This window comes from Cupressus sempervirens, chromosome 3, assembly GCF_028749045.1.
Source record: "Cupressus sempervirens isolate cs-2001-9-10 chromosome 3, ASM2874904v1, whole genome shotgun sequence".
Classification (NCBI taxonomy): domain Eukaryota; kingdom Viridiplantae; phylum Streptophyta; class Pinopsida; order Cupressales; family Cupressaceae; genus Cupressus; species Cupressus sempervirens.
Window position 1 is genome coordinate 589,977,558 of NC_143120.1, and position 144,179 is coordinate 590,121,736.

At 35.8% G+C, this 144,179-nt stretch overlaps 3 protein-coding genes across 4 annotated transcripts; 1 reads left to right on the plus strand and 2 right to left on the minus strand.

The window, feature by feature from the left end:
• Window positions 1-4,931: 4,931 nt before the first annotated feature.
• On the plus strand, window positions 4,932-121,037 carry ERS (glutamate tRNA synthetase). The gene is made up of 13 exons (XM_089821056.1): window positions 4,932-5,344; window positions 43,058-43,176; window positions 84,608-84,729; window positions 117,082-117,264; window positions 117,381-117,499; window positions 117,651-117,699; window positions 117,802-117,903; window positions 117,994-118,096; window positions 118,487-118,550; window positions 118,907-119,021; window positions 119,776-119,876; window positions 120,159-120,315; window positions 120,427-121,037. Exons 1-13 carry the CDS (start codon window positions 5,118-5,120, stop codon window positions 120,667-120,669), a joined length of 1,704 nt encoding a protein of 567 aa, XP_089677182.1. The 5' UTR covers window positions 4,932-5,117; the 3' UTR covers window positions 120,670-121,037.
• LOC149568047 (uncharacterized) lies at window positions 35,019-37,657 on the minus strand. The gene is made up of 5 exons (XM_089821053.1): window positions 37,285-37,657; window positions 37,017-37,169; window positions 36,468-36,868; window positions 35,925-36,330; window positions 35,019-35,790 (listed from the first exon to the last, which is right to left on the minus strand). The coding sequence occupies exons 1-5, from the start codon at window positions 37,496-37,498 to the stop codon at window positions 35,210-35,212; spliced, it is 1,755 nt and encodes a 584-aa protein (XP_089677179.1). The 5' UTR covers window positions 37,499-37,657; the 3' UTR covers window positions 35,019-35,209.
• On the minus strand, window positions 37,653-38,805 carry LOC149568048 (uncharacterized). 2 transcript variants are annotated; one of them, XM_089821055.1, is made up of 2 exons: window positions 38,491-38,805; window positions 37,653-38,296 (listed from the first exon to the last, which is right to left on the minus strand). In XM_089821055.1, exon 2 carries the CDS (start codon window positions 38,265-38,267, stop codon window positions 37,653-37,655), a length of 615 nt encoding a protein of 204 aa, XP_089677181.1. In that variant the 5' UTR covers window positions 38,268-38,296; window positions 38,491-38,805. The 2 variants fall into 2 exon arrangements, with proteins under 2 accessions (XP_089677181.1, XP_089677180.1); XM_089821054.1 differs by having other exon boundaries at window positions 37,653-38,299; window positions 38,491-38,804.
• Window positions 121,038-144,179: the final 23,142 nt, after the last annotated feature.

A 144,179-nucleotide genomic window follows, 5' to 3' on the forward strand; every position in this document is an offset into this window, starting at 1 on the left:
TTTGATCCGGGGTGTCATTATTTTTTCGGAGAATTGTGAGCCCAAACAGACATTATTGTTGAGCTCAGAGCACTTGAAAGCCCTCATTTCCATATAAAGTACATCCAATTTGGATGCTGTTAAAATATGAGGCAAATTTTTTTTTGCACCTAGGTTGTTTTGACCTAGGCACACAAATCAAGCAATGGTTTTTTAAATATATTTTTATCAAAAATATTTTTTTGCAAAAAATATTATCACTTGTGATAGTTTTTTGGGGACAAGGCCACTCATGGGCCTATACCCTCTTGTCACGAGCCCTATGCCTTTAACCTTCAAAAATTAATTGTTTAAAGGAAGCTTTTTTGTGAAGGGAGCACTTGCAAGTACCATGCTCTTCCACAGCCTCTATAGAATGGAGTGTTTTTTGAGGGAAGCAAGAGTCACTTTCAAATCCCTCGAGCTACCAAAGTACCCAACACACTTTTGTGTGCCTCTTGATTCGATGCAGATTACAATCTTCTCTACTTGGTCAAGTTCTATTTTGAACACTGGAGGTTCTTCAAATCACCAATTACTTTTGACAGAGTTTTGCAGCTTCTACATGCTTTAGTGGTGTTCTTCATGATCATCTTTTGTTCCTATCTTCTAAGATATTCCCTAGTTTGAAGGCTTCTTCAGTCCTTCACTAGTTTCTTTTCAACATGTTTTCCATCTCCTTTTGGACTAGAGTTTTTCCTATGTGGTTTTCTCTATTTTTCCTCTTTTCAAAGATTTGGTTGTGCTTGGGTACCTCATCAGGCTTTGTTACCAGGACCCAAATCTACTTTTAGTAGTAGTTTCTAGGTTTTTAGCCACTCCTTAAGTTTATCTTAAGGGAGGGTGTTAGAGTAATTATATATTTCCTAATTAACTCTAGTTTGCTTAAGCTAAATTTTTGGAATCTAGTGATAAATTCTTTTATTAATTATTATGTTGCAACCTAGGTTAAACCTTTTGAGGGTTTTGATCTCCTTTATAAGGAAAATCTCTCTTTGTAATTAACCAATTCACTTTTGATAATAGAAATTTCTCTTTTTGCTCATCAAGAATGTCTCATCTATGGATTTGGCAATTTTAGCCTCCATAGCTTTTGCTTCTCTCTTTCTGTGATAGGTGTTTGCATGCACGTGATTCTTCGGAGCTATGGGGTTGATCTTTCACCAACTTCAACAATGAAAATGTTGTTAATTTAGTGTAAGTGCTATCACACTACACCATTCACATGTAGGCTCTAAAATCTTCTTATGTAGTTGGAAGTACTCTATTATAGAGCCAATCTTAATTGTTTTTGTGTGCAGTCAAATCAATAAAATGTGTGTTTATTTCTTTTATCTATTGTAGCAGTTTGTTAATCTACTATCACCACGTTTTTTGTTGATTTATTTTCTATTCTCCAATATGCTATCAAAGCATATTTTTATTCATGGGCTCTCATATATTTTCCTGCTATGATATATGGCTATATCAAAGCGCCTATGATTTGCAAGCTATGGGGAGAATTTGTTTTTGTGAAGTTCTATTATTATTATTTTTAATACTTCAAGTTATTTTGTGTGAGCAAGTATTTTATTGTTGAGCTTAAGAAAGATCAACAAAGTGTTGAAAATCATAGTAAGAAAAGATATTGTTGTTTGTGTAGTTCTTAAAAAAATTATTGGGTAGTTTGGGCTTTATGTTTGCTATTAAATCTATAGTTTTATGGGAGTTGTGTGTCAAGGTATAGATAATAATTGGGAAATAGTATGCTAATTAAACTTTTTTGTTGTGATACAATGGATATTGTTTGAAATAAATTTTCTAATGTGGGAAGCAAGTGTATGGATTGGCAACAAGTGGATGTGTCCATCAAAATGTGAAGGCTACGTTATTGTCAAGATGTGTTCATGTAATAGAAGATTATTGAATCAATATCCCTCAAGTGAGTTTGGTACCTAAGCTATTGTAAGGGATGCATTATCGGTTGTGCACAATGCCTCATTTTTGTTTTGTTTGATATATTGATGAACCATGTATCTAAAAAACAGTCATAGAAAACTGGCAAGCATAGTGGCTGAGTACCCATGTGTCTCGATAGATGGATTGTTTTTCATATGGACTCAGTAATTATTTTGCAGGTGGTTTCCCCATCATTAAAATGCTTTTTTTTTTGCTAAAGTCTTTGAAGGGTTTGTGCTAAGCCAAAACCACTTGCTTGGGTGAAAAACCTAAAGTCTTTGAAGGGTTCGTGGTAAGCCAAAATCACTTATTTGGGTGAAAAACCTAAATTCTTTGAAGGGTTTGTAGTAAGCCAAAACCACTTGTTTGAGTGAAAAACCTAAAGCAAAAGCAATTTTATTAATTGGGGGAATCCCAAATGGTTATGGGTGAATCGGTTAAAAACCAAAAGCATAATTACAAGAGGATCAAAGTGATAGTGATAAGGGGGACCAAAATTTTAAGTTGTAAATGGGTACCTAAGAAGGCTTAATGTTGGGACCTATCTTATTTGAATTTCTTATTGTAATTTCTCCCACATAAAGAGTCTTTAGTGGCATAAATTAAGGGAGGGTGTTGGATTAGACCAATTATGTTCCACCTATTTGTCTATTGCAACAGAAAGTATAGTTAAATCCACCATTGCTCCTACATGTACATGCATGGTAGAATAAGTCTCCAAACACATGACAAGGTTGTTGAGTTTAGTGTGAGTGCTGTCACATTACACCATCCATATGTAGGCTCTAGACTCTTCTTCTATAGCTGGAGGTACTCTATTTATAGAGACAATCTTAATTGTTTATGTGTGTAATTAGATCAATAAAATATGTGTTTATTTCTTCTATCTGCTATAGCAATTTGTTGATCTACCATTACCATGTTTTTTGTTGATTTGTTTTCTATTTTCCAATAATAATAAATATTATTTTTCCATCCTTTTTTAATTGAAGTTTATTTGTACCATTACATGATTGCACTCTACATATTTGTCTATCCAGACTTTGCAAAACTATATGCTCATGTACATCTCTCATGAATTTTGAATCAAGCGATTGAGGAATACATTGTAACAAGCGCAATCAACATGTTTTTACAAATTCTAGATGGACTACATGATATTAAATTGTGCAAAATATCTCTAAGTATTCATGTTACTCATCTCTCTACAAAATCTTCTAGCATAACTTTGAAAAAATATGCAGATTGACTAAATGACTCATTGTCATTTAATATTCCATATTTTAGAACACAATTTTGGCTACATGTAGCACATGCTACAAAAAGGCTGTCTTTATGTCTATCCTCCATGCAAGACCAAAATGCAAGAACCTCATGAAAAAATTAACCTCCATAAATAAATAATACAACTTGAAATGAAGAATATAGATACCTTTTAGGAGAAACACTTCTTTCTATTAGTTTCTTCACTTAATTGGCCTAAACTTGTGTGGCATGTTTCATGAAAGGATGCAAGAATTCTAGTCGACATGTATCAAAAATTTAATGCCCTCCTTGAAATGTGTGAAAATGAAAATAAAGAACATGAAGAGGGTTACTAGAAACATCTTTGATTAATGAACATTTAATGTGAATAGAGTTGGAGTTGAATGATGTCATTGCCAAAGGCAATAGAACCTAAAGCTATTAAAAACTATGAATAACTTTTGTTATTTCTAAGAACATTGTAAAAGGACTATTTATTTTAGTTTCTCAGATGCCCTTTCAAAACAATGATCTTAGAAACAACAATAGAAAATAAAAATTGTGACAACACGAAACAAACTTTCCAACAAATGGAAGATGCATAAACAAAACTTTGTAGAACAAAATATATTAACAAGTTGAAAAAAAAAGACAAGTTTTGCAACCACTTACCCTATTTAGCGTTTAAAACTTGGAAAAAAAACTCTACCCAAATATTTTGAGGGAGGAAAAAAGCCTCACAAGTCCTACAAAACAAGCTTTTACATAATTTAGGTTGTTAATTCAATTCAATTTTTTCCATTACAAATTGTTCATAGCAATAACAATTTTACTTGTCAATAACACAACATAAAAAACCATAACCTCTTAATAAAATGAAATGTTCATAAAGAGACGAGAATACACAAAACCTAGCTAACTATAACAAATAATGAAAAAATCAGTACCATTTTAAACCACACAAGTTATGCAAAAATATTTTTATTTTAGCTCTTAATGTCATAGATATGAAGTTATATGCAAGAACACAACTCAAAATATAGTAGTTTAAGATTTTCTAGTTAGAAATGCACAAGAAACAATAATTTTACCTATGAATAACATAGAAGGAAAAAACACAACCATGGCCTAGACCTTCAAACTATTTTGCATAATGATTTAAGCTTGTAAAGACTTAAAAACCCCATGTCTCAGAAACAAACCTCAACAATGGAAATGGAAGTAAAACCTTGCAGAAATAATGAGCCATAGAGGTAAACAAACTCTTCTAGAAACCTCCAAATATTCGTATAAAGTGAAGAATGTAGAAAAGAAATGTGACACATATGGAGACGTAGTGCTCTTTTTGCTATGTGTCAACACAAACCTAAGAAACAAGAAGAAGACGATGAACAACTTGCACCATTAATGAACATTTAATGAGAACAAATTGTGCATTCAAAAGATATTTGCAATAGTAGATGCTTAAAATTTTCTTAAAATTTCTATACAATTTCTTTTCAAGAAATTTTAATCTCAACCAATAGAAACTCAAATAAATCCTATTGATCTAATAATTGCAGTTTAGTACCCTAAGAAATAAACATAACTGCTTATGATAAGAACTAATACAAATTAAAAATACGAAGATCTAACATTTCTAGAAACAAAAATTTAAAAATATAAGATCAACACTTGTAAAATAAAAATTAAGGAAATTTTTTATTCTTGTGTGAGAGAATAGCAATAACAAAAATATCAATAATATTTGTGCTATTGCTTTTCTGTCTCCCAAAAGGAAGGCGCTGTCTAAAACACTGAAAACGCTTACCAGGCTGTCAGTTTTGATACCGCTAAAAAAATGGCTGGAACGCCCAGCAATTTAGGATAATATTGCTGTTTTAACGAGCAGGCAAAGCACTTTTTTAGGCCATTCGATGATGGAGCTTCTTACTAGGTCCTGTTCAATTGCGAAAACAGCCACATTTATGGTACCTACATCCGCCAGGTGCTGTATCGGCGGAATGAGAAGGGCAAGGTATCTTGCTGTGGCAGCTGCTGTAGGGGATCCAGGAGCAGTACGAGTGCGCTTTGCTCCTTCTCCCACCGGAAATCTTCATGTGGGAGGCGCCAGAACTGCTCTTTTTAACTATTTATTTGCCCGGTGAGTTCGCTCTATAAGTATCCTTTCCCTCCATTAGATTTCTGTCCCTAGTCCTCTTGTGTGCTTCAAGCACTGTAACTTATGTAGACACCATGTTGGGCGTGCAAAGCAGAAAAAACCTGTGTTATATAAATCTCTGAAAATTACCTAGGCTTATGAATGTCTCTGACATAGACCTGAACAATGAAATGAAATTTAGAAAGATACAAAATGTGTAATTTAGAAAGAATGTTTTAGCACACTACAGGAGATGCTGAAAAAACTAGAAGGTACATTTAATATTTCATTGTTATCAGGAGATGAGATGGTTACCGGTACGCCCTCTTAAATGTTGGAGGTAGAAGAAATAATATGTACATCTAAAAAATTTTAATTATATAATGGATTTGTAATTATAATGAATGTAAAAGATTAAAGTGTTTAAAAAGCTGAGAAAAGTAATATTATAAAATATGAGAGTAGATGTCTATTAAAATGGAGATAAATTATATTAATATTTGATTAGCACTATAATTATATAAGAAATTAGAATTAAATTATAAGTGTCTGGAAAGACTAACAATGAGGGAGTGACGTTATTTCTAAAAACATGGTATAAAGTCCTCTCATCCATAAATAGGAATAGTACTCATTATTCTAACATCCAAAGTGGATAATAACTTTAACAAACTTTTAATACACGGTACAAAATGTTGCAAATGGTAAACTACACAACAATGTATTTACCAAATGGTTAACAACATAATAATGCATATATCAAGGAAATCAACTCATATGATCTCAGTAGATTGGTAGAAAAGATGGAAAAGGAACATAACTAATGAAAAATAGAAGAATAGAATGTTGAAAGATATTAAACTACGGTAGCATAACCAGTAATGCTGTATGATGATAAAAGAACCAGAATAGCAATGGCACAAATGTCAAATACCAGATATCTAAGAACATAAATAACAGATTGACACAATTATTTACCTTGGGAAAATCCTCCTGCTTGAGTAAAAAATTCAGCCACACCTGAAAATAGATCCTTTTATTGATTGCTCAAATTGGATACAATGCGTCACAAGCTTAATCAATGATAAGTTAATCAGGTTGTTAACAATCTGCATTAGAACCTATAACAGTTAGACTACAGCCTGCATCACATCTACAAAAGAACAACACGAAAAGTATCTCACCGATTATGGTATGTTGCTCCTAGATCATTATATGTAACACCAGTCACAGTCTAATGCTAATACAATTATAAGCAAAGATAATATGGTCTGAATCGACACAGGACGATACCAAAGGCATGATAACTGTTCTATATCACTAACGATAGTGTCACACATTCTCCTTGAATGATCACTGCTTACATCAAACACAACACCACCCAGAGAGATCAAAACTACAGGTAGCCAAAGAGTCACTGCTGGAGGCACCAAAACTACAGGTAGCCAAAGAGTCACTGCTGGAGGCACCAATGATACCTATTGGTAGTTGCAAATAATTTGATGCATACCAGCAGTCATGCAGCCTATTTCTCTTTAATATGGAAAATGAAGGAGGAAGATGTTTACCGCATCATCGTTGCCAGCCAACACGGACGTCTTTATTGAACTTAAAGTTCGATGCCATAGAAGCCAAAGATAGTAAGAAGAGAACTGTTACACATCTGACACTACAAAATATGACCACTTCATAATCATAATCAACCACAAAAATTCTGCAGGTTTGAATGCTATCTCTTGAAGCTACCAAAACATTAACACTCCCTCTTAGGCTGGCATCCCATGGAAGGGGGCTTCCTAAAAAATAGAGCTGGAGTTTTTTGCTATTTTTTAAGAATAGTTTAAAGCTAGCAGTCTTATGAATTATGTGGTCTAGTTCAGCTTAAAAAATTAAGCTCTAAAATCTAAGGACGCTAGTGGTCTCATCAAAATAATAACCTTTGTCCTTTATATTCTATGCATAAAAATAATTAAAAAAAAAATAATTTCCTTCTAAAATGATTTTTTAACAAAAGTTTGAAATTAAAATGTTTTGAGAAGTGGCAAAAAACATTCCTAAGCTGGTGGGACAATTTCTAGTCCCACATCTTTTTCATCCGCTTGCTAAAATGTAGGGACTCTACTTATGAGAAGATTCCAAATAATCCCATAGCAAAATAAAATTTTGTTCACGGGACCACTCTCTTCCTCAAAAATAGAGCTTAAGCTCCGTCATGGGACCCCTGCCTTAGCAAGAGAGAGATCATTAATATGTCGTGCTAACACAAAGAATAGACCCAAAATATTTCAACAACAAAACTTTATCGTAGATTTTCTCAATACGATACTTTCATCTTAGTATGACATTCAACATGGTTACTCCCAAAGGGTGAAAGAACATAAAACTAAGTCATGGAATCTCTCACATGACATCCACCATGGCTACTCCTAGAGGGTGGATCCACCATACCTACTTCCAGAGGGTGGAACAAGGGCTTTTACCTCAAACTCTTTTGCAAAGAAGAATGCATTAACAAGGGATTGCACCTCAAACTTCTCCCTCACGAAGAATTAATTAACAAGGGATCATATCTTGAACTTCTTCCTCATGGAGAAGGAGGAGGAATGTTTACCGCATCATCATTGCTAGCCAACATGGATGTCTTTATTGAACTTAAAGTTCGATGCCATAGAAGCCAAAGATGGTAAGAAGAGAACTGTTACATATCCGACACTACAAAATATGACCACTTCATAATCATAATCAACCACAAAAAATCTGCAGGTGTGAATGCTATCTCTTGAAGCTACCAAAACATTAACACTCCCTCTTAGGCTGGCATCCCATGGAAGGGGACTTCCTAAAAAATAGAGCTGAAGCTTTTTGCTATTTTCTAAAAATATTTTAAAGCTAGCAGTCTCATGAATTATGTGGTCTAGTTCAGCTTAAAAATTTAAGCTCTAAAATCTAAGGACGCTAGTGGTCTCATCAAAATAATAACCTTTGTCTTTTATATTCTATGCATAAAAATAATTAAAAAATAATAATTTCCTTCTAAAATGATTTTTTAACAAAAGTCTGAAATTAAAATGTTTTGAGAAGTGGCAAGAAACATTCCTAAGCTGGTGGGACAATTTCTAGTCCCACATCTTTTTCACCCGCTTGCTAAAATGTAGGGACTCTACTTATGAGAAGATTCCAAATAATCCCATAGCAAAATAAAATTTTGTTCATGGGACCACTCTCTTCCTCAAAAATAGAGCTTAAGCTCCGTCATGGGACCCCTGCCTTAGCAAGAGAGAGATCATTAATATGTCGTGCTAACACAAAGAATAGACCCAAAATATGTCAACAACAAAACTTTAGCGTAGATTTTCTCAATACGATATTTTCATCTTAGTATGACATTCACCATGGCTACTCTCAAAGGGTGAAAGAACAAGTAGCCATGGTGAAAGAACATAAAACTAAGTCATGGAATCTCTCACATGACATCCACCATGGCTACTCCTAGAGGGTGGATCCACCATATTACGAGGTAATTGGTAAATACTTGCTTATTAATAATAGAGACCGAAAGGTCAATTTATACAAAAGGAAGAGACGATGTTTCCTTAGGAAACGATCGTAAAGAATAGAAACATTCTATTCCAGAGAAAGCAAAAAACAAAAGCAAACTAAAGCTAAAGATATTTACAAGATAACCATTAACTAATAATAGACGTCTTATCTATTATTGTAATACCCTCCCTTAATGGTTAATCTATCTAACACACCAAGCTGTCCTTTGAATTTGACAAACTTATCAGGACCAAGAGGCTTGGTGAGAATGTCTGCAGTCTGATCTGAGGTAGGAACATACTGCAGATCTATAGTCCCGTCTTCAACCAGCTGTCGTATGTAATGACAATGAACATCCACATGCTTGGTTCGTTCATGGAAGACTGGATTTCGTGCTAACTTGATAACGCCTTCGTTATCAACAAACAGAGTAGTCGGTCCTGCTGGTGACATCTGCATATCCCCAAGCATCCAACAAAGCCAGACAGCTTCACATCCTGCCTTAACATTCCCTCTATATTCAGCCTCTATAGAAGAGAGAGAAACTGTCTGCTGCTTCTTGCTGGTCTATGTGACTGCACCGGATCCCAAACTGAACATATATCCAGATGTTGACTTTTTATCATCAACAGAGCCTGCCCAATCTGAATCTGTGAACCCACTGAGTTTAGGATTAGAACTCTGAGAATACAGAAGTCCATAATCAGAAGTGCCTTTCACATAACGAAGCACACGCTTTGCTGCCATCCAATGATCAGCCTTAGGAGCTGCAATAAAGCGTGAAATATAGCTGACTGCGAAGCTGATATCAGGCCTAGTAGCAGATAGGTAGATGAGGCTGCCTACTAGTTGCCTATACGTAGTATCATCAACGGAAGGAGAATCAGACTTGGCTGATAACTTGAGACCTTTCTCCATAGGTGTAGATGCAGGTTTGCAATCCTGCATTCGGAATTTGTCTAACAAGGCTCTGGCATATTTGGACTGAGAGATGAATATACCAGAAGACTGTTGCCAAACTTCAACACCTAAGCAATAATGCATGAGCCCAAGGTCAGTCATATCAAAAGACTGGCATAAGTGTTATTTGATTCCCTGAATCAAAGATGCCGAACTGCCAGTGATGATCAGATCATCCACATAGATAACTAGAAGGATGATGTCACTGTCAATAGTCTTGATGTACAGATTTGAGTCTGAAGAACTCCTCTTGAAGCCTTGATCACTGAGGTACGTATCAATCTTGATGTACAATGCCCGAGGGGCCTGCTTCAAACCATAGAGAGCTTTTACCAATCTGAGAACCTGATGGTCTTTACCAGCAACCTTGAAACTAGGAGGCTGCGTCATGTAGACCTCTTCATGGAGATCACCATTCAGGAAAGTACTCTTTACGTCCATCTGATGGACCTTCCAGCCAAACTGTGCTGCCATGGCTAAGACTAATCTGATGGTGCTCATCTTTGCAGTAGGAGCAAAGGTCTCTTCATAATCAATGCCCTGACGCTGAGAAAAGCCCTTTGCCACTAAATGAGCTTTGTACTTATCCAAAGTACCATCTGATTTGTATTTGATTTTGTAGACCCATTTGCAGCTAATGGGTTTCTTCCCTGGGGGAAGATCAGAAAGGACCCAAGTGTTGTTCTTCAACAGGCTCTGGTGTTCAGATTGCATGGCCTGTTCCCACTCTGGAATTCCTTTAGCCTCGGAATATGTTTGAGGTTCAAACACACTGTGAATGTTGGCCATAAGAGTAAAGTTAACAGAATCTATAGTTTTGCTCTTTTTTCGAGTAGTTCTCCCATCAATGAGCTCATCATCATGAAGATCAGCAAGTGTCTTAGCCCACCACTTAGGCCGGAGAGGAGAATGACCAACAGTAGTACTAGGAGATGCTTGATCAGTAGGATCTTGATCAGAAGAATCTGGATCAAACTCAGGTAAAGCATCTTCAAAATGAGGTGATCCTGCAGGAGAAGCCGAAGGTGGCTGTACAGGTATCACTGGCAGGACTGGAGCTGTAGGAGCTACTGGAGCCCTCCCATCAGGTGGACCTAATGGAAGCCGAACTCCCAAATCATGAACCTGCATAGGCTGGTCTGCTGGATCAGGAACAGGAGAAACAGGCATGAATGGTCCTCGCTGCTCATCAAAGACTACATCGCGGCTGTATATGAGACGAGATGTCTCAACATCAATAAGGCGGTAGGCTTTGTGAAGACTGCTATATCCAGCAAGCATTAGTTTCTGACTCTTGGCATCCAACTTGGTGTGTGAAGCATCAGGGATCCAAACAAAAGCAAGAGAGCCAAAAACCTTCAGGTGACTGATTCTGGGCTTGCGACCTGACCAGGCCTCTTCCGGAGTTTTACCTTTGACCGCCACTGTGGGTGACCGGTTCAACAGATAAACTGCAGTGTTAACTGCTTCTGCCCAAAAACGCTTCGGAACATGTCTGTGTTCGAGCATGGAACGAGCCATCTCAGTGATTGTCCTGTTCCGACGTTCAACTACACTGTTCTGTTGTGGCGTGTGGGGTGTGGTGAACTGGCGTTGGATGCCATGTGTATCCAAGAAGCTGGAGAAAACATTAGAACAAAATTCCCCCCCATTGTCTGATCTAAGAGTAATAATAGATTTCCCAGACTCTTTTTCAACTAAGGATTTAAACTTCTGAAATACAATAAATGCATCGGATTTCTTTTTAAGGAAATACACCCACATTTTTCTACTGAAATCATCTACAAACAACAGAAAATACCTGTACCCAAGAACAGAAGGAGTGGCCATAGGGCTGCAAATATCAGCATGAACAAGCTGAAGTACTTGAGAAGCTCGCCAAGAATCGCCATTGGGGAAAGGTGTGCGGTGTTGCTTCCTAGCCTGACATGCGTCACAAACTCCAAGGTGTTGGGTTTGAATCTCTGGCAAACCAAGAACAAGCTCATCCCGAGCAAGTTGTGAGAGATAATGCACATTTAAGTGCCCATATCGCTGATGCCAAAGTGTGTTGATGGAAGATCGTCGAGCAGCCATAGCTAAGTCCTGAGAATCACCAGAATCAGTAAGTCTGAAAAGACCATGATCCTCAAGACCAACTGCAACAGTAGACTTAGTCGCCCGATCAGTGATGGTGCACTGATGTGAACTGAAGGTGACTGCCAAATGTGGAGAATGTCGCAGCAACTGACTGACCGAGAGTAGATTTAGTTCCATCCCTGGAACGTAGTACACATCAAGGAATATGAGCTTCCTCCCAATAGACTGAATTTGAATGTTGCCTTTACCAACAACCGTGTACTCTTCTCCACCACCAAAGATAACAGAATCTGAATAAGGCTGGTAGTCAGTAAACCAGTCTCTGCGGTGAGTGAAATGTCGAGAGGCACCTAAATCAATGTACCAGGCAGATGACTGTACATGATCTGCGGGTCTTTTAGCCATGAAGGCGTAAAAGGCAGATTCCACCTGCTCAGTGTGCTCTGCACTGTTCGCTTTGGGTTGCGAACTTGATTGCTTAGACTGGGCAGCTAAGCGTTTCCGACATGCAACCTTCATGTGACCATACTTGTGGCAATAGTTGCATTGAATGTTCTTCTTTTTGGTACCATCGGATGCTGGAGCAGAAGACTTCTGCTGAGATGGTTGCTGAAACTTGCCCTTATCCTTCTGAAAGGATTTCGCAGCAAAGGCTTGCTCAGTGGAGGTGGAACTGGAGCTGCTACCGAACTGTTGTTTCCACCGATCTTGCTGAAGTAGTAGGGTGCAGAGATCAGTGAACTTTAGATCAACACCAGTAGATGTGATGTTGAGAGTCTCGATAAAATGCTCATAGGAATTTGGTAAACTCTGAAGAGTGATTATCACAATATCCTCTTCCTCCATCTTGCGACCGATGGCAAGTAACTGATCACGGATTTCCTGAATCCGATTCAGGTGTGCCTGGAGCGAGGTGCGCTCATCCATGACAATAGAAAACAGAGTGTTTTTCAGAAAGAAGGCTCTGCTCTTGTCGGAAGTCTCATGAAGACCTTTTAGATGTGTCCAAATTTCGGCCGCTGTCTTGCCGGATGGAATCTGAGAAAGCTGGTCATCAGCTACGGAGAGTTTGAGAAGCATTACTGCCTCTCGATTGTTCAGATCCCATGTATCTTGATCAGGACCCGGAGAAGTCGGACGTTGCTTAACACCTAGAACAAGTTGATCGGTGTTTCGATATTCGAAGATTGCGATGATGCGCTGCTTCCAGGTTCCATAATTGCGACCATTGAATTTGGAATTATGCTCGAGCAGAATATTTGTGAGAGATGCCATGACACGTTTTTCAATGAAAAATTGTGAAAATTTGTGAAGGCACGTTCTTCGAGGCAAAAATATGGAAGACCCAGAAGAATCAGAGAATGACCCAAAAGAGAGCTTGAAAAACCCAGAAGGAATCTGTTGTCGTTTTTTGAATCCGCTGGCTCGAAAATTGAGGCACAAAAATCGAGGCACCCAGAAAAACGGACGACAACCCAGTTGAGCTCTCGAAAAACCCACCAAGAATCTGGAAACAAAGATTTTTTTCGACCCCAAAAATTAGGGTTTCGAAAAAAACGGCCCTAGCTGAAAAAAGCTTGAAAAAACTTCAGATTTCTTGATGAAAAATGGTCGAATCTGCTTCCCAGAGCACGATGACAGACTGAGACGGCTAAGAGCATGAAGATTTGATATAGAAACATGTAGATTTTCACCCCAAAAACGCGAGTCTCCAAAAAATGGCCACGATTTCCATGCGATTTGCAGACCCGTAATTCGAGAATTTCTCCAAGCAGAAAAACCCTAGGTGGGTTTTTGAGAAATTAGCTGAAATAATTTTGGAAAAATTTAAACAAATAATTTCAAGAAGAAATTATAAGTTTTTCCGAAAAAATTTAAGTATTTAGCTCTGATACCATATTACGAGGTAATTGGTAAATACTTGCTTATTAATAACAGAGACCGAAAGGTCAATTTATACAAAAGGAAGAGACGATGTTTCCTTAGGAAACGATTGTAAAGAATAGAAACATTCTATTCCAGAGAAAGCAAAAAACGAAAGCAAACTAAAGCTAAAGATATTTACAAGATAACCATTAACTAATAATAGACGTCTTATCTATTATTGTAATACACCATACCTACTTCCAGAGGGTGGAACAAGGGCTTTTACCTCAAACTCCTTTTGCAAAGAAGAATGCATTAACAAGGGATTGCACCTCAAACTTCTCCCTCACGAATAACTAGTTAACAAGGGATCATATCTTGAACTTCTTCCTCATGGAGAACTCATTAACAAGGGATCACACCTTGAACTTTTCCCTCATGAGGAAGAACTCATTAATAAGGGGTTGAACCTCAAATTTACCCTCATGAAGAATAACTTATTAACAAGGGATTGCACCTTGAACTTCTACCTCATGGAGAACTAATTAACAAATCCTCATGATGATGTGACTCTATTTGAGACCTCGTCCAAGTCAAACTCCCTCTGAATAGATTCTTCCTCGTAGTAAGGGTAAAATTCTCACTGCTTTGATTATCATAACAAAATAAAGCTGATTCCAATGTTGAGCAACAAGAAGCTTCAGTAGTCACACTGTTTCACAAGCTTGTTGATACTCTACATGAGACTTGATACTCTTTAGGTGCCACTCAAGCTCCCTCAGAATCTGATTTCTGCAGCGGAATAATCTCCCTTTGAATGTTATTTCTTCCTTTTAGAAGAAACTAATCGCAATGATAATCTGAATAGGTTCTTCCTTTTTAACGAAGTTCAGTCTCATGACTGCAAGCAGTGTCTCCATGTTCATTACTACGGCTTGCATGACTTTGCATGTAATCACTCATCATTTCAATGCTTCTTGATCCATCCTGGAAGCATTTTTAGAGATGTTAGTAATAGTTCATAGGATCAAACTATCACGAAGAGAAATATACAGATCAATTCTAAAAGCATACTCTATTTCTAGCATTATAACTGTTAATGTATACCCAGCAAATATTAGTAACAACAATATCAGAGAGAATAAGAAATATAAAAGACACAAGAAGATATCTTGGGAAAAAGCCTTCCACTTGAAGGGAAAATCCCATCCACACAACAAAAATATCACTTTATTGACAAAGACATGTTCAAGTGTACAACACCTTTTGCTTGATACACAATATATAAAGAATAGAGAGACTTCCATTACCCAATTGAAGGTCCCTTCAATTTCCAAATATACTACTCTTCATATCTTCATACACATGACGCATGACTCATGACACATGTCACTTTATTTAATCTTATTTCAAAAATTATTACAAATGTCTTTTGTAGCTGAAGATGACCATAACGGTCTTATTTCTATAAAATCAAAGATAAAGATCTCTGTTGCAACTACCATCTTCAACACTCCCTCTTAGCAAGAGAGAGATCTTTAGTATGACAGTCACACATGGTTACAACCAAAGATGTTAATGATAAATTCTCATCACATAGATTCTCACATAAAAACGTGTCATCTCAGTATAACATAATTCACCATAGTTACTTTAAGCACATAAATTATGGCTTCCACCATGCCTACTTCCAGAGGGTGTTCCAAGGACTTTCCCTCTTAGCAATAATGAAATTCATTAAATTTATCAATCATAATAAAAGAACAATTAACTTATTAATATTCAAAAATCATGGAATCACCCAACATGATAGACTTGCAAAGATCACACCTAGCTTACATCACACTCTCTGAATGTGATGCTGTCATGGAATCTCTCAACATGACAGGCTTGCAAGTATCACAACCAGCTTACATGACAGACTCTCTCTATGTGATGCTATCATGGAATCTCTCAACATGACAGGCTTGCAAGAATTGCGACCGGCTGACATTAGAGACTCTCTGAACGTGATGTTGTAATGGAATCTCTCCACATGACATCTAACCCCTAACACAAAATCTCTCAATGTGATGACCTCATTGACTCTCTCTACGTGATGTTCACTATGATTTCCCTCATAAGTGAAAGAGTTAACATAGCTGTTCTTACAATTTTATTAATTTCACATGAATAAGAACTTATAATTAACAAGAAAGAAAATCACAGCTGAGAAAGAGACTCCCAACAAAGAGTCCCTCTCCGCAGGAACAACTTTGATCGTCACACTAAGATAGTTGATGTAACCTCCCTTTGAAGCTGAAAAATATCTCCCTCTGAATATGTATCATCAAAGCAACATTCATCTCTTAGCTTCTTGTTACATCCTGCAGCAAGAGAGATATTTATAAATAAAACGACGTCTCATAAAATTTCTTTCAAACAAAAACCAATCTTCAAGAATGAAAAAACACTTATCTCAGGATTGTCTTTTCAGATTTTGATCTCATAAAAATGGCAGGATATCATGTCACGTCCCAATATTTCAACTTTGCATCCTTTTTCTGCATATACTGTAGATGTCACAAGATGCTCGACCAATCTCGATTGCAGGGTATTGACAAGGAGGGCTCCAATAATATATAAGGCTACAACCACCTTGCATGAAACTCTTCAAGATCATAAGAAAGCCATGGGAAACCATATATCAACACCCAATAAGAACCCCATCTCTTTGAAAGAGTCTAGCAGAATTAGCTGATTTGTTCAAATGGAATAAATGTTTGAAGATTCAAGGCAATCTATGGTTACAACATGAATGCGAGGCAATCACTATATCCACTGAAAACATAATATGATATTTATCAATCTTCATGACATGGTATAAACTTCAGTAGCAATGTTTGAATGGAACATTGATAGTCACCCAAATATCATTCACAACAAAGCAATGTTCAAATGGAACATTAGTAGTCACCCAGATATCATTCACGACAAAGCAATGTTCAAATGGAATATTAATAGTCACCCAAATATAAAAAATGTATGCTCGGCAAATGTTTATCAAGAGATATAATATTTCAAACCCAATATGAATTCTAAAAACTTCCTGCACGGCTGTAATGGCCAACACTTGGTTTTCGTTCACCAATCATAAATTGAGCTGCTAATAACATTTTTTGTACACCACGAGAAGCATTATATTTTTTAAACTTTCATCATGTGATTTACGTTGAGTGCCAACAATAAACCTAGCCTTCGGAAAATCTCCATCTTCAATTAGTCGCTGGAATGAAGTTCATTTATTTGCAAATAATGTCCCTACTTGTATATTTCTGCCTTAAGGAATACTTGTCAATAATAGTTATGGAAACCACAATTATTTCCAATGTTTACAAATGTTTGCTGAGTCTTGTATGAACTGACCATAAAACTTTGCCACAATATATATAATCATTAAAGCCTGATGGACCAAATATTAAATCACAGCTCACAACCTTTTGTAAATGTTAAGGATCTCTGATAGAGATTCTAATTGCTCTTGATATTGTTACCTAATAGATAATATCAGAATGTCTGTTACATTGATTTCAGACTGAATGTCTGATATACTCTTCAATGGATGAGATCAGACTGCATACGATTTAGTACTGTCTGATATAATGATCAGACGGAGTGGATGTACTTGTTATAATAATCAGAAGTAATTAAACTGGAACAATTTGATCTCCCGATGAAGACTTGAACATTGCCGATTGTAATTGATGTTCAGTCCATCGGCAGAATTAATATAAGTGGGAGAATGAAAGAGTACATGCCCCCATAGGGCCATGACCCTACGTGGGTTTGTAGTTAAGAAAATCTGAAACATACTTAATCGATCATTTAGAATCAATCAACATTTGAATATAACATTGCACTTTTTATATATGTGTGTTTGTGTGTGTGTGTGTGAGTATATAAACATATATCTCTCATATATAGAAATACTTCTCCTGAAGCTATATTTTTAACACTCCCTCGTAGCAAGGGAAAAGTGAAAATATCAATCAGATCTCATAAAATTTTAACAAGATATCAATATTAATGATATTCATACAAACAACAAATTATTTGACTTTAACACTCTGAAATAGTGACATCTAGAGTGATCACAATACATTCATTATCAATGACTTTCGGTGTATCCGGAATAATAACATAAATTGTCATGATAACAGGCCTATCATTTGTAAGATCATCACCTTACAATGATTACCTTTTGAATATATGTCTATGAAAGATCATCATCTTTCATTACATATCTGATGCAACTATCCAATTAGAAGCATAAGCACATATATAAAATTGAAACTCAAGTTCAATATTCAAAATTACAATTTGAACATACCAAGTTTTCCTTTGAAGTATTCCAATTTTACCTTGGCAAGAGATTTGGTAAGAAAATCTGCTGTTTGCTCATTTGTACTTATGTAATCTAGTTTGATAACATCTCAATCTACCATATCCCTAATGTAATTAAAAGGTATCTCAATATGCTTAGATCGATTGTGGAAAACTGGATTTGCTGAAAGCTTGATACAACTTTGATTGTCGCAGTGAATGATAGTTGGCTTCAAAGGTTTTTTAAACAACAAAACTAGCAACTTCCGCAACCATACTGCTTCTCTGGCTCCCATGAAGGAGGCTATATATTTTGCTTCACTGGAGCTTAATGCAACTAAAGATTGTTTTTTGCTGAACTGAGAAATCATAGCAGATCCAAGACTGAAACAACATCCTGTAGTACTCTTACATTCAGTAGAGCTACTTGCCCAATCAGAATCTGAATATCCATGAAGATCCATTTCAACTTGATCATATTTGAGTCCCATACCAACTGAACTTCTTAAATATCGTAAGATATGCTTAACTGCCATTAGATGTATCTTCTTAGGTTCACACATGAATTGACTTAATGTATTAGTTGCATAACATATATCAGGACGAGTGTTCATTAAGTACATTAGTGACCCAATGATTTGCCTGTAGTAAGTAGGATCAATAGGTTTAGATTCGAACTCGTCATTCTTCAATTTATGTAAGTTAGCTTCCATAGGAGTAGTAACTGGTTTACAATTATCATTCCAAACTTAGTCAAAATATCAACAGTGTATTTTCCTTGATTTAAGAAAATGTAGTTCTCCTTTTGTCATACTTCTAGACCTGGGAAGTAATGAAGAAGTCCTAGGTCTTTCATATCAAATTCTACTATTAGTTCTTGTTTGCATTTGGCTATAAGATGTTCTTCACTTGTTACCAGCAAATCATCAACATATAATACAAGAATAATCATATCATCTCCAATTTATTTTGAAGTATATGTTAGGATCAACTTCATTTTTGGAATACCCTAATTTTGTGAGATAGCTGTCTATTCTTTCATACCATGCCCTGGGTGCTTGTTTAAGGCCATATAGTGCTTTCTTTAATTTACACATGATAATTTTTGTCACGAGTGATGAATCCTTTTGGTTGCTCAATATATACTTCTTCAATTTGGTTGTTTAAGAATGTTGTTTTGACATTCATTTGATGAATCTTCCACCCTTTGGATGTTGCAATTGCTATGATAGTCCTAACAGATTTGTACTGAGCGACTGGAGCAAATGTTTCTTCATAATCAATTCCTTCTGCGAGAATCCACAGGCTACAAATCTGGCTTTGTATTTTTCAATGCTGTTGTCTAGTGCATGCTTGATTTTGTATAGCCATTTAGAAGAAACAACTGATTTATTCTTTGGTTTGGGTACAACATCTCACACATCATTTTTTAGTATTGATTGATATTCTTCAATCATTGCATCTTTCCAAGATTTGCTTGATAAGGCTTCTTCGACATTTGAAGGCTCTGTTTTGATGAGTTTAGAGAGTAGTGCTACATAGCATGATTGATTTCTTGTTCTCTTGCTTTCTCTTGACTACTTCATCAGGTTCTATATGATTTTCTTCTATCATTTTTCTAGCCCAAAGTGGTCTCTTTTTGTTGTTAGAATTTTCAGTATTCTCTGAATTAGGAATAATAGGTGTAATATGTTCAGTATCATTCTCTCTCTCTCATTCTCTACTGAATGATCCTCATCTAGTTCAATAGTAGGTTTTGCATATGATTCATCAATGTTGTTTGAAAGATTAAAGGCGATGTCTTCTTCAAATTTTACATCTCTACTGACTTCGATGGTTCTTTGACCAGGGACATAGATCTTGTAACCTTTGGTTGATTCATTGTATCCGATGAGTATACCCTTCATTCATTGTATCCAATGAGTGTACCCTTATTTCTTTAGGAATATGCATATAAACATGACACCCAAATATTCTTAGGTGGCTTAAGTCTGGTTTGATGCCTGTAAATACTTCTTTGAGAGTTGTATTTTCCAATATTGAGTGAGGACATCTATTTTGAATATAAACTACAGTATTAGAAGCTTCAGCCCAAAAAGAGGTATGACTATTTTGGTCATGCATCATAGATCTGGTTGATTCAATAATGGATTTGTTTTTCGTTTTGCGACTCCATTTTGTTGAGGATTATATGGTATAAAAAACTTCCTCTTTATCCCAACAGTAATCCAAAAATCTTTAAAGATTTTTGAGATGTATTCACCTCCATTATCTGATCTTAAAGTTTTCATTTTTTATCCAAACTAATTTTCAATTAGGGCTTGGAATTCTTCGAATTTAGATAACACTTCAATTGATTCTTTTTTTTTAAGGAAATAGATCCAAGTTCTCCTAGAATAGTCATCTATAAAGATCACATAATAGAGACATCCATTTAGGGAAGGTACATACATAGGACCACATAGATCAGTACGAATAAGTTCAAGTACAAAATTTGATTTGTGTACACTTTTGGGAAAGGATTTTTTTGTGTTTTTACCTAGGGCACATTCTTTGCAAATGCCTAAATGATTAGGTTTGAGGCTAGGTAACCCTATTACAATTTTTCCTATTGATGATAATGTAGGGAAATGAAGGTGACCTAGTCTTCTATGCCATATTTCATTTGTATTTGATGTTTCATGATTTAAAGCTAAATTTTGCTGGTTACAAAGTTTATATAAACTTTCATCTCTGAATCCAATGGATATAGCTTTCTTGATATTTGAATTCTTTGGCCAAGATAGAACTTTATCTTCTTGGAAGGTGATTCGATACCCTTGATCAGCAAGACCAAGGATAGAGACCAAATTCCTATTTCTACTAGGTACAAATAAAACATTCTTAAGATGGAGAGTAATACCTGAATTTAGTTAAATTGAACATGATCCAATACCTTTAATCGGGTGTGTAGAGTTGTCTCCAATGGTTACTTCTTCAGAGGAGTATCCTTCAAAGCTTTCAAATTTATCTCTAAAGCCTATGATATGACGTGATGCTCCACTGTCTATAATCCAAGTATTTTTTTTCGAATTTAATTCACTTGAGAGTGCTAGTTAAAATGCAAAGTTTTCTTCTTTTTCATCTTTTTCCTCTTTGATTTTGGCTAGAGTTGCTTGAATTTTCTTTCATTTTGGATAGAAGTTATGAGTGTGACCAAATTTGTCACATTTGAAACATTGTACTTTTGATTGATCCCGTTTCTTGTATGATTTGTTGAATTCCTTTCTATTTCATTTGAATTTACCTTTATTTTCTTTATTGTTGGTATTAGTTTGAAGAGCTTGAATGTCTTCCTCTTGATTTAAGCTGATTCCTATGGAACTAATCTTGACTCTTCTTGAGTGAATTCATTTTTGAGTAGTTCAAATTTAGGAAGATCAGTTCGAGAGCTTAGACCATGAATAAAAGTTTCCCAAGATAGTGGAAGTCCTTTTAAGGCTATAATGCTAAGTTCTTTGTCATCTACTTGATTTCCAATAGTCGCAAGTTGATCTTTCAACTCATAAATTCTTAAGAAATAAGACGTAATTGATTCTCTATTGTTCATTTTGATATATAGAAGATCTTATTTCAATGTTAGCAATCTACTAGTGTTGTTAATTCGAAAGTATTCTTAATTGTAGAAAACATCTCAAAAGCTGTTTTAAGACTAGATATAGAGGGGAAAATGTGGTCCTTCACAGAATCTATAATAATCTTCATGGCTTTGTTGTTGTGCCTCTTCCATGTTGTTTTATTTGGATCATTTTCTGATATTGGTTTATTTGACTCTATATATTCTTCTAATTCCATCTCTTGTATTACAATCATAACTCGAATTTCCCATGATGAAAAATTTGAAGCTCCTTCAAATCTATCCTCTAACCTTACGTGATTCACCGTTTTGAATTGAAGATATTTAAAATCTGATATTAATAATTCTGAGATCAAGTTTCTCTATTAGGATGGCTTTGATACCATGTAAATCTTAAGGATCTCTGATAGAGATTCTTATTGCTCTTGATATTGTTACCTAATAGATAATACCGGAATGTCTAGTATATTGATTTCAGACTGAATGTCTGATATACTATTCAATGGATGTGATCAGACTGCATACAATTTAGTACTGTCTGATATAATGATCAGACGGAGAGGATGTACTTGTAATAATAATCAGAAGTAATTAAACTGGAACATTGGCGATTATAATTGATGTTCAGTCCATCCGCATAATTGATATTAAGTAGGAGAATGAAAGAGTACATGCCCCCATAGGACCATGTCCCTATGTGGGTATGTAGTTAAGAAAATCTGAAACATACTTAATCCATCATTTAAAATCAATCAACATTTGAATATAACATTGCATTTTATATATATATGTATGTGTATATATATGTATATATATGTGTGAGTATATAAACATACATTTGTACTTGATATAACAAGTATTAATGACTTCTCTAATATATAAATAATCATGTATATATATATATATATGTATGTATAGAGACAATCATATATAGAAATAGTTATCCTGAAGCTATATATTTAACACCTTTTATAATAGAAGGTTTGATATTTAAATAATCTCCTTATTCTTTTTCTTTGCTTGTAATAATAAGAGTCGGGCCCATCCAAATAAAATTTTTAAACCAAAGATATGTGCGTTAAAGCTCAGACGAACAACTATTGAACCTCAGATGCAAACATTTAAACTATAGGATTTATGAAAATTTAGAATATTATAATTTTATTTCCAGATTATAATTTCCAAATAGCTCACACTGGGAATAAACTATAATTGACAAATGCCTCACCCTGCAAATCCTTCAGTACTGCAGTTTTGTCTTTGAAGGAAGACTTCTCCAATTCGTTGCAACTGTAGACTTGATTGCAAATCTACCTTATTGAGGAACCAAGTTCTAGCTCCTTGCGAACTCCTAAATGTTTTTGTTTGTAGAAATATCCAGCTAGTTCAAATACCCTAGGCAAATTATCAAACAAATAAAAAGCAACATTCGAACATAATGAACAAGAGAAATTCCCTTATTTGTTGTTATCTACCCTGGCTCTAATACCATGCCAATGTATACCCAAAAAAATTAGATAAACAACAATATTAGAGAGAATAGGAAATACAAAAGACACAAGAAGTTATCCTGAGAAAACCCTTCCACTTGAAAGGAAAAATCCAGTCACACAACAAAAATATCACTTTATTGATAAAGAAATGTTCAAGTGTACAATGCTTTTTGCTTGGTAAATATATATAAGGAATAAAGAGACTCTTCATTACCCAATTGAAGGTCTCTTCAATTTCCAAATATACAACTCTTTATATTTCCATACGGATGACTCATGACACTTCACTATATATAATATTATTTCAAATATTATTAATAATGTCTTTTTCAGCCAAAGATGACCATTGTTGGGTGGATATTTTGCAAACTACAGTTTGGGTAAAATCCACTCACAAAATAGGTAGACCAGCCATGGCATGTGAGATAGAGTCTCTTCTACCTTAAAGGGAAGGCTCCCCCTTCTCACTATTCCTTGGAATAACTCAAGGTAAGCAAGAAGTTGAGAGATTTTGGACCGTATTACCAATATTCTTTCCTCTTTAACTTTTAGAAAAGAATTCACTTACCCACGGAGCAAGTAGTGGGCAAGATGAAACCTCTAACTACATTTCTATCTAAAGTTGTAAATAGTGATACTGATAAACCAACACTATCCCAAAGGCTAGCTGAAAGCATACCAGTTTGGCTCTAAGTCAGGTCTAAATCTATGCTATAAGAATAACTTTTATTATTAGGGCACAAAGACTTCTAGAAGTAAAATTTTTAACTAATTTTGTGATTTAAGAAAGAGATACAAGCTATAGTCAGAGCTCCTAGTCTGTGTATCACCAAAATTGCTCCCAGTCAAAGCTTCGACTCCGATTGCTTGACTCTTTATACTCAATTATCAAGAACACAAAAACACATGAATCAAAGATAACAAAAGAAAATCATAGACAAAGATTCCAACTTGCACTAATCACAATTACACTCAATCAAAGTTCAACTCCAATTGTCTCTTTGTATTCACATTTCTTTCAAAATAGTACTACACAATCAAAGTTATTGAAATATCCCGAACTGGATATTTACTAAATTTCGTCTCAGAATAGCATTTAGATAGTAAAAACATGGAACCATATCATAAATAACTAGCGAGGTAAACCATAGGAAATAATCCAACTGATAGTCGTCTAATTGTTTCCTCAAAATTGATATTCAAAATTTAAACCAAAGGCATAGGGATTACGAACAACAATAGAAAACTAGTTGATTCTCCAATAAATATAAACCCATTCTTTTTAGATTAATATTCAGTATTCCAAGCATATAGAAATGCATTATAGACCCATAATGATAAAACCAAAAACTTCTATACAACTCCGTAAACACGTTATTGTATTAGACATCAGCAATATAATAACCAATATAAAAAACCCCATTTTAAATACAGATTAATAGTCAGATTGGAATACTAGAATAAGAACCTATAAGCGCGAATGAAACACCTAAACGAATGTCTCTCGGGACAATGGATTTGCATCCACTGTTTGCCAGCACGAGGGGCTACGTCCTCAGACTAGCTAAAAGCTGAAGTTTTCTGAAAACTCTCACAAGAGAGAACTGAAATCTGGAATAATAAATCAAGCATGACCAACAATGAGCCTCTTTCCCCTTTTAATACACAAACTAAAACTCTTCGACTCCCCTCTGGCTTTCGTCTTATTCCCTTATGATTCTTCAACTTCCCTTTGGCATTTCATCTTATTCCTCCTTGACCTTTTGCCCTCTTTATAACATTAAATTGACCTTTTAATAATTTGAGTCTATGTCTCAGAGTCAATTTTAACATTATAAAAAAAAAGACTTCAATATTTCTAACGTCCCAAAAAGGGGACATTACAGTTATGCTTGCATAATTTCTCTAGAGCTTTTTTGCATACAATAAAAGATGATTTTTACAATGAGGGGGCACGCCTTTATATAGGCAAAAGAGTTGAGAAAAAGGAGGAAAATTTGGGAGCAACTCAACCAACTTTGACTTTTCCTAACTAAATGAGAGGAATTATTGGATTACATGTCATAAGGACATGCAAATTGTATTACATGTAACTACACAATTTCATGCAATACATCCTCTCCAATCTACAAACATGAAACTAAAGAAAGAAGAAGATGAAAGAGAATCGAAACAATTCTAAAAATTGTTCTTAAGTGCCTTAAACTTGATGATGACATCATGCATTTTAGGACGATCTAAAATTTCTTGTCTTTGATATTGCCTCTATTCTGACTGCATTGAGATATGTTGATTTTACAATTTTGAAATTCGCCGCGAGAGAATCCTATAGGTGCTTTGCTAATGATTTATACAAAGAAAACCTATTCATTATGTGAGAACCAAATTCTTCAAAATCTAAATCAGCATTAACTCTGACTGTATATTCTGAAATCATCTCCTCTATTGTGACCAAGTTGTCATGTTCTATAAGAACTTGGTATCCCATTTGTTCCAGGTTGCACATTACCTCAGTCTCACTTGATTGACAATCTTCTAAGGCTGCTTGCAACTTTTTTACGAGTTTCCTCAATGTTTCTTCCTTGTAAACCATGAGTGTAGAATATTTCGCAAGATGGGATGACATCACATGCAGTCGGGCCATCCAAATCAGAATTGACAATTTCATCCCAATTATTCAGAATTTCTTTGAAGGTGTTAGCATCTTGATTCAAAGATGTAATCAGATCATGCAACATCTTTTCAATACCTCTGATATGTTCAAAGATATTGACCGCATTTGTAATGTCCTAAACTCCTTTAGAGACAACTTCTCCAAACGAAGTCTTTGCCACTTCCATTATCCGTTTCTCTCGAGGTGTCTGAGATATAGTGACTGCATGTTGTGAAGACTTTTGTTGAATAACCTCATTTAGGCGAGCAACCTCTTGCTTGAGCTAATTTTTCTTTTCCCTTAACTCATGATTGCTCTTCGCTACATTGGCAAGTGCATCATGAACATCATGTAGACAACCCAACTGTGATTGCTTACCAAGTTCAATTTTGGTGAACTTGTAATCTGTATGGTTAAGTTCTTCAACTGGTTTGTCCACCAATGGTTCAACAACCTCTACAAAATTAGTTTTTTCAAAATCCACTATAATTCTTGAAACAATCCTGTCTTTTAGAGATTTAGACTTAGTTTTCTTGATAGGAAGATTATCTAGGGGCAACACAACCTTCCTTTTCTTCATAGTGATCTTGCCCAACCATGCAGGCAAACTAGAACCTTCATTTGTCAAATTAGGTACAATAGCAACTAGTGGCATTGATCTTGATTGTATTCCTGTTGCGACTAAATGTGCTTTTGTTTGCACAGCTATACCGAGAAGTGCTTGATGAGTTGATTCTATCAGGAATGCTTTAAAACCAGTCATTGAAGTATCAAGTTGGGAAACTTGACCTTCCGTGAGTGTTGGGGAAATTTTCAAACACATTTTCCAAATTCTTGCATTACTTAGCTATGAGAATTGAAACTTCTGAAGATATAGGAAGTGCCAATCTGTTTACCTCCAAGGCAAGGATGGTAAGTGTGAAAACAGTGGAGAATGAATCCACATCATCATCTATGACACCCAGAAAAGGTGTTTCCTGAATGGATGGACCTTGCTGGTTTATTGGTCGTGGAGGGGAAATGATCATAACCTCCTCATCCTCCTCTTCATCCTCCTCATCAGGTTCTTTTCTAGATTCCTCCTCATTAGGTTCTTGAGCTTGCACAGATGCTTGTGAGGGTTCTGGAGGTGATTTAGACCCCTTTCCGTCTTTCTACTTAAATTCGAGGGACTTAGCTGAAATGGAGGAAGATGCACCATCTTTGCTTGAAATTTCCAATTGGGATTTCCTTCCAGGTGGTTCAAAACTACCACTGTCTACCCCAAGCTTAGGATTCACCCTCTTTAGACCTTTCATCATTAACCATTTGTTGGTATTTGCCAAGATAGATTGAAATCTATCAAAAATAGATATGCCTTCTTGTTGCTGCCAATGTATAGGAAAAGGGCATTGCTTGTCAAAACCAGCATGATGGTATTCTAGAGCAAGAATATTGTCATCATCTTCAATCTGGAGATTGAATGAGATTCTGAGCATGTTAAGATCGATGATCTTCTATAAAGAGAGTCTCTAGTAGTCCATTTTCACGATGTCCAACCTCTTACGTAGGTCAATCCATATGTCCTCTATGCGATGAACATGGGTGAATGTTCTTTTGATCATTGAGTGCATTCCTCAATAATCAAAATCATACCTTGTCTTGAACTTCTTCAATGTGATAAGCTAAAGTTCTGCCTCCATATTTGTCACCTTGTAGACTAAATTGGTCATATACTGACCAATTACCAGGGCTTGGTTGCAGTGATACCAAATCCTGACTTACGTTGAGTATTCTAATATGACCACACTTTCATGAGCTGTCTAGCTAATTCCATCAGTATGATTTTATCAATAGCATATCTCGACAGAGTATATGGTTCTCCTTTGAAATAACCAACTCTCAAATAAGTGAAAGTTGGAAACTGCAAAAGGATAACACCAAATTGAGTTACCCTATTCCAAGCTTCATCTGACACTCTCTTGATTACCAACTGCTTATTAAACCGACACCTGAAATGTCCAAAAAATGCATCTTGGACTCTCTTATAGTGTTATTTGCTATGCTACAAGGTGATTTGATCATAATATTCCCAAATAGGAACTTGTAGCTGATCTCCTTTGGTTGAAAGCCTTGAGAAAGATCCCATGGATGCAACAATGTAGACCAAGTAGGAGTTCATGTAAAATGGTGCTGAGGTTCCCACATTAAGCAATTGCCCACAAAGTGCGGTACTAATAAGCTCTCCCCAGAAGATAGGTTCTTCATTATCAAAGATCTAGAAAATGAATTTGTACATCCATGGCTCGAAGTCACTAGAATCTTTAAGACCGCATATCCTGCTCAGGAGTGTAATCAAGTCCTTACATTCTAGATTGAAGTTAGATCTATGAATGGTTTTGGGCCATCTTGAAAAGCCCAGAGCCCATAGAATAGTAGGCCCATGGAATAGTAGCGGTGACCCTAACATCAATCTGTCTTAGAATAGTAGGGGCACTCTGCACGCACCAATAGATGTAGCCGGGTGTTGCATGCAGAGGGCCACCCTTGTTTCTTTTGATTTTCAACCAATATGCATTTATATACTTTTGATAATCTACCTTCTTCTCATTCCATAACTCCAAAGATGTCTCCTTTAACAAATCCACACACTTTGCATTTTGAGGAACTTTAAAGATCTGTTCAATAACCTCTGGGTCAAGGCTAAAGATGACCTTTCCATTTGCATTTTTGATTGTCTTGGTCTTTGGACTGAAATGCTGTGCACATCCTAAGATGGATTCTGGTTCCAAGGCAGCCATAGGGAAAGTAGACACCAAATATTGCTTTTCTTGATGGGTCCCATTTCATGATTTGAAGGAGCTTCGACCGTTTGTATGAAATCAGCCATGTAAATGTGTCCGATCTCTGTGTCAGAAACATTATCTAGAGGCGATGACACGTGAGATGCAGTTGCATGAGCTAACGCTTTGTTGTGTTGGTACTTCATCTTTCCTTTGGATTTCATAGATGAGGGCATATCTTGTGTTGCAACATGAAAATTTCAAACTGTGAACACATCATTAGAGGATATTGATTCCATAAAGACGTTGATTCTTGATCTGCAACAATGGATCTATGAAGGACAATATGCTTGGAGTACGGGTTCAAAGGTATTATGCAATGACTTTAAATGGAAATAGTAAGCATATGCCAATGGCTGAAATGAGATTCAGAGAGATGGAATACATGTGGGTGAAGGATGAGTCCTATATAAATGCTTTGAGGAATGAAAGCTGGGCATATGGAAATGCATGTGAATAAGAATTTTGACTTTTAAAGAGTGACCTTTAGCCAAAATTGGGTTCTCTGGACATGTAATCATTGTTTTTATGTGAACATGCAATTTGGTTTGGAGGATGGAAATACATGCAAGTGTAGATGAGGGATGAGATTACATGTAAATGCATATGGAGAATGAGATGCAATATGCTATGACATGTAATGGTGGATTTGGAATGAAAAGATGCACTTGCATGAAAAGGTGAAAAGTGGAATGAAGTGAAATGATCTTGTATTCTTGGGGAAAAACTTGCAACTTCTTCGAAAACAAAACAGCAAGCAAACAACGAACGAAGCTAAACACAAAATGAAAACGTACCTTTGGTCTTTGACTCAAACATGCCAAAACCAAAGTTTCTCTCCTATACAAATCCGAATTTAGAATTTGGGGAAATTCTAAACACTCAAAAATGGAAGTTCTCATCTTATTTAAAGGAAAATTGCACTTTTCATGGTACATCTTGAGACAAATGTACAAGGATGAAGAAAAAGATGCAATGAAATAGCAAGATAAGTATGAATTGACAAGGAAAGTTGAAAATGTCTACTTACTTGGAGATCAAAGAGCCAAATGTGGAAGATTAATAGGTTTAAAGAATGAGTCTCCTCCGAATTCGAATCTTCAACCAACTATTTTGACCTCCTCCACACTTGCATATGATGGATATTAATAAGCAATCAATGAGGCATTTTTGTATGTATATGCCAAAAACGTGATCTTTAACCTCCAATACACAAGCCATTTTTGCAAAACACCAAACTCTTAGACAATTTTTTGCAAAAAATGTGATCTCAACATGCCATTACATGAGTCAATTTTGGCGTTAAGAGGCAAAAACATGTTAACCAACAGCAATGACATGGATTGAAATGCCAAAACGATTTCTGCTTGAGTAAAAATGTGATAAAAAATGCCCCAAATCTGGGCGTTTTTCACCAAAACGTGGCTTCAAAATGCTTTGAAATGGAGCATTTTTTGCAAGGATTTCAATGCTAAATGCATTGAATGCATTAAGAGGTAAAAACAACCCTAGCTGGAGAGATTTCATGCCATGGAAAGGGCAAATCTGAAGATTTTTAGCAAAAACGTGTTCTTGGAGAGAAAGAACATGAACGTTTTGCACTTGGAAGCCAAAATCAGGATCTTAAAATGCATTTGAATGTGTTTCAAAGGAAAATCACACTCTATAAGGGAGTTTGCATGTTTTAAATGGGATGAAACTTAGTCTCTTATGCAAATCGCACTCTTGGAGTGCATTTGCATGTTTTAAAAAGCATGCATTTGATGTCTAGATGCAAATCGCATTCTAGAAAGGGCATTACATGTTTTAAAAATTGGTCAGAAAAAAACATTAAGTGCAAAATCACACTCTCCAAGGGTCATTGCATGTTTTAAAGAGACCTTTAGATGCAAGTCACATTATAGGAGACCCATTGCATGTTTTAAAATACATGCATTTACATGTTTAAGTAATTCAAAATGCCTTTCTAGTACATAATCGTGGTCTCTAGACGCATTTACATCTAAATAGGTTGAAAAACATGTATATGCACAATTTAAATGATCAATTAAGTGCATGTCTATTTGATTTTTGAGGAAATATCACTTAATTGGGTCAAAAATAACATTTACACTATATAGCTTAATTACTATGTGCAAATATCATTTCAAAAAGTAATATTTAACTTAGATGTTTTAAATTAAACATAAAGTAACTCAAAAATAAATCAAACTATATAGTTAATAAAGTCACTTAAGTGAAAAATTTAAAAAGCAACTAAACATGAAATATAACATAAAGTGCACTATAGTCACTTAAGTGATAAAGCAACCAAAAAACGTAACATAAAGTAAATTTATGTTATATTTTTTAAAAAGTGAATGTTAACATCAAAATATAACATAATTTTTTAAATCATGCAATTGCATCTGGAGAGTCCACCTTTTCGGCACTAAAATGGTCATATCTTTTGATTGCCAAGTCTGATTAAGCCCTAAGATAGACCGAATCAAAGAAAAAATCGAAAGCAATGATTTGAGCAAAAGCAAAAGACCAAAAGCAAACAAACACACTTAAAAACGCAAAAAATGACGTTGAAGGCTCAAAAAATCAAGCATAAGCTCAACAAATAGAAAAACTTAAAGGACTTGATGAAAGCCTTCAGTAAAACAAATCATTATATCAATTGGGGTCAATTGGTTGATCAATGTCGACCAATTAAATAATTAATCAACTCAGAGAAAAACAAAACTAAGTTGAAAAAGTTTCGTATTGTTACTTGCATTTTGTGGTGACAAAATGTAGGACAACAACCATAATGGTCATAACAGTCATATTTCTATAAAATCAGAGATAAAAATCTCTATGGCAGCTTCCTTGTTCAACAATAACATGAATATTAAAATCATGATCAATATTCAAAGGTATAATCATAAAATATTTTAAGAGTGCCCATACTTATCTCTCAAATGCACCAATCATTCCTTTGTTAGCAGCAAAGTCAGTAGATTGGATGCAAAAATCAGTTTGTACTGTTTTGCAAATTTCAACACATGAAATCTGCCTCTCCAACCTCTACTAGAGCTTCCTTACATGTGACTCTCAAAAAATAATTCTCCCAACCACCTGAAATGCAGCAATGAGTGCTCAGATCACTTATGAATAGAATGACCTTGATCCTTATGAATCTTATAGGTAGCAAGCATAAACATAAGGCACTTCTTAAGATTGCAACTTAAATTATAAGTGCCGATACACAAAACTTTCAATAAACACCAAGCTGTAATATCTTCCCTTAGCTGAATGCACTCAACTTGATTTTTCTTTTTCTGAAGAAGAATAACCCACTTTTCCTATTCTGATTCTGGATCTTTACTAAACCTGGCTCTGATACTGTGTTAAATTATGTGACCCAAAATAGCAATGACACAAATATCAGGTATTTAGGAACACAAATAACAGATTTACACAGTTATTTACCCTGGGCAAGGGAAAAACTCAGCCACACTCAAAATTAGATCTCTTTAATGAATGCTCAAACTGGATACAATGCTTCACAAGCTTAATCAATGACAATTTAATCAGGATTGTTAACACTTAACAATCTACAATAGAACCTACAACATTTTGAGTATAGCCTGCATCACATCTACAAAAAGAACAACATAAAAAGTATCTCACAAATTACAATGTCTCTCTCAGATCACTATATGTAACACCAATTACAGTCTAAGACTAATACAATAATAAGCAAAGATAATATGGTCTGAACAGACACAACGTGGTACCAAAGGCATGATAACTGTTCTCTATATCACTGACAATAATGTAGCACACTCTTGTTGAATGATCACCATATACATTAAACACAACACTGCCTAGAGAGATCAAAATGACAGGTAGCCAAAGAGTCACCACAAGATGCACCGCTAACTCCTGTCGGCAGTTAAAAATCAGAAGCATACCAACATTCGTGCAGCCTATTTCTCTTTAGTATGGAAAAACAATGAAGGAGGAAGATGTCCACCGCCTCTTTATGGCCAGCCAGCACGGTTATCTTTATTGAACTCAAAGTTCGATGCCAAAACATAGAGGACAAAGATGGTAAGAAGGGAACCATTACACATCTGACGCTACAAAATATGAACTGCATCATAGTCATAGTGAACCACAAAACTTCTGCAGGTATGAATGATATCTTGTGAAGCTGCCAGAACATTAGCAATCATGTGTACATCACAATAAGGTTCAAGTCTTTATCAAGTATAACTATCAACACTCGATGACTAATATCACTAGCTCAGAATTCACTTGGTAACATCACTAACTCATAATGTGACTTTACTAGAAATGTAAACCTTGTTCTAACATCCTCACAAACAAAGTCAGATAATAAAAGCATGCTGAGTAGCTGATCGATCTCCAACATTTTCCCCTTTATGAAGTTAATCTGGATAAAGGATGGAATGATTCCTGGAACTAAATACAATAGGCCAACTAGGAATCTGATGAAGCATCTAACCAAATTACTCACCCACCTAACACACACCCAACTAGCTGCATCAACAGTTTTCTTGATTGTTAAACTCTACAAAGTCTATTGTATCACATGGGAAAACATATCCTGACTTCTATGCACAATGAGAGAATGATTCTCCTTTGAGAGTCCACCTTCTTTTGAGCATGTTAAAATCCTTCCCCATGCATGCACATTGAAATAGCAAACCTCCTATGAGAATCTGCTTTCCCCAGAAAATGTCAATATCGTTTTTTAGTGATTGGGGAACTAACTTTCTTCTTTGTTGTATAATAAAAGAAAACCAATGTATATATAGTAAACTATTTTAAAGGTTAAACTATCCACAAAACAAGTAAATGTACATTGTGTGCACCTATTCAGAATTCTAGAGGTTACACCATCAACAAGTATTGCCAAGCCCTCTCTTGCTCCATGGTGGGGCATAGGTATGGTGGTGTTTCTTCAAAGTATATCCTATCTTAGAGTGAAAACTTAGCCTAAAATGTAGAGTTTTTCTCACCTATATCGCAATGCCCTACCTAAAAATTATGGAATTACATTGCAAGCAATATGAGGAAATATTTGTAACCTTTACGTGAGTTTATCATCACAGATGGATTGCTTCATTACATGCAAGAACAATATTTACCATTGTTACACTGGCTTTGGGGCACATGGGGATGGCAAGATGGGGGGAAAAAGTGCCTCAATTTGGGGAGGGTGGGGGAATGTTGGGGGTAGGATATAACAGGTTCCCTTGACATGCCACAGTTAATTCGGGCAGAAATTAAAACTTATAGAGTTATGGTCCCAAACTTAAAATTGTTTTGTTATTTCCACAGAGGGACTTCTCCAAATTAACAGTAGCAGCCATAAAACTTACTAATTCAATATAGTGTGTTAAAGCAATAACAGTAGTAGATAAAATGTTACAGAAGTGCACAAAAGTTCAATATGTACATGGAAATCTTGACCTCGCAAATTGTAGGTGTCTATGTTGTTACACTCTTGCTAGGTTTGTTGAGCTACAACTGCTGCTTCTCTCCTTACGTGAGATATGACCACTGTTCTACTAGGTCACTATCGGTTTTGACTTAATAGCCTTTCAGATTCATTCAGCTACTCACTCACTCCTGACTGTGTTCACAACCATTGATGGGAGTAATCCATCAGTCTTAGCATTTGTTCATCATGGCTCGGCCCTCTTCACAGGTGAGTTAAGATAGCTAACACCAACCCTGAATCATTTCCACTTGTTGGCTTTACTGGATGCTATGTTCTCTCTCAGGTGAGTTAAGATAGCTAACACCAACCCTGAATCATTTCCACTTGTTGGCTTTACTGGATGCTATGTTCTCTCTCAATGCCGTTCCCTAAAATGTTCAGGCTGCTTGGCAATTAACACAGAGTTTCATTCACAATGCATGTTAGATACCCACAAACTCAGAGCATTTGTATAACTGGTCTAATGTAAGCCCTCTTCACAGGTGAGTTAAGATCAAAGAAACGTGAATCGGAATCGGCAAGGTCGAATCGAATCGTGAATCGGCAATGAATCGGCAATGAATCGGCGATGAATCGGCAAATTTGAAAAAACCCGTTAAATTTAAAGATTTTAACAATTTAAAACTTATTTCATGCACCCTTTATTGAATATAACTTAAGCACACTATAACATCATCAAATAGAAGTTAAAACTTAACATACATAAACATGAAACATAAAATCCATCACATACGTAACTATGTTATCTAAGATTCTAAAATGTAAATTGTAGGCTAGCTGAAGTAAATAGAAATCAAATGATCATAATGATTTAAATCATAGAATGTATGTAAGATGATCCATAAGACATCAAATCATAAATTTATGTAAGAATCTAAGATGAAGATCCATGAAAGTTTGAAACTTTGAAACATATGTCTATCAATGATTCAGTATCAATATCTGTAAACAAAATATAAAAACAAGGCTCCAGCTCAAGCCTCAGGCTCATAGTCATCATCATCCTCAACATCATCCTCAAGCTCGGCTACAGCCTCAGCCTCAGCCTCTGAGTATCCAGTCTGCCTAGTAGCAAGGCGTCTAATGTAGGTCCTAGAGGACTGTCGAGCCATATCTCCCGCATATAAGATGGGCTCACGAATGTCGCTAGGGCCTGTGTCTGTGCGTGCACGTGTGCGTCTACCAATGCCTGAAGAACGTGCTCTAGCTGCCTCAGCCTCTATATCGACCTGGTCAATCCACGCACGGTCTTCCTCAGTGAAGACTGGATCTACAACCTCTGTGAGCCACTCTGATTCTGGATCAATCTCCTCCAGAATGATCGGAGAGGAGTCAGTGCCCAAAATCTGTCTGATCCTAAGACGGAGGTTGTAATGAACGAAGACAAGATCATTCAACCTCTGCACTGTCAACCTGTTTCTCCTCTTCGAGTGGATGTGCTCGAACATGGACCAACTGCGCTCACATCTAGAAGCGCTGCTTGGCTGACTCAGAATACGAATGGCAATTTTTTGAAGTTTTGGGGTTGTGGCCCCAAACATTTGCCACCATCTATCTGAAATAAGGGAAAATAAAAATAATTAGTCTCATTTACAAATTACAAATTACAAGTTAACTCTAAAATTACATAATCAACTTTAAGTTTAGAATCTAGATTCATGAACATTGAATATATTATTTAATTTTTACCTGGCTGTATTGTTTCCCGAGCATCTATGGCTACCCTGCTAGAGAAAAGTGGCCCTTCTTTATTATTGAACTTATCAAGCTCAATAATTGCAGCACTGCTATCCTCATCAGTACTCAACCTCTGGATCACTGTATATAATCCGGTGAGAACCTCCTCATCCGCCTTGAAGTCAGGACGGAAATGAAATGCCGAATTCAAAAAGTAAGCTGCTGCATGGATGGGTTTGTGGAGCTGATTCTGCCATCTCCTATCAATGATGTCCCAAATAGGGGCATACTTCTCCTGCACTCCTGCATACTGAGCTTTAATGGCCTCCTTGGCCCTATCCATGCCCTCATATATGTAGCCCATAGAGGGCTTCTCCCCATCAGCAGTTCGTAGGAGAGATACAAGAGGCTCAGTGGCCTACATATAAAGTAAAACAAAAATTTGAGTCAAAACTTAAACATAGAATAATTCAATAATATAAGGTAAAACTAAATCATTAAACAATTAGCATAGTAAACTGTAAAATATTAAATGTTAAATTGCAATAAAATTACCTTAAGTATTTCTCTAGCAGGTTTCCAAAAACCATCATCATCAAATATGCAATCCACCACATCTATCCCTGCAGTGGTCGTAGCATAGGAAGATGAAATCCACTCCCGCCCAACAAACATGCTCCTCAAATCATCCCTTGATGTCAACAAGGACTGCAAGGTGATGAAATTCGAGGCAAACCTCGTGATCCCTGGACGAGCTAACTCTTTGTCTCCTGTGTACTTCCTCATTGTGCTAAGGACAAATGAATGATTATAAATAAACTTACATATGTTTTTTCCCCTTTCCACACATGACTTGACCCACTCAAGTTTGCCAATTTCCTCCAACATGAGGTCAAGGCAGTGTGCTGCACAAGGGGACCAAAATATGGTGGGGTGCCTCTCCATCAAAAGTTTGCCTACAACAATTTTAAGATAATTAGAAATTCAAATTTCAAACATGTTAGAACTTAGAACTTAGGAAACTTAGAAATTCTAAGTTAGAATTAGAAAAAGTTCAAAATTCAAATAAATTTATTTTCAAAACTTAAAAAGTTAAAAGTTTACCTGCAGCAACATAACTTGCTGCATTATCCGTTACCACTTGCACCACATGTTGTTCCCCCACCTCTGCTATAACTTCCTCAATAACCTCACATAAGTATGTGGCGTTTTTTACATGAGCAGAAGCATCAATGGATTTGAGGAACATGGTATATCCTACAAGTAACAAAACAACGAATTATAATTACTATTAGCAATCAACAAATCAAAATTTGAAATAGTCAATCACGATTCAAAATTATGTATGTAGGAAAGTAGAATGATCAATCACCTCCACAGGATACAAGAAAATTGAGGAGTGTTCTTCCCCTCCTATCTGTCCAACCATCAGTCATGATGGTGCAACCCTTTTCGATCCACTCCTTTCGGTTGTCCTCAAGCTCATGCCTCATATCCTCAACCATTTCCTCCAGGAGGTATCCACTCAACTCAGCCTCAGTTGGGGCTTTAAACCCCGGACCACAAATGGCAACTGCATCTATCATGTTCTGCCAATAAGGAGTCCTGTCACAAATAGATAATGATATTGATTAGAAATTTAGATGTCAAAAACTAAAATCATAAAACAAGTAGATATAATTAAAGTTTTACTTTTACTTTTAACTTTAACTTTGAAGATAACAAAGAAAAAAGAATCAATTACCTGGCTGCAATAAATGGAATGTTGCAAAAGTACCAGAATTTGCAAATCTCTTTTCTGGGAGCATCATGAATCTCCTTGTTCAAACCCATGCCCTCAAGCGTGGGTTGGGAGCCAGGAGTAGTGCGGGGCACAAAGTAACTATCCATTCTGCTTTTTCGCACTCTAGGCCGCAATAGGTTGGTGTTGGACTCTGTCTCAGTATGAGACCGACTACCACTAACACTCACATGAGCACTAGCACTAGGATGAAAAGGAGGCCTAGAAGAACCCTCCCCAACACAACCTACGGATGCGGAAGCTGATGCAGATGTAGATGCGGTTGCGGATGTGGGAGCACGGGAGCCAATACCTCTTAACCCTTCAAGTTGCATTTTCTTAGTCAACTTGTCTTGTTCAATTTTTTCTAATGCCACTAAACAAGAGCGTTTTGCCTCAGCGGTTTGTTGAGTGCAAACTGTGACATCATGGCCAGGTATGCCAGCAATGTGGTATTTCAATCTATAGATACCTCCCGAATTTATTTTTTCTTTGCAAAATATACATTTTGTTTGATATTTGGTTCTCCCAGGAAACTCTTCATTATATTTCCAGCATTCATCTTTTTTACCCATTGTGGAAATTGGAAAATGAAAGCAAAGGGCTGCTGCAATAAAAAAATTCATGTAAAAAATCAGAGTTTGCAACTAATAAACAAAAACTACAAAACAACAAACCCTAGTTTGCAATTTAGTAAAACTAAAAATAAAAAACATTCAAGATTTGCAAATGAACACTAAAAAAATTTAACAAAAAATGCATACTACACTAACATGCAAAAAAAAAACCAACACTTACCTCTTGCAAATGAGTTGAGGAGTGTTGATATTGACTCCTTAATGCTCCCAATGCAATTTATGGCCTCCCCAAATGGACTTCTGATCTCTTTGGTGCTCTTCCTTCTTGCCGGTTGGAAACCTATGGATTCTCTTTTCTCTTCTTCTCTCTCACTCTTCCTCTCTTCTACTCATACTAAGCAAATAGAAGGCTCTTTAGGGTTATAACAAAGAGGAAAGTCAACTTAGAAAGCAAATAAAACATGTGTTTTTTTTTAAAAATTGAACTTTCTATCCTTGCTGCCGCGGCCGATTTCTGGCGATACTCGATGGCGATTCTGGCGATTTTTTCCATGAATCGCCGATTTTGGCGATTCAGGCGATTCATGCGAAAAAATCGCCACCAGCGATTTCCGATTCCAAAAAAATCGGGAGCCATGAATCTTATCGCGATTTCGGCGATTTCATGGCGATTTTTGGAACTATGGTTAAGATAGCTAACACCAACCCTGAATCATTTCCACTTGTTGGCTTTACTGGATGCTATATTCTCTCTCAATGCCGTTCCCTAAAATGTTCAGGCTGCTTGGCAATTAACACAGAGTTTCATTCACAATGCATGTTAGATACCCACAAACTCAGAGCATTTGTATAACTGGTCTAATGTAACTTTTGTGGCTTCCTGTAGAATCCTGTATACTGTGAGTCCCATTTTCAATTCCTGTGCACGTTAGTTTCACCTCTGCCTTATTCGAAACACCTCTGTTTTCCTCCCACACATTAGACCAACTCAAGTAATACTTGTGCATGCAAAGCTCTGAGGGTTTTGCTTGCTGGGGGTCGAATGGTATCACTTTCTACAATTTGCAAACTGCGTGGACTCCTGTGCGCATCTGCTCTTCTGCAACATAACTAAAGGATTTCTCAGCCCCTTTGAGACAACTATTCCTGGGCAATTCTTTCAGTGCCGAAGAAGAACCTTCCTAGAAAGCTCTGACATTACAGAGGTCACACTAGTCTTAGAGAGCAATTTTTTTCTCCTTGCCGAAATATTCTCCCTACAGCTAGGCTGAGCCTTGCCAATTCAAATATTCCAAAACTTTGTAGTGTTCAGACCTCTTGGCTTCCTCAGTGAAGTAACCAACTTGGCTATGGGTCCCTCTTGTTCTTTTTACTTCTCTTTACACATATATGTGTGACTTAATTTAACTTTGGGAAACAAAATGCATATATGTATTGCAAAAATCAATTTTTTAAATGCAAAGAAAAGAGGTTGAAAAGAAGTTATTTAAAAAATTCTTCATTTTCAAATTTAGAGGGGGACATTACAGGAGAGGAGGAGGGGGTATTGTTTGAACTTTGTACTATATAGTAATTGAAATGTTATGAAAAAATGTACAATAGTATAAGAAGTATAACAACAAAATTGCAAATACCAAATACTAAATACTTGAACATTGCAAAATGAACATTGAATATCAAATCTCTAATTCGAAATTAGAATACTAAATAAAATTGTCAAAGCAGAAAGTTAAAGATTTCATCATATAAAAAATATCATAAAGATGATTAGAATGAGTAGCATGATATCAAAACAAGTACAAAAAGTAAAGATGTAGTGAAGGAGGCCTCTAACCCTCCCTCAAGGGAAACTCTTCATCATTGGAACTCAATAAACTGGGTATAAAAACATTGACTTGGTTTGACACACTTTCCCCATCAATTTCTTCTTTTTTAAATTTGAAAGTGGGGATTTGGGGGCAGCGACCCCCAATGGGGTCAAGGGGCGATTCCCCTTGCAAGATCTTGAGGTAGTGCCCTGGGCACGTTCCTTGTTGCAGTATATGATGGGGTCAAGGGGTAGCGGCCCTTTTCCCAACCACGTTTTCCCTCTTTTGTGGCCTTTGGATTCTTCAATTTTGTAGTTTTTTTCTCCCAAAGGTGATATATTTGACAAAATTTGAAATATGCATTTTAAAAAAAAAACACTTTATGGTGCATGGACATTCCTGAGATGGTTGAGGGATGCTTGGGCATCCCCATGTTGTTCTAGGGATCTTAATTCGTCTTGGCATCCTCGTGGTGCAAAGGTGGTAAAAGGGTGGTGGTGGGAGCCACCTTGTCCTTGTCTTGTTGTCCTAGGGACTTGCCCATCTCAGGAATGCGGGTGTTTAGGGGGGGATGCATCCATGCATTGCATTGGTAATAAACATCACATATTCTTGGATGGTACTAACATATTTGCTCAATACATAGCAGCCTTCTTTGTAACTTTCAACTCTCTGAAGTGTCTATAACTAGGACTTTGCATGATTTACCCTAAAGTTTCCAACTAGGGTTTTGATTATGCTTGGAAATGGCAATTTGTAACATTTTCTACAAGGAAGCTGCCAATTCCCAATGATTAACATAGATCAGTACGCATTTAAATTAGATTAATTTAAGAATCTATTACTGGTTCATATTGCATCGTAACCCCTAATTTCCCACATTTCTCTTAAATATAACCTAAAGAAGAATGCGGATTTACTTGTCCTTAGGGTGCTTGGACAACAATCTACAAGTAGGCCCCTTCAAGGTTTTGGGAACACATATTCATACCCATCTTAGGACTTCTCGCCATCTTGGGATTCCCTTACCTTGCGATGTTTTACTCTGCCTTACCTTGACAAAAACAGCCTATCCTCTCAAGTGTATTAGTGAGTGATCAAGGAATGGGCTAAGAGTATACTAATATCTCCTGTATTATGAAATAACTCACACACACACAATTCTGATTCCCACTATTATTTACTGATATATATATATATATATATATATATATATATATATATATATGTATGTATGTATGTATGTATGTATGTATGTATGTATGTATGTATGTATGTATGTATGTATGTATGTATGTATGACCATATGTCGCCCCCCTTAATATCTTGCAGATATAATATTCTGTAGATAATAATTGGTTAATATATACATTAGAACATACTTTTTTGTCACATGATGCTTGCCAGCATTATACTATAATTTATTTCCTATGATGAACGCAGGTGATCTATATATATATATATATATATCTATCTCAATGTGAGGGAGAGGTCACATCTTTTAATCATAAATGCCTCTTTCACAAGAAACAAAACCTTTTACCATTGACACCCTTGAAAGAGTGCAACTTTTTATCATTTCTGCTATTTGAAAAGGACACAACCTTTCACAATCAGATCCCCACTTCTTATTAAAATCATATCTGTACTTCTGATTCCTCCTTTTTTAATTACAGAACAAACACTAAACTCCTTGATCCTTTTTGGATGCCCATCTCAAATGAATCCTTATCCCTTTTATATCTTCCCATATGATGGAGAGGTCAAACCTCTACATCATGTCCCTACCTATTGGCAAGAGTCACAAACCTTCATAATTGTCCCTTTTTGAAGAGTCACAAACCTTCATAATTACAATCTTTTTGAAAGGTCACAACTTTTTATAATTACAACCCTTTCAAAGAGTCACAACCCTTCACATTGACAACGCTTTTGAAGAGTCACAACCCTTTGAAAGAGCTACAACCCTTCATCATGCTGCCATTTGAAAGCGTCACTTCCTTATTTTCTTCACATTCATTTCTTCTTCCATTAACCCTCCTTTATTTAACTCCTATGCTGTCCTCTTCTTCCTTGCTCCCTATCCCTTTCAAATGAACTCTCCTTCCTTTTACATTTTATTTTGAGCCGAGTCACATTCTTCCTTAGATCTTGACCTTTCAATACGTTTAGTTAATTTATATTATATTGTATTTTATAATTATTTATTAATTATAATTTTATAATTATAATTTATTATTAAATCCTATTTCAAAAAGGGAACATCACACTCTTAGTGTATCCTCAGTTTGCATCTCACTGCCTTGGGGAATTTCAACATGCATTCCAACTTGCCTACGTGGTTTCCGTGCTCACAGGAATAAACTTGTTACGTGATCTGGACTGTGTTGGAAAATGGAAGAGCAAAATGTTGAAAGATACTAAACCATAACATAGCCAATAACACAGAATGATAATAATAATATTAACCTATTTGGGATGATTACCCTTACAGCACAGTAAGACTTGTATAAAGCCTTTCCAAAACATATCTCCTCAAACCACTCAATACCTAATATGACACTTATTAAACATTTTAACCGCTAACGTCTCTAAGTGACTAAGGTGGCTTTATTACAAACTACAAACCTTGTTTTCCAACTAGAACTTAAAAAAACACCAAGTTGTCTTGGAGAAAACCCAACATTGGATGAAAAACGTCTGATATCCCATTATTTGTCATATATACATTTTCTTCTCTTTGTTCTATGCCCTGGCTGCTGAATTAACAGAATGTATGTCAGTTATGTATTTTAATGACCTCTACTCTTGCAATTAATTAGTCTGATTGAAACATAGACTAGCTTGCATTGCTATATATGGTGGAGTTCATTTCAAGGTATAGCATTGAAATCTTATCTCTTTAGTTTATTGGTTTTTTTCATTGCAATAGTAGCATGTCTGCAAGCCTAATCCAGATTTCGTATTCTCCTTCACCAGGTCCAAAGGAGGTAAATTCATTCTGCGGATTGAAGATACTGACTTAGAAAGGTCTACTAAAGAGTCAGAGGAAGTAGTGTTACGTGACTTGGCTTGGCTGGGATTAGATTGGGATGAAGGTGATTATGATGAAATCTTCTGAACACTCTCAGGTTGTCCAATTGAATAACAGATTTTTCATGTGCTTTTTCATTTGAAATTTCATGCATTTTTTCTGTGTACAATTATATTTCTGGATGACACCTTTTACATACATTTGGCTTTTCATGGGATGTATATATTTTACCTTCATGTTTAACTTACACAATTACATCACATTCAAAGCATGCATTCTATGCAAAATATTCGTGTAAGCTTGTGTACAAATATAATTTGACAGTAACTGAGAGACTGTCACCCATTTGCTATGAGTGAAAGAGTTTTTATTATCTTTGATAATTACTAAAGATGCGATTCTGTCAAAATGGTTGATGCTAACTGTTATAACTATTTATAACTGTCTATATAAATTTTTTTAAGCTTACATTCTGAGAAAGTATAAAGCAGTCTCATTGTTTATCATAATATGTAATACTTGCACAATACACTTGTCGTATTGGCCCTTGAGACTAATACAAAACCTATATTGGATACAAAGGTCAATAGGATGATGGCTACTTTATGTCTCTTAATTTGAAATCTGTATAAAATGGATAGATTCTTTTCTTAATTACCAATTCATGAAACGAATCTGATTTGGGCACGTGAATCGGATCCATGGATTCATGATTTTTTTCCCCCGATTATGATTCGTGGAGGATTCCTGTGTGTGTGTGTATATGCATTATATATACTAAAAAATGAGAGAAATATACATAATTCTAAAAGTAAATCATTTCATAGAATGAATTTGTGATTCTGGTATGAATCTATGGATCAAAGCCATTATGATTATAAGAAAATAATTGGAAAAACAAAAAAAAAATCTAAGTTAAAAAAAAAATCGAAATAAAAGCAAAAAAATAAACTAAAATATCTGGATAAATCCAAGCACGGATCTAGATGTGGATTGGATCCGAATCCGGATCTAGCCTCTAGGGCATGAAACTGGTAACTAAGCTTCTTTTCTTTGTTTGTTTTCAAATTGCACGTGTATGTCCATCAATCATGCATGGTGATTCTAAGTTCTCCTCTTATACTTGCTGACCCATTGATTTGTTCTTCAATGAATCATCTGTATCTTTGAGACCAAGAGGCTAGAACTTTGAGGATTTTCATGAAAATAACCATGAATAGGATCAACAAAGGGATAGTACTTCAGCACGAGGATACTTTGGTTGAAAGACTCAAAATTTGGGTAGACTTAGTAGAAGCCATCTGGAATAAAGATGAGCCCTGACCAATATTAATAATAATGTTTAGCATAACACTGACAATATTACACCATTCTTGAGAACAGATGGTGTAGGATTATACCTATACATTAGGTGGCTTGATTGCACAAGTTATAGTGAAATATGAACTCCTCAAGCACTTTGTATCTTATGTGTATTCATGCATGAAAAAATGAAGTTCTTGGAGCTCAAGATATTGGGAGAAGCCTACAGGTAAGCATCAAGACTAAAGAGAAGTTTCAATGTGAAGGAATGAGAAAAACTATTTCTTGCCAATAAGTCACAGCCTAAGAAATAGAAGGGTGACATTATAATTTATAGTTGATGGTAACATAAGGCGAAATAAAGAAAAGTTCATCTCCAAATAGGGTAGAATAGAAAGCTTTTGAAACACAAAGTGTTGATTCCTCTTAGTGCTAATAATTTGCAAAACCTTTAGAGATTGGAATTGATAATACAATGCACTTGGCTCTATACTCAATCAACCTGGCCTCCCAATAGTTATCACGAGACATTCATTGACTCCATTCTAATATAATTGATGTTGACAAGGAGTTTGACACCGTTTTTTAATTCCATTGACAAAGGAAGCACTACATCTTGGGAAAGCAAATGACCATCCTCATTGACCACGGATCCATTTAGTTTGAGCAATCATAGAGAAAATTGTAAAAGAGGTACACTTGTTTGCAATGCTTCTCGCCTTAACACCAAGTTGAATATGGTTTGCTTTTGAAGGGTTATTGACAAGCTGAATCAACTACCAATTGCAATAGTGATCACTATCCTAGACTCATATAGACATGAGGCCTCATCTTGGCCCAAGATTTATAGAGTGGGCAAGAACTTTGTAAACAATTATCCGACCTTACTTGTAAGTAGGATGATTTGACTACCATTAGGATAGACTTTTGTGGTATCTCCAACATCTCTCTATAACATGAGGCGAGCATCCAAAAATGGTCTAGAAGACACATTACAAGTAAGGGGTGGGAGATTTTGGAGTGGAGAAGACCGTCTCAATATTTTTGTTAGTGTAACATGCATTTTAATGTTCCACTTATATTGCATTGGTACATTTAGTCATCCACCGTGCATCCTTTTAAGAACATTCGTTGGAATAATTTATTGTAACCAAAGCTACTAGGTAGACTACTAATGGAGGTTGTGCTCAAAATTGTAGCTATGATAGAGATCTATATTTCCGGAGTTAAAAACACGGTCCTTATAACCGTTATGGTCACCTTCTACTGAAGAGGATATTTGTGATAATATTAAATGTAGTGACATGTGTCATACGGCATGCATCTGGAAATATGAAGAGACTTGTTTTGGGAATTTGATGAAACCTTCCATTGTAAATGGAAGAGTTCCATTGTGAATGGAAGAGTCTCTCAAACTCTATATATTTGTACAATTACTTTATGTATGTACATATCAAGGAAAAAGACATTGTACTTGAACATTTTATGATCAATAAAAGTGATATTTTTGGTTGTGTGGCTGGGTTTTTCCCTTCAAGTAGAGGGGTTTCTTAGGAAATTTTTGTGTTTCTTGTATCTATTTTGTTTTTCCTAATTGCTGTTTATCTTTATTTCTATGCAAATCTTAACATGGTATCAGAGCAAGGTTGATATCAACAATTTAGGAAGTTTTCTTTTGGATAGAATGACTTTTGCCCTTAGCAACTTCAGTTTTCGTTACATATTGTTTTGTTTCCCCCTTATTCATGCAATGACATCACTCTGTCCACCTCGTCTATCATAGAGTTAAGTATTCAATTGGGGTATGACATTTGATGTTTGAGTTATTATAGAGGAAATTAGTATTCCAAAACGTGCTTGTAGATGATTTAGTAACACTCTACTTGTATTTCTATTTTGGATCTAAAGCTTGTTGTTTTTCTAGAACATGGTAGATTATGCATGGTCACTAGTCCTATTTTGATAAGGGCCCATTTGGTAATAGCAAAGGGTGGCCAAAGAGTGTCAAGGTAAAATCATCGATAAGTCCATTTGGCAATGTTTGGTTTGTTCCTTATTGAGCCCAAAGTTAGAGATAGCCATGATTTGCTTCATAAGTTCTCGAATAGATTCCTTGTTGTGCATAAGTATGTTTTCATTCTTGTTAACACACTTGCCATGCTTACAATCGAGGCAGAAGAACTTGTGTAGAAACTGCGAACAAATTTGAAGGTTGATGCTCATAAAAATGGAAGCAATACTACGACTTCACATTTTTGCTAGTAGGTTGCCTGTAGGTTCCTTGAACCTTTTGAAGAGTTTGTTGTGGGGCAGATTGAATGAAGAAACATTGATCTGCTTAGGATTCGAGCGGTTATAGTATTCGTGATTTGTTGGCTTCTTTAAGTCATTAGTTATGGTTCACTACTGTTTGTATTCACCTTCGGCATTCATCTTCCTTATCAACACAAGATTATGGTAATATGTTGAGAGCTACTTTGTAACAGCTCAAGAGAAGGCACTTTACATCTTGCATGATGGCCAAAAATATGCATGGAGTGGAAAGTATGGGTAGCGTCATCCTTAGGCGACTATTTCTCATCTTGTTGTATTGACTTGCTTTCATTGAGCCCCTTGACTCCGTCCCTCAATCTGGTGGCCTCTTTCATTGTCCCTACCAGGATATCCACCCTTAGGTGCCATCTTCAATTTCAATTATTTCATCTTCTTCTAGCTCTAGGAGCCTTTTGTTTCTCATGCCAGTTCGTCTGCACTTCGTTTCTAGAATTGTAGGTGGGCAGTGACATTAAATCCTCATCGCATGAAAGTGGGGCATCTTTAACACTTTGCAAAAATATCCCACCAACTTTGATTGTTTCAGGGAGCCAATCTATGATGACCCCTTTTTAATCCTTTGACCTGATATTTAAAATGTGGGCATAAGTTAGGGAATCATCCAAATTAAGCAAGCCTATGACCCTCATTGCTATTAAAATATTTGAGAAGATGAGCATTTAAATTAATTAATTTAGTTTGTTTGGAAGGTTTCTTTTAATAGCACCAGACAATCTACTCTCTCCTAGTTACGATCATCTCGAGATGGTAGATTGACGGTGCGTGAAACAAGCTACAAGCGGTTCCCTGGAGGATACCCATCAGGTGCTCGAATTTACTCCACCTCTCCCTCCACCAACTCCCTATCTTCGGATTTTGTAATTCGGATAAAAGATAGACTCTCTGTACTACAATTGAAACGCATTCCTGGTGTTATTTAAATCTTTTAAGAATATATAATTTGTTATAATATACTAGTATTTCCTTTAATACAATTTTTTGTTATATATCATATGTTCATGTCTATTCTGAGACATATATCATCACATATATATATAATATATGCATTTCCAATAACTTATAACATATATTGATCTTAATCCAAATTAATGTATATTTCTTTTCTCATGGGCATTGCTTTAAAATAATCAATTTAAATCTATAATCCTTGAATGAATCGAATGGAATCAAATTAAGAATTATGTATATGTCACACGTGATAATCCTTATTAATTAAATTCTTTACGCATTTTAATACTAATATCTTATGCAATACATTAACAACGATTGCTTTTGACTTAACTTTATTCTGTCAATGCATGAAACATAACACTGCTAGAGGTACTTGACTATTCAACGTTCAGCGTTATTAGTGTTCAGTGTACGACATTCAGCGTTATCAGTCTGACTGTACTTCGACGGGGTACTTTGGTTGATGCCGAGAACGTTAATATGTGACGCAGGGTTGAGCAATATTTGGTGTAGATTTATATTCGGATCTCCACGTTGGGGTATTTAAAATGTTTCCTGCATTTTTATATTGTTTTTTGCGCTTGTAGATTTCTTTGATTATTTCCCTTTTTGCACTCTTATTTTTGTTTTTGCTTTTTTTCCGTCTATCCTTTCAAATCTGACTTAACCCTAATATATACCATTTGGAACGGACATGAATGTAAAGTCGCGCCCTACAATATATGTTTAATCATTGTTTTTATGTTCCTTATTTGCCGTTAGCATAGTCTATACATTTATATTATATTTATTTGGAAAGTACTTACAACTTATGGCAGAGATATTTGTAATCATATATATAAAAGTGCCAATATATTAATTGGAAATATTTGTAGTTAATAGATTAGGTTCTTTGGATTGAAAGAATATTTGTAATACAATTAGGTTCAAGTTTAATTATTTTATTGAAAATATTAATAATGGTAAGGTTAATGTATTAATATAATTATGAATGTTCACATTGGACTCGGTGATTATAAATTTAACATTAATACCATTTATTATAACTTGTACACTATTTGATTGACATAATTCAACAGTAGTGCTATTATAGTAATATATTGAAGATATCAATTTTAAATAATTAAACAAATACATTACATGTTTGATAAAGGAGAAACATATTAATCTTGGCTCATGACACAATTGTACAACCTCATCATCGATCAGTCAGGTTTGAGCAAGACACCATGTTACAACATAAGTTTTGTGTATCAATCATAATTTCATGATAAGTTCGGTTTAGGATTCGAACACTGTATCGGCAAAATCTAGGACTATACTCCATGGGGAGAAAAAATTGGTGATGTGTGGTTTGACTCCTACGGTTGGACATGGAGACGTGAATTAAGCAGTGCAAATGAGTGCTTTGTTCTCAAGCATGTTGATGTCAGTTTTGTACCACTACGAAACATATAGCAATTGAATATTTGATATGGAATATCAAACACTCAATCCCTCTCTTGAAAAGTAAATACTCATGAAGACATGAGAAAAACTCCAATGTTCCTTACACCTGTGGATACTAACTTAGTTATATTAATGTGATTTGTTGGTTAATCACATAGGCAGCCTTACGTTGTTCATTCGAAGATAACTTGGACTTTTGCTATGGTGGTGATGAATCTAGCTTTGCAATGTATATTAGCACCAAATGATGTTGATGGTGATGATGATGGAGGGCATGTCTGCCAATGGTGCTTCTCCTAACTTCCTTCTCAATTGAACTCCGACTACTATACTACTTGCTGCCTTACTCCTACTCCTATGAATGGAAAGATTAGCAAATGGACGGGGATCGAATCTGATGAAAGCTTATCAGCGGTTCTACATCTATAGATGCAATGATTCAAGGGAAAAAAGACTAGATTACCATGCAAGGCTTCCTAACCAACCACTAGGATGCTAGTGGCCTAGTTTATAGATCCCTATCAAAAGTCCACTAATATCACCATACAACTATCCATCTATTCTTACTCTTAACAACTTTCTTGAAATACAATCTACTTTAACAACTTCAATGAAATTTAACTCTAACTTTTGGAAGTAGAAACCACGCAATAACACCAAGTGTTCTTAATCACCATGCAAGTCACAACAATGATAAAGAGAAGCAATTTTGGTATTATCTTAAGCAACAATTTTCTTCAACCCTTTACAAATGAGGGAAAATGGCCTTATATAGGGGCCAAAATTACAACCAATGGTAGAGATTAAGAGGCAAAATCAACGATCTAGATCAAATCCCAGAAACCTTAATTAGGGTTGCCACCCCATCGGCCAATGAGAAGATGCCACCTCATCAATGGACCAATGAAAAAAAGGAAAAGTGGCAACCAATGAGAAGGCACCAAAATGGTAGCCAATCAGAATCAAACACCTATCCTACACAAGAAGAAGGAGAAATTGCCACTTGGGCTTACATCAAATGATTTTCTAATATAATTCTACCCTTTTCTTTCATCTTTTTAGCCAAGGTAATGAACTAGGCTAGCTTGTCGTTGACTTCCTTCATGGGAGTGCAAAGCGTATGCCTCATCTTGAGCTCAGTTGAATTCATCATGTTGCTCATCGCTTGCAGTGTCTTCTCATATTCGTTCGCATATCTGATAAAGGCATTGAGGGAGGCAAGGGTGCCCAAATGCTTCTTCTTGATGGCAACCTTCCCCAACTCATCCAATCTTGATCCAAATTCTGTCTCATTGACGCTCTCCTCTTTGATATCTTCAAAATCAAGTGCAGCCCCAACATCACTCATCATGATTGAAATGGAAGTGTCAACACTTGGGCTGTGCTGTGCAATCTCGTTCCGTATCTCTTCATGTATCTTTAATTTGATGGTCAAGGCAACAAACCAAGACTCCACCGTACTCATTCCTCCTTCATCCACCAACTTGGTTCTCTCCAAATATCTCTCTGGTAGCTCAACAAATGCCTGTAGCCTGGGAATGGCTAAGTCCTTGACTGGAAGGAAATCCTTCAAATGTTTTGAATTTGTCTCTAATAGCCACCAATGACCTAAATGTCGAGATAAAGGCAAGAAATTTTGCCCCTCTTGAATTATATCATTGATCCAATCCTTGACTTCGCCTAGCTGAGCTGATATGTCTTCTATATTGCTCCCGCTATCTTGAGGGAAGGCTGCTTGGTGCAACTATTGGATAGACTGACAATCTCTTCAATATTTGTTCTTGGCCTCCAACTTTACGATCCTCTCATTTGCCTTCCTCAATCTTTCTCTAATTGAAACTATGCTTTCCTAGATCTCCTAACACTCCATGTCATCCATGATTCTTCTCAAGTCATGCTCTACTATCTCATACTCTTGGGCTATAATTTCATCTACTGCCTTGCTAACCTTTGGTATAGCAATCTGAACTTTTCGGTGACGCTCATCATCACTCTTGATTAGTTTTGCCACTGTTTTTGCAAATTTTCTCTATTTCTCTCTATCATCCTTTTCCACTAACCCTTCAATATCTTCAATTGTTTGGGCAGTCACCACCTCGCCTCTTGGCATAAGCATCTGCCTTAACCATAGCGGTGCAATGCATCTCCCCAAATCTGGATTTGGTTCGACTAGTAAAGCATCACCAATGGCCTTGGGCACTTGGCTTATTTCTTCGATATCTATTGGCCCATCCTCTTTTTTACTAGTGACTGTCACATCATCTCCATGTTGGTTCTCCGAGAGAGTAGAGTATTCGATACTATTACTGTAACTACTTGATTTCGAATCAGAGCTCACCTCTACCGCAACCCTTTGTCCACTTGTATTATCCCCTTGGCTTCTAGCCTCAACTATGCTCTCCCTTGACGGTGTTGTATTCCGTCTCTTTGCTGGAGGTTCTTAATGTTCTTTACTTTTCTCAACCTTCAAATTTCTCTTCTTGCTCTTAACTACACTTTGTTGCTGGCTATGCCTTCACCTTTTTGTCCGATTGACTCTGTTGGACCTCTTTCCTCTAGTTTCATCTTCTTATAAGTAAGGTGTACCTTCTGACTTTGTAATTGCCTTAACTTCTCACTGTACCATGACTTAGAATGTAGATCAACTGTCCTTGTACCTGCCTCTAAGGAAGGATCCTGATGATCATCCCAATCCACTAGACCTAATTCTGTTCCATCCACTGTATCATAATCTGCTCTTAGTATATTCTCATCATCTTCCAATTGATCGGGAATATCAAGGCCTCATCTTCTAGTTGATTGGGAATATCAAGGCCTCTCCATCTGATTTCCCTCATCATGCCCACTGACAATCTTGAGAAAGCTAGCTCTCTCACATGAAAGTCATCTTGTACATTGGCCCAAAAATCTTCTATAGTAGTAATATGTTTGAATATGTTTTTGTGAGATGCCTTGATAAGACCATTAGGATCAAATCCCTGTCTTGCTCTATACCATACTAGATGATATTGCTCTAACTCCTTCTCCGCAGCTGCAAAGGCGACAGGATTGGAGCAAGTATTATTTCCTATTCCAAATGAGAAGGTAATCCTTGTCTCACCTTTAAGTTTCATCATTTTGTCATAATGCTCGAGTTGCCTAGCCAACTCCATCAAAACTATCTTGTCAGGTGGGTACCTTGGAAGTCTCTTGGGACAAATTGTACTTCCTGCCACTCTAATGTATGTAAATTGCGAAAATTGGATGAGCCAACTCCCATACTTCTTAACTTTTACTTCTGCTTCTATTGAGAGCCTTCTAGTGGGCGTCCCTTGTAATATCCTTACCATCTTCATGGCAAAGGCATCATAAAACATCTTATAATCTTTGGTGTTGTGCAAATGAAGTTGTGGATAGCACTCATGCACCAAACGTTGGCCTGACCCATTGCCAATTACTCCTAAGGCCTTAAGTCCAGGATTTTCATATAGTTTTGCAATCAGATAGAAAAAATAGGATCCCATATAGAATTGCTTTTGATTTTGCACTCTCTTAAGTTGCAACTCTAGATTTTCACTTATGATTCTAGCCCAATCAAATTTTCTCTTTCCATTTTCAATTTCATCAATAAAGAAGTACATCGAGTTCTTGAATTGCATACCTTGAGCCATGCCCATGATTCGGCTAAGAAGAACAAGAAGGTCACCATACTTCGGTTTGAAATCTGACATGATGAGCTTTGACCAATTCTGCTTTAGATGAATGAAGTAGGCCTCCTAGTTATCCTGAAATAACTTAGCTGCTTGATCCATCATTACCACTGTGATGCCTTTATGCTGGGGAATATTGAATACTTCTTTGACCACTTGTCCATTGATGTTAGCCAACATTCTCTTTCCTTCATCAAAAATGATGGACTTGGTCACAATATCAAACTGGGATGCACATTCTATTACCAATTCTGGACAAGGCAAGGTAGGAGGGAAAGCTGCTGTGTGTACAATTCTGCTCTTGTAGATCTTCTTCGCCATGGAGGATTGTCCTTCCTTCAATCTAACCTACAACTGTACCATGTTCACCGTGCCGATATTGGTATCGCTTATTTGCCTCACTTTCGAGAAGGAGGTGGTCTTAAGCATCATGTCTTCCTTGTCTTTTCTGGTATTCATTCCCTTTGGGTTCTTGCTTGCACTAACATCTACCATCCTAAACACTTATTTTTGCCCCTTCGTTCTAAATGATATGGACTACACTTATCAATCTCCAACCTTCTTTCTATCGATGGAATCTAGCTTATTTATGCCTCTCCAAGTCCTATCTCTACACTTATCAATCTCCAAACTTCTTTCTTAAGGATGGGACTACCACTTATTTCTGCCTCTTCGTTACCTTAGGATGGACTACACTTATATCTCCCAACTTCAATCCTAGGGTGGTCTAGCTTATTTCTGCCTCTCCAAGTGTTCTATCACGAAATCTACACTTATATCTCCCAACTTCAGCCTATCAATGGAAATGATGAAGTGGTGGATGATGAGTGCAAGAAGAAAATAAGGAAAACGAACCAAGCAAGAACAAGGAATAGAATCCGCCTTTAAAACCAATCTTCACCTCTAAAAATGAATAGAATTTTACCTTAAATCTACCTTTACCAATAACCGGGTCCTCTTCAAGTTTGGATCAGATCTTAGAAATCTCAATCCTCCTTGCAAATAATGATGCCCTAGCAAAAATCAGAATTTCGATTTCCTTGAAATTGCCCATGCTTGCCAAAAATCAGACCTTAAATCACATTTTCCTTTCACCAAATAAAATCGCCAACTTCTGGAAGGAGAAATTGCTGCCAAAGATTGAGAAATCAGACTTTAAAAAAATCACCCAAGCTGGAAAAGAATTAGATTTGCTCCAAAAATCGCCCTAGGGCAGAAATTCCCCCAAACAAGAAGGAGAAAAATGCCGCGAAGAAATGGAAAATCTGCCCCAAAATTGCCCAAGTCTGAAATTTGTCTCCCTTAGAAGACAATCACACATCCAAGGAGGAGGAAAATAGAATGAGGAAATAAGAGGAGGGGAAGCCCCTCTTATATCAAACCTTTTGCCTTTCCAAGTGGGCCGACCTGCCTAGAGGGAAAACAAAATTAAATTAGTCCCTTAATTAATGGCCCAGATTTAAATGCAACATTTACTTAGCTCTATAGTGAAATTGGTCCATTTAATTGCTAGTTTTGATCAAAAATTGCAAAATAGAAACAAGGTAAGCCTAGGGGATGTCAAAATTTTCATTTAATAATGTTTTGTCAATTAAAATATCATTAAAAGTGAGTTTAGCAAGCCAAAATCAATTTTCAAGTCCAAATTACCAACTTCCTTTAACATTTCTAAATCCTCTAGGCAAAATTTCAACCAAATTAATGAGATTTTGCAATTTAATCCAATTTCAAATTTTGCAATACACTTTCAATTTTTTTTAACAAAATAAATCCTTTTCCTAGCAGTCAAAATTCAAACTCCAATTTCAATTTCACTATCAAAAAATTCCTTTTTCACCAAAAAATTCAAGATTTTTCGAAATGACTAAATCTAACAAATTCATTTTGAAAATGCTCAAGCTTATATGATTATTTCAAATTTTCAAAAATCCAAGTCCAAAAATTTGCAATTTTATCCTGTCAGGTATTCGTTTTAAACATCAAAAAAATGTTGTTGAATTTTATTTGGCCTAAGGATAAAATTACATGTTTCGGAAAATCAACTTTAGCACCAGGTGAAAATAAACCAAATCAAATCCCTCTTGGCCCGAAGGCATCCAAGGTGTAAAATTTTCAAATCGAAAACCTCTGGACCACTCCAAAAAATTTGCTAAGGCAACTGAAAAAATTCCAAAAAAAATCCACAAAAATTGCCAAGGCTTGCCCAAAAAAGGGGGTCCCCAAAGTTTTGGGGTGATGGTGTAAAAACCTCACAACAAAGCGTAAATCCGACAAGCGACAAATGTTTGATTCGCCTCAGATTCTTCCTAACGAAGCATCTTTCATGATTGTTTTTGTTTTATTTTGAAGTCGTCGATTTCTCTTGGTCATTTTTTTTTTTTCCATCTCTCTACATTTGTATGTGTATAATATAACTACTATTGTTCTGTGTTTTTTGAGTTTTTTTTTTTGTGTAGCATGTTTTATTTAAGTGACATGGTTAGGGATGTGGATATCACACTTCATGCTTGAAGAGAAGATTGAAGAAACAAGATTCCTTTTTTATATGTTAGCCATGGCTTTGCCATGCCATTTGAATTTCTTGTGCTCAAACAGAGTGATCTCTTCAAATTTGGTTTTTGTGTTCTTTAAGCTCTTTATTGCAAGAACCACATCACTGGAGATGCTCATCATTTTCTCAAGCCACTCACATGAGAAAATGCACAGAGATTTTGGTTAGTTCTATTGGTTCCTAAAACCGTAGATTGGAATCCTACGAGTCTTGCCCACTAGATGCTAGGATATCCAATTGGTTATGGCCAACTTGACAAGATCAATCAGTTTGATTTTCAGCACTTCTGGCTCTTCAAGGCTGAGGTGGGTGTACTTCATCCTGAACAAATCACTCAAGTCCAAGATACTTATAGCAGATCGATTAGAATTTGAATGTAATGAAAGCTTCCCAAACGGCAAGGATTATAAAAAACTTTAAACTTCTAAATAATGAATTAAGAATAATAAATGAATATATGGATGCTTTTAAAATAAGAATAATTATGGATTCATTGCAACAGATGAATATACTAATTCTTCAAAGTAAAGATATAAAATAATTGCTAGCGTATGGATTATGAATCATGAACAATATAAAGACTAGTGCCGAAATTTAAAGGGCAAACTGAGTCAATATTATAAGTTATTACGTACAACTTTATAAAGTTCTATGCAACTTAACCATAAACAAATTAGTAATCAAGATGTGACAGATCAAATATATGGATGCAGTTTTAAATTGGTCTAGAATGCGCTTCAACTCCATTCTACAAGCCCCCAAAGGTATCATCTCTCAAATTGAAACTTTAATCCGCAGCTTTCTTTGGTCAGATAATATGAATCGTCAGAAGAAAATACTGCTAATTTCTATTCATGCCATGTCAACCTCTTATAGAACAGGAGGTGTTGGACTTCCCAACATTACCAATAGGAATAGGGCTTTTGGTGCTAAACTAGCAAATGTATGAAAAACCCTCTGCCAAATGGTGCCGCCTTTTGCAAGAGAAATATTTAGATAACTTGGATCCTTCTAGAGTGCTTTCTCTACTAGACCCGCCAAAGGGGTCTGTCATTTGGGATTTCATGATGGCTTCTCGAGAAGTTATTACTTCATTCATATCATGGCAAGTGAACAACAGGGATAGTGTCAATTTTTGGTTTGATTCATGAAATGGGTTCCCCCCCTTGCCACTATTGATTCTTCGAAGGATTTTTCAAACATAGTGATTCAAGCTTGGGCGACATCTTTTTCTACTTATGTCTTAGCTATTCATAGGTTCACAGGGCTAGTCATATTGCAAGACCCCTCATCTCTTCCTATATCCCACAATCAGGCTGTTTCTTTCAAACAAGTACTAGCTAAAAGAAATGTCTTTATGTCTAATCATCTAGATTGCCTCTTTTGAGTTCCAGGGAAAGATGGTAAATACTCTATTAAACTAGGATACTTGGCTCTCCAACACAACTAGTATAATCATACCACATATTGTGCTTTTGAATTCTGCTGGAATAGCTCAGTTCTGCCAAAAGTAGGATGCTTTGCATGGCTTGCACTAAAGAACTGAATTATAAGTAGTGATCGTTTTCACAGATTGAACATTTCTGATCCCTTTATTTGTGTGCTCTATCTACAATTTATAGAAACAACAGATCACCTCCTCTTAAACTGCCCTTTTGCCCAAGATTGTTGGCATTTTGTCCTTGATAAGCTTAATTTCCATATGCCATTATCTAATTCTCTATGGGATTTATTCCAAGCATGGCCAATCTTATACTCTAAATCAATATTTTCATGTCTTTGGAAGTGCATCCTTGCATCTGTAGTATGGGTAATTTGGTGGGAAAGAAACGAGAGAATTTTTAGATAGATGTCATCTCCAATACCTCAATTTTTGGAAGGATTAGAGAGATCAATTGTTGAGCTTGTTAATGCTTCAGTCAGTAAATATAAGGGTAAACATGTTTTTTCTCCTTATGATGGCTATGTTATTCAGTGGTGGAAGGGTTTACTTTTTCCTCTTCTTCCTACTCCATTGTGTCCATCCAAGATTCCTCTTATCTGAGCACAAACCAAGTGGATTCCTCCAAGTGAGGGTTATTTCAAACTCAATTTTGATGGGGCCTCTAGAAGAAATCCAAGCAACTCTAGCTATGGCATAGTCATTAGAAATTTTAAAGGTCATGTAATTGCAGCAAAATCATCTTCTCTCCCTTAGTGTACTAATAACAAAGCTGAGGCCTTGGCCTTGCTTTTTGGTTTGGAACTTGCAAAATCACTTTCTATATCTAAGCTACATGTTGAAGGGGATTCATCAATTATTATTAATGCCTATATTAAACGTCATGTATATAATTGGTCCATACAGTATATATTACATCAAGTATGGTCTCTTCTTGATTCAATCTCTGAATGTTACATCATGCATACTTATAGAGAAGGCAATCTTTTAGCTGATTGTCTGGCTAATTTGGGTACTTACGGGGTTTATATTAACTCTTTACTTTCCCCACTTAACCTCCTTGATCTCCCCAGCTTGGTTAGTATTATGACAAAAGAATACGTTTAGAATAAGGATGAGTCCTCTTCATATTTTATTTGATAGTAAACCACGACTTCTCTATGATTTCGCATGTTTTTTCTTTTATGGATCTCACTTGTTCTTTTGAGATATTATATGCAGGTCAGGGTCTTGGATTACACTTGCATCAGATGGCTTTCTAATATCATGGTCTTAATTGAAGTTTTGGATGTAGATTAGTGATGGTAATCTTTGTGACATTTTTCACTGGGCTCTGGGTCTTGTCTCTGGCATCAATCAATGAATTGTATTCATATGAGTTTTGGGCTCTTTGTAATTACTATATTCTCGATCTGAGAATCTCTAGGACAAGATTCATTAGTGTTGATAGATACTCTCTCTTGATGCAGTATTTCTTCTTTTGCATTCCTTTTTTGTATCAGGCAACGACTGGAGTTTTTCTTTTCTGATTCTTTTCTCCGGGAGCTTTTTTGAACCAGTTATTATTAATATAAATATAAAGTTTCGCCCAAAAAAAAAAAAAAACTCCTATGGTTAGGAGACAGACCAGACATAGATACAAAAACAATTAAATATTTCACTATATCTATGATAATCGAGTTTAAAGTGCTATAATTGACCCTATCCACTTATCTATCATATAAATTATTTACAGAAATTAAAAATAATTATAAAGGATACAGCTTGATAATATTTGTAACTCTAAAAATTAAAATTAGTAATTATGCTTACTGATTATGCCGGAAGTAAGATTACTATAAGACATTCCTTACGGATGATCCATCCACTTCAAATTTATCCCAGAATCGCATAAATTTTTGTCTAGTAATCCAAATCCATGAGCTTCACTCAATCATTCAATCTTCGCCAATAGAAGAACATAATCTATCAAATGTGCAATAATAGCTTATGTAAAATTTCTAGGAAATTGTATATGAATATGAATTGTGCGTTTTTGTATCGATTTTACATCTCATATTTATAAAAGGCTAAAAGACGTCGGTTTCTTTTCCAAGCACCACATCTTTTCATAACAAATAACTAAATATTAATGATAATGTAACTTTTGATTTAATGCGATCACCAGTTTTGTAATTCCCATATTATATTCTTAAATATTGGCAATATTGGTTTTGAATATTCTGCTTCATGTGAGGACATCCTTGAACTCCTATGCTCCACATCACACAAGCACATCCTGCGCCAAAAAGACAAAGTTAGACAGATATAAATTATCAAAGTGCGATCAAAGATATATAAAAATATTCCTCATTCGATATTCCAGATAAAGGGAACTGTTGTCGTGACCAATTGACCCAAGCTTTCTTCCGCTCCTAATTCAAAGTCCTGTTTGCTTGATACATGTATTTTTTCTTTATTATTACCGTTACTAGCATAAGTTCATGTCGTGACACATATGCAATCTTTAATCATGGTGTTTACTCATTTTCTGTTGTAGTAGCAGTTTGACATTTGTTTCTACTACTTATCACTTGATCCCTCCATCTCGAACACACACAGACATCAAGACGAGGTATAATACACTTGGTTCCAATGTCTTCAACAAACAATGCAAACTTCTATCCAGGCGTATGGACCAGATATCCACCTTTAACTTACAGCTTCCAGTTGCTTCTGTCACTCCAAATATCATTTTTGTCTTTCATCAGATTATATTTCTATTAAATTACACCTGTGTTCCTCATAGGTAGCTTTGGTATGGAGATGAATCGGCAGCGGTGACAGTAATATAAGATCAATCCTTCATTCATTTGATGTCACTTTTATTCCTTCGTTTCAAAGTTTATCAGGGTCACCTTATTTATGCAAATACTCACGGTAGATCCACTATAGCATCCCTTCAATAGTGTCATCATATGTTGTTCTGATTCTTCAAACTCTTCTTATATGGCATATATCCTGTTGTTCTGTTGACACACTTTGCAGTATTTTGTCTTCGAATCTTTACCAAATCGATTGGCTACACCCCATCTTTTGATAAATATATTGCGACTGAAGTCAATAACTTTGATGTCATCCATCTGCAATGAGTTTATCAGTATCTTCTTCTTATCAATGCTTCATTACAACTTGGTTGCTATGTATCATATCAATGTGTTGTAACATACTAATTTCTGTGTATGATTGCTCTTGTTCAAACATCACTTCATTGGACCAAACTTCATGCTTGTGCCACTGTTGCTTTCATGCCATATAACTAGAATATATTCACTTTCCTGTTTCTTATATATCACTGCTATAAATACTCATAATATGTTATTTTCCATATTTTCATTGTCTGGCTGTATATCTCCACTTTATCATCCACTGTAAAATCTGATGGAGGAATTTGTTGTCGGAGGTAGGCCAAGCCAGGAATTCATAGAAATGAGGTCAAGGTTTGAACCATTTCTGAACAGAGTAGGGTAGTTCAGGTTGCTGAATATACAGTGGGGACAAAACTGGTCTCTCTCTCTTCTAATCATGGATCATGGCTTCACCTGCCTATGATTTGAATCTCACCATTTGCTCCACAGGAAATCTCATATCTGCACATGATCGTCTGATTCATGCGTATTCTTGAATCAGTAATCAGGTACGTAATATTGTTAGATACAGATTACTAAATAAACTTTGATCAGTGATTAGTAGCAGACAGTATGTGTCCTCTGGAACACCATCCTGAGCCCAAAGACAGTGTTGCTATTAATCTGCTGTGTAAAATAGAGACTCTTCATGATGCCTATATATATACACATATCAGATTTGTGGATCACTGATATGCTGTTAATATACAAATTTCTGGGGCAAAGATCAGTATAGTCTGGAAAGAATGACAGTTCAGGGTCAGCGACCTACTTCGTCACAAAGAAGAAAGACGATTAAAACTAGTCCTCATGGTAACTGTTGCATCTTATGTGACTGCAGATTTAATGAATGATTTGTGCTTTGCAGATTGCTTGTATATATGTCTGCATAGCTGAATGTGAGGGAGAAGTACCAAACATGTTTCAGAACAGGGGGGAACTCTATAAACTTATAATATTAGCAATCTGGATTGGCAATTAGAAGAGGAAAAATGATTGAAAGGAAGCACTTGTTAGGTGGACAAGTTTGGAGGTGACAAAGGTTAGAGTCATAAAGAACTTAATGCTGCTCATATGCCGTACTCTTCAGATAAAAATGGAGACCAAACTTTTGGGTTCCATCAAGTTCTAGTGTGCGGTGGAGGCTCTAGTAGGTGGACATATAACATAAAAGTTCAGTCAGGTACCCATTTCAAGAAGAGATGTGGGAATCTTCTTTGCATGGCTACACTGTTCATTCATCAACCCTATCCTGTAGAAGGGAGGCAATGCAAGAACACAAAAGATATACCCGTTGAAGACTATACAACCAGAAAGAGTCTCAATTTTTTATTAATTCCAACTTTGGTGATCAGTGAAAGCTAATCATTCCTCAAAGAAATTGATAGAGGATCTATGAGAGCAAGAACTATTTGCTAGTAGAAATGAAATTATCTTGCCCAAAAATAAACGGCTTCAAATGCAACAGATTCGAGAGCTTGAGATGGAACAGCTCATAGTTGAAGAGTTCATATACAGAAGGTTATGATTTGTCATAGAGTCCATTTTAAGCATGGATATCAGGCTCATTACTCTTGTATGCATACCAAGATCATTGTCAAGGAAGATTAGACTTCAAAGAGATAAGTGTTCTATCTTGAATTCTTGTTATATCTAGGAGTAATGTATGATTTTAACGTTGATCTCTATTATAGTTGATTTTATGAGTCATTAATATCTCTCTTGTTTGCAGGGTGCAACAAGAAGCAATGAGATGAGGATACTCAACTGTGATTTCCTTTCTTGTTGATTATGAGTATTTTTCATGTGAAATAAATGAAGTTGTAAGGACAACTATGACAACTCTTTCACTTATAAGGTAAATAATAGTGAGCATCATGTAGAGAGAGTCCATGATGTCATCACATTGATAGATTCCATGATGGGAGTTGAATGCCATGTTGAGAGATTCCATGACAGCATCACGTTGAGAGAGTCCATGATGTAAGTTGGCTAATAGTCTTGTAGGCTTGTCATGTTGAGAGATTACATGACAAAATCATGTTGAGAGTGTCCATGATGTAGGAGCCTTTCAGACTTGTCATGTTGAGAGATTCCATGACAACATCATGTTGATAGAGTCTGTGATGAAAGCTGGTTGTGATTTTTGTAGGTTTTTCATGTTGAATGATTCCATGAATTATGTTATGCTGAAATAACATGTTTCATATGAGAATCTTCGTGATTATAGTTTATCTTTTTGGGTTGTAGCTATGTGTGATTGATTGCTATGCTAAAGATCTCTTGCTTGCTAAGGAGTGTAAGAAATATGGTCGTTATAACCGTTATGGTCACCTTCAGCTGAAGAGGACATTTGTGATAATAATTGAGATAATATTAAATTTAGTGACATGTGTCATACGACATGCGTAGAAGCATGCATTTAGAGATATGAAGAGATTTGTTTTGGGGACTTGATGAGACCTTCCGTTGTGAATTGAAGAGTCTCTCAAATTCTATATATTTGTATGATTACTTTGTGTATGTACATATCAACAAAAAATACATTGTACTTGAACTTTTTATGATCAATAAAAGTGATATTTTTGGTTGTGGCTGGTTTTTTTCCTTCAAGTGGAAGGGCTTTCCTAGGATAATTTTGTGTCTTTTGTGTCTATTTTGTTCTTCCTAATTGCTGTTTATCTTTGTTTTTGTGCAAATCTTAGCAGATTGTCCTTGACCCAAACATGTCTGAGTTTGGATCTAGATTTGATTTGTGATTGGATATGTCTAGGATTTGTACAATTTCAAATATAGACAAACCCCCTCATAAAAGATGAAAAATGGAATTCTGAGGGTTCAGTTATATACATTTTACTTATAAATGCTTGTGAGCTTTTGATTTGAGATTGAGAATGTGTTACTCAAACAATTTGGTAGCAGCCAATATATACTTGAGCTAATATATGCTTCTTGTGTTCCTTCGGGGTAAGTTGGTGGCTGGACTCAACCACATTATTGCCTCTCATGTTAAAGGCTCCCTTGTTGCTCTATTAAAGGAAGTAGGGAAATCCCAAACTCATCATTTTCATTCTCATTTTCAGAACAATTCGGCAACCAATCCAGTTTATGGATATTGATCTCCTCAACATTTCTCTTCACATGCCCAAAAAATATGCAATCACTGCAAGCATAATGGATTTCTTGTCTGTCTTGGAGGGATCAATGCATCCAAATCTTACACTTCACAACTTTCTTAGTTACAATAATTGCATTTACCACTACTCTAGTCTCCATTTTGTTGATACTTCTTTTGCAGAAAAAAGAAACACTTTTATGATTTTAATTTCTATATGTTTATTTTTATCTATGTTGCTAGATATTTTAGTATTTTATTTATACAAAATATTTATATTTTATATAGTATGATATAATTTAATATATATTTAGTATTTATAATTGTTTAATTATACATTTATTTTAAAATTTATTTATGAATATTATGAAATAAAAGAAATGTTTATGATAATATTGGTTAAACAGGTTTTGAAGGGTCCCTGAAACCCTTTACGTTAACACAAAATAAGCTAAGTCACAATATAATAACAACAAAGTGTTCCACAAGGCATGAATGTAGAACAAAAATTAAACATAGGGAGAGACACCCATAGATCATCAAAGAAACAAAAAAGCCAAATACAAACCTTAATAAAAGTTTTTTCATCATTTCAGTAGCTTGAGGATCTTGTGATAAAAGCTCTGATGCAGTTTCACAAAGTCTTCGAGTTCCTTCTTCTCCTCTTCAGAAGTTGACTTCTTGCTATGTTGAGCAGGACTTATTTATTAAGGACACGTCTACATATAGAGAATGACTTGAAAGCCACTTAGGACCATGTTTTGATTTGTTTGTTTTGATATATTTTTAAAGAGATGACACAAAACGATTATATGACAATATTATAGACAGTCATCTCTTAAAAAATATATCAAATCTAACAAATCAAAGCAGAGTTCTAAGGAGTTTTCAAGTCATGCTTAGCATGTAGACATGTCCTTAACAAATTAGAACTACTATTTCATATCTCCAAAGGTCAATTTCATTGTGTATTAAATGACATTTATCCCAAGTATAATTTGTATACGTAATGATAATACATTGTATAAAACATCTATCCTAAATATTTTGTGTTATACAAACTTTTACATTGAAGACACCATAAATGTCTAAACTTATCACCTCAACAAGCATTACATCTTGAGTTATGGACAACTTCAAATCAAGAAGGCAAACAAGTATTAGCTACTTATCAACAGTGAAAAGACATGCACATCAGAAGATTGTCTACTAAAGCAATGCAATCAAGAGGAACATTCCATCTTAGGATTTGTGTCATGCTTCTAATCCTCATCTTAATATGTGGAAAAACTTAATATGCAAGCTTTGCCATTTCCCAATACCTCTCATTTTAATTAAAAGCAAAAACACGTGTGGTTGATCAAATTGCGACTTGTGATAAAACCAGAGTAGCGCAGCAGAAATGGGTTATGATTTGGGATCCTATAAGGGCTAAAAGTCGCATTCATCAAACCCTTTTCTATTGAAGTCATCTTGAACCACTCAATTTCTATGATCAAACCATTTGATTGAGGACAGTCAAGTTTGGGAACGGGGGGGTCATGCCCCCCTTAATTGCAGCCTTCACAATCACAATGCAACCTATAAGTAATAATTCCTAGGTCACAGAATTGTTAAGGTCGACCAGTATAACAAATAACAATAAAAAAAGGAAAATAGATAAACAATAATAACAACAATTATTTGGAGGCCAACCCAATTAAAGAGCTTATTAAACTCAGGAAATGCCTCAAGAGGGTCGATAGGTTCAAGGATATAAAATTACTTAAATTAAGGATAAATATAATAGCAATTCTTACGGAGTTCGGCTGGGATACATTATTAGGGAGTCATTTCCTTCAGCGAACAATTAAATAAATCAAAGGGGTGCCCCATGGCAGTGATTAGCATAAAGTGAAAAGATGTGACTCTTGAGAAGGAAATGGTGGGATGCAGAAGTGCGACTCCATCTTAACTGAAGTTATAAAGGGAGGAACACCTCATCCAAGGAAACTATCCAAGTAAGGGAGGAAAAAAATAAAAAGTTTGATTCTGAAATTAACCCAGAATAGTGCAAGCATCTGTTATCAACACAGAAATTACATGTATAAGACAGCAATCAGCACACTTAAGGGTCTTGACTTTATGCAAGGACAGCGATTGAGCAAGGAAGGCATACTGGATCGAACAAGAAAGCATTTTTAATCAAGGAAGCAAATAGACATAAGATTGAACCTCTATAATTTCACCAACAAATACATCAAGTAATACCAAGGTGGATAGCATTCAGATCAGGCTTGAAAGTGGCAGAACTACACTCTTTCCAGATACATCTTTCTAGTATTCATAATCTTCCTACTGCTCTTGTGGTATATATTTAGACTATGCCTTGTTAGACAAAAAATCTCTATAGATGTATATTAATATAATTGAATATAAAATGCATGTGTGATGATAAAACTGTTTGAAAACCCATCTTGTACGAAAGGTAGGTGGTATAATAGCGAAGTTATGTCTGCCTAAGGCCACCCTAGGGATATCCATGATTGAAATTTTAAAAAAGGGATGATAGTTGTATTGACGATTAACTCTTAAATAAAGTTTACAAATGCTAATAATGTGTGAACTAAAACACGAAGTTGCTTAAATAAAGACAACATCTAAACAAGAGCTCTGATCAAGCTTTAGTCCCTGTCTTCTGTGGGGAGAATGGAGAAGGGTTATACATACAGTCATATCTATTTTTTGGTTCAATCCATGAAACTGTAACATTGATTTCAAAAAGGGTTATACATACAGCCACATCTATTTTTATGGTTCAATCCATGAAACTGTAACATTGATTTCAAAAATGGTTTTGTAGGTGAATGCTGATGTGTTTGTTTTATCATGACTGTATTTGCAACTTTGGTATGATCATATCATTTTGGATTTTACTTAGTAATTTATTATTAAAACAGTGGAAACTGACTAGAAAAAGTGGATTGATTTTAGATATTTATGGATTATTTTTTTAAGATTATAATATGGATTGATTTTTTTTTACATACATTAGCCTTTTAATTGAATTATACTTATTAATTCATTATTAAAAACTAAATTACAAATTTAAATTAATTTTAAATTTATATAGTTATATTTTATGTATTAAGTTTTGAAAGTTACTATTATTCAGAAAATTTACATTTAGTAATATAGTATTGAAGAAATAATTTTTTTAATAGATATAAATTAATATTAAAAATTGATATCAATATTATTGTTTAATATAAAATAAGAAATATGACTAATAATTAAAGAGTTAAAAATAAGCGTGTATGTATTAACATATATTTTTAACCAAAATATGAAAACTCTTATGCATATAAATAATTATAAAGAAGTATTTTATCTTTTGTTAAATTTAATGAAGGAAAGATAAATATTTTAAATTTATTCTTTTTCATTTTCCAAAGATTACTTGCTAAAGTTAAAAAGCTACTTTTATGTATCTATAATATTACTTCTTAAAAATTATATAGTTTTTTCAAATTTGTAATAAAAATATATCATAAAAAATTAAATTATACATATTTTTCATTAAAAAATATTGCAAATCTTTATAAAAATAAATATTTAAAACAACTTTAAAAATTATATCAAATTAATATATAAAATCTAATTTTAACCTATCAAAAAAAAAAAATGCAAAATGCTAAACAATAAGGTAAACAATTTATTTGATTAACCTAACCAAAAGTGTGCAAAGACATTTAACTCAAATAAATAATTCAAAACATTAAAAATATTTATATAAATGGATATATGTTTGAAAGCTTAAATTTTACCTTCTATTTTAAATATAATAATAAGTAAAATTAAATTTCAGAGTTATTATTTTTAATACTAAAACGATTAAGAATACTGTAAATTTAAATAAGTATTAATTTTGTTTATCAATTATTTTAAAATAAAAAGTCAAATTCTAAATTTAAAATTTTGATAATAAAAATATTTCATAAATAATTAAGAAATTTATCTTTATTTGAGAAAAGAAAAAGAAAATTTATTAATAGAATTTTTTCCCCTTAAATTTTGATTATATAAATATTTTAAAAAATTAAATGAACACAATCTTATTGAACGCCATTAATTTTTGGCTTCCATTTTGTAGTAAAAGCTCAGTCTTGCAAAATAGATTTTAAATGATCCTATAGTGTTCAGGTGAAAAATTATAGAAATTTTTGCACAAGAATTGGAAAAGTAAGGCAAATGAAGGAGCCTTTTTATCGTAGAAACCAGCTGCATATGGAGTCAATATCGATACCAGATTGTACGGCTTGTATGGCCAAAATTCCGCTTTTTCTCCCATCTTTCTTCTCACCCTCCTTAACACCTTGTTTGGATCAACGTAACCCGTTACAGTCACTGCGTATTGCTTTCTATCCACTTCTAATGATGTCATGCTTGCCAAGTGCACTCATATCACATTAATGCTAATATTCTTACTCACTCACACCCATGCAAGGAATTACATGTTTAATAAATGGAAAATGAAACAGCTGACAGAGATCTGCATGGTACATCTGTTCCTTTTTCCATTCTCTCAATAGAATGTGCCACTTGTGCTACTCTAATAAATTCTGACATTGTAATATTTATTGCATCCTTATCTTTCCATTTTTCTGAATATTTTCTAATTTGAAAAAAAGGATTAATGCCCAGGAAAATGGCCCTTAACCAATAATAAAAAAGGAATGTTGTCCCAATAAATAAGTTTAAAAATATTCATACTACAACTTTAGAAAATGACTTTAGGAAATGATGATTTTCACTGAAACAAGAAATGGGAGGGGGGTAAATAAAAACATTAGTTCCCTGCCTTATAAGGCAGGGACTAATAAGGAACTCAATAAGCAAACTAAATAAGAAAGCCTAAATGACCATTAACTAAGGTTCAAGAAGAACATGCTAAATATAGCAAGATGCTAAATATATTAAAAATATTCTAATAACCTCCCTTAATGGTCATTCTATCAACTACACCAAGTCGCCTCCTACACTTGACAAAATTTTCCGGATTGAGAGACTTGGTGAGAATGTTTGCACAGTGTGTACATATTGCAACATCATGGTTCCATCTTTGACAAACTAGCAGATATAGTGACAATGAGGGTCTACACACTTTGTCCTTTCATCAAAGATTGGATTCTTGGCTAACTTTAGAACTCCCTCATTATTACAGAAGGAGAGTAGGGATTTTGCTTGAGGCACATGCAAGTTGGCAAACATCCAACAAAGCCAAATTGTCTCACAAGCTGCCTTAATTTTTCCTCTTTATTCAGTTTCAATTGATGAGAATGAAATTTCCTGTTGCTTCTTTTTAATATGACTATACCTGTGCCTAAATTGAAAAGATATCTAGAAGTAGACTTCCGATCATTAATAAAACCTTCCCAATCTGAGTCTCTATGACCAATGAGCTGAGGCTCTTGACTTCTGTCCTATAGAATGCCAAAATCAGGAGTGCCTTTCAAATATCGCAGCACACGTTTTGCGACCAGTCAATGTTCAGCCTTAGCAGCTGTCATGAAGCGCGAAATGTATCTCACAACTTAGCTGGTGTTAGGTCTAGGGATGATGAGATAGATAAGATTTCCTACTAGTTTCCTAAATGCTAACTCATTCTTCACTTGTGAATCTGATTTAGCTGAAAGTTTCATCCCTTTCTTCATAAGTGCAGAGATGGGATTGCAATCTTGCATCAAAAGTTTGTCCAACAAACTTTTGACATACTTTGATTGAGATCTGAAAATAGAAGTATCTGTCTGCCAAACTTCCACACCAAGAAACTAATGAAGATGTTCCAAATCTGTCATGTCAAATATCTGGCACAAATTCTGTTTGGCCTTGCTCAACCAAATGTGTTGCACTACCACTAATAATCAGATCATCAACATAGATGAGAAGAATTAGAATTGCACTGCTAGCATGCTTGACATACAAATTAGAATGAGGACTGCATTGAAACCCTTGATCAATCAAATACTTATCAATTTTGATGTACCATGTACGGGGTGCCTATTTGAGGCCATAGAGTGCTTTAACCAATTTATAGACCTGATGCCCTTTACTTGCAACATGAAAACCTCTAGGCTTCCATGTAAACCTCTTCCTGCAAATCAATGTTGAGAAAAGCACACTTGACATTCATCTGATGGATGCGCCAACCAAATTGAGATGAAAGGGCTAGGACAAGAGAAATGGTTGTCATTTTGCCAATGGGAGCAAATGTCTTCTTATAGTCAATGCCCTCCCTCTGTGAACACTGAAAGCCCTTTAGCTACTAACCATGCCTTGTACTGATCAAGTTTGCCATCAACTTTATACTTGACCTTATAGACCCATTTGCAACCAATGGGTTTCTTTCTTGGTGGAAGATTGGACAACACCCAAGTGCTGTTTTTCACGAGACTTTGATGTTCATCTGTTTTAGCCTGTTCCCACTTTAGTATACCCTTAGCCTCTGAATATGTTTGGGGATAAAAAATATTGTAAATATTAGTCATAAGAGCAAAATCGATTGTAGTATGTTGCTTTCTCTTATTATGGGAAGATCTACCTTCAACTAACTCATCATCATGAAGATTACCAATGGTCTTAGCCCACCAGTTAGGCCAAATAGTAGAACTAACATCTGCTAAAGTAGGAACAATAGAACCTAGAATCATTGGATGTGGAGCCTAAATATCCTGCGGAGGTGCTGGTAGCACTATGTCAACTATATCCTAAATATATTCATCCCATTTATCTTCATCAACCTTAACTTGAGTAGGACACACCTTCTTACCAAAACAATCTTACCAAGACAATGATATTCAAATATCATCATCACACGATGGTTCCAATTATTGTAGTTGCAACCATAAAGCGTCGATTCCCTTCCAACATAATGTTGGTCAAAGAAGCCATTAGCGAAATGAAGGTGGTTGGTTAGCCTAGTGAAGACTCGAAAATTGAGACAAATAGAACACGCTAAAAAATAAATTTGGATGAACTTGCAAAAAAATGTTAGAATTTTTGTTTGAAAATCATAAAACCCTAATAACAGAAATCCAAAAAACATTTAGATTTAGGGTTGCACAAAAAAAACACAAAGATCACATAGAAATAATATTGTTGATCTTTCCAAATAAAAATCATAGTTGGTGTGGACATATATTAGGCGTTGGAAACAAACAAAAATGTGTCCTTTTACAAAACATATTTGGCACAAAAGATTGAAGACTATGGAAAAAATTGGATGTTGGCCAAAAACAACTTGGACGTGGTAGAAGATCATGCCAATTCACGAACTTGGACCTAAAACAATGGCTTGCGCAAAAAAGAAACACAAGTTCTCAATGAAAATATCATGTGGGGTAACACCAAAAGGACACGAAGTTCCAAATAATATCAAAAAATGAAAAAAAACCACTGCTGAGTTGGTGTCTGATTGCATGGGCAAAAGACAATTTTGTTTAGTTCAAAAAATGCCAGAAATTGAGCTCTAACAAAACCTGGGAATCATGAGCCTAAAGCATTTTTGAAAACACTAAAAAGAGTCCAAAAATCGGACTGAAAAGCTAGAAAATGTTGTTGAGAGAAAGTATAGATTGCTAAGTCGGAGATTTTAATTCTTCTCGCGTGTGGAAACATGAATTATAGAAAAACAAAAATTGGATGCCTAGTGATTTTGCAGTAAAAATCCTAATTAGTTTTTTGCACAAACTACAGAATATGATGAAAAAACAAATTTATACTTTCTACAAGGAAAGTTCACCCCAAAAAATTGTCCCTCTTCAATACCATGAAATTGTTAAAAACATGATGATAATTGTGTTAACAACGAACTCTTTACATAAAGTTTGCAAACACTAATAATAGCGTTTGTTTTCTTGCATTTTGTCACCACAAAATGTAGGTAACAGTACGAAATTTTTTCAAATTAGTTTCGCATTTCTCTAAGTTTATTTCATTATTTAATTGGTTAGTATTGATCAACCAATTAGTACCAATTGATACAATGAATCTTTTTATTGAAGGCCTTCATCAAGTCTTTTTTGTTTTTCTTTTTGTCGAGCCTTTGCTTGAATTTTGAAACCTTTAATTGTTAAAAACATGATGATACCATGAAATTGTTAAAAACATGATGATAATTGTGTTAACAACGAACTCTTTAAATAAAGTTTGCAAACACTAATAATAGCGTTTGTTTTCTTGCATTTTGTCACCACAAAATGTAGGTAACAGTACGAAATTTTTTCAAATTAGTTTCGCATTTCTCTGAGTTTATTTCATTATTTAATTGGTTAGTATTGATCAACCAATTAGTAATACAATGAATCTTTTTATTGAAGGCCTTCGTCAAGTCTTTTTTGTTTTTCTTTTTGTCGAGCCTTTGCTTGAATTTTGAAGCCTTCAAAGTCCTTTTTTTGCTTTTTAGTTTGTGTTTGTTTGTTTTTAGTCCTTTGGTTTTGCTCATGTCATGCCTTTTGTTTTACCCTTCGATTCAGTCTAACCTAGATCTCAATCAGAGTTGTCAGTCAAGAGATATGGTCATTTGAGTGCCTCAAAAGTGGACATTTTAGGTGCAACAACACGAATTAAAAAAATGATGTTATATTTTCATTTTGACATATACTTTTTGAAAATATAACATTTTACTCACTTTTTGTTATGTTTTGAAGTTACTTTTCATTTAAATTTATAACTTAAAGTGACTATAGTGCACTTTATGTTATAATTTTAAGTTGAGTTACTTTTTAATTTTTCACTTAAAGTGACTATAGAACTATATAGTTACTTTTTAAATTTTTTATTTTTAAATCAAATACTTATATAAATGTCACTTTAATATAATGTTTATGTATTATATTGATTAATATGATGCATAAATGTTATTTTTGACCCATATTGTTGACATTTTTATAAAAATAAGTGAAATGCATAACTTAAAAGCCTAAAAGTGAACATTTTATGTGCATATGCATGTAAAAAATTATGAAAAGTGAAAACTTGTCATACTAATGCATATAAAAACTCATTTTGAAGACCTTTTTCATGCCATTACATCAAATGCTTGTAAAAGTGGATCTTTTTGATGCAATGACATGAAAAGTTGAGTTTTTATGCTTGTGCATCAAAAAGGTGAGATATATTTATAAAATATGTAAGTGACTCCAAAAAGTGAGATTTTGGAGACTTGCACATTTTAAAATATGTAATGGGCTTCAAAAAGTGAGATTATGATCAAAGACATATTTTAAAACATGCATTGGACTCTAAAAAGTCCGATTTTGTCTTATTACATATTTTAAAATATGTAATGAACATAAAAATGTCCTATTATGTGAAAAAAAACATGTTCTTGCTCCAAAAACCTCTGATTTTGCTTATAACTTTTGATTTTATCTATGGATTTGGATGAAATCAGTTGAATTCAAAACGTTTTGGAGAGGTGATCATTTTGCCCTCATCAAAAATCAGTTTATTGCACCCAAAAATGTGTTCAAAACTCCCAAGCTAGGGCACAATTTTGCAAAAAACTCCATAAATCTTCAAATTTGGAACATATTTTTGTTTGGAATCAAATCGTTTTGACCTTATTTGCTGATTCCATTACATTGTGATCATTATTTTGGTGTTAAAACACCAAATTGTTTTTGCTTAGAATGCCCAAAAAATTGGGGTTTTAATCCACTTTTATGTGTTTTAAACTAAAGCAATTTTTTTGCATTTGGATCCATGTATATCCATTTGGGGAAGTTGTTTTTGCATTCACAAGTAAAAAATGACTCAAAAACATGCAGTTTTTTGCCACGTTTTTGCAAAAACGGCCTAGATTTTTGGATAAAAAAGTCATGTTTTTGTTCAAAAAACTCAAAAAATTGCATTTTCAACCCATACATTTGATCAAAAGGGATTGTTTTTGAATTTTAAATGCATGATATTGTTTTTGGAGACCATTTATTTGACACTTTCATGTCAAATCCGACCATTGAATGTCCATTACATGCAAGTGCGAAAAAAGTCAAAAGGTTGTTTGAAAATCCGAATTTAAGGAAGAATTGGTCTTAAGACTATAAAACTTGCTATTTTAGCTCTTTCTCCTTCATTTTTGGCACTTAATCTTCATGTAAGTGGACCTCTTCTTTCATGCATTTTAATTCATGCTTATCTTTGTTGATTTTATGCATGAAATCGTTGAATGGATGCCATTTGTAAGAATCTTTGCCTTAGAATGTGCATTTTTTCTTTAAAATATGAATTTCTCCTTTATTTTGATGTTTTTGGTTCTTCCCCAAGTTCCAAATTTGAATTTCATCTTTGAAGTGCATTGCATCTTGGCATGTTTTGAGTTGTTTTCAAAGGTATGTTGTTTTTCTTTTATTTTGGTTTTGTGTTTTTGTTTGCCGGTTTTTCTCCATTTGGAGAAGTTGCAAATTTTTTCCCAAAAACTTGTTTTTCCTTCATTACATGCGAAAGCGTTATCATTTTTCACATTCCATTTCCATGTCATTACATCTCACATCTCATCCGACAAATGTGATTACATGTTTTTCACCTCATTTGCCATTCACACATGCATGTAATCCCAATTTCCACTTCCGTTTTCATCCATCTCATTTTTTGCTTTCATCCGCACGACGCGATTACACAAAATGTCTTACATGTAATTGCATCTAAAAGGTCCAATTTTGACTAAAAGTTACTTTTTGAAAAGTCAAAAAGATGTTGTTTTCTCCTCTCCATATGCATTCACACCTCCATGAGCAAATACATGTTTCCGTATCTTTCCATGCTTTCCATCTTAGACTTCATCTGCATATGCATGTAAAGCATATCTTTCACTCACACTTGCATCTCATTTCAACCTCCACCTTCCGTTACATGTTGCATTTATATATAATCCATTTTCCGTGCAGTGACATCTTGAAAGCCCAAGTCACTTTTTGAAAATCGGCAATCTCCATTTACACGCATTCCCATGCGCCAAGCACTTTACTTCAAAAAAGAAAAAAAGAAAAAAAAAAGAGGGAGTTAAAGGTGCTGATGGAAAGTTGTTTCGAGTGTACATCCAAACATCGTCAAGAAGGTTTTTAAAGTGTCAAAGACTCCAGTTTGTGTTGATCTACAAAGGAGAATTCATGACAACTTGAGCGAGAAAAGATGGATCACATCAAGTTTCCACATGATAATGGACAATTCATCAAAGAGAGCTAGAGGTTGTCAAAAGACGCAACACTATGGTTATCAATGTGAATGCAGCAATACAAGGTACATGAACTCCCAATTCTGTTATCATCTAGGATTGCATTGTCAAGTACAAAGCCTTTCAAAATTGTTCTTTTCTCTTCCGTCTTCTTTCTTCTTCTTTCATGTTTGTAGTTGGAGAAGATGCATTACATGAAAAAGTGTAATTACATGTAATGCGAGTTACATGTGTAAGTAAAAGATGTAATGCGAGTTGCATGTGCAGTTGCATTTAACCCTTTAATTTCTGTAGTTAGACTTGGTCAAAGTTGGTTGAGTTGCTCCCACTTTTTCCTCCCCCTTTTTCTCAACTTCTTTGCCTATATAAAGGAGTGCCCCCTCATTGTAAAAGGATCATTATCTTTATACAAGAGAGCTCTGGAGAAATTGTGCTAGCAGAATTTCGTTTGTGTGAGCATTATTTTGAGAAAAAGTGAATACAAAGGCGCATTTGAGACTTTGATTAAGTGAAATTGTCACTTGTATGAATTATAAGCTTTGTCTATTATTCATTCAAGTTATCTTTGATTCGTATTATCTTTTGTTATTGATATTGTATCTTTTGCGATTGATAGAAAAGAGTTAAGAAACAATTGAATCCCGAGCTTTGACCAGGAACAATTGTGAAAATCCATAGCTATTAGCTTTGTCTGTAGCTTGGGTGTTCGTCTTAATTTGCAAATAGTTAGATTGTTGTTATTTTTAGGAGTCTTTGTGCCCTAATTGTAAAAATTTTACCACATAGAAGTACAACAGGACTTAGAGCCAAACTGGTATGTTTTGGCTAGCCTTTGAATTAGTTAAAATTTATCGGTATCACTGTTTTCGGCTCGTGATAGAAGTGTAATTAGAGATTCACCTTGCCCATTATTCGCCTTACGAATAAGTGGATCCTTTCTTGAAAGTTAAGAAGAAAGGATAATAGTAACACCCTCTTTATAAATCTCTTGATTTCTTGCTTACCTTGAGTTGATCCAAGGAATAGTGAAAAGGGGGAGCCTTCTCTTTAAGGTAGGAGAGACTTTGTCTCACATGCTGTGGCTGGTGATCCTATTTTGTGACTAAATTTTTACCCAAAACTGTTGCAAAATATCCACCCAACAGTTTTTTGGCGACTCCTCTGGGAAATCGAACACACATTTGAGAGCCTCATGCTTTCATTTGAAGCATATCCATGTCCTTTTTCATTGTAATAATATTCAGTGAAATTGTTTCATGCATTTACCAAGGACATGTAAATGGCCCAAGGTCCTTGGGGAAATGCTTTTGGACCGTTGAATCTAGCTCCACCTCTACATGATCTTCCTGATGGCTCACGAAAGAATTTTCCCAAATTCTTTGGTGATGATGAACAACATCCTGATGAGCATATTGCTTCTTTCTACATTGCATGCGGTGTTCATGTTATTGAATACGAGGAAGTGTCTGTTAGGTTGTTCGTGGAAACTCTAGAAGGTGTGGCTGCTGATTGGTTTTACCATTTACCATCACGTACTATCACAAACTGGGCTACCCTCATAGCCAAGTTTGAAGAAAGGTTCAAGCCTCCTGAGGATGCTCATGCAATATTGGTCCAACTTACTCAGCTAAAGAAGTTATCTCATGTGCCTATGCGCGAATTTGTTGCTCATTTCAACAAATTGAAACGAAGAATTCCAGTTGCTACTCAACCTACAACTGCCAATTTGAAGTGTTTCTTTATCAATGCTCAAATTCTTGAAGTTAGTTTTCTATTAAGGAGAGAAGCATTGACTACTCTTGCAGCTGCACAGACATTGGCAATTGAAATTGAAGATAATCTTATTCTTGTTGGGAAAATAAGAATCGAAGCAAGTGAATTTGAAGAAAGTCACCATTCTTATAATTCACCTTCTTCTAGCACAAGGGTAGATCCTGCGGTGCAGAGATTAGAAAATGAGATTCTTGCCCGCAAAAAACAAATAGCTCAAGGCATGTTCTTTGTTCCTCATGAAGATGTACCAAGGAGGCCTCTTCCAACTATTCTACAAAGTTCTCTTGTTGGGAATCAACAAAAGATAGCTTCACCATCTAAGAAGCTTGCAATTGAAGCACTGCTAACAAAGACAACAGTGAAGCATCCTGAATCTGAAGCTAGTGATTTGCTATTCTATTCTAGGAAAAGGAAGAAGACATAGCTGACGACTCTCATATTTGGTGTATGCAGTCTCAGAAGGCCTGTGATGATGAAAAGATGAGGAAGGAAAAAATTTCTTCCAAGATTCAAGATGGTTGTGTCACAAAAGTTGACATGCAAGCAAGTTCGAATCAAGCTGAAAATGATATGTTTGTGCCTCAAGGTCATGAACTTGGAAACACTTTGCATATTCTACCTCGGAGCTTGAAAAAGAATTTCTCATAAACAGTAAAGACTTTCCCAAGTCAAAAGTTTGTGAGCAGCATGTTGAGGCAGGCAGTACAATCATGTCATCACTGAAATCACATGAGCAAGGTTTTCTTGAGCATCTTAAGGTAGTGGTGATTGATGAACCAATCAAGAAAATTGCAGATGGCAAGAAAAATTCAGAATTTGTTCGATCCGACATTCGATGTCCAATCCGACATCTTGCTTGGTTGGAGGCTAATAGAAAGCTAGAGATTCTACATATACCTGAAAATGAAAATACTATCAAAGAAGATGTCAAAGAAGGATTTTCAGTTATGGAGGAGCAGTTTCAATTCATGGACCTTTCTTGGAGCAATAGTACACATGATTCATCTCAAAAGGGTGAATTCTTCCATCTCTTCCAGGAGGTGTTACATCAGGCTTTGACATCATTGCTCCTGTTGTTCGTGTTCCATCTCTAAGAAGTTGCATGTGAACATGCAATGTACTGCAAACTACCGAAAAAAGGTAGCTATTTTGTTGAACCCGTAAATGGTTTCATCTAAAATTTACATTTTTGGCTAGTTTTAATTAGGTAGGTTTTTCCTTTGTTTTCAATAAGTGCACTTGCGCATTTTTGTTTTATTAGATTTGCTGTGTTTTAGTCGCTCTAGATTTCTTTTTATTTTTGGTCGCCTAACTCTATAGCCCAATGGAGTGGATAAAGGCACTTAGAGAACTGGATTCTATGTCACTCTTTGTTTCCAAGAATAAACAAGTAACATTCCCCAGACAGAGCTAGCTGTTGTCCTGCATTTTGTCACCACAAAATGTAGTTAACAGTACAAAACTTTTTCAAATTAGTTTTGCATTTCTCTGAGTTTATTTCATTATTTAATTGGTTATTATTGATCAACCAATCGGTACCAATTGATTCAATCAATCTTTTTATTGAAGGCCTTCGTCAAGTCTTTTTTGTTTTTCTTTTTGTCGAGCCTTTGCTTAATTTTTGAAGCCTTCAAAGTCTATTTTTTACTTTTGAGTTTGTGTTTGTTTGTTTTTAGTCCTTTGGTTTTGCTCATGTCATGCCTTTCGTTTTCCCCTTCGATTCGGTCTAACCTATAGGTCAATCGGAGTTATCAGTCAAGAGATATGGTCATTTTAGTGCCTCAAAAGTGGACATTTTAGGTGCAACAGAACGAATTAAAAAAATGTTGTTATATATTCATTTTGACATTTACTTTTTGAAAATATAACATTTTGCTCACTTTTTGTTATGTTTTGAAGTTATTTTTCATTTAAATTTATAACTTAAAGTGACTATAGTGCACTTTATGTTATAATTTTAAGTTGAGTTACTTTTTAATGTTTCACTTAAAGTGACTATAGAACTATATAGTTACTTTTTAAATTTTTGATTTTTAAATCAAATACTTATATAAATGTCACTTTAATATAATGTTTATGTATTATATTGATTAATATGATGCATAAATGTTATTTTTGACCCATATTGTTAACATTTTTATAAAAATAAGTGAAATACATAACTTATAAGCCTAAAAGTGGACATTTTATGTGCATATGCATGTAAAAAACTATGAAAAGTGGAAACTTTTCATACTAATGCATATAAAAACTCATTTTGAAGACCTTTTTCATGCCATTACATCAAATGCTTTTAAAAGTGGACCTTTTTGATGCAATGACATGAAAAGTTGAGTTTTTATGCTTCTGCATCAAAAAGGTAAGATATGTTTATACAATATGTGACTCCAAAAAGTGAGATTTTGGAGACTTGCACATTTTAAAATATGTAATGGGCTTTAAAAAGTGAGATTATGATCAAAGACATATTTTAAAACATGCATTAGACTCTAAAAGGTCCGATTTTGTCTTATTACATGTTTTAAAATATGTAATGAACTTAAAAATGTCCTATTATGTGAAGAAAACATGTTCTTGCTCCAAAAACCTCCGATTTTGTTTATAATTTTTGATTTTCTCCATGGATTTGGATGAAATCAGTTGCATTCAAAACGTTTTGGAGAGGTGATCATTTTGCCCTCATCAAAAATCAATTTATTGCACCCAAATATGTGTTCGAAACTCTCAAGCTAGGGCACAATTTTGCAAAAAACTTCATCAATCTTCAAATTTGGAACATATTTTTGTTTGGAATCAAATCGTTTTGACCTTATTTGCTGATTCCATTACATTGTGATCATTATTTTGGTGTTAAAACACCAAATTGTTTTTGCTTGGAGAAACATGTTTTTGCTTAGAATGCCCGAAAAATTGGGGTTTTAATCCACTTTTATGTGTTTTAAAGCAACTTTTTTGCATTTGGATCCATTTATATCCATTTGGGAAAGTTGTTTTTGCATTCACAAGTCAAAAATGACTCAAAAACATGCAGTTTTTTGCCACGTTTTTGCAAAAACGGCCCAGATTTTTGAATAAAAAAGTCATGTTTTTGTTCAAAAAACTCAAAAAATTGCATTTTCAACCCATACATTTGATCAAAAGGGATTGTTTTTGAGTTTTAAATGCATGATATTGTTTTTGGAGACCATTTATTTGACACTTTCATGTCAAATCCAACCATTGAATGTCCATTACATGCAAGTGTAGAAAAAGTCAAAAGGTTGTTTGAAAATCCGGATTTAAGGGAGAATTGGTCTTAAGACTATAAAACTTGCTATTTTAGCTCTTTCTCCCTCATTTTTGGCACTTAATCTTCATGTAAGTGGACCTTTTCTTTCATGCATTTTAATTCATGCTTATCTTTGTTGATTTTATGCATGAAATCGTTGAATGGATGCCATTTCTAAGAATCTTTGCCTTAGAATATGCATTTTTCCTTTAAAATATGAATTTCTCCTTCATTTTGATGATTTTGGTTCTCCAAGTTCCAAATTCGAATTTCATCTTTGGAGTGCATTGCATCTTGGCATGTTTTGAGTTGTTTTCAAAGGTATGTTGTTTTTCTTTTGTTTTAGTTTTGTGTTTTTGTTTGCCGATTTTTCTCCATTTGGAGAAGTTGCAAATTTTTTTCCAAAAATTTGTTTTTCCTTCATTACATGCGAAAGCGTTTATCATTTTTCACATTCCATTTTCATGTCATTATATCTCACATCTCATCCGACAAATTTGATTACATGTTTTTCACCTCATTTGCCATTCACACATGCATGTAATCCCATTTTCCACTTCCGTTTTCATCCATCTCATTTTTTGCTTTCATTCGCACGACACGATTACACGAAATGTCTTATGTGTAATTGCATCTAAAAGGTCCAATTTTGACTAAAAGTCACTTTTTGAAAAGTCAAAAAGATGTCATTTTCTCCTCTCCATATGCATTCACACCTCCATGAGAAAATACATGTTTCCGTATCTCTCCAGGCTTTCCATCTTAGCCTTCATCCGCATATGCATGTAAAGCGTATCTTTCACCCACACTTGTATCTCATTTCACCCTCCACCTTCTGTTACATGTTGCATTTACATGTAATCCATTTTCCGTGCAGTGACATCTTGAAAGCCCAAGTCACTTTTTGAAAATCGGCAATCTCCATTTACATGCATTCCCATGCGCCAAGCACTTTACTTCAAAAAAGAAAAGAAAAAAAAGAGGGAGTTAAAGGTGCTAATGGAAAGTTGTTTCGAGTGTACATCCGAACATCGTCAAGAAGGTTTTTAAAGTGTCAAAGACTCTAGTTTGTGCTGATCTACAAAAGAGAATTCACGACAACTTGAGCGAGAAAAGATGGATCACATCAAGTTTCCACATGATAATGGATAATTTATCAAAGAGAGCTAGAGATTGTCAAAAGACGCAACACTATGGTTATCAACGTGAATGCAGCAGTACAAGGTATAGGAACTCCCAATCCTGTTATCATCTAGGATTGCATCGTCAAGTACAAGGCCTTTCAGAATTGTTCTTTTCTCTTTCGTCTTCTTTCTTCTTCTTTCATGTTTGTAGTTGGAGAAGATGCATTTCATGCAAAAGTGTAATTACATGTAATGCGAGTTACATGTGTATGTAAAAGATGTAATGCGCATGTACAGTTGCATTTAACCCTTTAATTTCTGTAGTTAGACTTGGTCAAAGTTGGTTGAGTTGCTCCCACTTTTTCCTCCCCCTTTTTCTCAACTTCTTTGCCTATATAAAGGAGTGCCCCCTCATTGTAAAAGGATCATTATCTTTATACAAGAGAGCTCTGGAGAAATTGTGCTAGCAGAACTTCGTTTGTGTGAGCATTATTTTGAGAAAAAGTGAATACAAAGGCGCATTTGAGACTTAACTTTGATTAAGTGAAATTGTCACTTGTATGAATTATAAGCTTTGTCTATTATTCATTCAAGTTATCTTTGATTTGTATTATCTTTTATTATTGATATTGTATCCTTTGTGATTGATAGAAAAGAGTTAAGAAACAATTGAATCCCGAGCTTTGACCAGGAACAATTGTGAAAATCCATAGCTATTAGCTTTGTCTGTAGCTTGGGTGTTCGTCTTAATTTGCAAAATAGTTAGATTGTTGTTACTTTTAGGAGTCTTTGTGCCCTAATTGTAAAAATTTTACCACATAGAAGTACAACAGGACTTAGAGCCAAATTGGTACGTTTTGGCTAGCCTTTGAGTTAGTATTGGTATCACTATTTCCAGCTCGTGATAGAAGTGTAATTAGAGATTCACCTTGCCCATTATTCGCCTTACGAATAAGTGGATCTTTTCTTGAAAGTTACGAAGAAAGGATAATAGTAACACCCTCTTTATAAATCTCTCAATTTCTTGCTTACCTTGAGTTGATCCAAGGAACAGTGAGAAAGGGGAGCCTTCCCTTTAAGGTAGGAGAGACTCTGTCTCACATGCTATGGCTGGTCATCTTATTTTGCGACTGAATTTTTACTCAAAACTGTCGGTTGCAAAATATCCACGCAACAGCGTCAAAGAAAATTCACCCCAAAAAATTGTCCCTCTCCAATACCATGAAATTGTTAAAAGCATGATGATAATTGTATTAACAACGAACTTTTTAAATAAAGTTGACAAACACTAATAATAGCTTGAACAAAAAAGCAAATTTGTCTAAATAAAGATGTATAAATAAGTAATTAAAGAAGCAAACTAAATAGGAAAACCTAAATGACTATTAACTAAGGTTCTAGAAAAAAATGCTAAATATAGCAAGATATTAAAAATATTAGAAATATTCTAATAATGTTGCATGTCCACCAGTGCCAAGAGGGTGTGTTTGCACTTGGGCTTAGTGTGGAGATTGCTTTTGGTGGACCTATCGTGTCTCCTTTTCCAAGCTCCAATGTGTTTGAATAATATTATAGATATTATATGAATGTTATGTGTTCCCCTAATATTTGGAAGTATATGTGTGTTGTGTGTTTATATATATATATATATATGTATGTATGTATGTATGTATGTATCTAATATCCCTGATTTTGGTAGGTCAACATACTGGATGGAGTTAGCTCATCTAGCGACCCTCATGAGCTGACATGGTGTTTTGGAGGTCTCAGTTGTGGACTTACTATTTTTAGTAAGTCTATTTTTGGTAGTTGCTACTTTTGGCAGTGCAGTGGGTGGCTTCAGTAGTTGGTCGTCACTTGCGGTTAATAATTGCATGGGCTCTTATTTTTATTAATCATTGAGTTGCATTATTATAATAATGTTTATATTTATATTATTATAATAATGACTTTAAGAGATGTTTTTAAAAAGCAAGTTGGAAAGTTTCTAGTGTTCAGTTCTTTTGGGAGACTTTCACAATTTCCAAAGTAGAGTTTTAAGGAAACTTTGGCCAACGAAAAAGCTTATAAATAAGAGCTCATTTATTGGGAAAGGCACGCTTGATTATATATTTGATTTTATACCTTTGTGGCTTTTTCCTGGGTTCTACACTGTATGCCCTTGCTGAAGTACAAGGGTTGGAAATTCTGAGAATTGCACTTGCAATTTAGCTACTGAGATATAGCTAAGATTGCCTAACTTCTCTACTGTTCATCACTGTAGCTGATAAGGGTTTTCATTCCACTGCTGAATTATAGTGGATTAGTCATTTTTCTCCAACTGTATCCACTCTGACTAAGGAGATTATTTCTTGACTGTTATTCACTTTGCTTGATATATAGTGGATGGTTTCTGGAAGTGTGGAAATAGTTCTGAAGGTTCTCTTGCAAATTATTGCTGAAGATTTACAATTTGCCTACTCTTCCTCTACTATTTCATTTTGTATCTGAGAAGAGATATTTATGAAAGGTATAACCTTTGATTGTAATGAGATTGCGAATTGCTGGAATGATAATTACCTGTGTTTGGATCTGGAGTTGATTGTGCATGGAAAGAGGGCAGATTTAGTATCTGTGGGCTGCGTTATACTCCATCTTTGCACCTGCATTTGAGGAAGAATCGATCTGACTAAGGGCGGCCAGAGATTAGAGTGTTCAATGTGGATTTGAAGATGGTTGAGCGTTCTTCCATTTCCTTTATATCTGCATTTGGGATGCATACAGTTTCTAGTACTGGTGTGATTTATTTTGGATTGAAATTCCAATGTCTGGCTTCATATTTTAAAGTTACGATCTGTGCAAACTGGGTGTTTGTTTTCTTCATAGCTGGGGGATATCTCTTATATCTGAGCGGCTACATTTGGCAAGGTTATCTGAGGTTCAAACTGCAACTCTATGAGGTATTCCAATGTCAGTTCTCTGCTGTGGCGTTGTGAGATTATTAGCTGGCATCCAGACCTGTGGACGTAATTGTTGACAAGGTGTGTGTGTTGAAGATTGAATTTGAGTAGTTGGTATGCTGCCCTTCTTTACCAGGTTCATTCCCTTGTAATTTGTTGATAACTTTGCAGCCTTTTGATGATTAATAAAAATCATTTCAGTAACATTGAGGTTCAGAGTTAGTTGCTTGAGAATATTTTCAATCCAGACTTTTGTATGCACATACGTGAAGGAGGGTTTATATCAGATGTAAAGTGTTCAACAAATACCAAAGTTTTAAAGTCTGATACATTTGGTGAGTTGTGAGCAGACCAGTACATTTCCTAGTGTTGTGATAAAATTTATTCACATATATATACTATGATAACTGAATTGCTTCCCAACCATTTGACAAAATGTCAGACTTCTGATTAGTTAAGGAAATTGATGTGTTAAGGCTTAATTCTTGAACTATAACCGGCTAGGGGTTTTTACAATGTATATGCATGTGTGTTTATATGTATATGTTTCCTTGGTTATGGTTGCATAATTCAAATCCAGGTCCACATTGTTTAAGGAGATAAATTACTTGGTAAGATGTAACCCTAACCCTTTTTGTTGCGATTGTGATTCTAGGACAACTTTGGAAGGGGACATTACACCGAATCTTTATTGCCTTGCAATGTTCACTACAATACAGAAAGCTTGATTTATTTACTTTTGTAGGATCAAATAAAATAATTCCATGTTATTGCCTTTCAGTAAATTGATGTTACTACGATATAGAAAGTTTGATAGATAATGTCAATGTGCCATGACACTAGTGTATAGCTTATAATAAGATTAAGGCATTTTCAAGGAAATCAATCAGCACGAACTTTCTAATCGAGTCCGTGGATTATATTTCTCAACATTGTTTATATTATTTTTGGCTGTAATTCAGCATTGGTTGATTGTGAGTGCATTAAATTGGTGCCATCAAAAGGTTGGCTGATTTGTTTTCCTTAACGTAGTCTCTAAAACTTTATTGTCTTGCAGTGAATTGATCGTCAGTACAACATAGATAGTTTGATATAATCTTATAAATAGAACTAACGAAACATGTTAATGTTTTTGACTCATTTCATTGTGGAAGATAAACTAATTTTATAAAATTTACAGGCCCAGATAAAGGTGGTAATTTTGGCCCTTATCGCCAATCAGAACGGAATATTTTATATAAGGAATGTGCAGAGACGCTTCTGAGTACTGGTCATGTTTATAGATGCTTCTGCTCTAATGAGGTTTTGTACAAAGTTATTTTTTTTTTGCTTTGCAGCTTTTGTGTTGTCTTTGATTCTCCAAATAGTCTTGCTTTTTAAAGATGAATATATGATATTGCTTATCTGCTTTATCTCAGTCATTGATTTTGTATCATTCATTCCCACCAGCTTATGTTTTCTTTAATTTCTATTGCCTAGACTTCGTGTTTTAAAGTGTTGGTCTTGTCTTTGATATGACATGCATGATTTGATATAATGTTTCTCATTGCCAGTCCAAATGAAATACTCCATGTAAGGATTATGCAGAGATTCTGCTGCATACTGGTCATGTTTACAGATGCTTCTGCTATAATGAGGTTTTGTACAAAGAGTTACTTTTTTTGCATTACAGGTTTTTTGTTATCTTTTATCCAGATAGTCTTGTTGCAGTTTCAAGATGAATCTATGATATTGTTAATCAGCATTATGTCAGTGATGGATGTTAGTGGATGGATGATCTAATCAAAGACTTTTTTTAACCACACAGCTAATATTAACTATCACACAATTATTCAACAGATAATAATAACTTACATAACAAAGCAAATTCATATCACTTCAATGCACAATTACATCATAGCTTCTTGAGCTTCAATACAATTCAGGCATAGATCTTTCAATACGAAACAGATGTCCAAACATCCAATAGTCCAACTATTTCTTGATCTGCCTTTACATCCTCTTGTTTATTTTCTCTATGGCTTTAAATGATTTTTACCACCTTATAGGAGGAAAGGTTTCACTAAGAGAAAAATATAGTGCATCACCCTTAGTACATAAGGATCAATTACCCCATATTAAACTAGGTTCTTTGGCATTTTGGGGATGGGGATGGATGGGCATGCATTTCCGGGACGTTTTCTAAAGGGCCAAAAATAGGGTGTGGCAATATATATATATATCACAGATTCGTGAGTAACAACAGTCGTACAATAACATTAGAACAATAGTTTCAAATATCAAAGCCACTGTGTGTCAAAAATATAAATATCCAAATCAATATAAAATATATATCTTTTAATCTTTAGAGTTTAGTTTTTTCCTTTTATTTTTATTTTCTGTTATTAAATGTTGTTTTAAATTTAACAGTTTTATATATATATATATATATATCAACTTGAATTGTTTTTATTGAAAATTTATTAATTAAATATTTGAAAGGTATTAAATTAAATTTGTAATTATCATTACAAAGTAATTGAAAAATATTTGCTTGTTATTAACAGAGACCTAAAGGTCAATATATACAAAAGAATAAAGCGATGTTTCCTTAGGAAACGATCGTAAGGAATAGAAACATTCTATTCTAACAGAGAAAGCTAAAAAAGTGAAAGCAAACTAGAGCTAACTAGATATTTACAATAGATAACCATTAATTAATAATGGACGACTATCTATTATCATAATACCCTCCTTTGTTAAATTTGTAACTTATAATCTTACTGATCTGATTACAAATTGGTCTGATCTGTTCTTACATGACTTAGAGTAATCCAAATATCTTTACACCATCCTCTTAGAGATATCGGCGTCTTCACTTAGGATTAGTTTGCAATTAACTAAATTCAGTTTGTGTTAAGTTAATTTTAAACTTATTATTCCTTGGAAAAGTCGCTAGCTTCTAGATTGATTAAAGATTGTTTTGGAAGGGACATGTCCCTAGGTCTCTCTATTTATAATGGGCATGGTTGAAGTCTAAGAGCACACAGTATACAAAATAGTCTGCTCCTTAGTCAATACTGCCCATATATGATTTGCAGAATTAAAGACATATTTTAGAATTATATTTCTAGTTGAATTGAAGGCAATACTTTGAAGTTATTCATAGCAAGTCTCAAGGAGAGAGAAGAAGTTTGAATCTAGTCTATATTCAGTCATAGAATTTGCAGAAATTTTACATGGTATTAGAGCTTTGGTAGTCAAACCTAGGCTCTGCACAATTCAGTAATCAACCTTTATATATAGCTAACAACTATCTCCTATCTTCAATGGCATACACAATCAGACCCGAGTACAAGTTTGATGGGAAAGAACACTTTGATGCCTGGAAATTCAGAATCATGATGATTCTTGAAGAAAATGATGTAAAACAATTTGTTGATAAACCATCCAAACAACCTCCAGTTGAACCTCATAAATCTATCTGGAGCAAAGGAAATAGGAAAGCCATTCAAATCATATTAGATGGAGTAAAAAATGGTATTGTACCCATACTTACAAAACATCAAACAATATTTGATATGATGAATGCTTTACTAAATGCATATGAGGTCAACAATGCAACTAGAGTTCTTGCACTGAAAAGGAAACTAAATCACATACAAATAAAGAAAGGAGAATCAATGAATTCTTACTTCCTAAGAGTTGCCGGAATTAGAGATGAACTATCAAGTATAGGAACCATTATTAGTGACACGGAACTAACATTGATGGCTATAAATGGATTGCCAGATTCGTGGGGAACTTTTGCAGAAGGAATAAGTGCCAGAGATAAACTCCCTGACTTCAATAGACTTGAGGGGGATTGTCTTCAAGAAGAATCCAGAAAATTAAAGGAAGGAGGGAAACTGAAAACAAAAGATGAAGAACTTCATGTTCTTAATACAAACTCCTATTAGGGCAAGAAGAAGCATTTCAAGAAGAAAAAGGGAAATCAAAAGAATGAGAAACCCAAGAAAGATCTATCCAAGATAAAATCTTTCAAATGTAAAAAGTTTGGACACTACAAATCTAATTGTCTTGAGAATTTTAAACAAGCAGTAAACTGTACAAATGTTACTAGGGCAGAAGATAACTATGATCTCGAGGATCGTGTATTGTATTCGTCGCTATCAAATGAAATTTCAAGTAAAGCATGGGTAATTGATAGTGGATCTTCTAGACATATAACGGGATACAAAGAAGCACTAGACTCTATATCAGAAAAGGTTAATGGCAAAGTTACCATTGGTGATAATTCAGCACATTCAATCAAAGGAATTGGAAACTGCACTTTGAAACTAAAATTAGGAAATTCTCTTCTTCTCAAAGGCGTACTCTACGTACTAGGAATAAAAAGAAATTTAATCTCAATTATAGCATTTGAAGATGATGGGCATAACGATGCATTCGTGGATGGGAAAGTAATAACTTGGGCAAAGAACTCCTCAATCAAGAAAGTGAAGTTGATTGGTCAGAGGAAAGGATATTTGTATGAATTGAATTCAGAATCTAGTCGACCTATTCAAGCCTTAATTCATGAAGCTGTAGACAAATGAAATATGACACAAAAGATTAGGGCATTTAAATTTCAAAACCTTATCAACTATGGAGAAGATGATTATTGGTCTACCTAAACTAAATAAAGACCACTCAAGCATATGCAAAGGGTATGCACTGGGTAAGAACACCAAAAGTCCATTTCATGATAGTACTAGAAAAACAAATAATGTTTTGGAATTAATTTATTTAGATTTATGTGGACCTATGTCTGTTCCTTCTTTTGGAGGATTCTGGTACTATATTTTGTTCATAGATGACTTCTCTAGGAAGACATGGATTTACTTCTTAAAGTGCAAAGAATCATAAGAAATCCTAAAGAGATTTAAAGAATTCAAAACATTAACTGAAAACTTATCAGGACATAAAATTAAAACTCTTAGAATTGATAATGGAGGAGAATACACCTCAGATTTGTTTAAAAGGTTTTGTAAAGAAACAAGAAAATTAAGAGGGAGTACATTGTTCCTTATAATCCAGAACAAAATAGGGTAGCAGAAAGAAATAATATAACAATTATAGAAGCTGCTAGAGCTAAGATATTTGATCAAAACCTAGAATATTATCTTTGGGCAAAAGCCTCTTGTACTATTGTTTATATTCAAAAGCAAAGTCCTCACTCTTACCTTAGAGATAAAACTCCTGAAGAAGTCTTTACTAAGGTTAAACCCAATATAAGTCATAGGATTTTTGGGTGCCCCGCATATATCCATGTTCCAAAAGAAAAGAGAACCAAGTTAGAGTCCTCTAGGAGGAAAGGTATTTTTGTAGGGTATAGTGAAACATCTAAGGCATATAGGATTTTCATACCTGTATAGAAAAATATCGAACTTAGTAGAGATGTAATTTTTGAAGATCTAGCATTCCAAAGAGCCCTAAGTTCTGAAGAACCTTCTCCTTTACCTAGTTTTGTAAGAAATACTGAGTCTGAGTCTCAGAGGGAGAACATAGAAGAAATTGAAGATGAAATTCAAAATCTAAATCTTGGAGAAACCCAAAATTCAAAAAAATTTTGGGCCATTAAACAGTTGAGGAAGCACAAGACTTTGCTACACCTTCTAGAATAGTCAGAGAAAGCAAAAGACCTAAAAGATTTTTTAGTTATACGACAAACATGAATGATTTGTCTAATATAGAACCAACCAATCCTTCAGATGCTATTAAACATACAGTTTGGAAAGAAGTTATGATAGAAGAATACCAATCTATTATGAAGAATGATGTTTGGAAAATTGTTCCAAGACCTAAATCTATTGTTTCTTCCAAGTTGATATTTAAAATAAAGCATGCTGCTAATGGTAGCATTGAGAAATATAAAGCTAGATTTGTAGCCAGAGGATTCTCTCAGAAAGAAGGGGTTGATTGTGAAGAAACTTTTGCTCCTGTTGCCAGATATACCTCTGTAAGAGTAGTCCTAGCAATTGCAGCTTCAAAGGGATGGAAAGTACATCAGATTGATGTAAAAACAACATTCTTAAATGGAAAGATTACAGAAGAAGTATATTTGGAGCAACTTGAAGGATTTGAAACTCATGATCCTAATGTTTTTGTTTGTAGGCTCAAGAAAGCTGTCTATGAGCTTAAGCAGCCTCCAAGAGCTTGGTGATGATCATCTCATAGATCAATGCAAGAAAGATCTAATTAGAGAATTCGAGATGAAAGATTTGAGACTTTTTCATTACTTCCTAGGGTTGGAAGTACGGCAGAATTCTGATAGTATCATATTTAATCAAGGGAAGTATACATCAAATATTTTGAAGAGATTTAGAATGTGGAATTGCAAATCTATGTCTTTTCCAATGGAGACTAATCTACATAAACTTATAGAAGCAGCATCAAAATCACCTTCCATAGATTCTACTCTCTACAGACAGATGATTTGATACCTTATGTACTTAGTAAATATAAGAAATGATATTTGCTATGCTATTAATGCCTTAAGCCAGTTTATGTGCGAGCCAAAAGAGATTCACCTAGTTGTAGTTAAACACATTATGAGATACTTACAAGGCACTCTTAATTTTGAACTCAAATATGAGAAAGTTGATTTAGATTTGCATGGATTCACCGACTCAGATTGGAGTGGAAGTATTAAAGACAAAAAAAGTACTTCAAGATGTTGTTTCAGTTTAGGATCAACAATGATATCTTGGATATGTAGAAAGCAGTTCTTAGTAGCTCAAAGCTCCACCAAAGCCAAATATATTGTAGCAGCAATGGCCTCTCGAGAAGTAGTTTGGCTAAGAAAGTTACTTGTGGGATTATCTGGGCAAGCTATGAATCCTATGTTTATTCATTGTGATAATTAGAGTTCCATCGAGCTCTTAGTGAATCCAATTTTTCATGATAGGTCCAAGTATATTGAAATTCCTTACCATTATGTAAGAGATATGGTAGACAGGAATTCTGTAAAATTAGAATACATTTGCATTGCAAATCAAATAGCAGACATACGCACCAAACCTCTATCTAGATTGAAGATAGACCACTTCAGGAGAAGACTTGGTATGGTTGAATTGTAATCCATTTGTATTTTTTAAATTATTAATAAGATAATTTTATTTTTCAGGCTATTGACTGTTATGGGCTCCACCATTTGTATTCATTATTTAAGAGGTAACGATCTCTGAGATAATGAACACTTGTATAAAAGACATTATGGGAGATGACGATCTCTTAGATAATGTGCTAAAAGTAGAGTTCTACTATAAGATCTAGATGAGTTCAAGATCATATTGTGATATAGACATTGCCATGTTTATAAGTCACAATTTAGAATTATTCTCCAGGGTTTATCCTATGTTCCGGTAGATCTTAACTCAGGATCATGTTGTGGTATAGGAATACCAGTATCTATGAATCACAACTTGGATAAATAAAGAACTTAATTATTCTTAAGATTTATCCTGTATATTGTATTCTTTGCAATACTGTTATCACTAGTAGCAGTGATTTGTCATATCAACAGGTTTATTAATATGACATTGTATCATGTGTTCTATGATACCACATGCTAAGAAGATTCAGATAGATATAGAGTATCAATTCTTGTTTGTTCATCTTTATTGATGTTGCTAGATATGATCTCTCTCAATATGATTATCAAGTTAAGAGGGAGTGTTAAACCTGTTACTTATAATCTTATTGATTTGATTACAGATCAGTTTGATCTATTCTTACATGACCTAGAGTAATCCAAATATCTTTACACCATCCTCTTAGAGATATCGGCGTCTTCACTTAGGATTAGTTTTGAGTTAACTAAATTCAGTTTGTGTTAAGTTAATTTTAAACTTATTATTCCTTGGAAAAATTGCCAGCTTCTAGATTGGTTAAAGATTGTTTTGGAAGGGACATGTTCCTTGAAAGGACATGTCCCTTGAAAGGACATGTCCCTAGGTCTCTCTATTTATAATGGGTATGGTTGAAGTCTAAGAGCACATAATATACAAAATAGTCTGCTCCTTAGTCAATACTGCCCATATACGATTTGTAGAAGTAAAGACATATTTCAAAATTATATTTCTAATTGAATTGAAGGTAATACTTTGAAGTTATTCACAACAAGTCTCAAGGAGAGAAAAGAAGTTCAAATCTAGTCTATATTCAGACATAGAATTTGCAGAAATTTTACATCCTTTAATGGTTAATCTATCTAGAACACCAAGTTGTCCTCTGAATTCGACAAACTTATCAGGACCAAGAGGCTTGGTCAGAATGTCTGTAGTCTGATTTGTGGTAAGAACATATTGCAAATCTATGGTCCTATCTTCAACCGTCGTATGTAATGATAGTGAACATCCACATGCTTGGTTCATTCATGGAAGATTGGATTTTGCGCTAACTTGATAACACCTTCGTTATCAACAAACAAAGTAGTTGGCCCTGCTGGTGACATCTGCATATCCCCAAGCATTCGACGAAGCCAAACAGCTTCACATCCTGCCTTAACAATCCCTTTGTATTCGGGCTCTGTAGAGGAGAGAGAAACTACTTGTTGCTTCTTACTAGTCGATGTGACTGCACCGGATCCCAAACTGAACATATATCCAGAAGTTGATTTTTTATCAATAATAGACTTGCCCAATCTGAATCTGTGAACTCACTAAGTTTAGGATTAGAACTTTGAGAGTACATAAGTCCATAATCTAAACTGCCCTCCACATAATGAAGTGCACGATTTGTTGCCATCCAATGATCAACCTTAGGAGCTACCATAAAACGAGAGATATAGCTGACTGCGAAGTTGATGTCAGGCTTAGTAGCAGAGAGGTAGATGAGGCTACCTACTAGTTTCTTATATGTGGTATCATTAACCGTAGATTCAACCTTTGTGGATAACTTGAGACCTTTCTCCATAGGTTTAGATGCAGACTTGCAATCTTGCATATGCAATTTGTCTAACAAGGCCCTAGCATATTTGGACTGAGAGATGAATATACTAGAAGACTGTTGCCAAACTTCAACACCTAGGCAATAATGCATGAGTCCAAGGTCAGTCATATCAAAAGACTAGCATAAATTCTATTTGATTCCCTATATCAAAGATGCTAAGCTGCTAGTGATGATTTAATCATCCACATAAATAACCAGAAGGATAATGTCACACTGTCAGTAGTCTTGATGTACAGATTTGAGTCTAAAGAACTCTTGAAGCCTTGATTACTGAGGTACTTATCAATTTTTATGATCCATGCCCAAGGGGCCTGCTTCAAGCCATAGAGGGCTTTTACCAATTTGAGAACCTAATGGTCTTTACCAGTAACCTTGGTACCAAGAGGTTGCGCCATGTAGACCTCTTCATGGAGATCACCATTCAAGAAAGCACTCTTGACGTCCATCTTATGGACCTTCTAGCCAAACTGTGCTGTCATAGGTAGGAATAATTTGATGGTGCTCATCTTTACAGTAAGAGCAAAGGTCCCCTCATAATCAATGCCCTGACATTGAGAAAACCCCTTTGCCACTAAACGAGCTTTGTACTTGTCCAAAGTACCATCTGATTTGTATTTGATTTCGTAAACCCATTTGCAGCCAATGGGTTTCTTCCCTAGTGGAAGACCATAAAGGACCTAGGTGTTGTTCTTCAACAGACTCTAGTGTTTAGATGAATGGTCTGTTCCCACTTTGGAATTCCTTTAGCGTTGGAATATGTTTGAGGTTCAAACACACTGTAAATGTTGGCTATGAGAGCAAAGTTAACAGAATCTATAGTTTTACTCTTTTTTCGAGCAGTTCTCCCATTAATGAGCTTATCATCATGAAGATCAACATGTGTCTTAGCCCACCACTTAGGCTGGATAGGAGAATGACCAACATTAGTATCAGGAGATGCTTGATGATTAGGTTACTCATTAGAAGAATTTCGATCAAACTTAGGTGAAGCATCTACAAAGCAAGGTGATCCTGCAGGAGAAGCTACAGGTGTGTGTACAAGAATCATTGGTATAACTAAAGCTGCAGGAGCTACTAGAGCCCTCCCATCAGGTGGACCTAATGGAAGCTAAACTCTTAAATCATGAGCCTTCATAGGTTGGTCTGTTGGATCAGGAACAGGAGTAGGCATGAAAGCTCCTCACTACTCATTAAAGACTACATCACGACTATAGATGAGATGAGAAGTCTCAACATCGATCAGGCGGTAGGCTTTGTGAAGACTATTGTATCCAGCAAGCATGAGTTTTAGACTCTTGGCATCCAACGTGGTGCGTGATGTATCAGGGATCCAAACAAAAGCAAGAAAGCCAAAAACTTTTAGGTGACTGATTCTGGGCTTGCAACCTGATCGAACCTCTTTAGGAGTTTTACCTTTGACCGCCACTGTGGGTGACCGGTTCAACAGATAAATTGCAGTGTTAACTACTTCTGCCCAAAACTTCTTTGGAACATGTTTATGTTCGAGCATGGATTGAGCCATCTTGGTGATTGTCCTGTTCTGACATTCAACTACACTGTTCTGTTGTAGCGTGTGGGGTGTGGTTAACTGGCATTTGATGCGATGTGTATCCAAGAAGCTGGAGGAAACATTAGAACAAAATTCCCACCCATTGTCTGATTTAAGAGTAATAATAGATTTCCTAGACTCTTTTTCAACTAAGGGTTTAAACTTCTGAAAGACAAGAAATGCATCTGATTTCTTTTTAAGGAAATACACCCATATTTTCTATTGAAATCATCAACAAACAACAAAAAATACCTCAACCTAAGAACAGAAGGGGTGGCCATAGGGCCGCAAATATCAGCATGAAAAAGCTGAAGTACTTGAGAAGCTCGCCATGAATCGCCATTGGTGAAAGGTGTGCGATTTTGCTTCCCAGCCTGGCATGCATCACAAACTCCAAGCTGTTGAGTCTGAATCTTTGGCAATCCATGAACAAGCTCATCCCAAACAAATAGTGAGAGATAATACACATTTAAGTGTCCATATCGTTGATGCATAATGTGCTGATAGAAGACCGCCAAGCAGCCATAGCTAAGTCTTGAGAATCACCAGAATCAGTAAGTCTGAAAAGACCATGATCTTGAAGACCCACTGCAACAATAGACGTAGTCATCCGACCAGTGATGGTGCACTAATGTGAACTGAAGGTGACATGCAAGTGTGGAGAATGTCGCAGCAACTGACTGACCAAGAGTAGATTTAGTTCCATCCATGGAACGCAGTACACATCAAGGAATATGAGATTCCTCCCAGTAGACTTAATCTGAATGTTGCCTCTGTCGACAACTGTGTACTCTTCTCCGCCACCGAAAATAATAGTATGAATAAGGCTGGTAGTTAGTAAACCAATCTTTGCGGTGAGTGAAATGATGAGAGGCACTTGAATAAATGTACTAGGCAAACGACTTCACATGATCTGCAGGTCTTTTAGCCATGAAGGTGTAAAAGGTAGACTTCGCCTACTCAGTGTGCTCTGCACTGTTCGCTTTGGGCTTGAAACCTGATTTCTTAGATTGTGTAGCTAAGCGCTTCCAACATTCAACCTTCATTGGCAATAGTTGCATTGAATGTTCTTCTTTCAGGAACCATCTGATGCTAGAGTAGAAGACTTTTGCATAGATGATTGCTGAAACTTGCCTTTATCCTTCTGAACAGATTTTACAACAAAGGCTTGCTCTATGGAGGTGGAACTCTAGGTACTACTGAACTATTGTTTCCACCGATCTTGCTGAAGCAGCAGGGTGCAAAGATCAGTGAACTTCAAATCAACACCAAAAGATGTGATGTTGAGAGTCTCGATAAAATCCTAATAGGACTTTGGTAAACTCCGAAGAATGATAACCATAATATCCTCTTCCTCCATCTTGCGACTGATGGCAAGTAACTGATCACGGATTTCCTAAATCCGATTCAGATGTTCTTGGAGCGAGGTGTGCTCATCCATGACAATAGAGAATAGAGTTTTTTTCAAGGAAGAAGGTTCTACTTTTGTCATAAGTCTCATGAAGACCTTTGAGATGTGTCCAGATCTTGACAGCTATCTTGCTGGATGGAATCTAAGAAAGCTGATCATCAGCCACGGATAATTTGAGAAGCATCATCGCCTCTCAATTATTCAGATCCCATGTATCCTGATTAGAACTAGAAGCAGTCAGACGTTTCGTAACACCCATAACAAGTTGATCAGTGTTCAGATATTCAAAAATTACGATGATCCGCTGCTTCCAAGTGCCATTATTTCAACCATTGAATTTGGAGTTGTGCTCGAGCAAAATGTTTGTCAGAGATGCCACGGCACGTTTTTCAATGAAAAATTGTGAAAATCTATGAAGACATGTTTTATGAGGCAAAAAATGGAAAATCCAGAAAAATCAGAGAGTGACCAAGAAGAGAGCTTGAAAAACCTAGAAGGAATATGGTGTCATTTTCTAGATCTGCTGGCTCAAAAATTGAGGCACAAAAATCGAGGCACCTAGAAAAATCTGACAACCTAGTTGAGCTCTCGAAAAACTACCAAGAATCTGAAAGCAAAATATTTTTTCGAGTTCATAAATTAGGGTTTCAAAAAAATACAATTGACGACCATGAATGGTCGAAATGGCAAAAAAATGGTGTTTGTAGGTTAAAAGATGCCTTTTTTTTTTTCAGAACTGAGGTGTTTTTGTAGGGATAGTACAGACGAGGAAGAATGGACACAAATGAGTAGATTCTTCACCCTTAAAATTGCAATTTGACAGACATGCAAAAAAACATGAATGGATGTCGTGATTTGTAAGAAAAGGCCTTAGCAACAACAGACATGAACTTTCAAACAAAACTCTAGAAACCTGTAATGTTTGAGGACGAAAATTCGTGAATTCTGAGATTGAAGTTGCAATTTTGTAGAGGAGATAAAAAATCATGAGTTGCAGAAGTGACCAGTTCCAAACTAGAAGAAAAAATGTGATTTTGCAGACATTGGTTTCTTAAATACCCTAGCCGATGTTAGGTATTTTGAAGCACGCAAAAAACCATGAAAGACTTCAAAAAAAATTTCGAAATTTTTGGACCAGATAATTTCGAAAGAAATTAAAAAATTCAAATTTTTTTAAAGTCTAGGCTCTAATACCATATTACGAAGTAATTGGAAAATATTTGCTTGTTATTAACAGAGACCAAAAGGTCAATATATACAAAAGAATAAAACGATGTTTCCTTAGGAAATGATCGTAAAGAATCAGTGTAACTCGGGTGCACGCACCTGAGTCAAAAATCCGAAGCATCAATGCACGTAGGCCCTTGGTGCGGGTGTGTTGTGCACCCGAGTACCCCCATTGGCCGAAAAAGCGCCGCCGCACTTCGGATGCATTGGTCGAGCACCCGAGTGGGACACAAGACGTGGGTGCGTCGTGGGTGCTCGGGTGCGGGGTTGTGCCCATGGGTGCACGCAGGGTGCTCTTAGGGTGCTCGTAGGGTATGGTCAATTAAATGGCCCAAAAAGTCAAAAAAAAAACTTTTTGCATTTCTTTTTTAATTTGTTTTTTTATGCAAGCTAACCCTAATTGGGTGTGGGTCCCATTTGGTCTATTTGAAGGTTTAATAAGACCAATAGACCTCATTTTCATATTTGAACAATGAATTCTGAATCTTGCATCTTGAACTAAGTTAATTGTTAAATGGTCATTGGTAATGGTTATGAAGTTTCAAGTTTTAAGTTTGAACTTATGGTTTTTGAATCACATTTCAATTTTCTCTATTGAACAATATTTGGTATGTTAAATAATATAATATATATTGAAGTATCATTTCATAATTAGCATTTTCAATCACATATATTATTATATATACTATGCAACCCCCTCCCCCCCCTCCGCACCCTCACTGCCCTCCCACCATCCCCAAATTGAGGCCCTTTTTTTCCCGCATGCGAAACTCGTCCCGATGTCCCCCCATACCACTGCACCCCTGCGCCAGTGTAATGCTGCAAAGAATAGAAACATTCTATTCTAACAGAGAAAGCGAAAGCAAACTAAAGCTAACTAGATATTTACAGTAGATAGCCATTAATTAATAACAGATAACTATCTATTATCGTAATAATTATATTATAATTTTATTTAAAATATAATTTTTTACATATTTTTATTTAATATGCGAAACTTAATATGTTTATTATGATGAATGTTAAAAAAATTAAATTACATGTTAGATCTTTTATTTTTATATATTTTAATATTTATTATTTAACATATGAAATTTGATATTTTTGTTTTTATTTATCTTTCAATTTTAAACATATTTAATCATGATTTTTCTGCCAATTTTTTCCCATGCCAAACTTTATTTGAATTTTATTGTTCACAAATGCGAATTCAAACCTTGTGGGCCCCACATTGCCAATTTGGCAATTTTTTCTTAAATGTGTTTTTTTGTTTTTAATGCCAAAAATCATCCAAATGTATAGGGGACACCTATTCGTTTCAGAGTCGGATAGGGGCCATTTTAGTGCTCCCTAAGTGTTTTGAGGATGGCAAGCCCTACCCAAATTTCAGGGTCTGTTTCCTGTAGTTTTATGCAATTAAAGATGACTCGAGACATTTCCTTTCATCCCCATGTCCCGAAAATGTTTTGAGGATGGTGATGAGTCCCCTAGGGACAAGGGATACATCCTTGTGTAAATATAGATATTAATTTTTAAATGATTTCAATATGGATTTTGCCTTGGAATTTAGTGCATCTCCTTAATGATGTATTAGTTAATATCTTTGATGCACATATAGATATGAGTATTGAAACTTGATGCGGCTGCTCACATGAACCTTCTTAAGATCAATAATTAAATAGTTAACCTTAAGAATTGGTGCGAGATTCAAATACTTTGATGCCTAGTCCAATCTAAGAACTACATGAAAACATGTTGCAGCTTGCAATAAGATGCGAAATACAAAATTTGCCATCTGGGCAAGTTCATGATGTTCACAAGATACTAAGTAAAACTGCTATGCTGATTGGCTACATTCGCAGTAGTACACAATTAAATCTTATTTCATAGGCACAAATACACTTTTTGGAAATTGCAGCAAGAAATATGCAATGGTTATTCTAACACTAGAAACATTTCAAAATCAATGGACAAGCAATAAATGAGAGGGTTTACCCTACCTCAAATCCTATGAAGCAACAAGGAAGAAGATTGAAGAATAATGAAGAAGCGTGAATGATGATGCAATCCAACTACAATGCATAGCAACAACCTCAAACAACAATCTTCAGCAATCCAAGGCCAATAGCAATTCAAACAAAAACCAAAATCTCTCTCCAATCCAACAAAGAAATCCCCAAATCATGGGAAGTGAGAGCGGTGGGAGCAGAGGGAGCGGGAGCTTTCAAATTTTGAATTCCTACAAGGGCGGGATCTCCTCGGATGGCTAGTTTCAGGTCCCTGGTCTGGAACACAGACAACAAGATGGAGGCAGACTGGCAGATCTTGGCATAGGGGATCTGTCGAAAAGCGTGGAGGGGGGCCTAGCTGTCCATCCCAAGGAAGCGGCTAAGATTCCTTTGGTTCCCACAGAAAACAAGCTAGGAACTACAAAATGGTCTTCGTTATTCGGGGTAAAACCTTCAGGTAAGTCCTCTTTCCCGCCTGTTAAAACTATCCAGGATTCTGTGAAAGGTTCTTGCACGATTGCTATTCCGGATGAGATAGTGGATCACAACATACGGGCCATGGCTTCTACTTTGGTTCGGAGATTTTTGGGACCTAGACCGAACATTGATGACGTCAGGTTGTTCATCAAACAAAAATGGGCTCTCAAAGGTCAAGTCTCAGTCACGTCTATGGCGAAAGGCTTCATGTCTTTCGACTTTACATGCTTGGAAGACCTTGCCAGCATTCTATGTGAAGGGCAATGAGCCTTTGGCCCGCTCTACCCTTGTGCTTCAGAAGTGGTCATCCAGAATGAGCTTGAATGATTCTTTCTTTGTTCAAGCTCCTGTGTGGGTCAGACTGCCAGAATTGCCGTTAGAATACTCGAATGAGGACGTCTTTGTGGGGATCGCGAGGACCTTCGGGGAACTCCTCTCAACGGATCCGATCTCTGCCTCTAAACGTCGTCTCAATTACACTCGCATATGTATTGGGGTGAGTGAAGGAACAAACATGCTTGAGTTCGTTGCTCTTCACTCTAAACTAGGGGTGCACAACCAAAAAATCATTTACGAAACTATCCCCTTTGCATGAAGGCTGGTCATAAGGCCTACCAGTGCCCCAGTGCGGCAAAGAAGATGCCCATGGAACCAGTCATCTCTGACCAAGCCAAGAAGCAATCATCTCGCCCTTTGGGTAAGGGTAAGATGAAGTTGCTCTGGAGGCACAAACTTTTTGTGGCACAGGGAAGGAAGGCCGTCAGCCAGAAGGATAAAGCCTTGAAGGATATCCCTAAGAAGGACATTCCCAAGGAGTAGGCAAATGTTACCCCCCTCGAGAAGGATCCTGCCTTGGAGATGCCAGTCTCAGCCTCGATGGAGGATCCAAAGATGCAGGCAAGTCCCCACTCCCAAGCCATGGGACCTGCAGAGGAGCAAGCTCCACCTTTGGATGCAACAGAGCAGCTTAGTTCTGCAGTGGAGCAAGCTCCACTTTTGGAAGCAACAGAGTAGCTTAGTTTGGGGCAGGAAGCCTCGGCCCGAATTATTCCAGAAGCAAAGGAGAGCCAGGATAAGATTCTGTCTCGAAAGGCCCAGACCCCTTTAGGGTTGAAGGGGTAAGAACCTTCTATTCCCAAAGGGTTGGAGGCCAAGATCCATCTTCTCATTAAAAACACGGATCTAGACCAGATCACCCAGTGGGAAGGTCGGTTAGAAAGCAGTGCGACAATAAGCCTAGATGACTGGTGCATGGTAAAGAAGAAAAAGAAGAACCAGAACAAAGTCCTCCCTCCTTTATCTCCAGTTTCTACTAGAAGTAGGTTCAAAGCTGACATTGGGATAACCCCCAAGGGAGCAGGAAGAAAGAGCTCAAATCAGCTTCTACAAGAAGAAACAAAAAGGAACTTGGCAGATGGGAGCCAGAGAACCATCAAGGATTTCTCACGAAGTAAGAGATGAAAGTCATTTCATGGAATATAAGGGGCCTAAATGGGGCTCATAAACAGGATCTAGTCAGAAAGATGATTAGAGACCATAGACCCGATTTTCTGATGATACAAGAGACTAAGATGAAAAGGGACCTGGTTAAGAGGATATCCTTCAATAAAGCTTTTAGTTGCGAAGCCTCGGATTCAGAAGGTGCTTCTGGAGGAGTACTAATCCTGTATAACTCCAGGGCCTTCAAGTTATCTACTCTTTTCAGCACTCACAATGCTCTTCTGTGTGAAGTTTCTCACATCAATAGCAATGATTCCTGGCTTATCCTAAACTTGTATGCCCCCAACACCAAGAAGGAAAGAAATTGTTTCTGGGTCAAGCTCCTCGACATCCTTTCCAATTGCAATATTAACAAAGGGATTATCATGGGGGACTTTAACTCGCCTCTCTGTGATGCTAACAAATGGGGGGGTCTTGTCCCGGATTAGGACAGTAAGCGTGACCTTGCATTGTTCATTTAGAATCTTGCCTTCTTGGATATGGACCTTCAAGGGGGAAGTTTCACTTGGTCTAACAGGAGAGTTGGGGGAGATAGCATTTAGGTTCGCCTCGACAGAGCCCTCATACCTCCTGAATGGCTTCTTTCCCATTCTTGTAGATTATCCCTCCTCCCAAGGGTGGGTTCCGATCACTCCTCGATTTCTCTCTCGATTTCCCCCCTGTCTAGCAAAAGGGCCTTCCCTTTTCACTTTGAGAAAATGTGGCTTTCCCATCCAACGCTGGAAGGAAAAATCTCTTCTTGGTGGAACTTTGAGGTAGATGGTACTGCTATGTACAAAGTTGCCCAGAAGCTGAAAAATGTGAAAAGGAACATTAAATCTTGGAACAAAACTGACTTTGGCCACATTTTCTAGGAGAAAGATGAGAAAACTGATCAGCTCAATTCTATCCAGGAAGAAATCCAGCTCTCCGGATATAATGCTCACAATAGGCAGGAGGAAAAGGCAATCCTCTCAGTTTGCATAACATCATATCTAAGGAAGAGCTTTATTGGAAACAAAGATCTAGAGTCAGCTGGTTGAAAGAAGGAGATCGTAACACCAAATTTTTTCACCTGACCACCCTTAAGCACCGGGCTAACAATAGGATATCTAATATCAAAAAGGGCCAGGTTCTAGTTTCTAAGGAAGAAGAGATAGCGAGAGAAGCTGTTAGCTACTTCTCTCTCCTCACAGCTGATCCCTCCCTCTCTGCGTCTGATCAAGAGGATATCTTGGCAGCCATCCCCCACCTACTGCAAGATTATCACAATTCCTTGCTGAAAGTTATCCCCACCTTGGAGGAAATTCACCAGGCCCTCTTTTCCCTCCTGGGGGATAAAGCTCCAGGCCCGGATGGTTTCCCTACCTTCTTCTTTCAGACTTATTGGAATGTGGTTAAGAACGATGTGGTAAAGGCAGTTCAAGAATTCTTTAGGGCTAGGAATCTGCTCAAAGAACTTAATGGTACTTTTCTAGTCCTCATCCCCAAGATTCTGAGAGCTGACTCTTTGGACAAATTCAGGCCCATTGGCCTCTGCAACTCATTCTACAAGATCATTTCCAAGGTTCTCACTTCCAGACTCCTCAGCATTCTTCCCCTGATCATCTCAACCCAGCAAATTGGCTTTGTCCCAGGCAGGCAAATCCTTGACTCCATCGTATCGGTTCACGAAGTCATCCACTCTCTTGAGGCGGGCAATAAGGAAGGTTTCCTTCTCAAACTGGACTTGTCTAAAGCTTACGACAGGGTCGACTGGAAGTTCCTCTTTGCTGTCCTTCTGGCCTTTGGTCTTGATGCTCAGGTATGCAAGCTCATCTCTCAGCTCGTGTCCTCTCCCTCTTTGTCTGTTCTGGTTAATGGTCTCCCCACTCCTTTCTTCTCCCCCTCAAGGGGTTTAAGGCAGGGTGACCCCATATCTCCTATCCTTTTTGTCATCTTGGCGGAATGCCTGGGCAGAATCATCCAGATGAAGATCTGGGACAAGAGTTTGAAAGGTCTAAGGCCTTCTTCAGGACCCTCTACTTTCACCCACCAGCAATTTGTGGATGATACTATCTTGAGGGGTGAAGCCTCTGTCTGGGAGGCCAGGACTTTCAAAAGCATTCTAACTCCTACACCAGGGGCTCAGGATAGGCTATCAATTTGGATAAGAGTTCGGTTTTCTTCCTCAATACCCCTTTGGAGAGGCAGAGGAAAATTGCTCGCATCCTGGGATGTGGCATCGAGTCCCTACTAGCGACTTATCTTGGGCTACCTCTTGGAACGAAACCTCCGGATTCCTTTTGGATCAGCATTATAAACAATTTCAACAGGAAACTTGCAGGTTGGAAAGGGGCCACCCTCAGTCAAGCTGGCAAATGCTCTCTGGTTAACTTTATTCTCCAGAACCTCCCTACCTATGCCCTCAGTCTTTTTAGGATTCCGGTTAAGTTTGCGAAAAGAATGGAGAGGATTCAGAGGGATTTTCTCTGGACAGGGACTGATGACCACAAGAGATACCACCTGGTTGCATGGGACCTAGTCTGCCAGCCCAAAAGCCAGGGTGGTCTTGGTATTAGAAGAATTTCTCACCTCAATCAATCCCTTTTAGCTAAACATCCTTGGCGCATCTTCCAAAGCACAGGTGTTTGGAGGGATATTCTGGCTGAGAAATATATGGGTAGACTCTCTTATCTCCATATTTCAAGGGGCTGAGCTGCCGACGGGATCCCATAGTTGGAATGGGATCTTGAAGGCCCTCCCCCTTGCTAAATCCAGAGCTAAATGGAAAGTTGGAATGGGAGACAAAATCCTTTTTAGGCAGGATAGTTGGCTATGTCAGGAACCCCTCATTAATCACCCCATATTTGGTAGGTGGGCTGATCAGTGTATTGGCAGACACAGTTTGATGGTAAGGAACTACAAAAATGGTAATGAATGGCACAATCTAGCTGAACTTTCGCAGGACCTCAAGCCTTTAATGTCCTCTTTGAATGCCATCTTCATCAACCAGAATGGCAACTCTTTAGTTTGGGGAGATTCTTCAGGGGGCCTTTACTCTGTGGCCATCGGCTATCTATCCCTTGTGAGTAAAGAGGAGAAACCTATCTAGGCCAAAGCCTGGATCCTTGGGCTTACGCTTAAGATAAACATTTTCTTCTGGCTCCTCCTTCAAGATAAAATCCTCACCCAGGATAATTTAGCCAAGAGAGGCCAAATCTTACCTAATAGATGCTGCCTCTGTAAGCAAGATCTAGAAATGGTTAATCATCTATTCATCCACTGCCCCTTCTCCTCCAGGGTGTGGAGCCATCTGACTACTAACCTAGACTTCAACTGGTGCCCTCCAGCTTGCATCCAAGATTTCTTTAGTTAGTGGAGAAGCCACCACCAAGGTTTGAATTCTCAGTTATTGAGCTCCTGGATCCTCCCACACTTCTGCTGGGGAATCTGGAAGGAGCGCAACAACAGGATATTCAGAGATAGAGAAGCCCCTGAGGTTATTATAGCTGAGAAAATCGAAAACCTTATGACAGAGAACTATGCCATAACCAGAGGAGACATAAAGGTTGGAGGGAACAGTAAAGCTAGGAAAGAAGACAGGAGGCTATTTGGTCTTTTCCCCTTGAGAACTGGCATAAAGCCAATTTCGATGGGGCGGCCAAAGGGAATCCAGGTCCAGTTGGATGCGGAGGTATCATAAGAAACAGTTCGAGAGGTGGCATTGCTGCTATCTCTTCCCCTATTGGCCACCAAACCAATCATCTAGCGGAAGCCAGTGCTGCTAGGTTCACTGTTAAGTTGGCCCTGGCCTTAGGGATTGAGCAGCTATGGCTTGAAGGTGACTCCTTAAATATAATAAATTGCATTTTAGGAGTCACAAAACCCTCCTGGACCATCGAAAGCATTATTGAGGACCTAAAATCGGACTTAAGGAAATTTAAAAACTACCACGTTAGCCACGTTTATCGTGAAGCAAACACAGTCGCTGACTGGTTCGCCAACGAAGTGGTTGCTAGCAACTCGGTGATGACGTGGGGAAGCAACAATGACTTTCCGACAACGACGATTGAGCTAATCCGAAAGGAGCAAATCCACGGCACCAACATAACGTCCTTTTAATGATGATAGGATTTGCAAAATCGTACTTCAAAAAGGAAATTATTTGGAGTTATGCGGAACCCCCTCCGCTCCATAATCATGTGTACGGAAGACACGAGCTGAAGGAAGCTAGAAATAAACTCATAAACACGTGCAAAATTATTTTCACTCTCAACGCCTTTTGCTACTCTGAACTCGACAATACTGCTAGTGGTTTAGGGTTAGTTGAGCTGAAAACTGCAATGGTGGGTGAAAGGATCAAAAGAGAGCCATGGGGTGAAGCGGAGAGATGGAAAGAGAAGAGGAAGGTCTGGAGAAAGCTCCAGAAGGGAGGTATAACCAAATTCATAGAGAAGCTTCATGGATTTGATGCGGAGGTTACTAAAGCTATGGTTGATTCCTGGCAAAATGGCAGGGTCAAAATTGATGGTGTTTCCCACCAAATCACTGAGGGTCTTATTGCGGAGGTGACTGGCTTTTCTTAGGATGGCTTGAACTTCTATAGAGACAAGAAGATGTCCGCCAACGCTGTCAACGACTTTGTCAAGGATGATAAGGAGAAAAGCAAATTGGTTAAGATTGACACCTACTATGACATTGATTCCATCAAAAAATTCTGGAGGTATGTTCTCAGGATTATCATTGAATATGTCACTCTTGACTCCAGGTTTGATAGAATTGGGACTCATCATTTTGTTCTGTTAAACCATTTTAGACACAAAGTGAAAATTTCTTTTCCTTTTTACATTTTCACCTCCATGGCCAAGAATATAGAGGGGTTCAAGAAATGCCCTGTCAAAAATCCTGCCCTCCATGAGGGTCTCTTGCTTCTGATTTATTAGTTCTTGAAAACCCAAACTAGAGGTAAAACCATTGGGGATTTGCGTAGTGCCTCAGAGGACACTACCAATTCTGATTCTGGGGATGAGCTTGTAGTGAAATCAGAGAAAATTCACACCCCGAGAAAAGCTATCCCTGTTACCCGTGATCCCCGCATCCCTAACAAGAAGAGCCTGAGATGTATTCCCCCTATCCCCCCCTCTCCTCATCCTAAGGAGGTGAAAGAGGCCAGTAATGATGATGTGGAGTCTGATACGGAGTCTAAGGAGGAGGACTCGGAGACGAGAAAGGAAAGTGAGATGGAAGAAGATAATGGGAGAGAAAATGACAAGGAGGTGGTGACCCCTATGGACCCCAAGGTTAACCCCAAGAAAAGAAAAGTGAACCAGGCCCTGCCCCAGGATCATCCCAGCGACCCTGTTGATGTGCCCCCTAGCCCCACCTCAGGAGGTTCCCATTTCGCCCCTGGAGGAGATGATTGAAATCATGGTTGAAAAAGGTGGGGAGGTAATTAGAAAAAACAAGAGGAGGGCTTGGAGGAACTTCTATGGGGACAAGGTTAGTTTGGGTATTGTTAGAGAACCTACTAAAATCCAGGTGCTGGAGGACCTTGACAAAAGTACCCACTACGACGAGCTCATTGACCCGGCTCTTTTGGTTATCTCTGACAATGTGCGAGAAACTGGCTTCAACTTCCTGAACAATGCAAAGAATAGCCTGATTGACAACTTTCGTTCCATCAAGTGGCTTTTTCAGGAAATTGAGGCTCTGAAGGACAGGAGCAACCAGCCCAACAACCAGGATTCTGACAAGGACCAGGAAGCCAGAGGAAGCAAAGACCAAGTGGGTAGCCAGGAGAAAGACAGAGGCCAGGTCTCCAGAGACCATTAGGATGACAGACTCACCCAGCTTGAGCAAAAGGTCCAAAGGCTGGATTCTGTCCACCAGATAATCACCAAACAGATAGTGGACACCCTTCACACCTTGAATGAGAATATTGTCAATCTGGGGGACTATCTGACTACAACTGGCCTTGAAAGGGATGCGGAGTAGAACATAGAGCAAGGATTCAACTGGGAGGAATTTCAGAAAAAGGCCAGTGACCAGGTGAATCAGGGGAACCAGATGAACACTCCTACCAAGATTCAGGAGGGCGTGGCCAATCAGAAGGACAATGATGCTGTAGAAACCCTGCAGGCCATGGACACGGATGGCCACTAGCCTGTTCACCTGGCTTATCTTTTTTGTCTCTGGCCTTTGTACTTTGGCTTCGGGCCTTCTTTTGTCCCCGGCCTTTTGTGGCAGTTTTTTGTTTGTTTAGTCTGTTTCATCTCGCTCTTTTTGCTGTAAAACTTTGGGTTTCAAGATCCCTGTAAAACCTGTTTTACCTAATCAAAAACAAAGAAATCCCCAAATCAAACACCTCCAAGAACAATCAATGCATCTCAAAATGAAATTCAATCTCCTTAAAAACTTAGAAATGAATCCTCACCAAAATCCCTAGCCATCCCGAAAAATGAACGAGAAAATAATAGAAAATTATAAATAGACTTCCCAAAAGTTGGGAAGGAAAAGAAACCAATTACCAACCACTTCATAACTAATAGGAATTAAAAATACCTCTATTATTATTATGCTCACAAAGCATTTCTCTCTCGAACATATAGTATTAACTAATAAGTATAATTATGCACACACATGTATATTTATGTATATATCTACAAATAAATTTATATCTTCTTATCAATAGGGCAACCCACAAGTAGCATATAACAAGACGATTAAAGTATTATGATAATAGATAGCTTCTATTATTAGTTAATGGTTATCTATTTGTAATCTATTGTAAATATTAGAATGTTTCTAATATTTAGTTAGGCTATAGATAACTGTTAGTTTCCTATTAGCTAGAATAGAAAGTTTCTATTTTTTATGATTGTTTCTTTAGGAAACATTGTTTCATTCTTTTATATATGTTGACCTCTTAGCCTTTGTTAGTAACAAGCAAGTATTTTACCAGTTACTTCGTAATATGGTATCAGAGCCAAATACTTAATTTTTTTTCGACAAATTTATAATTTCTTTCAAAATTATTTGCTGAAATATTTCTAACTCTTTCTCTACAACCCACTTAGGCTTTATGTTTTGAGAAACTTGAATGTAGAAAATCGTATTTTTGTGCAAAAATCTGATTACAAAAAAACACTTCTTTTTGATAAATTCGACAACAATCGCGATTTTTAAAAAGATTCGCCAGTTTGCAGCATTTTGGTGTTCAAGTGCGGACTTCTCCTGTGTTCTGTGTGTAACCACAACTTGGTTTATGGTCACTATCGCCGATTTTTGAAGTCGTTTTTCCTAGTCATTTTTGCTAGTCACTTGTCCGATAACCACCATTTTAGGTTGACGAGTCTCCATTTTTTAGTGATGATTCTTCATATCCCGTGTCATCTTTACAAGAATGCCCCTCTTCATGGAAAAATCAGATATCTTTCTACCTACAATCACCATTTTTCCTACAACATTTTCCTTCCATGGCTGCCGACTAGGGTTTTGTTTGAAAACCCTAATTTGGCTCAATTTTTTTTTCTAATTACATATTCTTGATGGGTTTTTCAAGAGCTCAACTGGGTTGTCGTTAGATTTTTCTGGGTGCCTAAATTTGTCAAGCCAATAGATCCAAAAAACGACAACATATTCTTTATGGGTTTTTCAAGCTCTCTTCTTGGTACCCCTTCAATTTTTTTGGGTCTTCCATCTTTTTGCCTCGAAGTATGTGCCTTCAAAGATTTTCAAGCATTTTCACCGAAAAATGTACTATGGCATTTTTAACAAATATTCTACTCGAGGGCAATTCAAAATTCAATGGTCAGAATTATAGCACATGGAAGTAGCGGATATTAGCAATCTTTGAATATTGGAATGTTGATCAGATTGTTCTGGGTGTTATACAACGTTCGACTCCACCTGGTATTGATCAAAATGCATGAGATCTAAATAATCGAGAGATGGTGATCCTTCTCAAATTATCTGTAGCTGATGATCAACTCCCTCAGATTCCATCTGGCAAAATAGCTGTTGAGATATGGGAGCATCTGAAGAAATTTCATGAGACATCAGACAAAAGCAGAGCCTTCTCTCTCAAGAATTCTTTGTTTTCTATTATCATGGATGAGCGGAAACTGCTCCAAGAGCACCTGAATAGGATTCAGGAAATTTGTGATCAGTTGCTTGCCATTGGATGTAAGATGGAGAGAGAGGACATTGTGGTCATAACTCTCAGGAGTTTACCCAAGCCCTACGAGCATTTTATCGAGACTCTCAACATCACTTCTAGTGGTGTTGATCTGAAGTTCAGAAGTGATGTTGATCTGAAGTACACAAATCTCTACACACTTTTGCTTCAGCAAGATCGGCGGAAACAATAGTTCGGTAGCAGTTCTAGCTCCACCTCCATAGAGAAAGCCTTTGTTGCTAAATCCTTTCAGAAGGATAAAGGCAAGTGTCAACAGTTTTCTCAGCAGAAATCTTTTGCTCCAGCTTCAAAAGGCTCCAAGAAAAAGAACATTCAATGCAACTAGTACCACAAGTTTGGTCACACGAAGGTTGAATGTCGGAAATGCTTAGCTGTACATTCTAAGTAATCTAGTTCGCAGCCCAAGCGAACAGTGCAGAGAACATTGAGTAGCTTGAATCTACCTTTTATGCCTTCATGGATAGAAGACATGCAAATCATGTGAAGTCGGCTACCTGGTACATTGATTCAGGTGCCTCTCATCATTTCACCCACCATAGAGACTAGTTCATTGACTACCATCCTTATTTAGATTCTGTTATTATTGGTGGTGAAGAGTACACCATTGTCAACAAAGGCAACATTCAAATTCAATCTACTGGGAGAAATCTCATTTTCCTCGATGTGTACTACATTCCAAGGATGAAACTAAATCTACTCTTAGTCAGTCAGTTGCTGCCACACACTTCACAGTTGGATGTCACCTTCAATTCACATCAGTGTACCATCACTGATAAGGCGACTTAGTCAATTGTTGCAGTGGGTCTTGAGGATCATGGTCTTTTTTGACTTACTGATTCTAGTGATTCTTGGGACTTAGCTATGGCTGCTAGGTGGTCTTTTGTCAGCACACTTTGGCATCAACAATATGGGCACCTTAAATATGCATTATCTCTCTCAGCTTGCTTGGGAAGTATTACAATAATTGAAAAGCTTCTATTATTAGTTGATGGTTATCTATTTGTAATCTATTATAAATATTAGAATGTTTCTAATATTTAGTTAATTGTAGTTATATGTTAGCTTTCTTTTAACTAGGATAGAATATTTCTATTCTTTAAGGGTCCGTTTGGCTGCGGTAGTTAATTGTAGTTATATGTTAGCTTTCTTTTAGCTAGGATAGAATATTACTATTCTTTAAGAGTCCGTTTGGCTGCGGGAATATAAAAGTGGGAATATGAATACTTATTATGGAATACTCATTTTCGAATAGAAAATGGTGGTACATATTCCTATTCTTGTTTGGTTCACCTAGAATTTGATGCGGAATTCATAGACTAAAAAATTTATGTTTTCTAAAATAAAATAAAATGGAATAGGAATACGTATTCCAATTCCACCTATTTAGGTGGAATAGCAAATCCTCATTTTGGGCCAAAATTGGAATACGTACTCCAATTTTATTCCTATTCCAATTTCGATTTGGTGCATCCAAACAGAGAATTCAAAATTTTAAGAATATACATATGCCCATTCCACTTGTATTCCTGTTGCCAAATGGGCCCTGAGATTGTTTCTTAAGGAAACATCGCTTTATTCTTTTGTATATATAGACCTCTCCTCTTATCTTGCTCTCTTATTTTTCATCTAAAATTGTATAATTTGATAAGAAGAATAAATTAAAATATTTAAAATCAAAAAATCTATATAAAAAAAATGGATAGAACTTGTGTATCCAAATTTACGTGGATTTGGCCTCTGTCTATGCTAATAATAAGTATTTTACCAATTCCTTCGTAATATGGTATTAGAGCCAATTCTTTGAATTTTTTCGAAAAATGTTATAATTTCTTGTTCGAAATTATCAGAGCAATATTTTTCGACATTATTTTCTTTGATATCTACTTCTTACGACCATTTTTCTACAGTTGTCGTTTGTTTTTCTGCACATTTTTGACATTTTTTGTGTTTTTTGTAGTAGGGTCATTTTAATTCAAAACCCTAATTTTTGCACTCGAAAGAATTTTCCGGTTATAGATTCTTGGTTTTTTGAGAGCTCAATTAGGTTGCCCAATTTTTTTGCGTGCCTCGATTTTCGAGCTAGTAGATCCAAAAACAAACAACATATTCTTTTTGGGTTTATTGAGCTCTCTTCTGGGTACCCCTTCAAAATTTCCAGTCTTCTATTTTTTTGCCTTGAAGAATGTGCTTTCATAGATTTTCACACTTTTTCATTGAAAAAAGTGCTATGGTATCATTGACTAATAATATGCTCGAGAGCAATTCAAAATTGAATGATCAGAATTATGGCCACTTGGAAGCAGCTGATAATAGCAATTTTTGAATATCGGAATATTGATTAGGTTGTTTTGGGTGTTACATCTCGTCCAACTGCCACTGGTATTGATCAAGATACATGGGATTTGAATAATCGGGAGCCAATGATGCTTCCGAAATTATCCGTAGCCTATGATTAGCTTTCTCAGATTCCATCCAGCAAGATAGCTGCCGAAATATGGACACATCTCAAAAATCTTCATGACACTTCTGACAAAAGCAAAGCTTTCTTCTTGAAAAACACTCTTTTTTCTATTATCATGGATGAGCGAACATTGCTCTAGGCTTACCTGAATAGGATTCAGGAAATCTGTAATCAATTGCTTGCCATTGTCACAAGATGGAGAAAGAGGACATTGTGGTTATCACTCTCCAGAGTCTACCAAAGTCCTACAAGCATTTTATCGAGATTGTCAACATCACGTCTTCTAGTGTTAATCTGAAGTTCACGGATCTCTGCACACTTCTGCTTCAGCAAGATTGGTGGAAACAATAGTTCAGTAGAGGTTCCAACTCCACCTTCATAGAGAAATCCTTTGCTACTAAATCCTTTCAGAAGGATAAAGGCAAGTCTCAACAGTCTTCTCAGCAGAAATCCTCTATTCTAGATTCAGAAGGCTCTTGAAGAACATTCAATGTAACTATTGCCACAAGTTTGGTCACATGAAGGTTGAATGTTGAAAATGCATAGCTTCCCAATCTAAGCAATCAGGTTCGCAGCCCAAAGCAAACAATGCAGAGCACACTGAGTAGACGAAATCTGCCTTTTACAACTTCATGGCTAAAAGAGCAACAGGTACATTGATTCAGGTGCCTCTCGTCATTTCACCCACCATAGAGATTGGTTCATCGACTACTAGCCTTATTCAAATTCTGTATTTTTTGGTGGTGGAGAAGAGTACACCGTTGTCGGTAAAGGCAACATTCAGATTCAGTTTGCTGGGAGGAATCTCATTTTCCTCGATTATACTATGTTCCTGGGATGAAACTAAATCTACTCTCAGTCAGTCAATTATTGCAACATTCTCCACACTTGGATGCCACCTTTGGTTCACATCAGTGTACCATCACTAATAGGGCAACTCAGTCAATTGTTGTAGTGGGTCTTGAGGATTATGGTCTTTTCCGCCTTATTGATTTTGGTGATTCTTGGGACTTAGCTATGGCTTCTTGGCGGTGTTCTGTTAGCACACTTTTGCATCAACGGTATGGTCACTCAAATGTGCATTATCTCTCTCAACTTGCTTGGGAAGAGCTTGTCCTCGGTTTGCCAAAGATTCAAACTCAGCAACCGGGAGTTTGTGATGCATGCCAAGCTGGGAAGCAACATCGCACAACTTTCCCCAGTGGTGATTCATGGCGAGCTTTTCAGGTACTTTAGCTTGTTCATGCCAATATCTGCGACCCTATGGCCACTCCTATTCTTGGGTCCAAGTATTTTCTGTTGTTTGTTGATGATTTGAGTAGAAAACTGTGGGTGTATTTTCTTAAAAAGAAATCAGATGCATTTCCTGTAGTTCAAAAATTCAAACCTTTAGTTGAAAAAGAGTGTGGGAAATTTTTTATTACTCTTAGATCAAACAATGGGGAGAATTTTTTTCTAATGAATTCTCTAGCTTCTTAGATTCTCATGGCATCAAATGCCAGTTAGCCACACACCACAACAGAATAGTGTAGTTGAATGTCAGAACAGAACAATCATCGAGATGGCTCAATCCATGCTCGAACGTAGACACATTCTGAAGAAGTTCTGGGTAGAAGTAGTCAACACTGTAGTTTATCTTTTGAGCTGGTCACCCACAGTGGCGGTCAAAGGTAAGACTCCAAAAGAGTCCTATAGTCAGGTCACAAGCCCAAAATCAGTCACTTGAAGGTTTTTGGCTCCTTTGCTTTTGTTTGGATCCTTGATGTGTCACACACCAAGTTGGATGCTAAGAGTCAAAAACTCATGCTTGTTGGATAGAATAGTTTTCACAAAGCCTAGCGCTTGATCGACACTGAGACATCTCGTCTCCTGTATAGTCGTGATGTAGTCTTTGATGAGCAGCGAGGACCATTCATGCTTGTTTCTCTTGTTCTTGATCCAACAGACCAGCCTATGAAGGCTCATGATTTGGGAGTTAGGCTTCCATTAGGTCCACCTGATGAGAGGGCTCTAGTAGCTCCAGTTATACCAGTGATCCCTGTACAAACACCTCTAGCTTCTCCTGCAGGATCACCTCGCTTTGTAGATGCTTCACCTCAGTTTGGTCCAGATTCTTCTAGTGAGGATCTTGATCACCAAGCATCTTTTGATACTAATGTTGGTCGTTCTCCTCTCCAGCCTTAGTGGTGGGCTAAGAGACATGTTGATCTTTGTGATGATGAGCTCATTGATGGGAGAACCGCTTGGAAAAAGAGCAAACCTACACTGTCTATTAGCTTTACTCTCATGGCCAACATTCATACCGTGTTTGAACCTCAAACATATTCCAAGGCTAAAGGAATTCTAGAGTGGGAACAAGCTATGACATCCAAACACTAGAGCCTGCTGAAGGATAAAACCAACGTCCTTTCTGATCTTCCACCAGGGAAGAAACCCATTGGCTACAAATGGTCTACAAAATCAAATACAAATTTGATGGTAATTTGGATAAGTACAAAGCTCATTTAGTTGCAAAGGGCTTTTCTCAATGTGAGGGCATTGATTATGAAGAGACCTTTGCTCCTACTGCAAAGATGAGTACAATCAGATTAGTCCTAGCAAGTGTTACGGGACTTGCCGAGTCATGCCAGGACTCTGCGAGTCCAAGGCAGAGTCCATGTTTCCGAGGCGATCTGCCTCTAGACTTGGACTCGGCCGAGTCCTGGCAGAGTCCACGTGGACTCGCCGAGTCCTGGGCGAGTCCAAAGCCCAGGACTCTGATTTTTTTTAATTTTTAGTTAATTTTTATTTTTTTAATTTAAAAAGATAGAGATTTCTGGAAGATGTTTTTTACAATGTATATGAATTCTGAAAATGATGTGGCATGTCAAGAATCTATTAAGGATTGAATCTTAAATCTTAAATCTTCAACTTTATATTATGTTATTCAATTTTTTCCTTCAAAAGTTCGTTATTATACTTGTATGATTTTCCGAGTCCGGTCGCCGAGTCCGAGTCCGAGTCGGATTTTGACTTTTCGAGTCAGAGGCGAGTCCGAGTCCCGTAACACTGGTCCTAGCCATGATGACACAATTTGGCTGGAAGGTCAATTAGATGGACGTTATGAGTGCTTTCTAGAATGGTGATCTCCACGAAGAAGTCTACATGACGCAACCTCTTGGTTTCAAGGTTACTGGTAAAGACCATCAGGTTACTTAGATTGGTGAAAGTTCTCTATGGCTTGAAGCAGGCCCCTAGGGCATGGCACATAAAGATTGATAAGTACCTCAGTGATCAAGGCTTCCAAAGTTCTTTAGACTCGTATTTGTACATCAAGATTACTGACAGTGACATCATCCTTTTTGTTATTTATGTGTATGATTTGATCATCATTGACAGTTTGACATCATTTAGGGAATCAAAACAAAATTTATGCCAGTCTTTTGATATGACCGACCTTGCGCTCATGCATTATTGCCGAGGTTTTTAGGTTTGGCAACAATCTTCTGGCATATTCAGTCTAAATATGTCATGGCTCTGTTAGACAAATTTTGTATGTAGGGTTGCAAGCTTGCATCTACACCCATGGAGAAAGGTCTCAAGTTATCAGAAAAGTTTGATTCTCCTCCTGTTGATGATACTACATACAAGCAACTAGTAGACAACTTCATCTACCTCTTTGCTACTAGGTCTGATATCAGTTTTGCAGTTAGCTATATCTCACGCTTAATAATAGCTCCCAAGGCTGATCATTGGATGGTAGCAAAGCGTGTGCTTCATTATGTAAAGGGGACTTCAGATTATGTACTTCTCTCGAAGTTCTAATCCTAGACTCAGTGGGTTCACAGATTCAGCTTGGGCAGGCTCCGTTGATGATAAAAAATCAACTTCTACATATGTGTTCATTTTGGGATCAGGAGTCGTCACATGGACCAGTAAGAAACAGCAAACAATTTCTCTCTTCTCTATAGAGGCCGAATATGGAGGGACAATCAAGGCAGGTTGTGAAGCTGTTTGGCTTTATTAGATACTTGGGGATATGCGAATGTCACCAGTAGGACCGACCACTTTGTTTGTTGATAACGAAGGCATTATCAAGTATCCACGAAATCCAGTCTTCCATGAACAAACCAAGCATGTGGATGTTCTTTGTCACTACATACGACAGCTGGTTGAAGATAGGACAATAGACTTGCAATATGTTCTTACCACGGATCAGAGTGTAGACATTCTCACCAAGCCTCTTGGTCTTGATAAGTTTTTCGAATTCAAAGTGTTGTGGATAGATTAAAGGATAAATAATGGAATGGCTCTGGTTTGTTTCAAACTTTTCTTCATTAACATGTGTGTCCACTAGTTAGAATTAAGAACTTTAATTAGTTTATGAAAAAATCCTCAAGGATCAATAATAAATTATACATTCTTAATTATGGCAACCATGCACAGATGTTTGAGAGGACAAGGTGATTTATTGTTTCGAACTCGGAAAGCCTATAGTTTATTCCCTTCCCAAATATTTTTTGGATAACGAAGATTGTTATGACCTTCCCTCACAGCCCCTTTCATTTAGTTTTGTGTTCTGACATTTGAATTGAACATGATTGTGTATGAACGCAATGAGAAATAGTGGGCATTCTGGTCTTAGCAATGACTAGAATCTTCTTATTTTTTTGTTTTTATTGGAGTCTCTGTCTTGCAAGTTAGTATCCAAATCTGAAACAAAGATTTATGAAATCAACATAGTCGTAGACTATTTTGATGACACTAGGCAGCATCTTGATTCTTCATACTGACAGAAGCAGTAAAAATTTTTTTGGAGGCTAAGTTGCCGGTTTGGATTCCGGTACCGATGTGGGTTTGAGATTCGGGTTGAAAATTCATCCAAATTTTCTTAGGGTTGGGTTCGGATTCATTTTGGGTTCATCTGTATAAAAAAATATGCTTTTAAAAATATATGTATGTGTGTATATATATGCAACAAGAAATAACTCCACACATCACTATGCTAATAGCAAAGCAAAATAGCAAAATGCACCACCATATCTATGTTTCAGTTCATTAGGATATTAATTGCATCATTTAGCCATACATACAACATGATACACTTACTCGGTGACATGTATGCAACATATTTCCATACCAAGGGGATAGTTTGAGAATGAAAGGACTTGTCTAAAGATAAGTGCAGTCATCCGAATTTTTTTTGTATTGGTTAGAGGATTTCTAACCTGGCTAGATCAAAAGTTAATCAAATTTTAAGCTCTGGCAAGGATATCATATATTTTTTAAAGAAAATCCTCCATAATTGTCAATTTGGATCTCCTCTATAATCATTCACAAATGTGTAAATGACATATAGACCATCTTTTTTGGTCTTTTTAGTGGTCACTTTAGGGTTGGGAGGATCAAATAGACCAAATTGGGCCAAAAAAAACACTTCAAAAATGTCTTCAAAAATGTTCAGAGATCAAATTCAGCCCTGGTTCGGCCGCTGGGGAGAGAATTCTTCAAAATTCCCCGCAAATTCTGTCTGGGTTCCTCTGACAGAATTTGCAGCAAATCCATAGTTCTGCAAGAGAATTTGACAAGGACCAGACTTTGTACAGAATCGAACTAGACTTTGAGGGTTGCTGGAGAGAATCTGGTAACTTAGTTTAAAGGTATAGCATGCCAATGATTGTATTTTTAGTATATTTAACCATTCAAATTTGTGTCTGCATATTATAAATATGATGGTTGAAATCTTGATTTAGAACTTCTCAATCACTAGGCTTTGGATTAGATTGCATCCTTTTTTCCAAATTCATGTCTTGAACAATCAGGCTGCTTGTATTTGTACTTAACAAAAATCAATATAAGACTAGTTGATATTTTGTTTTGAAGACTGAAGTATATTTATTATAATCTCAGGAACTAGATAGAATGAGGGAGGAAGCTAAGTTGAAGCAGTTGCCTCCAGTGTATACAGGCAAGTGGGCTTCAGCTGCAAATGAAGAAATTCAGGAAGAGTTGCTTAAGGGGACACCATATACATTCCGTTTTCGAGTTCCTAAAGAAGGGAACATGAAAATCAATGATCTTATTCGTGGTGAAGTAAGTCATCTGTACTGGCCCCCATGGCTAAATGAATATAGGGAAGTTTACGTCTGGTAAATAGTCAAATGTAATGTACTAATGTTCTGATAGCAATTTTCAAATTGTCATGGAAGGTTTCATGGAATTTGGATACACTTGGTGACTTCGTGATTATGAGGAGCAATGGTCAACCTGTCTACAATTTTTGTGTTGCTGTGGATGATGCAACCATGAAGATTTCTCATGTTATAAGGTTAAATATTTTCTTGTTTGGTCTAAAGCTTTGTTAGTTGTGGCAAACTTGCAGGTTGAGATAATGCAACTTATTAGATATTAGCAAATAATTTATCATCTCTTCTTTTTGTTTGTTGTTCCAAATGCTTCTTTTGCTTTTTGTAATACAGGGCGGAGGAACACTTGCCAAACACACTAAGACAGGCACTAATCTACAAAGTACGTTCTGTAATCTTCTAGATGAGTAGAAGGATATAAATCGTATTGTACTATCTTATCTTATGACTGCAAAAGTAATTGAAAAAAAACAATATTATGCAGGCCTTAGGATTCTCAATGCCTTATTTTGCACATGTATCTCTGATCCTTGCCCCAGATCGCAGTAAACTATCTAAGCGGCATGGTGCCACGTCGGTGGGACAGGTTGGTTTTACATCACATTTTGCATTTTCAAATGTAAATGATTATTGTGAACATCGTTGCATACAGTTATGAGGTCTTCTGTTTTGGCAGTTTAAAGAGATGGGGTACTTACCTGAGGCAATGGTGAATTATTTAGCCCTCCTGGGATGGAATGATGGCACAGAAGCAGAATATTTCAACATTGAACAACTGAGTAGGTTCCCTCTCTATAATATGTTATTCTACTATACTCACTGTTTTAGCTTGTTTCCCAACTACATTGCATTCAAAAACTTTAAATTGTAATGATAGTTTGTGAGATTTTAATTTGGATAAAAACTGACACATTTTCTTGTTGGCTTCTCTTAAATGGTCTATTATGCAAGTACATAGATAGAACACTTTTCATTTGCCTCCTTTCTCATTCTTTATTTATTTGATTGACTTGAATAGATTTAATGAGATGATCTTGGATTTTTGTTTATCCTGATAAGATTTTGTTTGGTTAAAATATAAAAAATCCAGTTGATATTATAGACGGAAGTGAAGTTCAGAAATAATAAAGTTACCTTCTCTCATTGTAGTACCAATTTTCTTTTCGCAGTAAAAAAATTCTCAGTTGATCGAATTACGAAAAGTGGAGCTATCTTTGATGTGGCAAAATTACGGTATATGTCCATTTCTTTGTATTTTTATGGAATGTCTATATGCTTGGAATTTTTTATCAATGTAGCCAACATTTATGTTGATCAGGCTATAGGTTGTGTTATAATCTTTTCTTTGATAAGTTTGAACTTCAAAGTGCATGCTGTTTCTTTATCCATACTCTGTTTTTCTTATAGAAGCATCTGTTTTTCTTTGTAAACCTTGTGTGTAGCATTTTAGGTTAGGTTAGGTTAGGTTAAGCAGTGGTTTATCATTGGAAGGTAGAGGTGATGTGAATTCCTTGTTTTCAGGCATGAATTTTCTTGTTTCTGACTATCACTCACTGACTCAGTCGATGATTATATGTTTCTCCTGGCAGGTGGATGAATGGGCAGCATTTGAGGGCCCTTCCAGCAGATGAGTTAGCCAAGCTTTTAGGAGAGCATTGGAAGAAAAGTGGCATTCTGTCTGAATCTGAGGGTTCCTTCGTACATGTAACATCATTAACATTCATTAAGTCTGACTCCTCCACTTTTTCTATTTTTCAAAACAATTATTTTTGCGGAGATAATTTTTCTGTTTATGGTGAATTTCATTTGCATGATTGAACTGAATTATACAGCTATTTGCATGTTTGGAGATTATTTCAACTTAGAAGTGTTTAGGTTTTACTGTCCTGCTATAAATGAAGAGCTAAATGTCAATGTTTTGATATAAACTGTAAATTCCAAGCATACCCCAGAGGTGTGTGCATAGGCCTTGTATTGTGTCAATTGTTTTTTAATAAAAAATTAGTACATCCCCAAGCTTTTGGATACTATTCCCCTTTTTGGCATGTACCAGGGAGACATCCTGGGAATGGTAAGACATCACTAAACTCTCTTGGGAAGCAGATTTAAAACATGATCTAAATTTTAAATGGAGCCCCATCAATGTTCCTAACCCTAATCCAATCCTAAACTCACTTATGCAATATCCATTTTTATTTTGTTTAATGTATTTCTATTTTTGGTAATTTAATTTTAAACATTTTATTTATATATTTTAAGTAGTGCTCTCCAGACACTAGAAAATTGGTCGCTGCTCACCCGATTCCAGAAACTCAAATCAGCACGGTTCAGACTTATGGATACAGTTATTGTCAAATGTGATTTGGAAGCAACATATTAGTTAGGAGGGAGTTCAGTTTATTTAAATATAATTCTTTTTTGTCTGAGTGGAACACTCATGTATATATGTATATGACAGGAAGCAACAGAACTGTTAAAGGATGCGATTGACTTGGTACCAAGTTCAGATCAAGCACTTCGGGATTTATTTTCATATCCATTGCAATCTACATTAATGAGGTAGGACATAGGTTGCAGCTTGGCTTGATGTTTATTTTTTATTCTAAGAAACTTTATAATTCCATGGTTGCCAATTCATGGTAAGATGTGATCTTACATTTGAGCCATTATAATTTCTGAGTTATTGACTGAGCGTGATACTTACTTTTGAGATAGATACGTTATACATTCTAACCAAACTTATGTTCAAGTTTAATTTAGTGGGAAGCAGTAAGAATTAAAGCTGTTTCAGATATTATGTAGAATTAAGAATTTTGGATCCCATGTTCTTAACCTTTGCAGTCCTGAAGGAAAGGAACTTATAAAAGATCATCTTGCCGAAGTTATAGAAGCACTATTGAGTGAGGTTGATAATAGAAATTTACAAGACTCTCTTGAGAGGGGTCCTTCTGGCTGGCAAACCTGGGTTAAGAGTTTTGGCAAGGCATTGAAGCGAAAGGTGTGTGCACACAAAAATTGTGGCCATCCAAGAATGATCTACGTTGAATTCTTTATGCCATTGATTTCCTTCAAAGCATATTTTTAATGATAATTCTGCATATGATTGCAGGGAAAGAGACTGTTTATGCCACTACGTGTGATACTCACTGGCAAACTTCATGGTCCTGACATTGGTGCTACCATACTTTTGTTACATAAAGCAGGCAATTCCGGAATCATTGCATCATCTGCAGGTTTTATTACATTGGAGGAGCGTCTTCATGTTCTAAGAGAACTTGATTTTAAAATATTCTCAGAGGAAACAATGACAGTATCTAGTGCCGACGAAAATGAAAAGGTCATTTCTCATTGAGGTACTTTTTAGGTGACAGTAATGCCTCAATGGAGCAGCTTAATCTTTTTCGAGGGTTAACAAAAGTTTTTATTTTTGTTTTTGCTCAGAGAAAAGAGATTATTGTAATGAGAGAGCAGTTGAGTTTGGCTGAGTGAGAGTTCATTGTTTTTTTACGTAAAGAATGTCCATGAAGGCCTCAAGAAAACCATTAGCCTGTAATAGTTGGAGTTACTTGCACGAGGGGAAATTCCCCATTTTTTCTGATTTTTCCTCCCTACTTGGGTTTCTCTGAGTTAAATGATATTGTCAAATTAGTTTTCGTTTTCTTGCTCAGACATTTATTTATTTATTTTTTCTAATTTCAGAGTGATTGGATTTTAGAGACATTTTATTTACAAGATTTGTGGTGATGAATTAGTTGGAGGCTTTTGTGTTTGCAAGGATAGGTACTTGATAATAAAATTATTTCTCAGAAATATAATTTTATTTGAATAATTAAAATTACTAATAATTCTTAATTTAAATTGAATAATATTTAAAAGAAATTTAAATAGATTAAGAAATATTATTTATTTATATTCACTTTGTCATATATCAATAAAATAATTATTCAAATTTTTTTCAAACAATTATTAAGAGATATTAAAAAAATATTAAAAAAGTGTCAAATCTTCCTATAAATATTATATTGGCGAAATAAATTATTAAAATTAAAATTTAATATTTAAAATGAATAACTAAATTAATTTAGAGAAGAGCCTACAACACAATGGTAAATTGTGACCTCTTGGGTTTGAATCTACTCAAGCTTAACATTGGGTTCGAAACTACTCAAGTTTAACACATAATAATAATTAATCTCAATAAATAATAATAATCTAGGCTTCTACTTATTATTTATTAAAAAAATAAAATTGAGAAATAATTTAAAAACTAAAACTTAAATCAATTTTAAAAATCAAAAGTTTTTTTTTGATCAGTAAGAAGTTAATTATTATTATTTGTTTGTGATTAATTATTGTTATGTGTTAAGCCAAGGTTAATTATGATAATCAATTAAGCTAAATAAATAAGAAAAAAGAAAGAAAGTTAAAAGTGGAGATAAGAGCTAATTAAGGTTAGTACACCTACCAGCTCTAGAATTTGTATATTCTAGACAGATAGATTTGCTATTAGATTTAGTGTCTTAGCTTTGATTTTTAGAATTTAAATTCGAATTTTAGAAGGTAAAGAACTATCCAACACAATAAAAAAGACAAAGATGCTAATTATTCTACAATCATAGTATGAAATCACTAATAAATATCTTAAGACATTTCAAATTTCATCCTCAAAAACTACGCTAAAGAGACTAAAATAAATTTGGAAATTAGGAATCATTCATATTATCCTATTATAATTAGGGTAGCTTAATTCATTTAATGAAATCTTAAGCTAAGGATAAAGAATTGATGATTATAGAATTTTGGAGACTCGCCTTTTTTTTGTATGAGCTTGAAGTGTAAATGAAGTTGCAGGGTTGTTATAGGCTGGTGTAAAACAAGAAGCATAAATAAGACAATTTAAAAGGTTAACAGTTCTAAATAAGAAGCACCAACATTTCAAAGAATGCAATTCGGAGGCCATAAACTTCCTTTAAATCCACGCAAGTGAAACACCAATTGTAAGATATTTAATATGAAACAGAAAACAATTGTTTATCCTAGATCCTTATATTAAGGGGTGATTGTATATTTTCTAAAACTTTGTAAAGATACTTATAAACTAATTTAAATATAAGGGAGGCTATGTCTTCCCAAGGCCTTTGTTAAGTCACAAAGGTGAATGTATTTCCATGAAATCAAGACATAAATGTCTAGGTTATATTGGGGGTTTCTTCCTTGTTCTTTTCCCTCTAGTGCTTGCACTTTGAATGGGATAATTTGTAAAATATTTTAAATATAATATAAAGGCTCTTTGCTTTTTACCGAACAAAAAAAGAGCTAATTAAGCTAAGCAAATAGGGAAAAACAAAAGTTAAAAGTGGAGTGAGATGAAAACTAATCAAAAAATAATCGATGGGAAGGGCTGACAAATTTTCAACAAAAAATGTGATTTTATAAGAACAAAGTTCCCACACAAAGCCTATCGACTTATTAGATTGACATCAAAATAAAAAAATTGTGTTCATTGTTGTGTATCTTTGGTTGGTTTGAGTGATGCGATAAAATTTTAATATATTTATGCCCACTATGAGAGTAGCTAATGCTTTAAAAGTGCCTTGATTAATTTTTAACATGAAATATCCAGAGTAAGGTGGAATAAAAGAATTAAAAACATGGCTCTTGAAGAATGGATACTTTCTAGATTATCAAGGGATTCAATAATGTAAAGGAGAATACTTTAAACATTTCTAACCCCATAGTGAAGTATGAAGGGATGGAGAAGACTATTGTTATTTGAAGGGGTAATTTAGGAGTTTCAATGCAGCTATGAAGAATAAATGAAGGGGTGAAGACTCTTAAGATCGTGTTGCCCATTCATTAACAAAATTAGAATTATCTTTTTAATTTTGTTCAATTAAATGACTTGAAAAGGCTTTTTTTGGGTGCTTACTTCTTGTGCCTTGAAAGAGTTTAGGGTGATATAAGACGTCAATGATGAAGACTCTCTTAAGGCAACGCGGATTGTAGATACATTATTAAATCCCATAACAATAGGTTTCCACACCCATAACTTTGGGATTCCATGGTGGATGGGTGGAACTATATTGATTTAGTACTTCTCAAAAATATTGCCATGTTTGAGGGTCAATTGTAAGAAGAATGATCTTATCAACAGGTTGAAGTTAAAGTAGTTAGGATTAAAGCTTTCATTAGAATGGTTCAAAATTACAAGTCCCAAGGACAAAAAAATATGGCTTGGATGAAATTGACTAAAAGAAGGAAAGAAGGGGTCTAAATACTTCTTCAAGTTGATTAAGATCAAGCTGGGAGCTTATAGAATTCATTGTATATAATGATCATGTCTTGAAGGACAATGACTTTCCCAAAAATGGTGTGCAAGAATTTTACAAAAAAATAAATCTCTCTTGAATATGATTCTTATATGCACCACACCTTAGAATTTTTCTTCATTTTGATACTGAAAAAGGTCTTTGAGAATGATGCTAAGTGTTTGGATAAGGATATCTCTATCCACTAAATTGTAAATACTATTCTTTCCCTTGCCAATGATAAGGCCTTAAGGATTGATGACCTACCTACATATTTTTATAAGGCCAATGTTGAATGGATATGTTCTAAATTGTTGGAATTGTACCAAAGTGCATTTAATATTGGGACATTGGGACACAAAAAAAAATTGAAGAGTCATCAAGCTTATCCAAAGGATGGTGATAGGTCATAAAATCAGAAATTGGACCTCTTAATTGAACCTCTTAAAACTTTGGCTAGGAGATTAACATAAGTATTGAGCAAAATTGTGGCTGCTACTTAGACGAGTTTCATTAAGGGGAGGTATATTCTTGAAATTTGACAATGAACTAGGAGGGTATGCAATAGGTAAAACATGAGCATCAAAATGTGACAATAATCTCTCTTGATTTTGAGAAAGGCTTGCGATAGGATTGTGTGGCCTTTTGTGATGGTTTTGTTACAAGCCTTTGGTTTCCCTCCATAATTTTGTCAATGGGTCACTATCTTTTTCCAAGATTTGTCTACTATTATTGATACCAATGTAGAGTTCTCCAATCCCATTTCTCCACAAAGATCTATTTGGTAGGGTTTCCCTATTGCACATGCCTTCTTTGTTATTGTTGTTGATGCTCTCTTTTACATCCTCGCAACTAGTTCCATTCAATGTTCTTTGAAATGAATTGAACTGCCCAATGGAAATCAATTACTGAATGCTCATTGTACAGATGATATTATTTTATATGTTGACCTCTCAGAGCCAAAATTTGATAACTTGAACCATAAGTTACAAATTTTCTATCAAGCCTCTGGCTTCAAATTGTCTCCACATAAGTTTGTTGTGACTAGGTGGGATGGAATGCCTTTGAATTGGTTTTCCTTGAAGGGGTGGAGTTGGTTAGGCCCAAATAAGAAATTTTGGTACCTTGGGACCCCCTTTTCTATCTCTCCTTCGCTTAAGGACATGTTAGAATGGGTGCATAAAAAGATTGAGAAGAAAAATAAAAAGTGGCAAACACACATGTTGTCTCTAACTAGCAGGATTCCCATTGTTCAAAAAGTATTATCCTCTCATGTCATTTATTATTCATCAGTCTAGTTTTTTGTAAATGTCCACTTCAACAAATTAGACAAGATTCTTAGAGACTTTCTTTGGTCTAATGGGAAGAGGAATAGGAAAAGACATTGTGTGTCAAGAAAATGTTGTTGCCTTCCTAAAACTTTGGGTGGCCTTAGCTTCAAAGATTTTAAACTTCAATGCACTACACTTACCCACAAATGAATATTTAAAGTTGTACATGAAAATGAATCTTGAAAAGTTCTGATCATGAATGACTCAAATCTCTCACCCTAAAAGGGGGAAGCTTTAGGATATGATTTCTATGTTTGATATATGGCTTGGCCAATTTAAAATCAAAATATTTGTGTCAAATGTGTTCTCCCTTTGGAAGGCTTGGTTTAAGGCGAGGTATCTAATCTTGCTTAGGGATGTAGCGAGAAGTCCTCTTCCCTTCTATGCCAAGAACGAGTCTATCTAATAGGGCTTAAGAACAAGTCTATTGTTGGGTGATGCGATGCGCTCTCCTGCCCACAGGTGGTTGATTATGTGGTGTTCCATGTTCACTAACAGTCATGGCTTTTGGTGCAACGGAAAATGGGCCCTACAAGTGGTATCAGAGCCTAGTTGTTTCTCAGTTATCCTCTGCAGGAAAGTCTCACGGTGAGTCTCACGGTTGAGTGGGAGCAATGGCAGATGATGGTAAGCTGAGGGTTGATAGGTTTAATGGGCAGAACTTCCAGTTATGGAAGATGCAAATGGAAGACTATTTATATCAGAAGGATTTATGGAAGCCGTTGGAAGGAAAAGCCAAGAATCAGGGAACTATGTCAGAGGCTGAATGGGATCTTTTGGACAGAAAGGCACTCGAAAGCATTCGGTTATGCTTGGCACCATCGGTGGCATTTAATATTACAAAAGCAAAGACAACAGAAGATTTGATGAAAACCCTAGTGACACTGTATGAAAAGCCCTCCGCTTCAAATAAGGTATTTCTCATGAAGCGTTTATTTAATATGAAAATGGCAGAAGGTGGATCTGTTGCAGATCATTTAAATGAGTTTAATACTATTACTAGTCAATTATCTTCTGTGGGTATCAATTTTGATGAAGAAATTAGGGCTCTCTTGATTTTGTGTTCTTTGCCTGAAAGCTAGAATGGCTTGGTAATGGCGGTGAGTAATTCTGTTCCTGGATCAAGTACCCTAAAATATGATGATGTGATCGGTGTTATTTTAAGTGAGGAAACTCGTAGAAAATCCTCAGGTGGATCTACATCAGGAAGTGCTTTAAATGCACAAAGCAGGGGCAGAACGACTGAAAGAGGAAGTAACTCTGGAAATCGTGGGAAATCAAGAGGAAAGTCAAAGGGGAGGAGGTCTCAATCGAGAGGACCAAATGATTGCTGGTACTGTGGGAAACCAGGGCACAAAAAGAAAGATTGCTGGACTCGAAAGAAAAATGAAGGAGATAAATCAGATGGAGACAAAGAGGCAAATGTGGTAAGTAATAAATCCGAAGAGGATGCTTTGCTTCTGTCTTTAGAGAGTGTTGATGATTCATGGGTTTTAGATTCTGGTGCTTCTTTTCATGCTACACCTCATAGAGGTTATTTCATTGATTATGTCCAAGGGGATTTTGGGCTTGTTTATTTGGGGGATAATGAACCCTGTCAGATTGTTGGAAAGGGAAAAATTAAGATTAAGTTGCAGAATGGGAATCATTGGCTGCTACATGAGGTAAGACATGTTCCAAAGCTGAGTAGGAATTTAATTTCAGCAAGGCAACTCGGTGATGAGGGTTGTGTAATTACTTTTAATGATAAAAATTGGAAGGTTTCAAAAGGTTCCCTTGTAGTAGCAAAAGGTGTGAAAGTAGGCACCTTATATCTTTGTACAGGTCATATTGTTCCTTCTACTTTGATTGTTTCAGAGAAAAATGAATATTCAAGAACAATTACTGCAGTTGAGCAGGGAGAACAAATAGCTGCTATAGATTCTAATACAGCGCTGTGGCACAATAGACTTGGGAACATGAGTGAGAAAGGTATCAAAGTACTTCATTCAAGGAAAGTTTTACCAGGTCTAAAATGTGTGAATATGGATTTCTGTGAAAGTTGTGTGTATGGAAAACAAAAGAGAGTGAGTTTTGTAAAGACAGAGAAGGAAAACAAAAAGGAGAAATTAGAGCTTGTGCATACAGATGTATGGGGATCGGCTCAGGTATCTTCCCTTGGTGGCTCTCATTATTATGTTACATTTATTGATGACGCAACTAGAAAAGTATGGGTTTATTTCCTTAGACAGAAATCTGATGTATTTCAAACTTTTAAGAAATGGAAATGCTTGGTTGAAAATGAGACTAGTAAGAAATTAAAATGTCTCAGATCTGATAATGGTGGTGAGTATTGCAGTCATGAATTTGAAGATTATTGCTCCACTAATGGTATTCGTGGACAAAAAACTGTTCCAAGGACTCCACAGGAAAATGGAGTGGCTGAACGCATGAACAGGACTATAATGGAGCGTGCAAGGAGCATGAGGTTGCATGCTGGGTTGCCCTTACACATGTGGGCGGAGGCTGTCAATACTGCAGTATATTTGATTAACAGAGGTCCCTCTACTCCTTTGGGCTGTGGTATTCCAGAAGAAGCATGGACTGGTAAGAAGGTGAGTTATTCTTTTCTCAAGACCTTCGGTTGTGAAGCTTTTGCTCATATAGACTCTGAAAATAGAACCAAGCTAGAAGCGAAATCAAAGAAATGTGTCTTTGTTGGATATGGCATTAATGAATTTGGCTATAGGCTTTGGGATTTTGAAAATCATAAAATTATAAGAAGCCGGGATGTTATATTCAATGAAAAAGTGTTGTACAAAGATCTGTTGCAGCAACATGAGAAGAAAGAAGATGATTATGTAGTACTGGATGATACTCCAAAAGCTGATATTCCAGTCATTCCTCATGATGTGCAACAACTGCAACAACAAATACCACACACACCAGTGAATGTTAGACGGTCAACAAGGCCAATTAGACCTCCACAAAGGTTTTCTCCCTCTTTGTATTCTATTTTACTTACTGATGCTGGTGAACCTGAAAGTTATGATGAAGCTGTGCAGGTGGATACTAAGATTCAGTGGGAGTCTGCAATGAAAGATGAAATGGACTCTTTGCTGAAAAATAAGACATGGGATTTGTGCAAGTTGCCTGCAGGTAAACAGGCTTTACAGAATAAATGGGTTTACAGGTTGAAAGAAGAGGAAGGAGGTAAGAAAAGATTTAAGGCCAGGTTAGTTGTAAAAGGATTTGCACAGAAAAAGGGAATTGATTTTGATGAGATATTTTCTCCTGTTGTTAAAATGACTTCTATTCGTACTGTTTTAAGTCTTGTGGCTACTGAAGATTTGCATTTAGAGCAGATGGATGTTAAAACAGCCTTTCTTTATGGTGATTTGGATGAAGAAATATATATGGCTCAGCCACAGGGTTTTGAGGTCAAAGGTAAGGAGAACTTAGTGTGCAAATTGAAGAAAAGTTTATATGGCCTGAAGCAAGCACCTCGGCAATGGTATCTGAAATTTGACAGTTTTATGCATGAGCATGGATATAACAGGTGTCATTCAGATTACTGTGTTTATTTTAAGAGGTTGGATGATGATAGCTACATTATTTTATGTCTATATGTTGATGATATGCTTATAGCTGGGTCTAACATGCATCATATTAAGGGGCTAAAATGCCAGTTAGCACATGCATTTGCGATGAAGGATTTGGGGGCAGCGAAACAAATCCTTGGTATGAAGATTTGCAGAGATAGGAAGAACAGAACATTGACGCTATCTCAAGCTGATTATGTTGAGAAGGTGTTGCAACGTTTCTCTATGGAGAATGCTAAAGCTGTCAGCACACCTTTACCTGGTCATTTGAAATTGACTAAGGAGATGTGTCCCAAGACACAGGAAGAGGAGGATAAGATGTCCAAGGTACCCTATGCTTCAACTGTAGGAAGTTTGATGTATGCTATGGTATGCACTAGGCCAGATATTGCACATGCAGTGGGAGTCGTTAGCAGGTATATGAGTCATCCAGGTTTTGAGCATTGGAATGCTGTCAAGTGGATTCTCAGATATTTGAGAGGAACATCCAATAAGTGTTTACACTTTGGGGGCTCTACTACTGATTTACAGGGCTATGTTGACTCAGATTTGGCTCGGGATATTGATACCAGGCGGAGTACTACAGGTTATGTCTTTACTGTTGGTGGGGCAGCCGTGAGCTGGGTTTCTAGGCTACAGAAAATTAATGCTCTCTCCACTACAGAGGCAGAGTATGCTGCTGCTACAGAGGCAGCCAAAGAGATGATATGGCTTCAGTTCTTCTTGGAAGAATTGGGACATCCTCAGAAGGATAATTATTTGTTCACAGATAGTCAGAGTGCCATTCATCTTGCTAAGAATTCAGCTCTGCATTCTAAGACCAAACACATACAGTTGCGGTACCATTTCATTCGGTCAGTTTTGGACGATGGACAGTTAAAGCTGGCGAAGATACATACCAATGAAAATCCAGCAGATATGTTGACAAAGGTTGTCACAAAGGAGAAGCTAAACTCCTCTTCAGCTTCAGTTGGTTTTTTAGACTAAATGTGAATAAAAGAACAGCAGAGTCCAGGGTGGTTTGATCTAGTGGGAGCCCCATGCGGTAGTTGTATTGCTACAGGATCAGTCTCCAAGTGGGAGATTGTTGTTTAGTGTGGAGCCTGATCAGTCCCCAAGTGGGAGATTGTTAGATTGTGGTGACTGATCAGGAAAATACTGTACATACTTCATAAATAGTGGGGTTCGAGGCATCGCCCCGAAATTTTTTTTTTTTGAAAGCAGCCAACATGGTAGCCGACATATTATGGCTGACATATGGCCGACATGTTATAACCCTAAAGCGGTTTAATACTTGTATAAAAAGGGCTTAGGGTTGGGTATTTTTTATGTGTGGTGATACAAAATTGGTTCTTGCAGTGGTATTGAGCTGTAAGGGATTACGGATTGTAATCAGGTTGTAATCACTGGATTGTAATAAGATCGGACTTGCTGTTTGGTGGACATAGCCCAGGGATTGGGTGAACCACGTTAAATCTTGGTGCCTTGTGTTCATTTCTGTGTGTTCTATTATTTTTGTTATTGGTTATATTTGCATGTAGTTTTTTATTTCTGTCCGTGGTTTATCCTAACATCTATTTGGTAGGGCTTGGCTTTTGATTATAAACCCAAGTTCTACGCTTTGCGAAGATTTGGTTTGTTATTAGAATCTAGACCTTAGATGATATAATTATTGATGGAAAGGTTGGGTCATCGGATCAATTGTGACTAAAGTATGACTCTTAGTTCTCACAAAAAAAACCTATACCATGATCATTTGTGCAGTGGGTAATAATTTCCCTAGATTGGGGCGGTCTAATGAAGATGTGATCTAGAGCATTAGATGGTTGGATGAGACTCAATGTTGTGATGTCCCAGTTGGAAGAGGGCTAGCATCCAATGTGGGGTTAAGAATATCTACAATAACACATAGACAATAAATTCCTTGATAGTCTTAATCACGTGGCAGAGTCGCGTTGAGCTCAAAAAAACCTTCTTTTGTTGGCTATTGCTAATTAAGCAACTTATTGATTGTATCCATCCTTATGGTCTTCTTACCCGATTGTGTGAAGCTTGTCAGGTCGTTGAGACTTTTAAGCATTTGTTTTTTGAATGGCATTTTGGTGCAGCATTGAGGTCCTTTTCTTAACAAATTTCGGTCTACTTTTACTTACAAAGTACTGTGGTTTCTTTGGAAAATGAGGAATGGTGAGATTTTTCAGGCCGGGCGAAGGAATTTTATCAAGTTTAAATGTAATCTCACATACTACACGATCATGATTCAGAATGCAGCAAGAATATTATTGGTCCTTGGGACTAAAGATGATCATAACTGTCTTATAAAGATTTTTTTATTATAGTAAATATCTTGAGCTCTCCAATGAGTGTACATTTCCCATATGTTAATGTAGACAATATGATACTGTAGTAGATCTTAAAGTCTGCGGTGATCCACAAGGAACTAATAGTGTAATGTTGTTCTATGTCCTATAAAGCTTTTTGGATACTATGATTAATATTTAAAAAATCTCAAAACAAAGTAATATGGTATTGTTGGTGAAATTAGTTTATACATAGTCAAAACATAACACACTTAGATGAAATTTGTATACAAAGATTTTTCTAGGGCATGTTGGTCCTAAATTCATGATGCCTAAATATCTTATGTCGTCTCAACTTTCATTTCTTCTTATTTTTTTCTTCTTATTTCTTCTTCATATTATAAGGCCAATTACATTTGTAGTTGACAAGTGTGTAGCACAGGTATCCTAGTTTATGAATCATTAAATGAAAATTTTCAAAAAAATTCTTACAAAATTGAAGGATTCTCATATACATTGTTGAGCACTGTGTAGCATTACTCTCCTAATTTAGGAAATAATTAATGAAAAATATCAAGGTTCTTTTGTAAAATTGAAAGATTATCATGTTTTAATTTGGTTGTTATGCTCACTTTTTTGTCATGAAAAATTTACCACTAGTTTACATTTATGATGATTATAAAGCAATGAGTAAGAGGGAATTTTATCCCATTTATTAGGAGAAAAGGTCAATTTCTTGACAATATTTCAAACAAAAGCACAAACAAAATGTAAAAAATTATACAAGACTTTTCCAAAAAAAAAAATCCAAATGGGCAAAGAGTGTTGAGTCATGACATATTCACCTAGGCATGTTCGTTATGCTAGATATTTTTTGGCTAAGCCTAACAATATATGTGAGGCTTATGGTAAAACTTATTAACTTGAGATGAAAAGGAATAAAGGGCACCTAAACGTTAAAAAGAAACAAAGGTGATTCAACTAGCCATTAGGTTGGACGTGACTTTAATGTAGATGCAAGGATCACTTGTACATCTACTTGTAGTCATATATGCGTATTTAGTATTCTTAAGGTATACTACTCAAACCTCTACTCATAGAGATAATGGTTCTCATGATAAACACAAACACAAGGAAAAATCCAAAATTTAGGGCAAAAAGACTATAGTCAGTATCCTTTCTTATTCTTGCTCCTAAATATATTCAAGTTTAATGGTGTTTTAATGTAAGCTAGGGTTGAAATCATACTTGATCTTCCCAATTTGTATTCTCTAAGTTGTGTGAAATATAGATTGTATTAGAGGTAATCAAACAATACATGATCAAAGTTGGGTTAATTGAATTGATGAAGTTGTAGATAATCATTTACCTTTTGATGAGTTGTATTTTTGGAACCATATAAGCTTTTTTATAGATAATATCTCCTATAAAAGATCTAATTAAATCTCATGAAGGGAAATCCAAAATATCTTAAGTACAACTCAAGATAAAGTTGATTACTGTTATTGGGAAATTTGTTTTGCCTCTTTTAACATAAATAAAAATGTTGAGATAGTAAAATACAAAACTCTTTGTAAATAAGAATAACAATTTTATGCTATATTAATACTTGTGAAGTTTGTTGGCTTGGATTTGTGAGCTCCAAATTTCGTTGGTTTGATTTCTGAGAGAATCCCCTTGCTCCAAATCTAGCTTTATATTTTTCAATACTACCATCAACAACATGCTTTATTTTTAATATCCACTTGGAAGAGACAAAAGATTTTCCTTTAGGTCTAGGAACACTTTCCCAAACATCATTCTTCATAATGGATTGGTATTCTTTTGTCATAGCACCCTTCCAAGCTGCATGTTTAATAGCATCTGAAACACTCATTGGTTCTGATTTAGATAAATCATTCATCTTTGTTGTATAACTAGAAAATCTTTTGGGTCTTTTTCTTTCTTTAATTTTTTCAGATGGTGCAATGAAGTCTTGTACTTTCTCTACTGTCTTAATGGCACAAAGTGGTCTTTTCTTAGAATTTTGAGTTTCTTCAAGATTAAGATTTTGAATTTCATCTTCAATTTCTTCAATGTTCTCCCTCTAAGACTCAAATTTAGTATTTCTTTCAAAATTAGGTAATGGAGAGGGTTCTTCAGATCTTAAGGCTCTTTTGAATGCTAAATCTTCTTCAAAAATTACATCCCTACTAAGTTCAATATTTTTCTGACCATGTATGAAAATCCTATATTCTTTAGATGTTTCATTATACCCTACAAAAATACCTTTCCTCCTAGAGGGTTCTAACTTAGTTCCTTTTTCTTTTAGGACATGTATATATACTAGGTAACATAAAATTCTAAGATGCCTTATATTGGGTGTAACCTTAGTAAAGACTTAAGGAGTTTTATCTCTAAGGTAGGAGTGGGGACTTCTGTTTTGAATAAAGACATCAATACAAGAGGCTTCTGTCCAAAGATAATATTCTAGATTTTGATCAAATATCATAGTTTTAGATTAAGGTAAAAGCAGGTTTTGAAGGGGCCCTAAAACCCTTTACATCAAAGAGAAAGATAAACCATTAAGCACAACCAAGTTTTAAAAGGACCTGAAACCAGCTAAACAACTAAACCAGGTTTTACAGGGACCTGTGACCAACAAATGTGACCAGAAAAAATAACCATAAAAACACTGGAACCTGGACAGTCCACAGATTGGAGCAAAGCAGCCTGAAAAACCACCCAAACCAATATCTAGCAAACCAAAAATGCATCCAATTTACCATCACAATAAAACCAGTCAGCAAAAGGGAACATAGGATTTTCCTTTTGATTTGAAGTTTCCCTTTTATAACCGAAGGGTCATATCTAAAGGGGGAGCAAAAGACTTAGTCTTCTTCCTTTTAACTACAATCCAACCATCCTCTAACTTCATTGCCTCAACAACCCAATCCTTAGAAGACAAAGACCCATGGAACCCAGGGGACGCAAAAGCTGCAGCAAACTCCCTATGAGAATTAGACAACTTTTGGCCCCTAGGAGGAACATCTGAAATAGGGGGAGAGACCAAAACATCCACCTCAACCACCGGCTTGGAATGGACGCTATCCTCAGCCACAACATCCGCAAGAACATCCAAGGAATGTTCCACCAAAGCATCCTCCTCAACCACCGGCTCATAATGGATGCTAGCCTCAGTCACAAAATCCAAAGGAGCAACTCGGGGTTATTTAATCGTGTAGTGCTCAGAGGAGGCCCCTGACCACCAAGAAGGTGGTCGCCTAGATTTGGATCTCCCAACATCACAATGAGCAGCAATGCGACCTGTCAAGAGACAATTCTTGCAACGAAAAAGGGATACCCTCGAAATTCAACAATTATGTCCAAGAACCCCTCGGGGAATCCAAGCAAATCGCCTCAGGAAGGCCCTTCGAAACATCCAAGTCAACAAGAAAGCGTGCACAAGTCGAATGGAGAATATCCAAAGTGTCAACATCCACATATAGGAAATCGACATTTCCAATAGTTTCAAAAATTGAATCTTGCCAAAGATGTAACGGAAGATTAGGAAGCTGGACCTAGATAGGGAACTTATTAAAGGATTCTATGAGTGGATCAAAATCCATATGCCACGGTTTGGCCTTAAGTGGAAATCTGCCCAGCCAAGAAAAAATATTGTGACACAAAATAATCTTCATGTCACTGAAACTTTGAAACTTAGCTATAAAAAAACCTTTTGCACACGAGAAGATGTGGACATTATTATCTATAAGTGGCATCCAGTTCTTGGAGATCCAGACACGTAGATCAACAAGAGAGGGCCAGTAACCTTGAAAATAAAATATGGCAGCCAAAGAGGAAAGCTCTTTAGCCATATGAAAAATATCTTCAACAAAATCTGGGTTAAGAGAAACCTTAATGGGTTTTAAAGCACTTACAGGCATCACAAGAGGTGGTTTAGATGAACCCACAAGAGGGGAAGTGCCATGTAAGTTAGCTTCGAAGGCAGCCACATTTGCAAAAGACCTGCCCCCCGAACAAGGAGGTGACCCAGGAGTTGAACAAGGGGTAGAGGAAGCCCTAACCCCACTTGCAGCAAAGGCTGAATGCAGGGCAACCCCTTCCGTAGACCACCCAACATCACAACCACCCGCACGATCGGTAGGAGAAAACAATGCAATGAAGGATGAGGATGCAGGAATGCCTAGAGCGGGGGCACTAAATTCTATAGTAGGAGAGGAGGCGTGGATTCCATGAACAGGAGATCCATCATTTTGAATAGGAGCGAGAGACCCAGCCATAGTTCCAAAAAGAATAACCTTGAAGATTCTGATCAAATATCATAGTTAGCTTCTATAATTGTTTTGTTCTTCCTTTCTGCTACCCTATTTTGTTGTGGGGAGCAATATACTCCCTCTTAATTCATGTTTCTTTACAAAACATTTTAAACAAATTTGAGGTGTATTCCCCCCCACATTATCATTCCTAAGAGTTTTAATTTTATGTCCTGATAAGTTTTTAGTTAAGGTTTTAAATTCTTTAAATCTCTTTAGGATTTCTTTTGATTCTTTTCATTTTAAGAAGTAAATCGAAGTTTTCCTAGAGAAGTCATCTATGAATAGTATATAGTACCATAATCCTCCAAGAGAAGGAATAGACATAGGTCCACATAAATATGAGCAGATTAATTCCAAAACATTGTTAGTTTATCTAGTGCTATCATGAAATGAACTTTTGGTGTTCTTACCCAGAGTGCATCCTTTGCATATGCTTGAGTGATCTTTATTTAGCTTAGGTAAACCAGTGACCATCTTCTCCATAGTTGATAAGGTTTTGAAATTTAGATGTCCTAACCTTCTGTGCCATATTTCATTTATATAAGTAGCTTCATGAATTAAGGCTTGAATAGGTCGACTAGGTTATGAATCTAATTCATACAAATACCATTTTCTTTGACCAATCATTTTTGCTTTCTTAATTGAGGAGTTCTTAGCCTAGGTTATGACTTTATCATCCATGAATGCAACATTATGTCCATCATCTTCAAGTTTTGTAACCCAAACTAGATTCATTTTTATTCCTAGTACGTAGAGTATTCCTTTGAGAAGAAGAGAAGTACCCAACTTTAGTTTCAAGGTGCAATTTCCAATTTCTTTGATGGAATATGCTAAATTATCACCGATGGTGACTTCACAATTGACCTTTTCTAATATAGAGTCTACTACTTCTTTGTATCTTGTAATATGTCGAGAAGATCCACTATCAATCACCCATACTTTACTTGAGACTTCATTTGATAGTGCAAAATATAATACATGATTCTCAGGATCATAGTTATCTTCTTCCTTAGTAATGTTTGTATAGTTCACTTGTTGTTTATAATTCTTAGGGTAATTAGATCTGTAGTGTCCAAACTTTTCACATCTAAAGCATTTTATTTTGGATAGATCTTTCTTAGGTTTGTCATTCTTTTGATTACCCCTTTTCTTCTTGAAGTGCTTCTTCTTACCTTATGAAGTTATGCATCTTTTTTTTTCAATTTCCCTCCTTTCTTAGATTTTTCCTAAAGACAATATCCCTTAAGTCTATCGACGTTAGGAAGAATAGCTCTAGTACTTACTCCTTGTGTGAATGTTTTCCATGAATCTGGTAATCCATCTATAGCCATCAATGTTAGTTTTGTGTCATTATGATGGTTCCTATACTTGCAAGTTCATCTCTTAGACTAGCAACCCTTAGGAAGTAAGAATTCATCGATTCTCCCTTCTTTACTTGTATGTGATTTAGTTGCCTTTTTAGAGAAAGAACTCTAGTTGCATTGTTAACCTCATATGCATTTAGTAATGCATCCATCATATCAAATGTTGGTTTATGTTTCGTTAGGATGGGTACTATATCATTTTTCACTCCCTTTACTCCAGATAGTTTTATGAGGTTCAATAGTAGGTTATCTGGATGCTCAATCAAAAAATTGTTTTGCATAATTTTCTTCAAGAATCATCATGATTCTAAATTTCTAAGCATTAAAGTGTTCTTTCCCATCAAACATGTCCTAAAGTCTAATTGTGTATGGCATTGAATATAGGAGAATGATGCTAGATATATATCAAGTCTGATTATTTAATTTACAGAGCTCAGGTTCGATTTCTAGAGCTCTAATACCATGTAAAGCTTCTACAAATTTTGTAATATATATATATATATATATATATATATATATATATATATATATATATATATATATATATATATATATATATATATATATATATATATATCAGAGTTTATGCTTTGTTCTTATACTTAAAAGTATAGTCTTCATTATTCAGACTTGTGTGAGTCAATACTTATAATTCTAGAGATAATTTATGTATCTGCAAATTGTCTTGAGGGCAGAGTTGATCAAGGAGCAGACTTCTAATTGTTTGTGTGTTTGACCTTCAACCACACCCTACATAAGTATAGAACCAAGGGGCATGTCCTTACAAAGGACATGTCCCTTCCAAAGTTAAAAATAAAACCTTCTCCTAATGATTGTCAACTTTCCAAGAGGAATAGTTTAATTCTAACTAATCAAAGGAGATTAGCTAGTTATCTAATAATTACTTCAGGATTGGCATTGATCCCTATTAAGAGGCTAAGATCATATAAATTGAGACTTTTTAAACCAAGAATAGATCAAAATGATCTATTAATCATATCATTATATTATAAATTTATGGAATTAATGGGTAGTAGGATAATTATATGGAGGATAAGAGTTCATGTCCTGGAAGGCTAGGAGTATGGATAGTAGGTAAGTGTAGGCTCGAAAATATGGCATAAGGGTAGGTGAGAAAGTAAGCAAGAGAAACATTGACACACACCTTGAAGGGTGATCGAATGATAGAGGAATCATGAATGAAATAGCTTGAGGGTTAGATGTATGAGATGGTAAGATAATTTTGGAGGAAGATGGAGCTGAAGACTTTGAAAGCTTTTGAGGAATATGTTTACAAGAAGATTTAGTGTAATCCTTTGGAAGCTTAAATGTCAAATTTGATTTGTTTCCAATATTTAAGTCTTTAAAGAGAGACTTGGGAACCCATATAGCTTTATATTTTTCTTTTCCTTTAGAAGTTTTAGAGCTTATTTCTTCAATAATGGATTTAGGAACCCATATTTCCTTTGATTTATCTCTTTGGATAGTAGACCCTTGTCGCCTCTTGAATTCTTTCTTAGCATTCACATGTCGATTAGATGAAACATAGTGCTTAATTTGTAAATGGATTCTTTAATAAACAAAGTTGATCATCTAAATTTCTTCCAAAAGACTTGGGATTTGTGGATGAATAAGGCTAACACGAATGATTTAGATGAAAAGGTGAATGCGAAGGGTTCAAGGATGTGTATCTTTGTTGATCTTGAGGTATAATAAGAGAGCTAGGAGTGAATGTAGGAGATGGAGAAACATATGGTCCCAATATGGATGAAAGGTTGGAAGGCTTTAGCTTAAATGGATAAGGACAAATGATAGATTTGGGAGTTGTAAATGGATAGTAATTAGGGATATCAACATCTTTGGAATGAGCAATGTGACCATGGCCATCAATAGGCTCATGAGTATCTTTGATAGGAAGCAACATTTTTAGTAGGAACATTTGAAGCTTGAGCATAGTTTTTAAGTGGATGTGGAGAAGTAGAACTAAAAGGGAGACTTTGATCTTGACAAGTTTCTTTAGATAGTATAAGCATAGTAGCTTTCTCATAAATTTTAGTAAGCTCAAGGGAGGTAGTGGAAGTGGTATCCTCATCATACTTAGGAGGTGGATAAGACATAAGATATGGAAGAATGACCTCTTGAAGGAGATGAAAGGGTGGTTGATCTTGATCTTTATTAATAGATTTATCTTTTCTAGAGTCCTCTCAACATGGATCCACTCCTAAGGACAAGGGAGAATGCGAGGTACACATGGTAGGATCTTGAAGAGATAATGAAGGACTATCTAGAGCAAGCATAATAAGTGTAGCATCACATGAATGTTGAGGTTATTTAGCCTTAGTGATATGAAAAAGGTTTGCATCCAATTGAAGATTAGCTTGATTTTATTTTATAGGTAGCCCTTGAGGATACACAGTCAATTTGGAAAGCATTAGGCTCTTTTTTTTTGTGGAGCCTTGTTGGAAAGCTTTTAAGTTTTAAGAGGTTCATGAGTGTTGGAAGAAGTAGGGGTGTCACAGAGACCATCACTATACATAGGTTCATCAACATGATCTTTCTCAAGAGACTATTAGAAATAGATAATACTGAGAGGGGGAGGGGGGTGTGAATCAGTATTCTACAAACTTTTTCCCACAACTGAATATTGTTACTTACTTTATAACTTGCATATGAAAATAAACCAACAATGTTGAATAGTAAATATAACCATACACATAGATAACTCATAACACCATTATTTTTTAACTAGGGAAACCCTAGCCAAGGGAAAACCTTGATGGGGATGATACCCACAAGATGATTCACTAAAAAATAAGATCATGTTAAGGATATTGACCCTGTTAGGAGAATATGAAGTACATATGGTGTCTTGAGTCCTTGTTAGGAGACTAGGCCTTGTTAGAAGCCTCAACTTTGTTAGGAGCTGGTAGAATAAATACAATGTATGCAAGAAGAGTCCACTACCCTAACATGCAATTATACAAATTTAGTTCTTCACGAGATAGGTATACATACAATACTTTCTTTACTATTTTAACTCACTTTGTTTTGATCATACATTTGATATTGTATTACATAAGGTTCGCATAATAGTTTGCCATCACATTTGCAACATCTCACAACTTCTCGATAACTACACAATATAAGATCTCTACTTATACCTTGTACATTCACAAAAAATCTACTCAGTCAGCCTTCATGTGTTCATATGTTTGACATAAAATAAAATAATTTCCATAAAGTTGGCTCATCATAACATAGTAATATTTCATAACCAAAATAATTCCTATGGTTGTATAACTCCGATTACTATAATGCTCTGTTCTGCTCTATTAAATACTCACACTAGTATTTTAATCATAACTTGTGTTATATTGTACATACACATCTGTGGACTTAACCACATTATCATGATAGTTTCATGAAACTTATCTTAATTGTGCATAAGCTAACTCTCAATGAGTCATTCATACTCTTAAGATTTTTTCTCTGTACTGCTGCAAATTGTCTAACACTTAGACAACTTTCTATCTCTAAATGTATAAATGAAATGTTGAATACATGTTGCCATAAATGACAACCATCAAGATATCTACTTGACCATATTGCCAACAATCTTCCCCTTTGAAACTGATGGAAACATTTGGAAAAATTGGCTAAGTCCCAAAATGATGTCATACATATAAAAAACAAAATAAAAGTAACTACGAAAAATGCCTTCAAAACACAATAATTTTAATCATTTTTTGAAGGAACATTACATTCCTTATCACTCCTTTACATTGATACATACATAAGCACCCCCTTACATATACATTTACATCTATACAATTTTCTCTATATAACACTCCCCCTTTGACATCAATGACAATGGTGTCAAAAATTGTATCACAAAACTTGTTGCATGTTGATGATCAGCTCATCATTCTAGATATACAATCTGCAAAATCAATATTTAGCCTATTTATGTCCTTCCAATTTCCTTGGACTATGTTTAATATACTAATTAGTGTACAAAGTGCATAAGATGCTACTTCAACTATGCTCAAGTTAGTATAGGCAATTTTTTCATAAGATGTCTTCGTTGCAAGACATTCCTCCAAAGTTTTGCATCTACAAAATGACATCTTTGGGTGTAAAATATTCTCTAAGAATAGAGAATCTTTGTAATACCATCTCCTTGTCAAACTCAATGACTTTCACAGCATTGTGAATCTTCTCAATTTAAGTTTCATAATCTTCAATTTTGACGTCTGGTTGTTACAATTTAGTAGTGAGTATCTGAAGCTCACTCATATGGCCTTTTATCTCTACATCAAAATATGATAAGTAATTGTAAGAAATTGTGCACTATCCATACAACTTCTTACCATCATCTAATCTCTTCCTTAGCTCCTTTATACATACATATAAGGCTTTCATATCATTCCTAACATTTGTGCATACTGTGTCAAACAGTGATGCATCATGCTATGTTTGCACTTGTGCTGTTGCTAGTTCAACTAAAGTTGTGAACTCCTTATCAAAGATCTTCACCAATTCTTTTTCCTTAACCTACAAGTCTAGATTTTCTATAGATGTGGAAACTGTCTTCTGCATCCACTCTAAGACTTCAACAAGAGTCTTCTCCAAAGACTTCATAGATTTATTTTTCTCAAACAATTTGCTTAAGGTGCCCATTAGCTCTTTCTAATCTTCATCATCAGATGGAATAGGTATTGCTACTGATACTACTAAGTTCATAGTAGCCTTAATCTTCTTTTCTTCTTCTTTTTTGCTTTTCCTCTTCTCTTCTTCTTCCTTCTCTTTTGCTCTCTTTTCCTCCTCTTATGTTTCTGTCCTCTTCTTTTCTTCTTCTTCTTTTCTCTTCTTTTCCTCTTCATCTTCTTTCCTTTTCTTTAGTTCATCTTCTCTTCATTTCCTTTCCTTCATTTATTGTTTCCTCTTCTCTTGCTCTTCATTTTTCTTCTTATATTCTTCCTCATCATCTGAGCTATTGTATGTAGTGATATTTCCAACAATAGATTGGCCAAAAGTTGCAAAGGGATTTTCTTTGACATCTATTGTTATGTGCATACTATCCACTTGCATGGATTCAATACCTATAACAATGTGAGGTGGTAAAAGTGCCTAATGTGTCTACTCTTCATCTTCTTTTGTCTATACATATAATGAACTATCAACTTTAGACTATGCACTCACCTTAGGTACCAAGGACATATATTTTACTATAGCCTCCTTTGTCTCTTTCCCAACTTCCTCATAATTTCCTCCCATCAAAAGAATTGCTCTTCTTCTATTCCTCAGCAAGGGCTCAATAACCTTCAAAACTCTGTCTAATTCCTCTTTTGATCCAACATTACATAACTTATTTATTGATGTGATCCTCATGTTCAAATCTTCTTCTAATACCCTTTTCTTCCTATTTACCAACCTATTGTATAGGTCTTTAGGAATCTTATTTTGTATACTCTCAGAATTTTTGTTCTTCAAAATAATACATCTTATAATAGCATTCTCTAATTTTCTTCTATCCATATTACTATACATGCTATAAAATTTATTTAACTGAACAAAATGATCATCATTAATAATCTACATATTTAGATTTTCTACCTTAGGTTTCCATGCTTTCTTTCCTACTGTTGTCCTTGCTTCCTACACATCTTATTCAACAGGTTTATCTTCAACATCATCCTCTAAAATCTCAGAACTACTTATTTGCATGGTCTTTCTCCTCTTTCCTAGTCTATTGGCACTCTGCTTGACCCTTATATTTACTATGGTGTAGGTTCTTGCTTAACCTTCACCAGTCTACTAGACTTCCTCTATGCAGTAGGTGCTTCCACCTCTGCTTGTCTCCTTGTTTATTCATGTCTAGCTCTTATTGATTGTACTTGTGCAACTTCTGCATAAGGTGCAATAGGAGCTTGCACACAAGGTTGTGCCATAGTTACTCCTTCTGAAGGTCTTGTCACAATAATGAGAGGTTTTACCAACACTTTAGTTTGACCACTGGCCTTCATCTCTAGTGCAATTCCTTTAGGTGTGCATACTCAAATTTTAGAGCTAAATCATTATTACACATATCACCTAAATCTCTATGAATATCATCATCACCAATGCTCTCAATCTTACATTGTATATAACTTTTGATATCTATTGTGTGCAACACATTTTCTCGAACTTGCAAAAATGCGCCTAACAAATCATCCAATAAAGAAACAAATGAGTGTTTCTTGAACTCATACCTTGGTCTATCACTAGCATCATGAACTCTCTAACTAGTCATTTTTTTGTAATCTGAAAATAATGAAATAAAGTAGATTCAATACTTCATAAAATACCTCAAATTTGCAATTTAGGGCTTCTACAACTTTCTGCTTCTCAAACTTTACTTCACACTTCAATTTGCTCAAGATACTTCACATGAACAAATGGTACACTCAATATTTCTTATGATCCTTAAATCATTTCAAATCACACTACACATTAAATGTGTATCTACCACAAATTCAAAATACTATCTCTATTTACTAGTAAGCTTGATTATTAAATTCCTGCTTACTTAGATCATATCAAGTCTTGCACACTCGACCATAGCTTCCTCTCTATGTCTTCCACCACCTATTGATTGTGCAACTTCCAACTCTCTTTCTAAGGTCAATTTTGACCAAGTGGTACTCTCAACTGCTAGAGCTACTTAATTAAGGTAGGATGAGCCACAAACAATCTATGACTTCAACTTTCCATTAGGTGCATCAAAGTACTATTCTTTCAATATTGTATGTGAACTCTCTGGGTTACAAACTTTCACAAATGCTTCCCTGAACTCATCAACATGTTCCTTAATTGCTTCTTTTTGATTGTTATCACTTCCATTTTCATTCCTTCTGTTATCTCTATTGTTGTTCCTTCCGTGATTAGGATTCTTCTTAAGGTTCCTTTTGTCCGTTCCATAGAATTTTGTTATGTGTCCAAAGTTATTGCATAACTGACATACAAGTGCATTCCTCCTTTAATTGATTCCATTCTGAGTTTTAGGTGCTTTGTAATTCCTTACAATATGTCAAGGATTGTTACATTTGTAACAAACAAACTACTTCTTTTCACCATTAGGTTTTAATCCATCATTAGATATACTTTGACATCTACCTCTTCCATTACCTGTAGGATTAATATTCCTAAACATCCTACTATTCTCATTATTACCATCAAATTTAGGTTTCTTACAATCTACTACCTTATGTTCATAACCATGACAATTATAACAATAGAAATTAGTAATGCGTTTACAAGACTTACCTGTGCAATCTCTTTTCATGTGTCCAACTTCATTAAAAATGAAACATCTACCTCTAAATCCATGTCTTACTTCCTTGGGTGGATCAACTTGCTTAGGTTTATCAACTTGCTCTATTTTATTAGGTTCATTAGGTTTAGTTGACAAATCAATTAACTCAACTTCCTTTGATACTTTAGTAGATGTGCTTGATTCTATCTTACTCAGATTGGATTCTTTAGGGGATTCAATAACTAGATCTTCTCTTCTGATTTCAACTTTCTTTGTTGATTTCTCTCCAATGAGATATCCTAGTCCTATCTTGTCATAAGAAGGTCTCTAATGAAATATTTTCTAATATATCTTCTCACTACTAG

Coding starts and splice junctions, on each gene's coding strand:
- ERS (XM_089821056.1), top strand. CDS start 5,118: ATGATGGAGCTTCTTACTAGGTCCTGTTCAATTGCGAAAACAGCCACA. Junction 5,345..43,057: donor TTTAACTATTTATTTGCCCG/GTGAGTTCGCTC, acceptor CTCCTTCACCAG/GTCCAAAGGAGGTAAATTCA. Junction 43,177..84,607: donor GGGATTAGATTGGGATGAAG/GTGATTATGATG, acceptor TAAAATTTACAG/GCCCAGATAAAGGTGGTAAT.
- LOC149568047 (XM_089821053.1), bottom strand. CDS start 37,498: ATGATAGATGCAGTTGCCATTTGTGGTCCGGGGTTTAAAGCCCCAACT. Junction 36,869..37,016: donor AGCAAGTTATGTTGCTGCAG/GTAAACTTTTAA, acceptor AAATTGTTGTAG/GCAAACTTTTGATGGAGAGG. Junction 36,331..36,467: donor CTGCTAGAGAAATACTTAAG/GTAATTTTATTG, acceptor CTTTATATGTAG/GCCACTGAGCCTCTTGTATC.
- LOC149568048 (XM_089821055.1), bottom strand. CDS start 38,267: ATGGGTAAAAAAGATGAATGCTGGAAATATAATGAAGAGTTTCCTGGG.